General features: G+C 37.6%; 1 protein-coding gene across 2 annotated transcripts; it reads left to right on the forward strand.

Annotated features, from left to right (window-relative positions):
• Positions 1 to 4540: 4540 nt before the first annotated feature.
• LOC131065545 (glycosyltransferase BC10) lies at positions 4541 to 74666 on the forward strand. Of its 2 annotated transcripts, XM_058000079.2 has the most exons (12): positions 4541 to 4954; positions 5171 to 5299; positions 9470 to 9586; positions 9845 to 9945; positions 22177 to 22248; positions 22442 to 22523; positions 22624 to 22704; positions 65271 to 65309; positions 66605 to 66670; positions 67139 to 67282; positions 73810 to 73938; positions 74104 to 74666. In XM_058000079.2, the coding sequence occupies exons 2-12, from the start codon at positions 5180 to 5182 to the stop codon at positions 74119 to 74121; spliced, it is 969 nt and encodes a 322-aa protein (XP_057856062.1). In that variant the 5' UTR covers positions 4541 to 4954; positions 5171 to 5179; the 3' UTR covers positions 74122 to 74666. The 2 variants fall into 2 exon arrangements, with proteins under 2 accessions (XP_057856062.1, XP_057856061.1); XM_058000078.2 differs by having other exon boundaries at positions 4542 to 5299.
• The last annotated feature ends 69513 nt before the right edge of the window (positions 74667 to 144179 follow it).

Consider the following 144179-nt stretch of genomic DNA (forward strand, 5'->3'; position numbering starts at 1 on the left):
GATAATTTGAGCCCTATCTCCATAGGTGTAGATGCAAGTTTACAATCTTGCATTCAAAACTTATCTAGTAGGCTCTTGGCATACTTTGACTGAGAAATGAATATGTGGCTATCAGTCTGCCAAACCTCTTCATTGAGACAATAATGGAGAAGTCCCAAATCTGTCATATCAAAATGCTGACACAAATTTTGTTTGACCTGCATGATCAGATGTGGTGCATTGCCAATAATGATGAGATCATCAACATAGACTACTAGAAATAGAATATCATCACTAGTATGTTTGACATACAAATTGGGATCTGAAGGACTCCTCTGAAAGCCTTGATCAATCAAGTACTTATCAATTTTGACGTACCATGCACGAGGAGCCTATTTGAGGCCACAGAGTGCTTTGAGTAGTATACATACCTGGTGTTCCTTACTGACAACCTTGAAACCTGGAGGCTGTGTCATGTAGACTTCTTCTTGCAAATCACCATTGAGAAAGGCACTCTTGACGTCCATTTGATGGACTTTCCATCCAAATTGAGCTGAGAGAGCGAGGACAAGCCTAATGGTACTCATCTTGGCTGTGGGAGCAAATGTCTCTTCATAGTCTTTCTTCAATTCTGTTTTATCTTGTTCATCCACAACACCATAGGTTCTCACTTAGGTGTTGCCATTTGAATCCATAATTCAAATAAGTGGTATCAGAGCAAGTTCACTCCTGTATGTCATATCACACGCGATCAACATATCAAAGATTGGGGTTGGAAACAAGGAATCCTTTAGACTACCTTCCTGTGAGACGCACATGATCGCAAATGGCTAAGTTGCAAACCGATGAAGACATTAAAGCATTGGTTGCAGATGCATTAACAAAACAACGAGAAGAAATGATGGAGCAGTTCAAGCAGATGCTGGAAAGTCATGGGTCACTTGCAAACCCACCATTCACAGGGTATACACCATTCAAGGTGCAAGTGAATTTCGATATACCTACCTTTCAAGGAATGATTGATGTAGATGTCGTTGATGACTGGGTTTCAAAACTTGAAAGATATTTCTCTTTCAACCAGTTCTCAAATGAAGAGAAAATAACTTTTGCTCTTCTCAAAGCTGAAAATCATGTGAAAGATTCTTGGGAAGTGAAGTTAGCAACCAAGGTAGCAGAAATAGGCACTACGTTCATCTTTGATCAAAAACCCACATGGGGAGAATTCATGGAGCACATAAAGGAAGAATATTTTCCTATAGATACATATGAACAAAAATATATGTAGTGGCAATTGCTTCGACAAAAAAAAGACCAAAATTTTCAAGAATATACTAATCTGTTCCATGCTTTAACAACAAAACTTGGCATCAAAGATTGTGAGAAGCACCAAGTTTTAAAATATCATAGTGGACTCCATAGGTATATTCAAACCGAAATGGAATTCCTGAACATAGAGAGTTTACCTAGTGCATATAAGTTTGCTACAAAAATTGAGGAGAAATTCAAACAGAAAGGAAGGAGGGATAACTTCGCAAATAATAGATGGAAGAGCTCCGAGGAATCTCCTCCCAATTCACCAACGAAAAAGGCATGGGGTATGAAGAAGATACAAGAGAACAATATGTGGTGTGAATTCCATAAGAGTCCCTCTCACAACACAAAAGATTGCAGAACCATAAAAAGTTTAATGATGGAGACACATGAGGACAACGAAGAACCTCAGGTGGTAGAATCTTGTCCAAAAGAAAGTCATGAACACGTCATTGAGGCTGATCCATACGCAATGGTAGCTACTACAAAGATATTGCCCCGAGAGGATGAGGAGAGATTGTTTCACTCGCAAATGTGGGTCGGAGGAGAAGCCCTACACTTTATTGTTGATAATGAAAGTTAAAAGAACCTAATATCACCAGAGACCGTGAAAAGATTGAATCTGAAAACAACAACACATCCGCAACCCTATTCTATGGGATGGGTAAGTCAAGGGAGAGATATCCAAGTGCACCAACAATGTCACATTTCCTACTCTATAAAGCCTTTCAAAGATGAAGTAATATGTGATGTGGCTCCTTTAGATGTTTGTGATGTTTTGTTGGGACAACCATATATGTACCAACGCCATGGTGTCTATGAATCCAGACCTCACAATGTGACAATCAGATTAGGTGAGCAAAAATACCGAATATCAGAGGTAAGCCCTGCATACACTACCTCTTTGATTAGTGCTACGCAAGGTAGAAGGTTGGTTGTCAAAATAGGAACATTCATATTATTAATGATTCATTATGAAGAAGAAAGGAAGTCTGTGTATAATTCCAATGACATCACAAACACCACAACACAACAAAAAAGTTCAATGGACCAAATTTTGATAAAATATGATAATCTGTTTGAGCTGCCAACTAGGGTACCTACACACTGCCAAGTAAAACACACTATTGGTTTGATACTAGGAACTCCATTGCCTAATGAACCAGTCTATCGTAGATCAATATTAGGAAATGATGAAACTAAGAGGCAAATACAAGATTTGATTGAGAAAGGACATATTCATCCAAGTGCATCACCCTGTGGCAGTCCCATGGTTCTGGCAAAGAAAAATGATGAAATCTTGGATAATACCAATAAGAAATATAAGGAGAGACATGATGAGTATCACACTCCTCATAATTTTCAAGTCGGGGACAAGGTGTGGTTGCATATTCAGAAGGAACTCTTGAAGCCATATTTTCCTCCACTATTAGATGTTGCAGAAACAATTTCCACTACAGAATTGAATCCAGGTGCAACTTCTCCATTCCAATGTGATCAGATTGTGGACACCATGGTGAAAACACTCAAACAACAACAAATTTATCTATACAAAGTGGTTCGAGCACAACATATCACTCAACAAGGAAAGTGGGTTACCAAGGAGCAACTTCAGCTCCGTTTCCCTCATTTCATTCAGAGTATTGATGCAATGGAGCCCATTTCTCTTCAAGGGGGGAGTAATGATCAGAATAAAATTTGAAATATTATTATATATTTTCTTAGTTTTTCTATATGTTAGTAAATGACATTTTTGAAGGCCTTCAGGGCATTTTTAGCCCTTGCAAGCTGACATGCCAAAGGCATGTTCTTTCAAAATCTTGTCTACAACTCTTGGAGACCTTTCTAATGAGTTAAACGGCTTGTAATTTTGAGTCCCGTGCAGAAAGTTATGCCCAGTTAAAGTTAGGACAAATTTTATATAGTTTTTTGAAAAATTACATAGTTTTAGATTTTATTATGTAATAAACAAATGTGACCGTTGGACTTCGATTCTCAAGGGGTCTTTGTGACCCTTGGAATCTCATGAACTTCTATATGTTGGATTTTCGAATGGAATATATTACTTTTTGGCTTTCTTCAATTATGTATTATCTTGTTCATCCACAACACCGCAGGTTCTCACTTAGGTGTTGTCATTCGAATCCATAATTCGGATCACACCCCCTCTATCTCTCCCAAGTTATAGCTCTCAATCTCTCCCTCCCTCCCTATCACTCTCTCTTATATCTCTCTCTATTTCTCCTCTCCCCTCTATCTATTTATTTCCCTCCCTCTCCTCCCCTCTCCATATATATATATATCCATCTCCTTCTCTTTCTCTCTCATCATATCTCTATCTCATTCATATACATACACACTCCTTGTTTCTTCTTCCTCGTCTCTATCTTATTTCTATCTCTCTATCTTCCCCCCTCCCTCTATAACTTCCTATTAATTTTCTTTGTCACCTTCCCTCTCTTTCACTCTTTCCCCCTCTATCTATATTTCCCTATCTCTCCTCCCCCCTCTCTATCGATATCTCATTATGTCTACCTCTCTCTCTTATTCACTTTATCTCTCTTGCTCTATATTTCCATCTTTCTAATTCTCTCTCTATCTCCAACTCCCTCCTCTTTCTATCTCTTTCTATCCATACCTCTCTACATCTATCTTATTATCTCCCTCTATCTCTATCCCCAAACCTCTCCATCTCTCTCTCTCCGACTCTCTTTCTCTCCATCTGTCCCTCTTCATCTCTTTCTATCTCCATCTCGTTATCTCTCTCTACCAATTAATCTCATGCACAACTAAAAAATGCATGTAAAAAATGACCAGATTTTTTCCCATTGACCTTCAACACCTCCTTAGTATAACCATTGCACACGAGATGTGATTGCTAGCTAATATCATTTTTTTAAATTTAGAATTCTTGCATTTTTTAAATTTTATATATTTTTTAATTAAATAATAATAAAAGATGCATAATTGAAATTGGCTAACCATAGAAAACTGCATTTTGAAAATATTTCCTTAAAATTCCCCAAATCAAATAAAAAAGTGTTGAGAAATATTTCGAACTCATCCCATACCCTCCAAACATCCTGTGTACTCTCCACAGTATACAATTTAATGTTAGCCAAAAAGTCAATTAACAAAAAAATGCAATTTGATATATGAGCCAAAACTTGAGGAGCGAGTTCAAATCCCAAGGTATCTGACACATAAACATCTGGCGTACAATGGGGAATTTAAAAAGAAAAAAAGCGAAAAGAAATCGAAACTCTCGTTGGACTCAGAGAGAAGACGAAACAAGGTCAATGCACAACGGAGCGCAATTTTCGTCGAAACTTATTTCCGTTACAGTGCAGCTCACGCCAAATGAGGGTCCCAGACTCCCATGGATTCTAACTGCGGAATCTTCCAAATGACAGTGGATTATCTCTTTCAAAATTTGTCTACAGACACTGTCTAACGGTAATTGTTGTGACAGTTCAAGTTTGCCTAATTGAATACAATTAAAAAAAATTCAATCACATGGCAAAGAGTGGCCAATGATTTGCAGCCAGCAGCACTGGAGTACACAACATCCCACCAACCTTCACCTTGCCAACGTCCCTGCCATTTGACCCGACATGACCCACTTTCCAGAATAAAACGTACACTGCCATATGACCATCTGCTGGTAAACGTGAAGCCGAAGACTTTTCTTTCTTCTGAACAATTTAGCAGCTCCGTCTCTGTCTTTTGATGGAGAGGGCGTAAAATTTTATTTTCCCGCACAATGAAGAAGAAGATTCACTATCATCATCAGAAACAGAAATCTTGTTGTAATTGCAAATGGAGGCAGGTCGTATTAGGGTTAATGGGTGCAATAACAGCAGGGCTGATTATGTTACAGGTGCTTTACATGCCGCAAAGTCTGAAGAATCACTACTTCAATTTCGCTGCCGCCTCACCCAAAATTGCATTTCTCTTCATTGCAAGGAATCGCCTTTCCCTTGACTTTGTCTGGCAGAGATTTTTCCAGGTAATTATTGAAAACAAAAATTCAAAATTTGAATTAGGGTTTCACTGTGTATTTTCGTTTCTCGTTTTAGAAGACACGAAGTTGTTGTGTTAGTAGCTGTCGGGATGAGCAATTTATAGGCAATTGAAATATTATTACAACAGATGAAATTTGTTTTAAGTTTGACCAAATTGTTCCGTAGAATGTATCCGAGAGGAGCGTATTTATTTACGTCTTTAGAAAATTGTTTGTATGGAAATTCTATTTCAAAATAAGTTAACCAAATTTGATTTGTTTATCCGGATCTAACATCTAGTAGGTCTGGTGTGTAAGATTATAACTGCAAAATAAAGGAGAGGCACTATAGTTGACCCTGGCAGTCATAGAGGAGAGCCACTGATAGTTGAGAACCAGTTTCAATAGCTATCGTGGTACTTGGCAATTAAGGAACACTTTATTGTTAAAACAAATATTAAAAGATATTTGAAGGGACTATCGGAACAGTCTTTGACCAGAAAGTAGCCATTCCACCAAATCATTTCAAAACTTAGCTAATCATTATAAAACCGTTAACTTATGACTGAGTTTATTTTTCGTATTTAAAACTTATTCCTATAATTGTCTAAAAGGCGGATCCGTTGAATTTCAATGGCTGAAATTAAATTTTTAGCTTTGAGTAACATTACGAACTTCTCCGAATAGGGTGCCCAACTACTTTGTCGTCTGCCATATATATAGTTTTCCCTCGCATTATAATGTGATCTCTAATTTAAAATAAGTGTAGTCAGTCCAGTCAGTCAATTAAGCGTAGAATAGTTGGTAGGTTTTAAAAAATAAGGAATACATGCTCTATAGTCTACTACTATCAGAGGTTAAAAGGCTTTTGATTTGTCATTAGCACCTGAGTATCAGCGAATCAATAATTTTATGTAGGTTTTTATAAAAAAACTTGCGGTAATTTTTCTTTTGTTTTTGTTATTTTTTTAGTTGGCAAATCTAGATTCTGACTCGTTATTGCTCAAGTTTATGTGTAGATGTACATAACACAATCATTATTTTGGACGGTTGAAAAGAATTTCTGCTTCATCCTTTACTTCTTCGTTTAAACATAGAAGAATTGATGAATGTTTTCCTTGAAAATTGATTTTGAAGGCAAAATATAGGGTTAACTCATAGTTTCCTGGAGATGTGTGGATACAAGTACCTCTATAAGGAGGGGGCATTATTAAAATTAGGATACGTTGAGTAAACGAATAAAGTTATGGTTATTAACTTACATTATATACCAATGTAGTCACCAAACAAATGCAGGTATGAGGACCAGGGACGCGCTCTTTGTTTGTATATTAGAGTTTCTTGGTACCTATAGTCAATTACTTTTAATAATAGTAAATTTTGATCAATTTAACATGTTTGCACACACAAGCACATCTTAAAAAAATTACAAGCACTTCTTCTTAAAAAAATTACAAGCACATCTTAAAAAAATTACATGAATAGTTTTTGTCTGGAATTTGGTGATTAGCAAGTTCAAATTTTGAAAACTTGAAAAATTGCCAAAAGTAATGGAAAGATATCCTTTTGTCAGATGATAATGTTAAAAAGGGACTACTCTCAACCTGTGCTTGGAAAGAACTTACAAATTCCTTACTTTATTAGAGGTCGATTCATCAAGTTTAGGTTTCTTTTTGGCTTAAGGATCCGATGTTTGCAGACACAGGAATTAGATTTCTGATCTAATGTTTTCAAATTGCACACTTCAAGTTCCAGGTAAGAAATCAAAACTGTCCTTTTGGGAATTTCCATCACCATTTAGCTAAGTTACCAGTTCAGGTTCGGATTCAAGTACGAATTCGCGGATTTGGCAATTTTTTTTTTCTTGGGTACGGGTTCATCCGTACACACACACACATGTGTGTGTGTGTGTGTGTATGTATGTTCAACCATCAAAATTATAAAATATAATTATATAATTTATAAACTATCACTACCATTATTGATTATTACAACAATACAATCCATACAAAAATGAAATATACAATGTGACTGCTGCAATGATATATTACAGCAGTTATAAACATATCAGATATTACAGAGAATAATATAATACAACATCATTCAACCACGAAAAAAGGATCCTAAGTTAGAGCACGACAGAGATGAATATGAATAGCATTAGGACAGAAGGATGAACAGAATAAGGACATAAATAAAAGCAGATCTGCAGTAGTCTAGAACAGCTTGGTGCGATAGAACAAGAGAATGTATGAGCAGCCTTATGTAGAGGATAAGAACATAATTCAGAGCAGACCGGTGAAGCATATTGGAAAGGATCAGAGAGACATGGGTTTACATGTTAAAAAAATATTAAAAAAAGTATGTTTTTATTGGTTTTTGTGTTTTTATGACCCGTGGGCCCCGTTTTTGGGTACCCACGGGCCTGGGTTCTCCTGGGTCCGCCCGGGTTTTCCCTGGGTTCCACCCGGGTCCTGCCCAGGTGGATCGGTTCTCTGATGGGTTCTCTATGGGTCCTGCCAAGCCTGCCATCCACCTGGGCAGGACCCGGGGGGAACCCAGGGAGGACCAGGACCGGGCGAGAACTAGGACCCGGACCCAGTTTAAAATGCCAAGAACCGGTATCTTAGCCATTTAGAAACAAGGATCTAAAAGTGCAAACTTTAAAACAGTAAAATGGAATACTCAGAATGAAGGAAATGGTCACTTTCAGTTCTATTTTGGAATTATTTATAGTAAACATTTATCAATTTGGTTATTTTTATAAAAAAATTGACTATTTGAAAATGAAGAATGCCATGATATATATACACACACATGGTCACACTTTGTTATGATTTGGATTCTAGATATAAGAAAGTCACAGTAGCAGCGACAACAGCTACAGTAACAATTAGTTTTGAACCATCTTACAAGGGATGATTCCAATGCAACAAAATATGATGCAACATTACATTGAGCATGAAGAAGACAATAGATTTTATTTTGTGAAGGTAAGCTGAGCTTTTGTACAAAACACACAAACTCTAACAGAATTTAGGATTATTACCAAATTCAAGAAACTGAGAATTCAATATTGAAAAAATTTGACAGCAATTTCAAGATTTGTAAAAAAAAGCGTTCCTTTAATTTTTCCATATTTCTTCTACAATTATTACTCCAATAATATCACTATTTCTGGGATAAAATACTTTGCTTTGCAAATAGCCAGTTTCAATTTTAGCACAATCATTGGTTTATAGATTCTAACCACCAAATCTATTGTACTGTGGTTGGCTTGCTCTGACCGTTTGTGCAAATTACTCAAAATGTAATATAATGTATCTGTGAGACTGAGGACTATTCAAGCAGGCTCTGGTGTTCTTCAGAAGCTTCACTTTGTACATATATTGAAATTTTAGAAAAGTTATTCTGGATAAAAAGCTTAATAATATGTGTTGTTAATTGTCTTCAAATTTTTAATTGTCATTGTAATTGGTGTTATTGAAAAAAACATATTTTAAACAAAGACACTGAGATGTTAAAACTTTGCAAGCCAACAAATCTAGCTGAGCAAGCGAACACAAGAGTTAATATCAACTTGCAACTTGCAAAGAAAGAAAGCATTAGACCTTAAGGTATGTCCTATGTACCATAATCAAATTTGAGAAGAGCAAATTAGACACGTATCATACAGAAAAAAGAGATTGTATTTATTTTCATTTTCTTTTGAATTGATTCTAGTTATTTCTTTTCAGTGTTTGAATTTTGATATTTACTTTTTTATGAAGACTGTACTTTTCTTTTTTCTCAGGTGTTAAATTTTTCCTAACCATGATTGTTGATTAGAGATTTGTCTGTTGGATATATTATGTAGGAAGCAACATTGAACTGCAAAGAATTTTGAGTTTTTGTCTCAAGCCTAGAAGAGGTTGATCTTTATTGTCTTGCTAGTTTTGGGAGTCAGTACCAAGTCCTGCGGCAGTGATCAGCATATAATGTTTCTTTATAGATGATAGTTTATAATTCTTGAACTCATTTTGCCATGTGCAATAAATTATAATACCCTCCATTTAATTTTAAAAAATAGACAGTATCTTCTCCTAAAGTACAGAAGACACTCATTTTAATTGTATTTGAAGTACCGTCTTTGAAGCCAACTGCATTTTCTGAGTAGCATTCCTGTGCCTTGTACAGGGAGCTGAGGAATCCAAGTTCTCAATTTATATTCATTCAAGACCAGGATTTGTGTTCAGTAAAGGAACAACAAGGTGTAAATACTTTTATGGGCGGCAGCTGAGTGACAGTATACAGGTTTGTTCTTATGCCATTGACACTATGCAGAATATGCCCCTTTAAAGGAAATTAAATATTTTTTTCTGGTTTTGAGCTGATCTATCTATTCTTCAGCCTTAAGCAACCTCAAAGATCTGTGTATTTGTCTAATATGTTTCCTTTATCTATATAAATTTTCTTGTCAGTGTATCCAAGTTAGTTTTCTATAATAGAATAGTTTAGACTCTGTTTGGATTGAAAATCTGCAATTTATTAAAAAATAGCTCTTTTGTCCAGGTAGATTGGGGAGAAGCAAGCATGATTGAGGCAGAGCGCATTTTACTTAGGAAAGCCCTTCAGGATCCACTTAATCAGCGGTTCGTTTTTGTCTCAGATAGGTAGGTGATTGTGTTTGTTTCCAACCTTTTAGTGAGAAATTGCTAGTGCAATGGGTCTGATACTAAGCAGGATGGCAATGTGTGTGATGATAGCAATGACAACAGTTCAAAATTTAGTTTATGCCAAGAAAAGTTCTCTTTATTGATTATTTACAGGTAAAAGGCTGTTGAAGTCTGTTTTTCTATGCACTCAGTTTGGGAAATGTATATAGCCAATTTGTTCCCTTATATAAACTCTAGGGGAATGTTGGCATAAGAATCAACATGACTTTAGAAGATGTGTTTAATTATAGATATGGTATTTCATTTCGTCTTTTCTGTCTCCTCCTACTTCTTTATCATGCATCTCCTCATTAACTATTATTTTTTTTTGTACCCATCTATCCAAGAAAAATTGTTTCAGTTTGCCCAATGAAGAAATGCCATTCTTCAATGGCACATACCAACATTTAGGTTCACCTACTAAGTATATAGAAATATCTAATTCCCATATTTCATGTAGCTCTTTTATATTTCTTCCATCATTCTAATGCATGTCCATTTCCATCAAAATTAAGAATCCCCATTGAAACTAGGGTTTCTAAATTTTTACCACATACCCAAATTTGATTGCATATTTTCATAATTATTTTGGCCTTAAAAATATAAATACAATTAATAGACCCTTGATAAATTTTAGTGAATTTTCCATAAATGTAAAAATATCAGAAAATATCCTTGATTTGTGACCTAGAAAGCAAATTTATGAAAAATCATAAAATTGCAAAACTTAATATTGATGATCCAAACTTGATTTTTGGATTGTAAATGATCCTTCAATGTCTGTAAAAAAATTGTAGAAAATTACACAATTGTTTGAAAGATAAAGGCAAATATTCAAAAAAAAGGGTCTTTGCCCAAATCATAGTTCTAATACCACTTGATAAGATCCATACTTATAATAATAGCAATAAGATAATATAGAAGATAGATCTCACATGAGATGTTTGTGGGCCAAAATGCCCTAATATTCGATATATTAAAAAATAAAAATAGAATAAATCCTTGAGATTGGGCATGTCTCCATACTATATCTTCAAGAGATCCCAAATGCAATATCGTACTCAACACATAATCTTACAATGATATTCACCTCCTATACATATACCTTCCTAATAACATAATGGAGGGGTACCATAGTCCCAATCAAAGTTCAAAAACTTGGGCTCATTACGGACTCGGCAAACCAAAAATTTGGACTCGGACTCGGACTCGTGAAAGATTCGCGAAAGACTCGGCAAAAAAAAAAACCCGTAGTTTTACAAAAAAACATAAAGAAATTAATGCATTTAGAGAACATAGGAGCCATAATTGAAACATTACACATGTCATATGATCTACAAATGCGCAATATTTGAAATTTGAAATAGTAAATCTAAATACCCAGATTTCTTCAATGCTAATTATGTTGTTATATGGAGCCTAATCAGACTCGGAGGTTAAATTTTCACTACTTCCATCAGCGCAACTTCCCCCTATATTTTTTGACAGAGGTTTGGGGGCAGCGCCCCTTGCAAAAAAAAAAAAAAAAGCTCACTTTTAAAGCTTGCATGAGGTTTTTCTGGGTTGCACGAGTCCATTTGAAAGACTCGCAAGTCCGTGCAAAAGACTCGCGCGAGTCTTTCAGATGGACTCGCTAGGACTCGCCTCGCGAGTCCGTGGTGAGACCACGAGTTTTAAAACTATGGTCCTGTTGATGTGTATTTTGTACACGACCAAACACAGAATAAAATACCCAAAGGTACCTTATCCTCTCTTGAGTAAAGCTCCCGAATGCTGAAGATATCGCAGAAGGATCAATCAGAGAAGCTTCAAGGTTCTTGTATGTAGGTTCTCTACTTGTGGATAAGCTCTTTGTGGTATGATGTGATTTTGTTGGAATCACAAGGGGACTTACACTTGATGACTTGAACGTCTAATTTGCTGGAATCACAAGTCCTATTCACTAACTGGAAGACAAACAAATGGCAAAAGATGCAGGGTTCAGGAAGTCTACTCTACTATCTAGGATGCGAGAAGATGGATGAATGACTAGGTGGAGTCCTACTGGGTTGGGTCTCACCATCAGGTTGAACAATTCAACACCAACTCAGTGCGATCTTCTAAGGGATTCTTCCAATACGTTCAAATCTTACACCATCTGACAATGATCACCATTCAAGATAATGCATGAGCAATAGACGTGTTATGACTTCAGATTAAGCTCATTTTATGCCAGTTGACCACGCAGGGTGCACTTACCATCAGTAAGAGGCTAGTGGTATGGACTAGACAGATTCCACGCAGGTGCATTCAACAATTTTCTTCACTCAATCTAATCATCTATCATAAAAAATGAAGATTCAACAAGAGACCATGCACATTGCAAAGAAACAACATATTCCACCATATCTTCAATGAAAAGAAGTCTTTACAATTAAGGCAACAATGTCTTGCCTTCTCTTCTTAATCTACTCTAATTGCTATTCTACTATTCTGGCCTCTATTACTAACTATTAACTATTAGCTATTATTGACTAACTATTAGCTTTTACAAATGAAGAGCCAGGGCTTATATAGCGCCCTCAATACAATTCAATGGCTCAGATCAATTTGAGATCAATGGCCGATATTTTATAATGAAAACCCTAATTAGGGTTAGTTACAACAAACTTAATTCTGACCAATGAAATAATTGCATTATTTGGACACGTCTTCTATGGAATATTCGACCAATGGATAGTTGGGGTAGTGTTGACGTGTATTTTGTACACTATCAAACACAGAATAAAATACCCAAGGGTACCTTATCCTCTCTTGAATAAAGCCTCTGATTGCTGAAGATATCGCGAAAAAGGATCAATCAAGATGACTCCAAGGTTCTTCGTTGTAGGATCTCTACGTGTGGATAAGCTCTCTGTGGTATGATGTGATTTGCTGGAATCACAAGGAGACTTACATTTGATGATTGAACGTCTGATTTGCTTTGAATATTGCTGGAACACAGGCTCTTACTAGCTTAGATTTGAAAAAAGAAGGAAAAAGACGAGGGCGAGGAGAGGATCTAATCCTAATACTAAGGAATGTAGGAGCAATGATTGATCTTTGGTGAAATTCTAACTAAGTCTTGTTTTGACATCCCAGGACCATCTCCACAAGGTTAGTGCGATCTTCGAAGGAAAGCTTTATGATGTTCAAATCATCACTGCAGGCATAGACACCATCAAGTTGATGCATATCAATGAAGAAGCGACAAGTTGAAGTTGAGCTTAGGCTGAACGATTCCAGTTGACTACGCAAGGCAAGTCTGCAATCAACAAACTGCTAGTAGTATGGATATACGAATTTCACCATCAATCAAGCACATTTTTTCCACTTATCTAATAACATGAAATCAAATATGAGAAGTATAAAGACCATGCAAATTGTCGAATCGACCCATAAATTTCACCATTTCTTCAATGAAGTTACAAGTCTTTTACAACAACATCTTGGCAACAATCTTTGCCTTCTCTCTCTACTCTACTCTAATTGCTATTCTAATCACCTTCTAACTACTCTCTATCTGTCTTCTAACTGCTTCCAACTATATTCTAATTGCCTTTACAAATGAAATGCCAGGGCTTATATAGTGCCCTCAATACAATTCGATGGCTTAGATCGATTTGAGATCAATGGCCAAGATTTTACAATGAAAACCCTAATTGGGGTTTGTTACAACCATTACATAACATTTAATGCTTGACCAATGATAAAATTGTATTGCTTGGGCACATGTCCTCTCTGGAAAATTCCACCAATGAATAGCTGGGGTAGGTACATCGAAGTATGTGTCACCTTCCATGAATTATGTACATTGAATTTGGACGTGCTGAGGTGGACCACACTGACTGGAGAAGTGATGACTAGGATGCCACCTCGTTTGACACTTGTAACTTGGTAGATATTCAACTTGATGTTGTTGAGAAGCTAGCTTTAATTAATTCATCTGGAACTATCTGCTTCTTCAACAAACCCTTTGCTCTGACTTCTTGTGTCTTTGATTTGCAGGATGATGATGTACCTCGCCTTGGAATGCTGGATTGGAAGAGGTCGCCCTTGATGATGTTAGTCCAAAGAAGGCCGTCCTTGCTGATGCTAGACTGGATGAGGTCGCCCTTGTCCTTGCTTGATCGTCCCGGAGGAGACTGTCCTTGATCTGGCTTGATTTTCCTTGATGAGATCTCCATTTGATGCCTACACAACATTTCACAATTAATAATATATCTTGAAGTGTAGAAAGGAAGAATCAAGATTCTAATTTAGGAAACTTCATGATAAATCTTGAGTTATCATTTCCTAATTTAGGATTTTCAAAGGCAAAATTTAAATCTTCAAAAATGGTGCCAAGGTGATTACGCCATACCTCCACTTGGGAATTAATTCTAAAAAATGATGCAAAAATAGGAGAATTCGCTAGGCAAAATGTAGATCAAGACTCCCTTTAGCAAAATGCGCTTCCTTTAGTCTTCACAAGCATCAACTCCACCACCTTTAGTCTCCATATCTCGCACTTGAAAGGATGATTGAATGATTTGGATAATGAAAAAACACACCCCAAATATATAGAGCGCTCACCATTTTATTTCCCATAGGCCGACTTGACAAAATAAGCCAAAAAATAAAATATAAAAAATACTAAGAAGAAGGCCGACTTGATAAATAAAGACAAAATAATGCCTTGTGCACTCAACTTTTAATTTTTTATTTCACAAAAATTAATTTTAAATGCCTTTATAATAGAAATTCGATTTTTTGAGGCCCAAAATTAATTTATTAAATGCCAATTTAATTAATTTTTTCAAATATTTCGAAGTTGATGATTTTGGCATTTCATGTGATTTGGAGGATATTAACGCCCAAGTAGAAAATAGTGAATGCCAATAACTTCTCTCTGGTCCCTTGGAGAGGGACAGGAGCGCCTTTTCACTTTTGTCCTCAATCCTTCATTTTTTAATTGCCAATTCACGTTGTGGGGCTAGCAATGATCCCTTTCGTCCCTTCAGTGCATGTTCAACTCGTTTTTTTTTGCAAGGCAAAATTGATGTTCTAGAGATTTTCGCCCTAGTCCTTCAGTGAGGGACAAGAGCACTTTTTGCATTTTAGCCTAGGATTGTCGATTCTTGGAGGCAATTCCTTGTTCACCATTTTTTAAAGGACATTTCTCATCTTGCATCACCTTGTCTTGGCGCGGCCTTGGAGGGAAATTATTGTTTTTATGAAAATCGCCTTGGTCCTCCAGTGAAGGACAAGAGCGCCTTTTAGTCCATTGCACAAACTCTTGATCACATCAACTTCCAATTACCCTCAAGGCATAGAACATCATTCCCCACTCCTGCTTGAGTCTTGGAATCAAAAAATAGCACTTCAAAATGTTAGGCAAATAGGCATATTTGGAGATTTCGCCCTGGTCCCTTGGAGAGGGACAGGAGCGCTTTAGCCAATTGTCATCGAAATTTGTGGTCCTTGCAACTCCATTCCACCTCGAGGCATTTTAAACACCATTGCAAATATGTACCTTGGCCTGGATTCATCCCAATTTGGAGAGGAAGGCTAGCTAATGTGTTTTTCGCCTTGGTCCCTTGGAGAGGGACAGGAGCGATTTTGCAATTTTAATCTTACCTATGCTTTGCTCGCCTTCGAAATTATCTTCTATGGATCAATCACGCCCTCTTTCATTTATTTCAAACACGAAACTTGCCCTGCCTTTGCAAGAAATTTGCCTTGTTAGAAAATCGCTCTCGTCCCTTGGAGAGGGACAGGAGCGCCTATTGCAACTTGGGTTGATTTCCTCCTTTGCGAATTGCTCAAGTTATATTCAACGGGCAAAACATGCTTCCCCTGACCTCTTCAAATCGTAAAATCACTTTAACCCTGCGAAAATGAAGCAATTTTGAAATTCAAGCTCCGGTCCTTCAGTGAGGGATAGGAGCGAATTTTGCCCTCTAGGCCAAATCTTTTCACTTTTCATCTCAAAATTCCTTTGCTAGGGAAGATATCATCCTGTTACAAGCCATGAACAAGAGTTCAAGTCCGAGAAAGGTCTAAAAATGTGTATATAAAGAAAATCGCTCTGGTCCCTTGGTGAGGGACAGGAGCGCTTTTACCTTTCTAGACAAAAACTCCATCATTTCATTGTCTTTGATCAAGTCTGGATGCTATATCATGCTCATTTTGTCCTTCACCATGCCTTTGATGTTTCAATTTGACCAAACAAGGCCAGGAATGGCTCAAATAAGCCCTTTCGCCCTGGCCCCTTGGTGAGGGACAGGAGCGATTTGCCTTGGACCCCTGGAGAGGGACAGGAGCGCTTTTCGCTTTGGACCCTCAGTGAAGGACAATTTTTATGGAATATAACATTTAAGTATAAGTGACATTTCCTTCTATGTTTCTTCTTTCTTATACTTTAAGTTATATTCCACATATACTTTCAGGATGTTTGAGAGTGGTTTCAGACCTCTAGGAGTTATATTGCAAAATCTAGTTTTTTGAGGTTTTTCAGTTTCCAGACTTAGTCAAATTTCAGGATCAGGACTTTCAGACTTAGCCAAATTTCAGGATCAGGACTTCACTCAAGCCGAACTTGCTATCCTATTGATCTCCCTGACAGCACTCAAAATGCAAAGGTCAACTGACAAAACCCTAAAAGACCAAAAAAACAAACCCTAAAAAGCAAAAAAGCAAGGGTCCCCATTTGCAATGGGGCGATGTGTGAAAACGTCACAACAGGTAGGTACATTGAAGTTAGTGCCATCTTTGATGAGTCAGGTACATTGAATCTGGACATGCTGAAGTGGACCAACCCGACTGGAGGAGTGATGATTGGGATGCCACCTTGTCTTTCCTTCAAATGTTGGATTGGAAGAGGTCGTCCTTGATGAGGCTGGGCTAGAGAAGGTCGTCCTTGTTGATGTTGGGCTGGAGAAGGTCGTCCTTGTTGATGCTGGGCTGGAGAAGGTCGTCCTTGTCCTGGCCTGGTCTTCTTTCATCTGCCAAAACAAACCAAAAGATGATTAAGGACACATGATAAATTCATTTCAACATAGCATTTTCAACTTAAATCATCAACAAAAAGATATTAAAATGAAGTTAGTTCAAGACTCTTTCCAGGGACGGGCCCTATAAGAATTTCGCCCTGGACCCTCTGGAAGGGTCAGGAGCGAATTTTGCATTCCTGGCTCATTTAGACCTCCTTTCAACGTTACCTCACAATTAGCTCCTCACCTGGCCCCAACAAGGTGAAAAATAGCAGTTTCAAAGGATTTCGCCCTGGACCCTTTGGAAGGGTCAGGAGCGATTTTCTTGATTAGGCCTCAATTACCCCATTTTTTCACTCCAAAATCCTCCGGAAGGTGAGCATATGCTTGTTTTAGTCCAACAAAGTCTAGGGATCCATCCTTTTAGCTTCTCACATGGGCAAATTAGGTGATAATGAGAATTTCGCTCTGGACCCTTTGGAAGGGTCAGGAGCGAAATTCCTTCTTTAGGCTTTATTTTACACTTCCTGTACTTCAACTCATCTTGCAAGGCTTAAACAACCTCTCTCTAGTCTTTTCATGCCTTAGGAATCAAAATCTTGTCTTGACACAAAGAGGAAATAGTGACTTTGATGAATTTCACTCTGGACCCTTTGGAAGGGTCAGGAGCGAAATTCACTTTTTGCTTGCCTATTCACACTAAGTTTCACTTTCTTCACTTCACTTCATCTGGAATGCCCCATATTGAACCCACTTCTCAACTTGGCAACATTGGTTCGATCTTCACAAGGCCCAACAAGGAGAATTCGCCCAAGAAACTAGCCAGGGACAAGACCTATCCAGAATTTCACTCTAGACCCTTTGGAAGGGTCAGGAGCGAAATTCCAATTTTAGCTCAAAATTTGCATCTTTGGTGGATAAGCATCTTTCCAAGGCATTCCAAATAGCTTCTCTCACCCTAGTCTAGGCCTAGCTTTACTTAAATTTTGGAGGAAAAGGTGACTTTAGGGTTTTTCGCCCTGGACCCTTTGGAAGGGTCAAGAGCGATTTTCTTTGCTTGGGCTTACTCCTCCATCATTTTATCTTGAATCCACCACTCAAGGCTAGGAAATAGTCCTCATCTTTCACCCAATCCAAGTTTGATTTGTTTTTGCAAGGCAAAATAGGGGATTTTAGGATTTTCGCTCTGGACCCTTTGGAAGGGTCAGGAGCGAAAATCTTCCTCTGACCTAGAATCATCACTTTTGGAACGCAACATCAACTCAAAGGTGGTCTCAAGGGCAATTTCTACCTTGGTCTAGTCTTGTCTTAGCATAAACTTGAAAGGAATACATAGGTTTTAGGATTTTCGCTCTGGACCCTTTGGAAGGGTCAGGAGCGAAAATCAGGTTTTAGGGCAATTTTCCAATCCTTTCATCTTCAAATCACCTCCAAGGCATAGAACATCCTGCCTCACTCCTCTCCAAGTCATGAAAACCAAAATCTTGTCTTAAATTGCAAGGAAAAAAGGAGAATTTAGAAATTTCGCTCTAGACCCTTTGGAAGGGTCAGGAGCGAAATTTTCATTAGGCTTCAAAACTTTCCTTCTTAGCAACCAAAATCTACTCTAAGGCAAACCAAATGCCTTCTCACACCCTTGTCTAAGTTTAGTTTTGTCCAAAATTTGGAAGAAAAGATGACTTTGAGGATTTTCGCTCTGGACCCTTTGGAAGGGTCAGGAGTGAAAATCTCTTCTAGGCTCAATTCCTTCATCTTTCATGATTTCTTGCAACTTCAAGTCACTCCTAGGGACAATTCCTTCTTGATTTTAGCTTATCCCACACTTGACTTAGCAAAACTTTTATAGTAAAAAGAGGTTTTGAGAAAATTCGCTCTGGACCCTTTGGAAGGGTCAGGAGCGAAATTCTCATTCTTGACCAAAAATCATCATTTTTTCGACTTGAAACTTCTTTGCAAGGTAGGATTTCATCTTTCATTGCCCTAGAAACAAGGTTTCATGTCCAAGAAAGGTCAAAAAGTAGGTTTATAAGGAATTTCGCTCTGGACCCTTTGGAAGGGTCAGGAGCGAAATTTCCTTTCCTGGCTAGAATCCTTCATTTTCATAACTTCCAAACATTCTCAAAGGCTAAATCATGCTCATTCTTCTTCTCACCATGTCTTGGTCATCAAGATTTGGCTAAACAAGGAAAGAAATGCCTCTTAGAGAGATTTTCGCTCTGGACCCTTTGGAAGGGTTAGGAGCGAAAATCTTGACTTGGGCTAGATTCTTCATTTCTCCCTTTCAAAACGACCTCAAGAGGCAAAGACAAGTTATTTCTCTTCCATCCATGTCATAACAAATCAAAACTTGATCTTCTTCATTGCAAAAATAAGAGCTTTTAGGAATTTCGCTCTGGACCCTTTGGAATGGTCAGGAGCGAAATTTCCCTTTTGGTCCAAAATCCTTCATTTCTCAACGCTTTCAAACACTTCAAAGGCAACAAGAATGTCCATCCTTCCTTCCAAGATACCCTGCAAATCAAAAATTAGTCAAACTTAGGAGGAAATGAGCTTTAAGAAGATTTTCGCTCTGGACCCTTTGGAAGGGTCAGGAGCGAAAATCTCATTCTAGGCTAGATTACTCACTTTTCAAACTTCAAACCACTTCAAGAAGCAAACTTAGATCATTTTCCACCCGAGGAAGAAGGTTTCAAGGTCAAACAAGGTAGCAAATGAAGTTTATGATGAATTTCGCTCTGGACCCTTTGGAAGGGTCAGGAGCGAAATTCTCCTTTAGGCCAAAATCTTGTTTTTCAAAATCAATCAAACTCCCTCTCAAGGCAAAAACATACCCATTCATCTCCCATCAAGCCAACGCCTAGCCAAAATAAGGAGGAAAACAAGAGTTATAAAGATATTCGCTCTGGACCCTTTGGAAGGGTCAGGAGCGAAATTCCTAATCTTGGCCAAGATCTTGACTTCATTTTCACATTTCTTCATTCAAAAAAGCGTTTTTTCCTTCATTCAAGCCTGGGAATGCGTTAGTTCTAGGTTTTGGTCAAAGTAGAATGTCCTATGGAGAATTTCGCTCTGGGCCCTTTGGAAGGGTCAGGAGCGAAATTTGACATTTTGAACTCTCCGTTAGGATCATTTTATGGAATATAACATTCAAGTATTTGAGAGTGGTTTCAGACCTCCAGGAGTTATATTGCAAAATCTAGTTTTTGGAGGATTCTTCAATTTTCCAGACTTAGTCAAATTTCAGGATCAAACATTCCAGACTTAGCCAAATTTCAGGATCAGGACATTCCAGACTTAGCCAAATTTCAGGGCATTTGAAGATCAGGATAACATTTCAGACTTCATCACTAACCAACTCGACCTAGCTCGGACCTTCAAGAATGATACCCACTCACAAAGCAAGACACAATTAGCAATGAGAGCAAAACCAGGCCCTAAGGAAGACTCCCAAAGAAACCCTAATTCTGGGGCCCTGTGGACTTACCATGGCTCAAGCAAAGCCTGTAATCCAACGATCCCCTCGACAACACCCATCCTGCAAAGGCTAACAGACAAAACCCTAAAAGACCTAGAAAACAAACCCTAGAAAGCAAAAAGAAGGGGTCCCCATTTGCCATGGGGCGATGTGTGAATACGTCACAACAGGTCCCAATGAATGCCTATTTATTACCTAATATAATTAGTTATACAAGTTGTCAACATGACCCAATATAACTAACTAAAGGGATGTGTGCAACAAGTTTGCATCTCCATCCATCTAAATACATTATAATATCACATCCTTAAGTGCATGACACATTATTGTGCTTATACATTTGTTTCATGTGTTACATTAGTATGTTTTAGCTTCTATTCTAATTTGCTCTTATAGCTGGTTGTGAGTACCTGTTCTTACTTTCATTTTCTTAGCTTCAACAAGGATAACAAAACAATTTTGCAAAGAATTCTTTGATTGTGAACATAACTGTCTAATTCAAATCCTGAATTGACACTAACTATGAAAGTCTCTGAGCCCGAACAAGTTTGTAAAATTTAGGGGACAACTTGGTGTAATTGATAGGATGACCATTAAGGGAGAGGGTATTAAAGTATCATTAGTTATTCTTTAATGGTCATTATTGTAATGTTAGTTAGTTTAGTTACTTTCTATTCCTATCTTTCGCTCATGATTGTCTCGTTTAGAAACGTTGTCTTGTAATTCCTTTATATGGAGTCTTTTGTCTCTATTGTTAATCAAGCAATTACCATTTCAGTTCTGTAAATGTTATTCAATTTTCAATTCAAGATGCAAGTTATATTCAAGGTTATCTTTTCTTACAAGTATGTGTTATATCTTTAATATAATAAATCTGATTATTGTCTTGTATGTTGTAGATGAAAAGAGCATTTATTGATTTCAATGTCCTTCTCACAAATGCCGATTGATATATATATGTATGCAAGGTGGATCAAGCAATACCTTGACAGGTCATGTCTATTAGACATGACCGATCAAGATATTACTTGATCGCACCTTTTCATTTATCATTGTATTTGCCAATCGGTATATAAAACTTAACAAATCACCCGATACTAATCGGCATGTATACCATAAGCAAGACAACTGATACTAATCGGTATGTATTTAGTTATAAACTAAACCTGATAACAATCGGTTTTCACATAGTTAATATGTTTAACGGATATTAATCGGTGTGCATACGATTCAATGTAAACCGATACCAATCGGTATTCTGTGCTATGAGATTTACAACCGATAATTATCGGTAGTTAAGCATTGATCGAAATTTGCAAGTAAGGTTGAATATATATAAATCGAAGAATAATCATCAAATGAAGGAACGATAACTTGAAGTCTTTATCATAGTCTATCTATAAGATAGATGATTGAATGAGAGACTTCATTTATCTCTCATTCAGTCAGTTATCTTACCGAGGCTATCATGCATTAACAAGTTCCAATGTAAAAACAGTGCAGTTTATTTTACATAAGAGTAATTTGTTACTGAAAATGCATCCCATGTGCCAAATTCTTTATTATGAAATAGCTTGACTTAATCAATATTTAAAGAAGTGATGAGATTGCATATGATAGTTTCACATTAAAAGATTTACCTTCATAAATTTAAGCCTGGAATAATTTGCTTTTGCTGATATTAGTAATTTCTGATTATTTGTTTTCCCAAATTTGTCGCAGCTGCGTACCACTATACAACTTCAGCTATATATATGACTATATAATGTCTTCCCCAAAAAGTTTTGTTGACAGGTTAGTGGATTGCTTGTGGAGTTGAAATGTCTTGCTACACTATTTTGCAAGCTTTTAAATTTAGTGCTCCCTTGAAGTAATGCCATTTTTTCCTTAACCTTAGCAGTTAGTTGGGAGACAACTTATAATGTTGAAGTGCTCACAGAAGACTAATGAAAATCTATCCATTTTCCTATTATTACATGACATACAGCTTCAGTGACACAAAAGAAGGGCGTTATAATCCCAAAATGTCTGGGGTAATCCCTGTGGAGAAATGGAGAAAAGGTTCTCAGGTAAGATCTTGGGTGTCTCTGACTATCATTTTGGTTGATAATATTTATTATTATGACATGAATTCTTTACACTGAATGGTTAAGTTGATGCATTTTGCAGTGGGCTACTTTAATCAGAAAGCATGCGGAAGTTGTAGCTGCAGACAATGCAGTTTTTCCTGCATTTCAACTGCATTGTAAGGTGACCCAGTTGTTCTATATATAAGAGTCAAATGTAAAACTCTGAAGTTTGAATTCTTTGGTCATGAGTTAGGGCTGGTATTTGAAATAATCTGAATATCCTACGTATTATTTTATATTTATCTTTCTTTGTCTTAGCTTATTACTAAGGTTGTTCCTTTTTATTACTGCCTTCCTGTCCATGCTTCTTTGATAAGCTCAAATATCTGGTAGCAATATCATAAATATTCGTTGGTAGGTTATATTGTCAAATGTCCTATTGCAATCCATTTGGTTCAAGTGCCCAGGCAGACTCTTTCAAATTTTCTATATCCAGTTGTTATCATTTTGCAAGCGTGATGGTTTTTTTTGATCTTCTTACCAACTCACGTCGATGTAAATTACTTTATAAATTCAGGTTACCAAAGGGCTTGGACGAGAACATCCATACAAGAAAAATGTTTATCTTTTTCTTAAAACAATGTGTAAAAAGCTAGACATCAATTTGAACATGATTTAAAAAAAAATGTAGTCAAGGATCGAGTGTCCAGTTAAGGACAATCAATCCTTTTAGCCTAAACACGACGACTCCACAATTGCATTATGAAAGTAGCGATTGAGAACACAGCCTTTATTTATCAAAATTTTATTCAACCTTGCCTTGAAGGCATATACAATCATTCAGTCTTACAAGCACCAATCTTACAATCATGCAGTCCCTCAAGGAGTTACAAACAAATCTCATCTCTCCTCTTAACTAATACATGGGTCTGCAGGCTGTTACATCAGTCAATCAAGGAAACATCTCTGTACCCTTTTCTGCATTCCCTTATCCTTAATTTTGGATCTCTCCTATACTCTACTCTGTATCCTCCTCATATCTTCAGTGCTCAATGAAGGAGGAAAAAATGTCATTACCTCTCTCTACTACACTCCTTAGTAACCCAAAACCTACCTATAGTTGTGTCTATAGGAAAGCAGTCGCTTAATTAGTTAAGTTGTCGAGCAATTAAAAATTGTCATCAATTAAAAATTGTCATCAACTAATAAAGACATGACTGTCATCAAAGAATAACTATGTCGAACAGGAATAGAAAAGGACTAGAGTGGGTGGGAAAAGTAGACACTAGACATAGCTTTCGCCAGCCAATAACAATCATAACAAAAGAAAGAACTGTCTTTTATTTGTGACCTATCCTGTGGGCCGTTCCCTGAATTCATAGGCTAAGGAATATAGCATGAGTTGATGCTTGTTATGACTATGTCAAACGCCTTGATTAAGCTATTTGTCCTCATGTCCAGCTAGGAATAGGAGTCGCCAATAAGACAAAACTGTGCTCTTCATGTGGCCCCACCTTCAATGCCTTCACTTGTAAATGGTAATGAGAATATTCACGGCTTCATGAAACTACTCAATGACAAAGGAGTTTGAAGAAATAGTGACGTCAAAAAGAAATTTGGTGGGTCCTAGCAAAAAGAGGTGGCCAAAATATAGTCATAGGGGTGTTGAACACACTACCCGGAGACTGAAAAGTGGGAGTGAATCAGTCTTAACCATTTTTTTTTGATTAGTTATTAATTCCATATCAAATAAACAACAATATCAGAGAGAACTCAAACACACAACCATAACACCAAATTTACGTGGCAAACCCTAAGATACCGAGTTCTTCTGTTTTAGGCTGGGTCTCTATATGGGTACTATTCGAGTACAGGTACGGATCGGTTTTGGATTGGGTACGGTTGGAGTTCTTCCTGGGCGCCTGGGTTATTTGACAGAGAACCCAGGCACCTTGGAAGAACCCAGGGCTGTACCCAAGCATAGTTTCATAAATTAAAACCTCAATTTCATTCTCACAACGATGTGGCATCAGTTTTTATCAGAATATGCCAGCAAGCAAACAATTAAATATCATTTCAGTTGCATTTGTGAGCTATGCATATGAACATGGGTTTTGTAAACTTTATATCAGCATTACTGAGTTTGATTTCAGTTGATTTACATTATGCATATGTAGCAGCTGTTTGCTTATGTTTTGTGAAATCACTTTCCTTGTGTTTGTAATGATTTGGCATTTTGTCAAATGTTTGAAAAATGAAATTGAACCAGCTTCTGCACTTGACACAGCTATTGGTAGTTTCAATCCAATTGATTGTGGTTCAATGAAATTGAACCAAATGTTGATATTGACCTTGATGCTTCTGAATCTCTGATGAAGAACATGAATATTAAAATCGATTATAATTTGAATTATCATTTTGTAATCATGTTTTGAGAGTTGAGTATTTTCATTTTTCCAAATTCTGAATGAGGTATCAAAATATTCTCTTTTGATATTTATTGATATTTATAGGCAATTATGGATTTATGAGTATCACTCTTCTTATAGTTATACACTGATATAGTTTATATTTTATAATTTCGATGTTTGAACATGTGTGTGTGTATGTATGAGCATATTCGTACCTGTACCCGCACCCAAGGATTTTTTTTGCCATACTTGCGAATTCGTACCCGTATATGTATCCGTACATGTACCCGAATTGGTAACTTAGGGTAAACCCCATAGGAGAAAAACCACGGTGAGAAGAGCTGCTTGGAGCTACTGTCCAAATCAAACCTCACAAGAGATAACAAGATTGCAATAGGTTTCTATGGGATGAGCCCATAAGGAAGTATACACTCCCTAAAGCTTTATGGCTACGCGAAAGGGAGCTCATTGCTCTCTGAATTTTACAATAGTTTACAAATGTAATTGTTGATGAGTGTTTTGTGGCACTCTTAAACATAGAATAAAATACTGAGTATTCTATCCTCACTTGAATAAGGAAACCTCAAATGCTAAACAATGTGATCAATGAAGGTAACCCCAAGGTTCCTATTGTCAAGTCTTGACATTAAAATGGATAGACTTGGTGAAATAACATGATTTGCTGTTCTCACAAAGGGACTTACACTATATACTTCTACAAAGCAGCTGGAACTTTGAACATCGATATATAGATTTTGGTGATGGTTTCTTCCTAAACTAACTTAAACTTCTACCACACAAAGATCAAAAGGATCAGGGTTAGGGAATCTAATCTAAGACCTATGAACAATGATGATAATGGATAGTGCTTTAGATGGACAAACTTGTTATGGAAATACTTTCTACTTAACCAAAGATAGCTCACAACACCATAGAAAGAGTGCAATCTTCTAAGGATGGTGAAAGATTTTCATATTGTAAACTTCCATTCAAATACGTTGGCAAAATCCAAATAAACATCCAAAATCAAACTATTGCCAAAATGAGTTTCAAACTAATGATACACTGCAATTTGCAATCAACAAACTACAAATGGTATGAACCAAGGAATTGATCAAATAACTTCACATTTCTCCATTAAAATCATTGAACTTTAATTATAACTTGAGAAGTAGAAACCATGCAACATGTTAAAATGTCATACAAAGATCCACCATATCTTCAATGGCAATTATGTATTGATTTCGACATAGTCTTGGCAACAATTTCTAATCTCCTGTTACTACTACTACTACTACTGCCGCTATTTTATTTCTAACCCTTTACAAATGAAAAGGCCAAGGGCCTAGTTTGATTCCAAATCAGTGGCCAAGATAATTCAATAAAACCCTAAATGGAGTTGGTTAAAACTACCACCTCATACATTTAATATCAACCAATGAGAAAATGAGTTGCAATATTTCATTTAATGTCTTGGTACAAGTCCATCTCTTCCTCTTTGGATGAGTCAGGTTCGATGAATTTGGACATGTTGATCCTTAACTTGTCATTGTTGGAGATGAGTAGGAGCCACCTTAGCTTGTGCACGTATTGCGAACCCTCTTTTCTCAACTCCTGACTTGTGTCCTTCAACATGTTCATCTCGTTATTCATTTCGGATTCCCATCTTTGCACTTGGTATCCTTCTTCATTCTACATAGGATGAGTTTCTAACTTTGATTAACTCTTCAGAAACTTCAAAATGCTTTCTTTATCTTATCTTTGGCATGTTCATTTCTTGCATTTAACATCCTTCTTCATGACAATCCTTGACCTTGACTTCACTCTTGTACTTGCATCCTTCGTGCTATGACGTCCATCTTTGTCACCTTGAATATCTTGACCTTGCTTTCCCTTGTTGTTGAGTCCTCCTCCATTGTTAGTTTCCTTGCAATCATGCCTGAAAATAAAGAAAATTCCTTGGATCATGAATATGAATGAAACTCTATGTTAATTCCAAAATACTTAAATGAAATACAAGAAAATTGTAATAAGAAAATGAAAGTTCAAATCTTGCATTACCATTTTATCTCGAAGAATCTAAATTTTTTCTGACAATCTTTCTTCAAGTGAAAGTTGTGAAACGAATAGCAAACATCAGTAATTCGCAAAAATTCTTTCATAAGATGCTTCGTAACTCCTTCCAATAATTTGGAAATGACCCTTTTAACTTGGAAAATTGTGGAAATGATGTTTCAATTCTGAAAATGCTCAATTTGGTGGAGAAAATCGCTCAGGTCAGCATGTAAATCGTTGGTTTTCCTTCAAGGAATCGCCTCCCTTTTACCTTTGACTTGTTTCTTGGACAAAATTCACCTTCTCACTCCACACTTGGCTTTAAATCTGATTTCTTACACAAATTCACCTTCGTCTGCTACTGAATTCACTGACTTCTAGATCTGATATTTATTCCTATTCACTGATCTCTGCTCTTAATTAGGCTTGTTCTGCTCTTATTTCGTTGACCTTTCTGCTGGAATTCGCCCCTTCTTTGATATGGAATTCGCTCCTTGCTCTGCCTGAAATTGATTTGAATTAATGTATAAATGATTCCTCCAATCTTGCATAAGTAGGCGGTCAAATGTAATTACATCTCTTGCTGAGGTCGGCCAGGTTTGAAAGGGATTTTATTGTGTTTTTTAATATTGCATCTTTTCCCACCTTCATTCCAAGTTGGCCTCCTCCTTTCATGTTTGCACTCATTTTGCTCTACACGTTTTGGAGGGATTTTATGTTTTTCAATACAAGTCGGCCCTTCTTGATTTCACCTTTTGCATTTGCATGGGTATATATACAAGTTTGAGTGCTCATACTTCTAAGCAATTTTCTCATTGATCATGCATTAAATTCAAGCGATTTTCTGCTCTAGATCTGATTTTCTTGGCAGGACTAGGAGGTCCTCTTGCATTGTTGGGCAGGATTTAGGCCTGTGCATGCAATATTGAGTGGAATTTTGACCTATGCATGCAATTTGTGGCAGAAATTTGAGGTGGTCTTGCATTTTTTCCAAGGGGGAATTGCATGGTGTCTTGCAATGTGGGGTGGAAATCCTAGGGTGTGCAACATTTTCAAGCGGAATTTCAAGCTTGTTCAACAATTCAAACAAAATTTGCATCATGGTCAGCATCTGGAATTGCGAGGAAATCTTACAATTCAAAGAGTAATTTCACTTAGGTTTTACATTTTCGAACGAAGTTGTAAAGTAGCTTTACAATTTCAGGCATAGTTGTATGTGATACTTGCAATTGGTAATCTTACATTTTAATTAAAGCTTCACCTTTTACATGCAATTTTGCAAAATGTATCTTATTAATTTTGGAATTTATTGCAAATTTAAACTACTTCTTTCTTCATTACAGACTGCTTTGACACTGTTGTTCTTTCATAATTAAACTTCAAACTTTGCATTGCCACTTTTCCAAATCAAAAATTTCATAATTCTCACCCTTGGAGTTCACTTCTACACAAGATTTGTTTTCACAATTTCAACCTCAAAACCCCTTCAGAACTTAATGCAAATAACCCCTCTCATAAGGCCAGAGAGTAAAATTATCACCATGCTAAGCAAAACTAAGCGAAACACTAAGCTATCAAGCAAAAGGAGGGGTACCCATTTGCAATGAGGCGTGTGTGTTTATAACACAACAGTAATGACATTTGTCAACAACAAACTATGCTGATTGAGGCATTGAAGTGCACATGCATCTCTTATATCCACACTCTATTTTAATTGATTTGATTTGCCTTTTATATCCTCTGAAAGTCTTCAAAACATCACTTAGGTCGGCTACAAGGTGGCGTGTGAAGGAAATGTGTAACACCATGTTATTCAGCCCTAAAGCTCATATCTCAAACAGAATTGGTCACAGCGGTTCATGCAGAAGGGTTAACTTGTCCCAAAACAATCTTAGATGGTCGGCATACATTACTCCTCTTGGTGCATGGTCCAAGCATCTGGTGCAAACCCTTCTAGCATATCAAGTCAACCCTTTAAGCACTTAACATATTAACTAACTTATCTGACTGATATTTGTACCAGAGAGACACAATTGTTAACATGCATATTAACTAACTTATCTGACTGATATTTGTACCAGAGAGACACAATTGTTAACATGCAGATCATGATATGAATGTCATAGGATTTGCTAATCATCTCTATACTCTCCTATAATGATTTCAAGTCATTTCACACTGGCACAAACATCAAAGTACTTGTATAGGTGAAGAACAGAGCATAGAAGTTCGCTGTATCATCTCAACACCTTGGAAACCAAACTTGCAATACACTAAAGTTTCTGAAACTTGAATAAATTATTGCTTACACCTTAGTTAACATGTCCTCAAAGCCGCTTGTTCAAATCTGCCAGTATAATGACTTGCGGAGCATTCCAATATGCCTTGTGAAGCATTTTTCTCTGTCTTAGCACTATCTGGTACACAGTTATCCATAACTCTTTCTGCGGAGGGAGTTGCTACCTGAAACTTTAGATATAACAAGTTTCCAGCTTAACCAACTTAACTTCTGCAAGATAATATCGTGTGGTGCAGAGGAGTGCAGACCAAAATAGCATGTCTCTGCCTTGGAAATGTATTGTTACTGCCATAGCCAACTTCTTTTGATATCCCACTGTATGCAGTACACAAGATCCTTGTCTTCACTATCACTTCACTGTTGAATAGCATCTCTCATCATCACCACATATTTTGCATCAATGACAATCTACAGCATGTGTTGACATAAATAATTGAAGTTAAGCTTGCATAAATTTCCAGTTGACCACACAAGGCACACTTACCAACGACAAGAGGCTAGTGGTATGGATTAAGGATTCCACACAAATATACTCAACAAATCCTCCACTCAATCTAACAAACATAAAAGCAAATTCTAATCTAAAATTCTAATCTAACTTGAGGAATTGAGAACCTTGAATGCAAAACAACACTTGAAAGACAAAATCACCATCAAGTCGAACAATGATTTATATTCAAATAGCTGCAGCATATACCCACAATTCTACAAAAACTCTCTCTTACAAATGAGAGACAATGAGGTATATATAGAGTTTCATACAAAATGGATGGCCAAGATTAAAACTAAATCAAGGGCCAAGATCATGCCAACAAAACCCTAGAGTTGCCCTAATTAGGGTTTACATAAAAAATGGAGCCACCAACATATGGCCCAATAGAAAGATACCTAGTCATCAAATAGGGAATCTTCTAAAAGATTCCTCCCTGCATCTCTCTCTCTCCTAGCATATTTCAAGAATCTAGCCAATACAAAATCTAACTCCTCCATGGAAATGCTGGGTAAGGTATCCTGCTATAAATCAATCATGTCCAATGCATCCGAGCAAGCATCCAAAGTGTTCTCCCAATCTGGCATGAGCTTCTGCGAACTGTGAACATGAATCAACAAAGAGACCAAATCATCTATCCGACTCTTCTTCAAAGAGTCCAACTGACAAAAATACATAAGTTTCATCTTGTCTCTTAATTCGGCTAAGTGTAAACCACTAGCATTACTGACATCAACCCCCAATAACTCCTCTATTGAGGTAAGGATCCTCAACTGAATATCATGAATTGATCCTTCCATCTCTGTACAACTCAGCTGAGCGTTATCATAAGCTGATTTCTTCATGGCTAATGAACAATACCAGCCATGAAATCATATCTATCTCCATTGTGCACAATATTCTCTCTGATCAATGTGGACTTGGGAATCTTCTTCAAAGCTTTGAGGCGTGGAATTCACCACGGTCTTGCACACATCCATCTTCTTCTTGTATTGGTCTTCATATTCATCCTTGGTTATATCCTTCATGTTTGCTCCCCGTGGAATTCCAAACACCTTAGCAATCGCATCCTCAGTAAGGTAGGCAATGACAACACCCTTAGGAGTCTTGATCATTCAGGGGCGAGGATCATAACATCGTGCACGCTCCAAGATAAACTCACTGCACTATATGGACTGCAGAAATCCAAGGGCTTGATAAATGCCACTCTTCATAATGTTCACATAGGTTGGGGAAGGAATCTGGCTTCCAATTCCAAACATACGCTGTCACATCTGGTTCATGTTCAAGAAATGCATGTCCATGTTTGTAATCTCCTTCCATTTGGATGACATCTTGGACAGAATCCAGTCTCAAGTATCTTCTGTTGTTCTCTCCTTTCCTTGAGTCCAGTCTTCGACATCATACCTATACAAGGCTTGAAGTTAGAACTTAGGAAAATAAAAATATTCTTTGCACAATTCCTAACTTCTTAATGATTTAGGCTAATTAAGATATGGAAATCAGGAAAATAATCCACACTCTAGATGGATTTCAACAATTAAATACGAAATGTGATAGAGTTAGGGTATGAAACCCTCATGAAATTCATTAAAATCAACACCTTATACTTAGAAATTTTGTTCAAATTAGAGTGCAAAGGAGTATACCGGATCAACAATGACTAAGGAAAGGTGTGAAAGGTTGTGTTTTCACACAAAACTAAGTTTGAGGACACCTTTTGAAGTCAACAATGGCTGCCAACGAATCTGAAGACAACCTACAACTATACAAATTAATCTCTCAAAACATGTTGCAATCACCCAAATATGCACAATTTTGATGAAAATCAATCTTGATGACGAAAGCAATCAAATTCGGGAATGGTTGGTAAAAGTTTAATTTTCTGAGGACAAGCAGCCAATAATGAAGTTGCAGACCTGTGACAATCCCTGAATGGTCTGAGAGTTGACTGAAAATGATCCCAAAATGCCCCCAAATGCAAATCGCCTAAGTTGGAGTTGGCTGGGTGATGAAAATCTAAGTCTGAAAATGGATGAAAAGCCAACAATGGAGGTCACACAAACTGTAACAATGGTGTTAAAACTCAGGTCTGAAGTAATCACAGCAAGTAGGGATAATGGCGGGCACCAAACATGAAGGGAATCCACTCAACAATGGCACAAAAACACTTGCAAAACAAAATCATATTTCTCCAACTATGGCGCCACCTCATATAAATCTGAAAATGTCTTCAATCATGCACTTCAATCTTCCAATTCAAATCTGATAACAGCAAGTTAAAATGGCGACATCAAGGAAAAATCGCTGAAGTTAGAGGTGGAAACCTCAAACACCAAAATCGCCCTTTAGCAAAAATCGCCAACTTCACCCAAAATGGCGCTACCTCCAAAAATCGTGGCACTATGGTATCAATGGCAGCCACCAAACATGTCGCTAAGCTGGAAAAATGGAGAAGAATGGCAATGAGGACAGTGTTGGTGGTAATATTGTACATGGAAATAAAACTAGTTAATTAAGTTGTAATTGTGTTGGTTAGTTGGCAACTGAGGGGTGGCAGTTGCGGCACGACGGTTGGCACTCGCACCCCCTTGGTATCTTTATATACTTCCGGATGTAACTTGTGAGGGAAGACAATTATGAATGGAATAACATCTGATATATTGCATCTGATATCTATGGCATTATTATTCGGCATTACGTGTTTTATCTATGTGCTTTAAGTTATTCACCCGAGAGGGCAAACTTTTGGTGCCGTTGCCTAGATGTACTCGGGAACGGAAGACGCGGATGGCGCACGGATGCGATGGGCCTACTCGTCGGTGAGATGAACCCAGAGGCCGACGACGCGCACACGGAACAATCGGCGAAGGGGAAATTGAACCCTGTAAAAATCCCTACACAATGTTGAGATAAATTGTGGCCAAAAGGAAAAAAAAAAGTAAAAAAAATTGTGTACATGGCGTGTGCTTGCTATGTACGGAAGTGATTTATGCCCAATATACTAAATAAAGACAAAAATAAAAAGATACGAAGTGACGAATGGGAAGTGGCACAAAGAGCATTGAATCTCAGACAGCAAATAGAACGAAGGCGTAGGCTAAGGCAACTTGCCGAGGGACGACCGACTGAGGGGTTGCTCGAAGGGAACCCAGGAGGTGTCATAGAGGTTGCGGAGGCAGAGATAGATGGAGAGAAGTACACTCTTTACACTGTCATAGGGTTGCCGGAAGGGAACCTAGGAGTCATGGAGGGTACCGAAGGCGAACTCTACAGTTCGCCTGAATACCACCACCGTAGGGTAAGAAGTTGCGAAGAGTTGGTGGAACAAACAAGGCGAAATCTAAACTTGATTGACGCTACCAGAGACCTACTAAAGAATTTGTCCATTTCGGAGGACAACTAGAGGGAGAGGACCGAAGGTGACGGTACGACCGACGGTGCCGAGGGAGCACAAGGGTACTGTACGAGAGGCAATTTGTTTGGTTCGGGGTCAACAACCTTCTTTGGAGGACCCATGAGTGGAGGGTCAAGTGCAGGAGGCGGAGACGGACGATCACCAGTTACAAGCACACAAGGCACCAGAGGAGCGAGACCCAGTGGTGGGATGGCAAGTAAGCAGCAGCTACCAAAGTTTAACGGCAACGAGAAGGAAGATCCCGTCCGCCATTGTCGAACGTGCGAAACCATATGGTCAGCAAACGGTGTTACCGATCAAGATGAATGGGTAACACAATTCCAGCAACCTTGAGGGGAGTGGCCATAGACTGGTACTCAGATATGGATAAGGCCAAAGTCGGCACATGGCCTGACCTGAAGAAGGAGTTTGGGATAGAGTTCCGCCTCCTGAGAGATGACAACGAAATAGTCACCGAGATCTATGGAACGAAGCAGAACAAGAACGAGACTGTCCGAGCCTATAGTCGGCGGCTGAAGGAACTATTGGGAAAAATGGAGAGTCAACCAGCAAATGGGTTGAAAAAGTGATGGTTCGTGGAGGGACTAAAGCATTCCCTCTGAAAGAAGATGAAAATCGTTCCACCTACATCGTACGAAGACGCATACAATAGAGCGATGGATCTCGAGAGCGAGACCAAGACATCGAAGAAAAAGAAGGAGGATAGCTCGTCCGAGGAGGATGACTCGTCACAGGAAAGCAGCAGCGACAGCGAGGCTGGCAAACGGGTGCAAGCGCTCCAAAAAGACATGGAGCGAATGAGGAGGGAATTCAAAACAATGAAAAGCACCGGTCGGACCGAAGGGGACATATGGTTCACTAAGTGCAAAGAGGAGGGGCACACAAAGGGTACTTGCCCGAAGAAGGCATTCTGCGAGATTTGCCAAGTAATGGGACACTCCACCAAGGAGTGCCCATACAACATGAAAACCCGGAATACGCAAATGAACCAGGTACTGTTCACAGAGCAGGCGACAACGTTCGCACCAGCGGGTATGGGCCAACAAGCGAACAATGGTACGCTTTGAGGAACTCGGAGTATGTCTCGGCTGGACGTGAGGTTGCCTTGGTGGATGCACAGAGGGCTCGAGAGGAGCTGACCACCAGGTTGGAGGCAGTACTAGCGTGAGATGTAGCTCAGCGTACCCAGGAGTTGGATGCCGAGAGGGCAGCGCAGATGACTATCGAGGACAAATTGGCTAGGGAGACAGTAGCATTTGAGTAGCAGTTGGTGGAGGCTGAGACTGAAATGCGTGTTTTGCAGACAAGTTTGGTTTAGACACAGGAGGACTGTGATGTCGAAGGAAGCAATAATGGTGAAATCCGCACTTGAGCATCGGATGGTAGCAGAAAAGGGTTTTTAAGTGAGGACGCAGCAGGTGTATAAGTTCCGGGCTCGACTGGCGTCAGCAGTTCTGTTTAATGTCATCTCTATTTTGTATTAAGTCGTCCGGAGACGACTTCTTTTCTTTTGGGGGGGATGATGTTGGCAGTAATATTGTACACGAAAATAAAACTAGTTAATTCAGTTGTAATTGTGTTGGTTAGTTGGCAACCGAGGGGTGGCAGTTGCGGCGCGACGGTTGGCGCTCGCACCCCCTCGGTATCTTTATATACTTCCAGATGTAACTTGTGAGGGAAGACAATTATGAATGGAATAACATCTGATATATTGCATCTGATATCTATGGCATTATTATTCGGCATTACGTGTTTTATCTGTGTGCTTTAAGTTATTCACCCGAGAGGGCAAACAGACAGTCTTCAATCAACCGCTTCAGTTGGACATTCTACCAAAAATCGCCAAAATGGAGAGGAAATCGCCCTTACATGGATACACTTGGCAAAGTTAGTAATAAAATAATGCTGGGGTATCTCCTTTTGAACTTGCTTTCACCATCAACTTTCACCACACAAGCAATGTGGGATAAAAAAACTTGTTCTTATACTTGCCTGGCAAAAAACCGATTTGCTTCTAGAAGGTTGAAAACATTAAATGCTTATTGCAAATCATTAATTGTTTTTCTTTTATAATAAATAATTGTTGCTTTTCATAAAAAAACAATTAAAAAGAGGCTCATTTATTAAAATATCCCAATTTAAATCCAAAAATGGCCAACTGGGAAAATTGATCTAAGTAAGGATTAAAAATCCTAACAAAAATCACTTGAAATCATCAAAATATTCCCATAGGGGAAAATCGACCCTAGTCTGGATGAATATCCGGACTCAAAAACATCAAAATCTCTCTTAGTGGAAAATCGCCTTGAGTCAGGAATGAGTATTCGCACAAAAATCCTCAAAATCTTGTCACAACAGTCTTGGTGGAAAATCGACCCAGGTGTGGAATTATCATAATCGTCATCCGCAATCCCATCCATACTCCCGGTGGAAAAACAAGAGTAGTCAGGATAAAATCCCAACACTTAGCCAAAATTCAATGCATCCAGGGGAAAATCGACCCTAGTATGGATTCACAGTGGTAGAAAAATGAGGCAAGTCTGGATTTCAAGGGAAATCCATGTCCAGTTTGGATTTTGAGTGGGGAAAATCATGGGTAGTCAGGAATATGAGGGGAAAAGAACCTCTAGTGTGGAATTTTGACCTTTTAACCCTTAGAATATGGATTTTCATCTGGAAAATGATGATTTTTCCACTCAAAATCATTAGGAAACCTCAAAACTCAATAAAACTCATCTGGACTTAGGCAAATTTGCCAAAATTATGAGCGAAAAGTAAGGAAACCTATTGGGATAAAGTGCAAAATCAACTTGAATAACGTCCTAGGAGTGAGAAAACAACTCCAAAAGGTCTTGAAACACTTTAGCACTTTAAAATTACCGACGTGGACATTTAAAAACACGTTAACGCTCAAAGGGTCTACTCTTAGACAAAATTTGGATCATTTAAAATCTCAACTTTATGTGCTTGATCCTATAACTTCAAAAACCCTAAAATGACAATAGGCATGATCAAAACTCCGAGACTTGGGCGTAGGAAACATAAAATTACCCACTAAGCTGCCAAAACCCTAACCTAACCAACATGAGAAGGAAAGAGGGGGTCCCCGTTAGCAATGGGGTTATGTGTGAAAAGGTCGCAACAGGTAGGCTCTTTTATTTGCCACTAGCTATCCATGGAAGAATCATCTAAGTATTAGATAACAAAAACTCTCAGCCTTCACTACGTTTGAAATCTTTGGTATGTGTAATTATTGCTTACAAACTTGTGAATGTTTTCTTTGCATTTGGTGGGTGTTGACAATAAAATATAAGTTTGAGGTTTGTATTATTTATGTCAAAAAAAGTAACCCTAAGGTGATGCAATAAGAATGAAACTAGAAGAGAGTGGTAGATAAGAAAGTAACTCTAGGGTGATGCAATAAGAAGGAAATTAAATAGTGTGGTAAATAACATATGCATAACATAAATAAAACAAATTTGTTCATCCATAGGCACCTTATAATCAATTTGCTCATAGATTCATATCATATATTTTTTAGACAATGTACATTCTGTGTTGAAAGCATAGATATAAACATCACATATATTTGGATAGTATTTATCTTATTTCTCATCCTCTCTTCTCTTCTTGTCTATCTCCTTTTCGTGATAAGTTTAGGTACTAATATATCCTTCTATTAGTGTAGGGACATGTCCTTCTATACATCCTTGTGCCTTGAGCCTTGTGATGATTACTTGTCCTGTTTTCGGTTCCTAATTTGCCAAAAGTGGTAATTGTGGGATGGAAAAACCCCAAATGTTCAATAGCTAGTCCTTCATATCTTGTTCCATCCTTGTAGCACTTTTGGATATGAGTACAATTGGAGCTTATTTGATTTTATTTACATGATAAAGCAGGAGTTGACACAAAAGTGCCTCGATGACCTCATTTTTGTGCAATGCAATCTATGCTTTCACTTAAAAAAGGTGGAGGGTCCAATAGTCATGAGGCAATTTACTTGGATGGCATTGATGCATATAATGACTAGATTGCTTAGGATGAGGGTCCCATGTTTATAGAAGACAAGATTGCTGATTTTGAGAGGCAAGTAAAGGAGGGTGCAACAAAAGGAGGATAGTGTTGCATTGGATGACATAATGGTTGATGATAATGTTGAATTTGAGGAGTAATTACGCTCTAGTAATTAAGCCCATTTTGGAAGCAGCTGCCCTTAATCTATTGCGATTTCTTTCAGCTATTATCCCCTTTCTTTGTTATTTGAATCTTTTTCTTGTCTTTACTGCAATAGCCATTTGAATCATAGCAGTGGTCAAGTTGGAATATGATTAAACAACACAACTAAATCTAACCTGCTGTCAAATATGGTCTCCTAAAGTGTTGCAGTTGGCTTAAGATTGCCAAAGCTCTTCTTCAAACATAAATTGAGTGACCTCCTTATATTTTGTTCTAAACCAACAGCAAATAGCAAAGGGAGGGTTTTAATCTAGGATTAATTTTGAAGAGTGGACATTATAATCCTACTACTCATAGGCAATTGTGACTTCATCCACGAACTAGAACGTGGTGCCAGTCCAAAGAGAGTAAGATTTTTTTACTTTTATTCTCTATCTATCTCTTAATTAATCCAAATTGGTTTTGCATTTGTTGGTGGATTTTGAAATGGGCCCATTACCAAAAGGCTAAATTGATTTCCTTAGGCGGACAAACTTAATCCGTTGACTATGAAACCTGCTGAACTCCATTTAGGGGAGATCTTCAAAAAACTGGAGTTCCATATAATGGACAAATGTTTTCAGCGAGATTTCTCTCTTGAAGGTCAAGTAACATTCCGTGAGGTTAAATTTAGATCAGAATTCTAGTTTTGATTTTGCTACTTCAATGCCTTCTACTTCTTTCTTTTCAAGATAATTAGTTTGCTCGTTATGGTGTGTATATTCATAAGCTATTTTTTGGTTTTAAATTTGGTAAATTTTCTACGAGGGATACATTGAGGTTTGTTGGAATGCATTAAATGGTATAGATATTGTTGTTTAACCCAATTTAAATGCTCAACTAATTGGATGTTGATTTTTATCCCATTTCAAACGCCTTGTGAGTTGCATGTTATTCCTTACCCAATTTCAAAGCAGATTTCAACCTGGAGTCACATGCTATAAGACTCGATACTTTTACTAGTTGAGCTCACCTCATTTGACTATAGACATAAGTCCACCACCAAAAGACCAAACTGGGGATTTCAGCAGAATGCCAAATATTATTTATCATAGTCATACTGTAATGTCCCCTTCTCAGCAATGAGAAGTTCAGTTGGCCACTAGCCTATTTCGGAGACCCGTAGGCTAACTAGAAGCAAAAATTAGGGTTTCCAACTTTTGTGGATGTTTGTGGGAGCTGTTTGATGATTGGCTAATTGGAATTTTACAATTCAGATTGTGGATTCCTTCTGGGTTTTTTGAGAGCTTCACAGGGTGTGACATGCATTCAGTTCAGAGAAGTTTTCCGAACTTACTATTTTTAGTAAGTTGGGTGGTAGCCGTTAGAATTTCTGGGTTTTTTTGGGTTTTCAGAGTTCGGGTTCAAAGAGCAATCTTTTTGGAGATGTTTTTAGGACTTACTATTTTTAGTAAGTACTATATTTGACAGTGCTATTTTTAGCAGTTTAGTTCAATGCTTCAACACAGTTTAGTTTTGATGATTTCCAGTACTTCAGTCCCTGGCTCAATTTGGCAATAATCGGTTGTTGAGAAGAAGTTATTTTTAATATATTGATACTTTAGGCATGAGAATTTAATATTTGATTATTTTATAGATGGACGACTTAGGCAGGGAGAAAATATTATTTTATCCTAAGTCTCAATTTTTTCCCCAAGTCAGGTGGCGCCAAGAATTAGTATTATTCATTCTTTATAAGTTTGTTATTTTATAACCTTGTGACAATTAAAAAAGTATGCCTAGGAGACATGAAGTGGGATGCCAAGTCTAGAAGGGGGCATTAAATGAAATGAAATGAAGATTAATGGAGCTTGGGCACCATTTGAGTTTCAATTTGAGCTTCCAAAATCTATAAATATGAGTGTCGGGACTCTCATTTTCATCTTTTGAACATATCATAACGAAATGCTGCCAAAATGCTAAGTGAAGCTTCGGGGAACGCTTACCTCCTAGCCATAGTTCGATTTCTTGCTTGCAATACAACAACTAGTCGAGCAAGAGACTGCTCTTCATCCAGAGGAATGGAATGAAGATGATGTTGCAGATTTATGTATTAGCTTTTCAGGTGTGTTGGAGTGTTTTTTGAGTGTCTAGGTTGCTATTCGTATGGTGTGTTGTAGAAGGTTATTCATCATTAGTCTCTGTGAGTTCTGGGTATTTTCTCTAACTCATTGTAGACCCTAGGCGATATTTCTTTCCAAGTTGTAGAGCTTAATTCGGTCATCTGGATTTTATAATGCAAAATTGTCCCTATGCTTGGCCATACCATTCTAAGTCTGCCTCGGGTTGCGTGCAGGTTTGTTTAGGAGTTTTTGGGTGGTTTTGGTAGTCCTAGTCTAGTCGCCTTCCCTTTGGCATTGTTAGTTTCTGTTCTTGGGTCATTCCAAGCTGTTTCAGAGAAGTTGTGAGCATTTCTGTGGGGTTTGTTGTGGCTGTTTGGGTGTGTGTTATTTTGCTGTAACTTATATTTCAGAATTAGAGTCTGGAGTTTTGGAGTTATCTTGAGTGTGTTTGTGAGTTTGCAGAGTCTGGTGAGCATAAAAGTTCTTATCAGCAGTGGATAGTATTATTCCTACTCTAAATTCATATTCTTCATTGTAAAGCTGGTAGTAGTACTAACAACTCTTTTTGGACTGTGCAACAAGGCCCACTGAACAAGTGGAAGAGGCTGGCTTGTAGCCTATATCTTAGTTTGTATTACTATCCTCCCGCTGCATAAGCGGTAGAGTTGATTGTTTATTTCATTTCCAGTCCTCCTGTTGCATAAGCGGTTGAGTGATTGTTTGCTTCAGTTTCTTGGTTGTTCTTGGCTGGTTTATTGCCAAGTTTTTATCTGCATTTCTATCACCCGCTGGATAAGCGGAAGGGGCTGGCTTGCCTCCCAAGCATTGTAATATTTCCAGTTGTTCGAAGCTAATTATCCCCTCAACATCATATGCTCTCACCTTCCCATATTGGGCTCTTGGTGACCAGAAAGTGGAAGGGTTACAATTTCAGTATTATTGTGTTTCTATTTCTAATCCTTAATGGGTTCTTGTTGTGTTGTAACTGGAAATTAATTGAAAAAAATTGTGGGGACATTACACATACGCAGCCATGGACTTAGTACAACGTATTGACACCAAGATTGGCTTGAATGGAATTCATAATAATTCTCTTAGAGGTTGCCAAGATTCTCGTTTATGTTGTTCCCAAGTTTTGCCTTTGATCTGATAGCATGAGACCCAATTGTGTGGGGTAAAATCTCTTTCTGAGTAAACATTGATGAGATTGTTGGCTGTTTACCATTCTTAGGAGTCGGGTGATTCCTCCTGCATTTAGTTATAGTACTCAAGTCACTTTAATCACTTGTAGACATATGGGTGTCCCATGTTACAATAAATCTGTCTTCGATATTCTCTTCCTATCCAAAAAGAGTATCATTTAGTAACTTCAACAATCTCTTCCTGTTTTTGTTCTAGTTCGTGGATGAAGTCACAATTGCCTATGAGTAGAAGGATAATAATGTCACCTCTTCAAAATTAATCCTAGATTAAAAACCCTCCCTTTTCTATTTGCTGTTGGTTTAGAATAAAATATAAGTAAGGAGGTCACTCAATTTATTTTTGAAGAAGAGCTTTGGCAATCTTAAGCCAACTGCAACACTTTAGGAGACCATATTTGACAACAGGTTAGATTTAGTTGTGTTGTTTAATCATATTCCAACTTGACCACTGCTATGATTCAAATAGCTATTGCAGTAAAGACAAGACAAATATTCAAATTAGAAAGAAAGGGGATAACAGCTGAAAGAAATCGCAATAGATTAAGGGCAGCTGCTTCCAAAGTGGACTTAACTAATATTATAAAATGAAAACTATAATTAATATTATAATATTCTTATTTTATTCATTGAATGGAACCTTTTCTCTAGATGTAATTGTTATCACAAAAGCTTGCACCCTTGCTGAGCTATCAACTCAACAACCTTGTGAAACATTGAAACAACCCTGAAGTGTGAGACCTTGCGCAAGGGGGTTGAATCTCCGGAGAAGGCCATCTTCCTCCTCACTCCAGGTGCAGGTGCTGAACCAACTCAACACTTCAAAACTTACTCCTAAGCCTATCCTTACAATTTGCAGAGGTAAAAGGAAGAGAGAATTGCTTGAAATAAAAAGACGTGATGCACCAAGAAGAGATTGTTCCTCTTCCCCACCCGAAATGGCACAAGGAAACAACTGAAAAGCCCAAGAGATGCACAAACTTCAATTGCATGAGTGACTCAAACGCATGTGGAGGTTAGAATTTTCTAAGTGTCAAGAGGGGAGAAGGATTCCCACAAAGTCACACTCAGAAAACAAGTTAACACAACATACATGTGAAAGGAAACCACAACATACACTTATAATGGAGGTAAGAACACATACACATCCTACATAAGCTGAAGGGAGGCAAGAATAGAGATCTTCAATTAATCATAAGGCCAAAGGCTAATCTTACAATTGCAGAAATGCAAAAGATTACAAGTCTCTAAGAGAAGAGAAGAGCATAAGAAAGCTCAAGGCAGCAGGGAGAGAACCCTTTACAATGAGGCTTAACAATCTTTATATGGAAAAAATGGTTACAAGGGTGATCATGACCTCTACATGTCAATCTGGAGGTGCAGGGAAGTGCATGCACTTGACTTGTACATTCAAGCAACCTAGCCATACCCACAAAGGGCAATCCTGAGAAGGTAGATTGACTAACCTTCCAAAGTCAGGCATGACATAAGTCACCAAGCATGGCCCCGTACCTCCCTTAATGGAAATCTTGCCAAAAACATTAAATGCACCCCTGTGGCTCCACAAAAAAGTGCATAAGTCACCAAAACTGTCGGAGCATTTAAAGCCTTGGGTGTTGATCACGCCATCCGGAAGTGTTGCAAGCCAGAAGCAGGTTTGGAAGACTTCGGAGACCTGGGTCACCATAGTTGGGGAACTTTGGGGACTTGGGTCACCGTAGTTGGGGAACTTCGGGGACCTGGGTCACCGTAGTTGAAGAACGAGGAACTTGGGAACCTGGGGGTTCCGGAGTTCCGGGGTTGAAGAACGAGGAACTTGGGAACCTGGGAGTTTCGGGGTTGAAGGACAAGGAACTTGGGAGCCTGGGGGTTCCGGAGTTGAAGAACAAGGAACTTGAAGGTTCCAGAGTTCCGGCGTTGAAGAACAAGGAACTTGGGAACCTGGGGTTTCTGGAGTTACGAGGTTCAAGGACAAGGAATGTGGGAACTTGGGGGTTCCGGAGTTCCAAGGTTGAAGGACAAGGAACTTGGGAACCTGGGGGTTCCGGGGTTGAATAACAAGGAACTTGGGAACCTGGGGGTTCCGGAGTTCCGGGGGAGAAGGAGAGGCAACAAAGGGAAGGAAGTTCGGAGCCTCGGGGTTCCGGAGTTGCAAAGGAGGAGAATAGAAGAAAAGCTAAGGGAAGGAAGGGAACTTCAGAACCTTGGAGTTCCGTAGTTCCGGAGCAGGAAAGAAAGCGGCTAAGGCAAAGAAACTCGGAACCTCGGGGTTCCAGAGTTCCGGAGAAGAGAAAGAGAGGGCCAAGGAACTTCTGACAAGGCAACACTTCAAACCATGATTTCACTGCTTTTATCCTTGATCAACTGGGGCATCGCTGGTCCATGGAATATATCTCTGATCGATTGTCATTGATGGACCAAGGGTGTCATAAAAATGACAACATTTTTGGCGATTTCTACAGGATGCTTGCCTGCTAATCGTGAAGTCCATAAGCCTTAAGCATCCATTGGGTACTGAGTTATTGGAAGACCCAAACATGTGTGTGCAATCACTTGGAGGAAAACTGAAAACTAGAGCATACACCCTCTTAAGGAGAATGTGGCATGTGCATAAGCACTTATTAAAGCAAAATAACCTCTAGTCTAATATTTACATAGTCATCTACACCCTCTTTAGAAGCAAGGCTTGAGATGAATCCCATTCATTGAGATTGGAAGAAATTTGCCTTCAAGCTTGGAGAGATGAAAGGCATTGGCCTCCTTGCAACTAGTGATGACATATGGACCACTCTTGATAGCATGAAATTTGGAGTGTCGCCCAGCTTTGGCTTTGTCTGCATCCCACTTGAGAACTAGATCTCCCTCTTTGAAGACCCTATTAGTAGCCTTTTTGTCAAAAACCTTCTTAACTTGCTCTTGATGAGTCTTAAGTGTATGCATTAGCCTGGCTTCTAGCCTCCTCCAACTCCATCAGCTCAGCTAGTCTTACTGTCATGGCATCATTCTCTGTTAATTCCAGTTGATGTGCTAGTTCAAGAGAGGGTAACTCTAGGGAAGTTGGGAGTCTTGCTTCCTTCCCATATACTAGCATGAAAGGGGAGTTACAAATTGCCCTCTTGGGTGTGATCCTGTCAGCCCATAAGGCTGTCTTCAACTTAATATGCCATGCCCTCTGATTGTCTTCGATTGTCCTTTTAACTATCCTGATGAGGTTCTTGTTGGAAGATTCAGCTAAGCCGTTACCTTGGGGGTAATAGTTGGATGATGTCTTCAAGTATACACCATGCTTAATTGCCCAAGAACTGATTTGGGTTCCAACAAATGCCTTGGCATTGTTTGATATGATGGTGGAGGGGACACCGAATCTTGTCACAATTCCCTCAAGGAATTCTAACACCGAGGCCTTAGTGGCATCCCTCAATGCGGCTGCCTTCGTCCACCTAGTGAAGTAATCTTTTGCGACCAAGATCCACTTATGGCCAGCACTAGAAGGTGGGTTTATCATGCCAATGAAGTCTAAACCCCATTGGGCGAACAATTGATCTGCTTGGATGGGATGAAGAGGTAGGGCAGCTAGTCTTTGCTTCCCAGAGAAGAGAGCACATTTTTTGCAATTCCTCACCCATCTATGTGAGTCACTGAATAAGGATGGCTAGTAATAACCAGCCCTCATTATTTTGATGGTCGTAGTCTTTGCAGAGAAGTGGCCCCCTGAAGAGCCATCATGGAATTCCTCTAATAGTCTGCCAACTTGGTTTTGCTCGATACATCTTAGTCAGACTCCATTAGAGTCTTTTCGAAAAAGAGTGCCATTCACTAAGACATAGGGAATGTATTGCAACCTGAAATGCCTTCTTTTGGTCTTGTCCAGACCTTGGGGGTATCTACCTTCCATTAAGAAGGTGGTCATGTCACTTATCCAACTGAATTGAGTGTTGTTGCCAGTTGGTTGATCCTCTTGTAACACAAGGGCGACCTCTGAAGTAGTCTCAGAAGATGAGACAAGCTATTCACAGAGGCCCCTGCCTCTTACAAGCTTGGTGATCTTGATGTTGATGTCATACTCCATGACCTTGGTTATCCATCCAACCCTCTTCTCACTAATGTCCTTGTTTAGAAGGAAATCTTTGACACTTGCATGCGGAACTAAGAGCTGGATCCTATTGTTGGACAACATGTGTCTAAACTTTTTTAATGCCCTTACAACAGTGAGGACCTGCTTCTCTACATGGCTATATTTAAGGTCATAGTCCTTTAATCCCTCACTAAAGAAAGCAATAGGTTGCTCCAAATTGTCATTGTTCAACTGTGTTAGGACAACTGAGATATTGGATTCTCCTCCGAAGGTATAGAGGATAAAATCCCTTTCATAATTAGGATTGACAAGGGTAGGGGCTTGGGCAATTGCTTGTTTGATCTCTTCGAAGCCGGCCCTTCCCTCCTTGGTCCAACTGAAAGCTAAGTTTTTCTTCAACATAGAAGTGAGGGGTTTTACCATGGTGGCAAGGTTGGGAATGAACCTCCTCACAAAGTTGATCCTACCAAGGAGACTTTGCAGTCCTTTCTTGTGACTAGGGAGTGGAAGAGAAAGAATAACCTCCACTCGCTCTGGATCCATGGTCAAACCCTCCTTGGATATGATGTGTCCTAGCAATCTTCCTTGATCAGTAGCAAATAGCACTTGCTAGGGTTCAAAGACACAACATACTCCCTGCATTTCATGAACACCTGCTCAAGATGACCAAGATGGTCAGCTGCATGCTTCGAATAAACAGTTATGTCATCAAGGTATATAAGCACAAACTTTGCTAATACACCCTTGAAAGCCATGTCCATCGCTCTTTGGAATGTGGCACCTGCATTTGTTAGCCCAAAGGGCATTTTACAATAAGCATAGGTACCCCACTTAGTAGTAAACGCAGTCTTGTATTGGTCTGATTCTTGGACCAAGATTTGATTGTAGCTTGAATGCCCATCCAAGAATGAAAATCTTTCTGAGCCACTGACCTTTTGGAGAATCTGCTCCATAGAGGGAAGGGGATAGTGATCTTTAAGGGAGGCTCTATTGAGATCCCTAAAGTCTGCACATAGTCTGATCTCCCCATTCTTCTTCCTTACAGGGACAAGGTTGGCCGCCCAGGAGGAGTGCTTGATAGGGAAGATGATATTGGCTTCTATGAGATTGGTCAACTCCTTCCTCATTAGTGTTTCAATTTTGGGATTTATTGGCCTTTGCTTTTGCCTAACTAGCTTTGCATCCGGGTTTAGCTCTATGATATGCTGGGCTAAGCTAGGATCAAAACCCTTCAAGTCTTCATAGGTCCAAGCAACTATGTCATCATACTCTTGGTAGAACTTGACAAAGGCTTCCTGCTCGGTTGAGGAATACACCTTGCCCAAGTTCAAGGACCTACCCTCAGCAACAACAACTGGCTTGTAATCACCCCTCTTTGCAGACAGGTTCATCTTCTTCTTCGACTGATCTTCTAAGTTGAAAATGCCTTCCAAGGTAACTAGACCTTTAGGCAACTTGTTGGAGTTGAGCTGCACGATTTGATCTCCATATTGGTCTTGCAACCTAGACTGATTTTTGGCAGAAAACTCTACTTCATTTTGCAAGAAATTGATGATCTGCTAATTGCTTTCGAACACTTGCCAATTCACTTGATTGTCTGGGACAACAGGCCTCACAACAAGCCTGATGTGTTGCTCCTTGTCACTTGCAACATGCGTTGGTATGTCGAACTGAGCACCAACTGCTGCGAGCCTATCAACATGCTTGTTCCAACCCCTAGGAATGCTTTGGATATTGAAGGCCTCAAATCCTTCAATCAAATCCCAAACCCTGTGTTTGTATGATTTGAGTAGGTTGTTCTTTGCTACACTTTGGGCTTGGATGTGTTTGACAACCAACTATCTCCAAATACTTGCAGAGATCTGATCATTCTGCTTTGCGCAAGTTGGAGACCTTGGATCAAGGCTTCATACTCAGCGACATTTTTAGTGCAACCGAATTGAAGCCTAAAAGAGAAGAAATATTTCTCCTGCTCAGGAGAAACAAGCATCACCCTGACACCTGCACCATTCTTGTTTCTTGAACCATCAAAAAACATGTTCCATAACCCCTTTGAGTCTCCTTGTGTCTTGATGAGGTTAGGAATAGGAGTATCCTCGTCATGGATACAATAGGTGCCAAGCTCGGTTTCTTCAGTCTTAGCTAATGGATCAATCTGAAAAGCATTGGCCCATTTGTCCAGCAAGCAATCAGGAACCTCTTGCAAAAGAGTGGCAGGCTCACGGATAGTGCACTCCTCCCCCTCTTCATGCAAAGTGCAATTCATGTTTATAGGGCTGGGGGTGTAGGGCTCAATGTGGTTATGGGCAATGGGCTCTGCCCTTATGGAGACCTTGGTACCATACCTTGTTCGAAATAGCATATGGGACCAGTCAGAAGACAGGTACCCACCTATCTTGGCTGTAAAGTCTCTAGACAGGTAGATGGCAAAGAAGGCAGGAAGGTCTATGATTGATATGTCTTGCAAGATAGTGCAACTAGGGCATGCATGCAAGGTTAACTTCAAATTTTTTACCACCCCTACTGTCTTAATAGAAGTGCCATCTAACTGGACCACCCCTTTGGTCACAGGTTCGTATTCTATTGCAAGAGGATCAGCTACCTTCTTAGGCATGACTGAGCTACTAGCTCCTAAATCTGTCATATAGTTGTGAACCAAGTTATCGACTATGATCAAGGAGAGATAGATGGGGGAGGCTTGCTGATCTTGCTTGAATCTTCCTCCTCTTTGGGTTGCACCAAACTTGTGGAGACTGCCCTTTCTTTGACTGCTGCCTCATCACCTGACTGATTGACATCCTTCAGTGCCTCCTTAAGCAAATCCCTTTCAGATGGGATTGAAAGGGCCTCCCACATAGTGATGTTGAGGTTGGCCTTTTTCATCTGATCAACTATGTTGAAAGGAACACCAGCTGACTTTAGAGGCCCCTTTGAGGCTACAAGGTTTGCCTTTTCCCTTTGGACGACTTGGGCCTCCTCCTGCCTCTTGCTCCCTTGCACGTTACTTTGGCTTGTATCATGGACGACTATATTGGGCGTTGGAGCTTGGGCTGATGTTGAAGGTGAGGCAGTCTCTTTGACCTTGTATATTGCAGTATGGAATCACCATTTGTTTGGTTCAAACCACAGAACTCTGCCTCTTGCCAATTGACAAAGGTAGAATCCCCCTATAAGTGAGCCTGAATGCCAACAATGGGCTGATTTGGGTCATATTGGTGGCCAGAAGTGGTTGGCTCATCCTGCACCACTAAGGTCTGGACAAACCCTCCATTTTGGCATACACCTTGGTTGTGTGGCTGATTACATGGTTGACACCAATCTTGCTCTTGGGCGAGGTTATTTTGCATTGGAACTATCGCCTTTGAGCTGCTTGTGGTTGTGGGGTTCACACTATTCAACGACCTGACATTGCTCCATTGGTTTTGCCCTTGGAAGGCTGCCCTATTTTGCCGATAATTCTGACCTTGTGTTTGGTAAGGTCTACTATACTGAGTTTGTTGCCTTTTTAGTGTTACCAACTCATTTCCAAAACTTTGTAATAGAGCCTTGACCTCATGGAGCTCATTAGAGGACGTAGATGGTGTGGATGGTTGACTTGCAAGTGCCATGGGAATAGGAGCCAAGGTTGGTTGTTGAGTAGGAGCTTTTGGGAAGAGAGGCATTGGAGGCCTTGGAGCTATCTTCCTAGCCTGAATCAAACAATTTTTTGCTCTTATAGCTATGTCGTACACACCCGGTAGAGAGGCTCCACCCATGATTGGATCATGACAGCTATATCGCTGTTGAGAGCTCTAAGATGATACAAGAAGGCATGATTTGGGTATGGCTTCACTAGAGCAGAAATTCTATTCCATGTCTTATGGAACCTGAAATTGAAATCTCCCATGAACTCGTGGGGTGCCCTCTTGATTGTAGTCAACTGCTCCACAAGTGATAGGTGATCAGTCTTGTCTTCGAAATGGTTGCACAACCTCTCCCCCAATTCATCCCAATTGTGAATGGAGCTAGACGACAACCCTCTATACCATTGCAAAGCTTTGCCTTTCAAAGATGTGGCTACGAGTCTAACAACAACATCATCCCGAGTGACATTATGGATGAAGCAGATGTTTGCAATGTCTTGAATGTGCTCAATGGGTGTAGTAGCTGTTTCACCAGCGAAGTATGGTATACTCTTCAATGCAGCCATTAGTATGTCATTCCATTGAGTCAAAACAAGGGGACTCCCCCCATTGAAGGTAACAAAGACTTGATTTCTTGCCATGTGAAACAATGGTCTGTTGATATGGGTGATGGGAGCCCTTGACAACGATGGCCTTGCAAATGGAGGAGTAGAGTGAGACTTGGGAGATGGAGTGTCTACAACCTCGACACCCCTGACTGGTGATAATGAAGATTTGCCTCTCCTCCTTCTAGAGCCTGTAGATGGAAGCTCTATGAATTGAAAATTGCCTCTAGAAGACGCCCTTGTGTGAATTCTAGGCATGAAATCCGCAACCGACCTCAGAAGTTCGGAGGTCTGGAGTTGCGGAGTATGCTCACTGCGGCACCTCGGGAGCTCAGACGTCCTGCGTTTGGGAGTTCGGGAGTTTGGAACTTGGGGGTTCCGGGTTTCCGGACCTAAGCACCTTGGAACCTGGGGCTTCCGAGGTTTCGGGGTAAGATGGCCTCATTGACCTTGGAACTTGGGAGTTCCGGGGTTCCAGAGTGAGGAATAATCGCGTGCAATAGACTAAGAATTAGCACTAAATCCTTAGCATATGAATTGAATGAAGTCCCATCAGGTGTGCTAAAAACTGTTATCACAAAAGCTTGCACCCTTGCTGAGCTATCAACTCAACAACCTTGTGAAACATTGAAACAACCCCGAAGTGTGGGACCTTGCGCAAGGGGGTTGAATCTCCGGAGAAGGCTGACTTCCTCCTCACTCCAGGTGCAGGTGTTGAACCAACTCAACACTTCAAAACTTACTCCTAAGCCTATCCTGACAATTTGCAGAGGTAAAAGGAAGAGAGAATTGCTTGAAATAAAAAGAGGTGATTCACCAAGAAGAGATTGTTCCTCTTCCCCACCCGAAATGGCACAAGGAAACAACTGAAAAGCCCAAGAGATGCACAAATTTCAATTGCATGAGTGACCCAAATGCATGTGGAGGTTAGAATTTTCTAAGTGTCAAGAGGGGAGAAGGACTCCCACAAAGTCACATTCAGAAAACAAGTTAACACAACATACATGTGAAAGGAAACCACAACATACACTTATAATGGAGGTAAGAACACATACACATCCTACATAAGTTGAAGGGAGGCAAGAACAGAGATTTTCAATTAATCACAAGGCCAAAGGCCAATCTTACAGTTGCAGAAATGCAAAAGATTACAAGTCTCTAAGAGAAGAGAAGAGCATAAGAAAGCTCAAGGTAGCAGGGAGATAACCCTTTACAATGAGGCTTAACAACCTTTATATGGAAAAAATGGTTACAAGGGTGATCATGACCCCTGCATGTCAGTCTGGAGGTGCAGGGAAATGCATGAGCTTGACTTGTACATGCAAGCAACCTAGCCATACCCATAAAGGGCAATCTTGAGAAGGTGGATTGACTAACCTTCCAAAGTCAGGCATGACATAAGTCACCAAGCATGGCCCCGTACCTCCCTTGATGGAAATCTTGCCAAAAACATTAAATGCACCCCTGTGGCTCCACAAAAAAGTGCATCATTAGTCACCAAAACTATCGGAGCATTTAAAGCCTTGGGTGTCGATGACGCCATCCGGAAGTGTTGTAAGCCAGAAGCAGGTTTGGAAGACTTTGGAGACCTGGGTCACCGTAGTTGAAGAACAAGGAACTTGGGAACCTAGGGGTTCTGGAGTTCTAGGGTTGAAGAACGAGGAACTCGGGAACTTGGGGGTTCCGGAGTTCCGGGGTTGAAGAACAAGGAACTTGGGAACCTCGGGGTTCTGGAGTTCCGCGGTTGAAGAACAAGGAATTTGGGAACCTGGGGGTTCCGGAGTTCCGGGGTTGAAGGACAAGGAACTTGGGAACCTGGGGGTTCCGGAGTTTCGGGGTTGAAGGACAAGAAACTGGGGAACCTGGGGGTTCCCGAGTTTCGGGGTCGAAGGACAAGGAATTGGGGAACTTGAGGGTTTAGGAATTCCGGGGTTGAAGGATAAGGAACTTGGGAACCTGGGGGTTCGGGAGTTCCGGGGTTGAAGGACAAGGAATTTGGGAACCTGGGGGTTCTGGAGTTCCGGGGTTGAAGGACAAGTAACTTGGGAACCTGGGGGTTTTGGAGTTTCGGGGTTGAAGAACAAGGAACTTGGGAACCTGGGGGTTCTGGAGTTCCGGGGGAGAAGGAGAGGCAGCAAAGGGAAGGAAGTTCGGAACCTCAGGGTTTCGGAGTTCCGGAGGAGGAGAACTGAAGAAAAGCTAAGGGAAGGAAGGGAACTTCGGAACCTTGGAGTTCCGTAGTTCCGGAGCAAGAAAGAAAGCAGCTAAGGCAAAGAAACTCGGAACCTCGGGGTTCCGGAGAAGAGAAAGAGAGGGCCAAGGAACTTCTGACAATGCAACACTTGAAACCATGATTTCATTGCTTTTATCCTTGATCAACTGGGGAATCGCTGGTCCATGGAACATATCTCTGATCGATTGTCATTGATGGACCAAGGGTGTCATAAAAATGACAACAGTAACATCATCCCACTAAGCTTATACATCAGATGGAAATTAGTTTATGTGATTATAATAAGACCATTCTCCTACCACCTATCTATGAAAGGAATCTATTGCAGAGTGAAATTCATTTGGTCATATCTCTATTTAAGGGTAGCCACTGTTGTCGGGAATAATCATTATGTTATGTTGTCGTCGGTAATTGTCGGTTATGACAGTCAGTTAGTCTTCCCGAAGGGCAGTTGGACGCGACGGTTGGTCGCACCCTTTCGGGTATTATATATTGCATACCTTCCCTTCGTAGTGGCATCATCATAGTCGTATATGGGTGTGATTTTATAAGCACTTGATGTACATGGACTGTTGAATTAATATAGAGATTGGTTCTTAAATATATCGTCAATATGTTCTGTGCATTTACTTTCTGCATTTAAACGTTTACCCGTATGTGGCAAACATCTGGTGCCGTTGCGTAGACATACTCGGGAAAGGAAGGAGCGGATGGCGGATGAATACGATGGGCCTACCCGTTGGTGAGATTAACCCAGAGGTCGACGACGCACAAATGGAGCTCTACGACGAAGAAGACACTGCAACGAGGGAATTCTCAATTCTGCTTCACGTGGCCATCGAGACCTATGTCCGAAGAGAAGCCACAGAGGCTGAAGTCCCAACAAGTGCCGTGTAGACCGCACTGGAAGTTAGCCCCGCAGTGAATCGGTTGATGAACCACCTCCCTCGATTGCTTGCACAGGCATCACTGGCACAACGAACCTGCCTGGAGGAGATTGCTCGTGAGGAGCGTCGCCAACAGGTCCTTCGACAGTACAAAGAAAACAATTCTCGTTGGGAAGCATAGCGTGATGGCAAGAGGCGAAGGGGAAATTGAACCTTGAACCTCCGGGAGGAATAAAGCAATACTATAATAATCCCGGCACAATGTTGACATAAATTGTGGCCGAAAGGGAAAGTAAAAAAAGTTTTTTGTTTTGTGTATATGGTGTGTGCTTGCGATGTACGGAAGTGATTTATGCCCAATATACTAAATAAGGACAAAAATAAAAAGATACTAAGTGACGAATGGGAAGTGGCACAAAGAGCGTTGAATCTCAGACAACAGATAGAACGAAGGCGTAGGCTAAGGTAGCTTGCTGAGGGATGACCGGTCGAGGGGTTGCTCGAAGGGAACCTAGGAGGTGTCACAGAGGTTGCGAGGGCAGAGATAGACGAAGAGAATTACACTCTCTACACTGTCGTAGGGTTGCCCGAAGGGAACCTAGAAGGAGTCATGGAGGGTGCCGAAGGAGAACTCTACAGTTTGCCAGAATACCACCATAGGGTAAGAAGTCGTGAAGAGTTGGTGGAACAAACAAGGCGAAGTCTAAACCTGATCGATGCTACCAGAGACCTAATAAAGAACTTGTCCATTTCGGAGGACAACCAGAGGGAGACAACCAACCGGAGGGAGACGACCAAAGGTGACGGTACGGTCAAAGGTGCCGGTGGAGCACAAGGGTACCGTACGAAAGGCAATTTGTTCGGTTCGGGGTCAGCAACCTTCTTCGGAGGACCAACGAGTGGAGGGTCAGGTGCAGGAGGTGGAGGTGGAGGATAACCAGGTACAAGCACACAAGGCACCAGAGGAGCGAGAACCAGCGGTGGGATGGCAAGTAAGCAGAAGCTGCCCAAGTTCAACGGCGACGGGAAGGAAGATCCTGTCCGCCATTGCCGCACTTGCGAAACCATATGGTCAGCGAACGGTGTTATCGACCAAGACGAATGGGTAAACAATTTCCAGCAACCTTAAGGGGAATGACCATCGATTGGTACTCCGATATGGATAAGGCCAAAGTCGGCTTATGGCCCAACCTGAAGAAGGAGTTCGAGATAGAGTTCTGTCTCCTGAGAGACAACAATGAAATAGTAGCCGAAATCTATGGCACAAAGCAGAACAAGAACCAGATTGTCCGAGCCTATAGTCGGTGGCTCAAGGAACTGTTGGGGAAAATGGAGAGTCAACTAGCAAATGGGTTGAAAAAGAGATGATTCGTGGAGGGATTGAAACACTCCATCCGGAAGAAGATGAAAATTGTTCCACCAACCTCTTACGAAGATGCATATAATAGAGCGATGGATCTCGAGAGTAAGACAAAGACATCCAAGAAGAAAAAGAAGAAGGATAGCTTGTCCGAGGATGATGACTCTTCCGAGGGACCGAGGGAAGCAGTAGCGATGGCGAGTCCGACAGAAAGGTGCAAGGCTTGTAGAAGGACATGCTGAGGATGATGAAAGAGTTGAAGGTTATGAAGGGAGGTTCGAGCAAGATCGACGAAGGGGAGCTTTGGTGCATGGAATGTAAGACGGACGGCCACACGAAAGGCTCCTGCCCAAAGAAGGCCTATTGTGATGTATGCCAGTTGATGGGGCATCCTACCAGGGAATGCCCCTACAACATGAAAACATGAAACCAACAAGTATTGCTTATGTAGGAACAACCAACTACATCGGGCGGTACCGACAACTCCCAGACGAACAACAATGCAACATCGGGAGGCTACTGAGATAACCGGTGGGGAGGATGAAACAACAATAACAACAATAACAATACAAGGAGCCGAATCCAATACGACTCCAAAGGTCGATCGATGATACAATGCAGAGCGTGTAGCTAGTGGGGGCACTTCGCCCGAGACTACTCGAAGGGAGAGGCCACACAATATTTGTGCAAATGGTGTGGATCGTGAGACCACGAAGACGACACCTGCCCGAAGTCCGGTGTCAACTTGCTCAATATTGAGGAAATCAAAGAAGAGGAAGTGTTGGCTGTAACCCGCGCCCAAGCCAGACAAGCAACGTGCCCAGACCCGGAGACGGAGAAGCGAAGGGTACGGGAAGCACGGGAAGAAATTGAGAAAGAGATATGAGAGAGGGCGAAGGCGAAGGGTATGATGGGTACTTCCAGCCGATCGGAGGCGGAGGAGGCTATACTAAATCAAATTTTAAAACTGGAGGTGCCTGTGAAGGTACACGATCTCCTCCAGACGATGCCTCAATTACGAACGACATTGTTGAATAATCTCTCCCAACCACGCACCAATACCAACCACTGCACAGATGTCCCTGGGGGGTCTGCAATAGATCCCAGGTTGCTGGCAGTTAACACTGGAAGGAACCTGACCATTGTGGAGATGGGTATCCTTGGCACCATTCTAACTGATACCATCGTTGATGGTGGCGCGGGAGTGAATGTTCTTCCAGAAGAAACTTGGCGGAAGCTGGGGAAGCCGATGCTGTGGCCATCTACATTCAATTTGCTGGGAGCAGATCAACATGGAATCAAACCCATCGGGACACTGATGGGCCAACAAGTTACCATTGGGACACAACTCTTCATACTGGACTTCGTGGTAATCCCACTAAAGAAAAAAGGGTATGATGCGATCTTAGGGAGAGGGTGGCTTGTGGCAGCCAAGGCCACCCACAACTGGAAGAAGAACAGTCTGACTATGGAGAATGGAGGAAGGAAGTTTATCATAGACCTTGGGACGCAGTTGGTTAGTGAGGAATTGGCATCATCTTTGGAATCGGAGGGTGAAGGAGAAGGCGACCTGAGGGACGAAGGACGGGGCTGCATGGAGCCCAACAACAAAAGGATTCTTAAAGTAGGAGAGTGCTCCGAGGATGAGACGGGGTCATTGAACGGGCTCTTCCACTAGTAGATGGAGGATTACAAAATGTTCCAGATCTACATGCTCGAAGTAGAGGAACCAGAGCAAGTAACAGAGGAGGTGTACCTGCCGGAATACAAAGAATCATAGTTTAAAAACTCGCCATGGACTTGTCACGGACTCATGAGTCCGTGGGAGCCACAAGTCGACTCGCCAAGGACTCGCGAGGCGAGTTCATTTGAAAGACTCGTGAGTCTTTTGCACGGACTCGCGAGTCTTTTAGATGGACTCGCGCGACCCAGAAAAACCATTAGGCAAGCTTTAAAAATGAGTTTTTTTTTGTGTTTTTTGCTTTCATTTGGTGTAACCCCCCCCCTTTTTGACTTTTTTGGGGGTTAAGGGGTAACCCTAATTGGACATGGGCCAATAGAAAAATAATACCCGACGCCTTTATAAAATAATAAAAGTATTTTTGCGATGCCCCTTGACCCCAACTTGGGGGTGTTGCCCCCAAACCCCCGTCAAAAAATATAGGGGGAAACTGTGCTGATGGAAGTAGGGAAAATTTAACCTCCGAGTCTGATTAGGCTCCATATAACAACACAATTAGCATTGAAGAAGTATTGGTATTATAAATTTTAGAGTTGAAAGTTTGAAACTATGAGTATGAATGATGAAATTTCAAATATTGCGCATTTGTTGATCATATGACATGTGTAATGTTTCAATTATGGCTCTTATGTTCTCTAAATGCATTAATTTCTTTATGTTTTTTTGTAAAACTATGGTTTTTTTTTTGCCGAGTCCTTGCCGAGTCTTTTGCGAGTCTTTCACGAGTCCGAGTCCGAGTCCAAATTTTTGGTTTGCTGAGTCCGTGGCGAGTCTGAGTTTTTGAACTTTGCAGAGAATATTGGAAGGGAGATGCCCGTGTGAGTGACACCACCGCACACTAGTTCCCGAAGGAAGAACCCATCAAGTATCAAGAGGTAAAATTGAAGGAGACAAACCTCGGTGACGTAGATAATCCCAAGATCATTCATGTCGGCAACGATTGGAACCCTGTGTGGAAGGTCGCAACCTTCAAAATCTTTATTCTTCTTCTTCTTCTTATGTATGGGAAGGAGACTGTGGTCCCTGTAGAATTTATGGTTCCAGGTCTTCGGATGGCCATTGAAAATAGACTTGCCATCAATGGGTCCAAATTGAAACCCTACCACGAGAAGCACGCAAGGGATCCGAGAGGCCAGAAGGACACTCGAGAGTTCGGAGGGGGGCCTGAGAGGATGGAAGGGGACTCGAGAGGCCGGGCAGGTGACTCCAGAGGCACGAGACCAAAGCGGGAGACTCTCGGGTGAGGCAAACCGAGAAGAATGAAGGGTGATCCCAGAGGCACGGGACCCGAGCCGAAGACTCTCTGACAATTAGATTAGGAAATTAAAAAAAAAAGAAAAAATAAAATTGGTGGCCACGGTGGAACCACCGTGTGGTGGAACTAGGCCACCGCTGGTGCGGTCGTTGTCCACCGCGGATAGGCCTCGACAAATCTATTATACTAGCCGTCGAGATAGAAAATAGAAGTGCCCACGCCCCAGCCAAAGACACAATCGTGAGGGAAAAAGAAATTGCAGCAGAAGGGAGTAAAGGAAACCCAATGCCATAGGGAAGAAGAAGATTTTGCCATAGGAAAAGCACCAAAGAGAGATACGAAGTTGCTGAAGGATAGTAATTAACAAAGGAGCAAATAAAAATGCCAGTCGAAGGGGGTCTTGGGAGCCAAAGGGGTATATTACCGAAGGGTGTTGGATAGAGGCGGACTCCACAGAAAGATTTCGATTGCCATCGGTTGAAAGATGTCATATGTAATTCGAAGGGAAACAATTCAGTGCCGAAGGAAGAAATCGCGAATTGAACCTACCCACAGGGAGGTAATAAAATATTTTTTTGAAAGTGGTGGTGGAACCACCGTCACCGGCCTCTGAGGGCGGAACTCGGCGGGTTTTCATCCACCGTACAGCCACTACCGTACACCCCGTACGACCAGACAACATCCACCATACGACCTTCCTAGCCATCGTACGGGAGACCAATCACCATACGACACCAAGCCTTCGGGTGACCCCAGTCGCCGTACGACTCAGCCACCGTACGGGTTCACTCCACCATACGACAAACCACTCCACTGTACGACAGATAACCTCTGTACGGGCTCAGGACATTACAGACTGTAGGCTTGAAGGAGCATGGCGACGGCGACGACGGTTTAAAAAAGGGTGAAAGGAAAAATATTACGGCACGACAGGGATAAACGGTGGTGATGGCACCTGAAAAGAAAAATGCGCCGACATTCAAACAAGCATGCATTTAATTTATAAAAAACAAAACCAAAAAAAAAAACGATGACCAGATTGAAAAATCATTTGATAGAGTTTGGAGCCAGGACACTGAAAAAATTAGAGTGGAGAAGAAGGTTTTTGGCATCTTATAATGTCACAAAAATGATGTGCGCCATGGACTTCCGTGTGGTTCTGAAGGTTGTAAATTGGTGTTGGCGGCGGGGGCGCTGCCCCTCGACCCCCAGTTTATTGTTGAGTTACAATACACTTTTGAGTTGGGCGAAGGGCATTAGAGAAGTCACGGTAAGTATTGGGGTTGTTCTGTACTGTAAGAAAGAAGCCTGCAGCTAAGCATTGGCGGGGAAGCCATAAGCCGTAGAGGGAGACGGATTTGGAGGTTGCGAACAAACAGAGTTTGAGGGAAGGCATTGCAAGAACGCGAAGTTGTACGGCACCAGGGAGTTATTCAATTCAGTTATCAGCCTTTGGGGAGTGTGATAGACGATTTGAGGCGTCTCCTAGCCTTTGTGCCAGAAGGTTGTGGCCACTTCCAGGCATGAATGGTACGCTTTGAGGAACTCGGAGTATGTCTCAGTTGGACGTGAGGTTGCCTTGGTGGATGCACAGAGGGCTCGGGAGGAGCTGACCACCAGGTTGGAGGCAGTAGTAGCATGAGACTTAGATCAGTGTACCCAGGAGTTGGATGCCGAGAGGGCAGCGCGGGTGGCTATCGAGGACAAATTGGCTAGGGAGACAGTATCATTTGAGTAGCAATTGGTGGAGGCTGAGACTGAAAAGTGTGTTTTGCAAACAAGTTCGGTTTAGGCACAGGAGGACTGTGATGTCAAGGAAAAAAAAAGAACTCCTTGCAGAGGCAATTATGGTGAAATCCGCACTTGAGCATTAGATGGTAGTAGAAAAGGGTTTTCAGGCGAGGACACAGCAGGTGTACGATCTGCATGCACGACTGACACCAACATCATCATCAACCCTACCACTTGCTGCTTCAGGGACGCCTCCTCAACCCCCTTCTTCTTCTATACCTTCCCTTCGTAGTGGCATCATCATAGTTGTATCTGGGTGTGATGTTATAAGCACTTGATGTACATGGACTGTTGAATTAATACAGAGACTGGTTCTTAAATATATCCTCATTATGTTCTGTGCATTTACTTTATGCATTTAAACGTTTACCCGTATGTGGCAAACAGCCACTACCATCATAGTGCAGAGCTATAATGCTTCTATGTTTTACATTTTGGATACGTGGAAAGGAAGGTAAGCATTGGCAGAAAGCATCATATTGGTTCTTGCACAAAAGAGTCAACTGATAGCTGATTTGAAATTCACCTACAGGGCTGTTTGGGCTAAAAAAAATCAAATGGCAGAAATATTTTATAATATGATCACAATCAACCAGTGTCACAAGGCCGAAATGACATGCATAGAGACATTGCAATATCCCTAAATAGAGATAATTGAAAACCAACAATATCTCCGAAAATATGTAATAGAAGATTCTGAAATTTTATTTGCAAATACTGTTGCTGGTCCTGGTTTGGATTCAGATTCTGGTTTGAGATTTGGGTTCACAAATTCGCTCAAATATTTTTTGGGGTGGGTTTGGGTTTGCTTTGGGTTCGTCTGTACAAAAACATATAAAATTAAAAAAAAAAAAATATATACATATATGCAGCAGCAAATAAATTCATCATACACCACTGTCAAGTGTCAACTATGCTAATAGACTAATAGTAAAGTAACATAGCAAAATACACCACCACATATATTAATGTTTTAGTCCAAATGGCAAATAACATAGCAAAATGCCAAAATACACCACCATATCAATGTTTCAGTTAAAAAATAATAATTTTAATTTTTAACATTAACAATCAGCCAAATTCGGTCTGGGTTCTGCCGCTAAATTTAAAATTCACTGCAAATTCCCCAAAATTCTCCCCAGGTCCTTCTCAGCGAACCCACGGGGAAAATTCGGGACCTTGGAAGAATTTGAAGTGAATTTGTAAAGGACTAGAATTTCTGCAGAACCAAACCAGGACCCTGAGAAATTTTGGAAGAATCTGGTAACTTAGAGTTAGGTTTTTGCTGATGTTAGCCTCAAAGATGCTCAGGAACATGAAGGAATATTGCTGTTGGTTGTCCAAATCTGATTCTGATTCCTCTGAATCACTCCTCCAAAATGGTCTCCAAAAACTGATAAGAATAGTGAGCTCTAAAATTGATGTGCTAGGGCATCACAGACCAAAGCCCTTGTACTGAAACACACCCTACTTCTAGGGCGAGCCTGTATGTCTCTCCAAAACTAGGGTTATTCAAGGGTTTTAAGCCTCAAGCTAAGAAATTGCAGCAGTAATACTTAAAAGTATCATCACATAATGAGCTTCAAGAGAACCTTAATCTGTCATATAACGTCTCCCAAAAGAAAGATCTAATCTCAGCCATAGATTCAATACAAGTCCAATCCAATGCTCCAAATAAAACCCTAAAAAATGAGCCAATAGGCTCCTTATTTTCTAACGTCCTTTTGGCCCTCTTTTGCGCATGTTTAATAAAAATCACTTAAAGTACATGCAAGGGGTAAACAATAAGTCTTTAGGTTAAGAGTCACCTATGTTGCATAAAAAGACGTGCCCACAACTTAAAATCATTTATTACATAAAAAGGCGTGCCCACAACTTAAGAACAGACAACAAACCAAAGATTCCAACACTTACTCAATGATGCTCTAAGTCCTCTTCCTCTTGGGTAGTGTAAGGAAAGGACAGTCAATGCATAGTTAAGCCTCGTGACTTTTGTTGGGGACATTATAGACAACAAGAGATATTGGGGACTCTAGGATATTTGGTACAACAAAGGCACAATTTCATCTTGTTCCTACTGCTGAATTTGAACAGTAGCATAATTCTTTCATAGGCAGCCATCAACTTATCATGCTTGTGCTAATTCCATGGATATACCAATGCTGAGAGGAGATAGTTATGCTCCTGAAATTTTGTGTATATTGCGAGCCATGAGGACTTTTCTATCCTTCTGGAACATGGTCAGACCTCAGAGCTGTGTGTATGACAAGCAATTAGATGAAGGTAATCCAAGAGAGTGCTTCTTCAAAGGTACTTTCAAGGGAAGACCTCATTGGGATGTTTTCACAAATTAGAGATTGAAGAATATTGAAAGAAATGACACATGCTCGGAAACATTCATCTTCCCCATAGCCACATAGGTACTAAGCAACTTATTAGTGAGTGGGCATCAATTGCGAAAGTTACACTTATATTCTTCGGAAGAGGATACATGGGTATAGTTACAATGAATTTTCATCTCATGATTGGGAAAATAGAGTATACAGTAATTGATTCCTTGGAGTGGCAAAACGTACTTGCTTCTCTCCAAGATGGTGGGGCATCTGCAATCATTTTGGCTAAGACAATACAAACAACTCAAGGGTATTTTGAGGTGTAGCAGAACAAGGTTTGGGTGGTATTGTACTGCATGCAAATGGCACAACCTTATTATGGCATTGAGGGACTATCTTGACAGATAGGTTGAAGCAAGCATAGTAAAAACTCTTCAAGGACATCTTTGTAGCACGAAGTTGGGCATCACTGAGAGGGTTGGAGAATCATCACCTATTACAGAGTTTCCAATTCCTAATTATATCAGGGTGATGCAATAGAAGCTAACTACATCACAAGGAGGATTGAGAATTGGGAATTATCACCAAGTTTGACTTCAGAACTTGGCAACTCTAGGAGTATCCTAGTTTGTGATGGCTTGAGGACAAGCAATCTTGGGAAGGGTAGGTTGTAATTTCCCCCCTTTAAAATTAATCCTAGATTAAAACTCACCAAATCAATTTGGCAATTCCAATTTATTCGAAGATTAAATATTCAAAAATATTTGAAAATAAATAGGGCAAAAATGCAAGGTGAAACCAGTGATTTGAAATCGTAGAAAAGACAAAGTAGAAATAGGTGCAAGTATGGAAAGAATCACCGGAATATTCTAAATGACCAGGTCTCTTTTGAATGATACTAACTTGATTAATCTACTGCTCCCTTTTCTATTTGTTGTTTTGGTTTATGATAAAATATTAACTAAGGAGGTCACTTACTATATGTTTGAAGAAGAGCTTTGGCAATCTTAAGACGACCTTAACAGTTTTGGAGATCATTTCTAACAGCAGGTCAGATTGGTTGGGTTGTTTAATCTTGTTCCAAGTTGACTGCTGCTGTAATTCAAATAGCTATTGCAATATAAACAACTGAAAGATTCAAATAAAAATGAAAGGGGATCGTAGCTGAAAGAAATTGCAATAGATTAAAGGCAACCACATCCAAAAGGGGGTTAATTAATATTATAAGATGAAAACTATGACTAAATTTTATAATGGTATGCAATATCGAGGGGCATGTGAAGAGGCCAAACATGGGGAAGGAGCATTATTGAGAATTCATATTTTTATCTAACCATTTCTCCTTGTGGAGCATGGAACTATGGTTCAACTAACCTGAGGACAAAACCCCTCTAGGTCTAGAATTGGTGGACAAAAACCCACAATTACCAAGGGTGATTTCAAATGCAGATCACCTTTGTTCAAATAATAAATTTGATAATCTCAGTTTGAATTAAAGTATCCTAACAACTCATTGCAGGTTGTAACAATCATCAGGCAAATTTTTAGCCAGTAAAAGGTGCTTCATTGAGAAATAAATCACTGTTTTATTGGGACTGATTATTAATTGTGAGAAAGGGTTATTTTGGTCAATTCTGTGCCATAATCTAAGCTACATATACATGTACATGTACATATGCATATATATACACATACACACATATGTACATACACATGCATGCACACACACAGACACAGACATACATAAAAACATATATATATATATGTGTGTGTGTGTGTGTGTGTACATACACATGCATGCACACACACACACAGAGACATACATAACATATATATATATATATATTAATTATAATTGTGTGCTAGGGTATGATATATTAAAAAACTTTAAGAGGGCTATTATAGAGATCCCAACCATCTCTAGGATGTATATTGGGAAGAGAAAATTATAAATTGTTGTAACTTCCATGGAATTCAAATTCTTGTTGATGATTGATCATCTTGAGATTTGTATCATATACTTGGCTATTGAATTCACATGGTGATGTGATATTGTACTCTGTTTTTATATAAATCTAGTAGAAAACACTTCCTAAATGTTCTATAGATTCATTTTATATGTTTTGTTGTTATATTTTGATTGAATATTTTTTAAAGGAATTTAAGTATTTTTTAATTTGTTGAGTTGCTTAGTTTGAAGCAAAACTAGGTCTACTAAGTTGCAATTTTTTTAGCTTTGTCTAAATGTATTCTATCCACGTTCACAATAGCACATTTTGTAGGTTAGGTCCAAGATACTAATAACTGGCCCCTAAAGATTAAGAATATTATTACCTAAATCCTCCTAGCATGCATCTTGAATATTGATATGATCTAGGGAGCAACTTGGGTCATACAAGTGCTGGTTTTGGACAAAAAAACTTATACTGGCTGAAATTATAACATGATATTATTGTATATTTTAGGTCATGCACAGCCCATGCCATTGTAAAGAACTAGTTGAAAGGCTTGTACAAGTCTCTATCAATTCTTGAAAACCCTAGCAGCATGTTTTTATGCTTTCCATATCATGTCTACTTATGACCAAGGATAGTCATGATTGTATGTATGCTATGGTTCATGGGTTCTTGAAGATGACAATTTTGTGCCCTGCAAAAAAGGGATCTTTCTAGAATAGATTGCCAAGCTCTTATTCAAAAACATGTGGGTCCATTTTGGCCTATTGCAAACCATTGTGTCAAAAAGGGACAACAAGGTCCTCAGCAGTTTTTGGTCTACATTGCTGTCCAAGACAAACATGACTCACAAAGTACACACCATTCCATTTGCAAATAGATGGATAGACAGAGGTCAGAAATGACATGATTCTGCACATTCTCAAGATGTACCTCTAGCATCTTTGCATATGAGATTAGACCTCACCCTTTGTCCAACACAACTAAAATTGAGCTTTTCATAGCTCCATAGGATAACTCATTTCAGGGTTTACTTTATATAGCAACCATTAACAATCATTGATGTAGCACCATTTCATGTTGGAAGAGACATCAGAAAAGGAAATGGATAAGGCAACCAAATTTGTTGATCAGATCAGACACATCTAGTAGCTAGTCCACAATATTTTGCAACGTCACAATCAACATTGTGATCCACATCAATCTGAAGTGGGAGACAGAGTTTGTTTGTATCTTTAAAAGAAAGGCTCAAAGGTTTGAATAAGGAACTCGCACCTTTGTAATATGGTCCATACACCATTATTAAGCTGTTTCTAATGCATTTGAGGACAACTTGCCATGCTACCTGAGGTTGCATTCAACATTTAATTTAAATTTATTAGTGTCAAGTACAAGCAACTTCACAGTTGAATCCAGAAACCACATCTGTCCAATACTCTGGATTTTATTTGTGACCCATATCAAATTGAAGTGGGAGACATTTTTTGTGTGCATCTTTAAAAGGAAGGCTCAAAGTTCCAAATAAGAAACTCATTCCTTTGTAGTATGTTCTATACACCATTATTATGCTGTTTTTAATGCGTTTGAGCACAACTTGCCATGCTACCTCAGGTGGCATCCAACATTTATTTCACCTATATTTTCCACTGCCCTTGGATACATTAGATTTTGAGAAGTTGCAAAACAAATAATTGAACCCTAATGCTGCCACTTGAGTGCCTTCTAATCAAATAATTGCTATAATGATCAAAGATATGAAGAAATAGTAGATTCCACTCTATTGGGTGGTGAAGGCAAGCGAATTCTGCATCAAGAGAAGTAGTTCACTTAGAAACCAAATTCAGAATAAGTTCTCTCAATTGGTGCAGAAACTTAGAGCAGTGGGACCAATTGCTTCTAAAGGAGTGACAACAGATCCAGAGAACAAAATATTTCAAATCTGCCCCTTGAATGACCTGAGTTGCTGCTAGATCATACTAAGAACTTAAGAAGATATTTCAAATAATAAAACTGAAAACAAGAGGAGAAGAAATCATAGTTCAATACTTGACAGTGACATAAGGATATAATTTTTAATGCAAATTATGCTACATATAAATATTGTCTTTATCTGATCAACTGCAATATTATATATAAATAATATCTTTTTGAGTCCATGTTATTGGGAACTACCCTGGAGGCCACGATATCTGTACTAGTATGTTTCCAGTGCTAGGATTGGTTGTGGTGCCTCTTGGGTTCTTTTGTTTTCTGGGGTAACCAATTACCATAATAATAACAGAATAAACAACAATGTTGTTTTGGCTATGATATTCATAATAAAGTTATAAACATTATGGACAAAGATAACAAATAAGGAAAAAAACACAGTAGAAAACACAACTTACTAAACTGCTGCTAGTTCTAACTTCTAACTACATCTTGTTCTAAGAATGTAATGAACCAATTGTTGGTGTGGATACTCTTGATGAAGACCAAATGATGTTTTGTTATTTTAATTACAAGTTTGACCATTGAGTATTAACATATTTTGAATAGATAATATAAACCTATGTGATATATCATTTGTGATGACTCATATTTTGATTTATCAATTATCAGTACTGTTTTGTTTATTTTATGCATATTACAAGATAATGAAGCAGTGAGAAAATAAAGAAAGAATACCAGCTAGTTGAAATATTTTTGAAATTCACATTTCAAATGTATAATAATGCTTTTGTGTAATGTTTAATGCAGAGGAAACCACTTCCAGAATTCTGGAGACAGGAGGCAGTTGTAAGCAAGCTGATTTCTATTTCTTTCAATTTTCACAAATTATATATTTTATAAAATTTGCTATTTTGAATGGTTTATTCAGAACATTGAAAAATTGGTGTTGTATCATCAATTCTTTATGTTCATGATAAAGGTTTTGCTGCAAGTCAAGCAAGCCAGATCATTGTTTTACATCGTTTTGTGAGAATGCATATCTTTAGAGTAAGTGGTATGTCAACCTCTTTAGGTAGAAAGAAGGAAAGCAAAACTATTATATCAATTTCCATAAATGACTAAACTTTGTCAATGGAATGTTAATGTAGAAATTACAATAACTAATCATGGTAAAAGGAACTCTAAAACCCTAACAGGAGTGGATTAACTTGAAAAGGTTAGCCTTTTGTAAGTAGAAATACTGTCAAATAATACAAATAACCATGTGAAATAAAGACCCTAGCCAAATGAACTGAAAATGAATCAAAGAGAAGGGGCCAATGAAACCAGTTCTGGAACTAGCAACACCTCCTTTGTGGGCCATTTTTTATTTGTTCTCAAATTTCATCCTCCATGGTCATGAGTTTACTTTGGATGCCTTCTTTGGAGCAGTGGTTTTTTATTAATTGTTTGTTTTGATGATCCATTGTGTCTCTACAGAGTTGGGCCTTTCAAACATCCTTCCAAACAATGTGATCTTTTTGTAACTATTACAATCATTATTTGATTATCTGTACTTGTTGCAATGTAAGATAATTCTTAATTAATAAGGCTACTGCTTAAAAGTGCTTCTGTTAGTAACTGTGTAGTGTTTCTAAAAATCTCAATACAGTTACTTCAAGAAGCACTTTTAAGGTAACTTCCAGAAGCAATTTTAAGCGCTATTTTAGACTGTTAGTAGATTCAATATTGTTCTTGATTCTGCTTCTTTTTAGAGAAAATGCATGTTGGAGAGTTGCAGGTTCAAATATGATAGTAATAATTACACAATGACATCCAGATACACTTATTTTTACTGTGTAAATCTAAAATATTTAATAGCACTTTTTTCTTTCTAATTGGTGTTAATGTTCAGTGATATTGTGTCTTATCGCAATTTCCTATAATCCCCATATGGTAGTTTTTTCTGTTGGTTATAGCATTTTGTGTTAGTAGGCTTAGTTTTTGTCAACATATTTTTCTATAAATCTCAATACATTTTTAGAGATACCTTCATTTTATTGAAGATTTGTGTGATTTTTTAATTATTTCTTACAAAGGAGTTACCCATTAAGTATCTGCCTGACAAATCTTGCGGTTCTTTTCATTTTATTGACTGGCAGGTTGCAGATACCTCAAAAATTCACAATTGTATACCAGATGAACATTATGTGCAAACCTTACTAGCAGTAAGCATGTTTTCCCTCTCATAGTCATTCTTTTTGTAGTTAACTTGTTAACAACCAAAATTTGTGATGTGTTTAAATTTAAACAATAAGTGAGTCATATTGTTATCTATTGCTTGCAAAATTATAAACTACTAACCAGCGATAATGACATATTCAGACATGCTAGTTTGTTAACTGTTAAAGAGCAAATGAATGTAATGTATATCAGTAATACTTTGTTTTTCCCTTTGCTCCTAGTTGCTATGAACAAATTAATGCATTGTTAAAAGTACAACCAACCACTTTGCTGTTTAGAGCACCTACTGTCAAAATGGCTGCAACTGAAGATGATCTTTTGGCTAGGAGCTCAAATATTTATCAAGACAAAGAAATAGATGTTGGAGCTTATGTATTCACCTCGTTACCCAAGATTTTGTTATATTCAGAATTATCAGTAACATTTGACTTATTCTGTTTGAACCTAATCAGATGAAAGGGCTTGAAGGAGAAATTAACCGCCGTACAGTAACATACACACTCTGGAAGGCTGGGAAGGCACGCGAAAGGCAAGGTTGGCATCCAATGACATTCAAATATGCAGATGCTACTGCCAATCTTACAAGCGATATAAAGGTACAAATCAAAATTGTTAACCTCTCCCTTCTGTGTGCTTTATGAGTATGCTTTTTTGGTTCTCTAAGTAAATTATTTGGCATTTTGTTGATTACATGTGTTGTGGTACACTTTGTTTGGCTTATAGATATGATGCTTTGGCATTTGATATGGCAATGCAAGATTAAAGACACTTGTTTGTTTCCTTGAAACATTTTGAATTTCTCCCCCCTAAACAACTGCATATAATTTGTCTTTTCAAACAAGTGCCTCATACCAAACACTTGCAAGTGTGTAACCGCAGGTTTCCTTCAAGTCCACACCTTATATGGTGTCTTGTTTTTCAGTGCAGAAGTAGGAGACCTATTCTTTGAGAGGAAGCTGGGTGAGCAGAAACAAATTCCTACACCAATCTAAGCAGGGCAAATATTTTGAAGGGCCAAATGATTGTTGTATCAAAAGCCAAATAGATGGTTGCCCATAAGAATGTTTTTTGTTTTTTTGTTTTATTGTGTGTTACATTTTACACTCTCAGCTGATCATTCTTGGTCAACACTATATATTACAACCACTCAAAGAGGTCTCGTTGTACAATAATGCAAACTTCACTGGACTGCATGCTTTCAACTAGCTAATTGTTGTTTTCTGCCAACCACTATTCTATTTTTCTATTAAGCTGCCAATTTCCAGCCATCATACAAATATCATGTTGCTTTTGTGTCGCATGCTCATTTGAGCCCTTGACTATACAGAGAGCTTTGTTGTATGAGCATTATAGTCTGTCATATGGTTCCTTTGCTGTCATGCCCCTGCTGAGAAGGATGCCTTTCAACAGATTGCAGCTTGCAAATAAATAGAAAAAACCCTAGGCGATGAAATAAAAAATGATAATGTCTCTATTCTAGGGGCCGACCTAGATGATAGGAATTTAATTAGGAGCGATTACACAAGGAAGGCTGACCTACATTAAGCTTAATATAAAATCAAAGAGGGCCAACTTGTTAATATGCCTAACTTATTATTAAACTGCTGGCCGATTCAGAAAGAACAAAATTAGATTAATATTTGAGCCGACCCATATGCATAAACAACCAAGTCAGAGACATATAAATGGTTAATTGCCCTAGGGAAGAAAGGTAAAAACAGAAAAGGCAGGTCTAATAAGGCAGCGGTTTGTAGTAAAAGAAGTAATTGTGTTTAAGCAATGATTACCTTGAGGAGACACATTGTTTGGTAAAAAGGTAAGGGATATGCCTATTCATCTTCCTTGAAAGATATTTAAGAATAAGATTCATTTGGAGGAAAACCATGTGACAGCAGAGATAGAATAAAATATCTGAGGCACTAAAAGCAGATTTAGGAGCAGACCTAAATCAGAAAGAGAATCAATGATCAGGTGAATTAATCTGAGAAAGACAGATCTGATATAAGTAAGTCAGTTTCAGGCATACAGCCATTATGCATTGTATAAGTGTTTGGGTGTGATGCATAATGCATGGACGATGATCTTACTGACTTGCTATTTTGTCAGCTGTAGTTGGCATAAAATGCCTATTGTTATGTTTGATAACATTTGTTATCTGCCAATTTATTAATTGTTCGTATTAAGTGGGTTGTCACTCTCGGGTAGTTTAATATGTCGGTTGACGGTTGTGTTCCTCTTGACAACCGTCGAGTCCTTTAAATATGTCGTGTACCGCCAAGGAAGGTAGTATGGAATAGTTGGGTCAATTGTAATCCTTGGCCGGCCATCATTGGTCTTCTCCTCTGCAATAATTTCATGCACGAATAAAGATATATTTTACTGCTGTGTTCGGTATGCGTTGTCATGTATATTATTCTTTCCTGTATTTGATTTATCAGATATAGCAGTAAACATCATCCATGTAGAAATGGATGTAATAAACCTATTATTGTTAATATACCTATATATGTGCATAGTTAATTATGATTAAATTCCTTTAAAGCTTCAGCCAATATGCCATTCCATTATGGAGGCTAGATTGTGCATATGAGGAAGGCAAGTAACTAGGAAGCCATTTTGGTAGAAACACCCCAAGTGGGGCTGGAAGGCCGAATGATGGATGGCCGAATGATGGATGCCATTCCATGCTTCTGGGTTGGATGGGACGGCTTGAGGTTCCTTGTATGATCTCCCAAGTGGTGCTCCATAATGATGATGGGTTGTTGGGAAAAGCCTTTAGGGAATCCCACATGTAAACTATGTAATTTACAATAATGTTTAAGATAATGTCCCTAACCCTAGCAGGAATGATCGATTTTATATCTAACATGATTGAGGGGTCTCAATTGGGACCTAATTGGTAAATGATACCTCTATTTCATTCCTTACTTGGGATTGTGATTTTAGGGCAAAAACTAGGGCATCAGAAAAAGGGACATTACATTTGCTCTGCCAAACATTACATATCTGTACAACCAGTTTGATAATTCCATTGCCAAACATCTTGAGCCTACTTCTTCACTATTGAACACCTTTATTGAGAAGTACATGTTTGAGTGCAATAATTTCTCGACTAATGATGTATGAGCATTTGGGGTTTGAGCAATCAACATCACCAAAAACATTTTCTGTTCAATTTTAGTTTGTTTGTGCTAACCTTGGGTTCCTTGGTGTGGAAGTAATTTTTGAAATTCAAACTTTTCAAATTCAAAATCGTTTTCCTCTTATTTTGGGCATCCAACTTGACGAGGACATTGGAGATTCTTGATGACACTAGTTTGAAGGCTGATGACATGTTTATGACATGCCTTCATGAGGGAGGTCACTTATGACAGTTTTTATCATGTGTAAGAGCATCTATGATGCATGGGGAGTTACTTGTCGAAGAATGCATCTTTCACTACTCCAAGTCCACCTTGGAATTTGAGAGCTTGATTTTAATGAATGCATTTTTTTTGTATGGTGGTACATGTTGAAGAGAATGCCCCATCATTTCTCATTTCCAATTGATCTATGTCTATACATATTAGGTTTGTACTTGTGTTTTCCCTGGTTCTGTCTATTCATATTGTGTGTTTTCCCTTCTTGAGTATGGCTTTAGTTCCTATTCTGTTCTTCCCTTTTACTCATCAGTGTTTCAGACCTCTCCATCTTTTCATGCCTTCCATCCCTGCTCTTGTCCCATTGCTGTATTTGTCAGACCTTTGGACTTGCCCTTATTGGCATGCTTGTTGCCTGATGCCCTGACTTATAGTTTGAGTCTTGTGTTATGGCTGACACTCGATCTCTAATATTTATGCATGCGTTTCTGTTCCCCTCCTAACTTCCTAGCATGTGTTGTATTGTTTTTACTTCTAGTAGTATATTTTTGGTGCCATAAACATGTGTTGTTTTGTTTCTACTTCTCGTAGTATATTTTTGGTGCCATAACCTTCAATGTGGAATTTCTTGCGAATGATCACTGTTTGAATTTGAAATTGTGGGTGTGCTTGGTGGCTGACTTGTTTTGTTTATGAAGGATATAAAAGAGTGAATGTTTTCCATTTGTGAGCATCATCTATACTTGATTAAATTCATTTTTTAATCCATTTTGAGCACTTGTATTCGAGCATGGGAATTCTAGGACAAAAATCCTAGTGGTTTTAGAGTGCAATCTCATACAGAGTTTGTATTTGAACTTCATTGGCTGTGGACTCCAGCTGCATTGTATCGATTTAATTTGTCATTGCTGTTCATATGAATTGTTGTTGTAGTTACTGATATTGTAGAGCCATTTGAATGAAATATAGTTGTTATAATAAGAAAGAGATTGGGTTTCTCACATGTTTTAGTATTCAGTCTAATAAGAAGATCAGGACTAATGTTTGTCATTTTCTGTTTGAAATGTAATGTTATTGCTGATTCATAAACATGTAATTTTAATCTGACATGTCTAAGATCTGATTGAATACTAGGGGCCAATAGTGTTCTTATTCAAATAATAAGTGTTTGTGATTTACATTATTGTTTTGGCTAGGGAAATTATACCCCAACTTACTATTTTTGGCCAGTTGGGAGATACTTTTGACGATGACTTTACTCCTTGATTTGGGTGTCATACTTGGAGGATTATGATAGCAGGAGTTACATATTGACCAAGATTGGACCCTCCCTTTGTTGAGACATGGACCAGCTAGGACTCGAACCTAGGACCTTCCATACGCTGCTGGAGTGCTCTACCATTGAGCTACTGGCCCCTCTTGGACCAGTCCATCGTCGGTCCGGGTGTGGCTTATTTCCAACACCAACACCCCACCTTAAGCCACACCTCTCGTGTGCTTGGGGCTCCTAGCCTGGACCTGGCTCTGATACCATGTTGAGACATGGACCAGCTAGGACTCGAATCTAGGACCTTCCATATGCTGCTGGAGTGCTCTACCACTGAGCTACTGGCCCCTCTTGGACCAGTCCATCGTCGGTCCGGGTGTGGCTTATTTCCAACACCAACACCCTTGATTTCAACACCACACTTGGAGGGAAAGGCATAGAAACATGAATTTAGATTGAAGAAGGTTAGGCTCCATAGCACCGCTTTGCAAGTTGAAAACTGGTGGTAAAGACCTTCATGTTTTGCAGGTTTCAGGGAGTAAAGAGTTAGCCTTCAATTGTTTGATGTTCATTGTTATGTTTTGTAGGTGTTGATAGGGTTGTAGTTCTTGTAAGTTGAAAAGTATGATTTTGGTAGGGGAAACTTTGCCTAAATTTTGCCAAATTTTTGTAATCAGTTTCAAAATATTTGATCAGTAAAATCAACTGTATTTTTGTTCCCAACTTATTATGTTTCATTGAAATCCTATATGTTTTTCCTCAAATGAATCAGATTTGGAACTTAATTATTGTCCATTCTATATTATGTTGAATTTGCCTCAAGTCTAGGATTCATTTGGTGGAGCTGCAAGGAGAAGGTTGCCTTTTGTTTGGTTGCCTATCCTTGACTGCATCAAATGGTGTCAAAGCAGATTCAGTCCTTGTGGTAGGGTGTGTATGTGATTCTCTTGTCCAAATTCCTAGGGTGGAGTTTTTGGTTGTGCGTGTAGAGGTTTGTTTGTTTAATGCCTCCTAGAATGCAAGTTGGAGTGGCTGCTTTGGCAATAGGAATGGAAGAACTTTTTTCAAGATCTTCAAGTTTGAATCATTGCCATTGAGACATACTATTGAAGAGAACCTAACTGTGAAGAAGACAATGAAGTGGAAGAGGAAGAGAAAGAACAAATGAATGCCCCCAAACAAGGTGAAGATATTGCCAGAATCAGAGGGGGACAAAGCTTGATGTTCTTAATATTCTGGAACCTTGAATCCAAAAGAGATGATCGATTGGATCAGTTAATTTGAAGAGTATTTTGATTATGATGATTTCCGCGATCCTCAAAGGGTAAGTATGGCACTGACCAAGTTAAAAAGGCATGCTGCCCTTTGGTGAAGGGAAGTGCAGCATGAAAGAGTTAGAAGTGGTCATTGAAACCCATCATTGTGGGACAACAAAAAGATATACAGAGGAAGATATTTAATATGTGAGGGAAAATAATTAATGCTCCATTAACAATCATTAATAAATGTCTTGATAGGTTTTAATTATAAGATGTGCTGTTACTTTTCACTGGCTGATCTAACCAATGCTACCAATATGATGGATCACAATGTGTTTTGAAAAATTGATCCCACTCTGGAATTTTTCCGGAAATTTTTCCATTGCAGAAGGTTGAAGTTTATAATCTTCAAAGTCATTACATTGGCACCTGAAAAAGAAAATTTTAACAATGAACCAAAGAAACGGCCCATAGTCTAAGGTGTTATCTTTTCTTGCTCTTATTGGGAGAGATCTTCCTTGTATTCCTGTTGTTCAGTTGTAATTATGTTGCCCTTCTTGAGAAAAATCTGAGAATATACTTATCAGTATAAAGTTCAAAAAAACAGAATTCAAAATCCCTCGTCTTTGCATGTGTAGCCAGCAAACATCTATGATAGCATATGGCTCCCTCGTTATTGAAAGCAGATATGGATGAGGCCTTCCAATGAAACTCCATGGATTGGTTGCCAAAAGCCTAAATTATTTCTCCATGCTAGTATTTGGTTTATGCACAATGGAGTTTAATCAACTATCTAAAGTTAGTATTTGGTCTAGAACTTTACATGTTTGAATGTTGCATCTGCCTAGAAATTGAGAGCCTAGAATAAAAGAGTTATTGTGGTATCTGCCCTCGAGGAATGTTCAGAGCCTCACTGCCTGAATTAATCAATTGATATGAAGGTTGATAGAGAGTCATCATATTCTAAATAAAAGTTGCAGATATTCTGCTGTTTTTAAAAATGTATCTGGGGCAACTGATAGTTTATTGGTGATATGGGTGAGTTGTTTCATGTATTACAGCTTTGTACAGGTATCGAGATAATTTTTGCTAAAAATATCCAATTGCTTGTTTTAATTTTCTTATCTTTAACTATTATATTTCTTGGGTTGTGGTTAGGGGAGGGGCATAAATTATGGGGGTGGCATTATTTCTCTTGAAAAATAGAAGTTTAATATCAGAAGTTATTTGATGTGCAGGGCATTGATCATATATATTATGAGACAGAATATCGAACAGAATGGTGCAGCACCAATGAGAAATTTTGTCCATGCTTTCTATTTGCAAGGAAGTTTTCACGAGGTGCTGCATTTCACCTTTTAAACCAGGTGATCATTGATTTCAATATCAGATTCTTTTTTTATCCCATGTTGAGAATGTGTGCTGGCAGACTGATGGAAAGTAGTATTATTTTTTATTTGTTTGAATGCACCATTAGGGGATTGTTTCTGTCCACAAGTTTTTAATCATGTTTATTATGGAATGCTTTCTAGACATTGCTTGTTGTTTAGAAAGAACAAGATGTATGCGAGCAAGGAGGCCATATGTTTGGGATAACTACAAAGGTTGGAAGATCATTGGACAATCCCTTGAAGGATTGATCCTTCATATCATATAGATATAGTGCAAGAAGAATGAACAACGAGGAATTATAGAGAGCGACATATTATTCAGGGCCCAGGCCAAGGCCATCTTTAGAAAATTGGCCTGATATGGTATTCAGCCAGTGATTTTTCAACACCGGTTGAAAAGCTTAAGCAAATATTTGTGAAGATGCTAACATGGTAATGACAACGAAAGGCAAAAGGAGGAGCAAATAAGGTGTCATAAGTCTCACACATAATGGAGGGAATACTGATGCCCCCACAACCCCCGTGCAGGCCATTTTTCAGCACCTTTAAAGTAAAATGATAAATGTGTGTACAGATAACTGTTTATTCCAATCTTACAGAATTTTTTAATAATTTTGTACTTTATTTTCATTATTAATTGGTTTGCCCGGAATTTTTTTAAGTGCATATATACCCAATTGATACACGATTATTATTGCCTCAAAGAGCTTTTTTCTGCTGATATGCGGGACTTTTGGAGTTGTTTGCTTTCTTTACCTTTAAACCAGCAGTCACTTCTAGACAAAGAATGTGCAGAATGAGATTTTAGGTCTATAATATGTAGAAATATTATCTATGATGCACAGTAGCAAAACATAATTTTGAGTATCTTATAAATATAACTCTTCTAATCTTTTTTACCAATTACACAGTCCTTGATTTTGTTTAAAGAACACAAGCATCCTAAATTTCTTGCTTTTAGACATCATGGCAGAAACAAAACAAATTATGGTTGTGTTGTAGTCTCTGTTGGTGCTATCAACAATAGATATGGTACAGAATGATACATATTATTCTGCAGGAATCACGCTAGCAATTGCCGCTTGGTGTGCAATGGGTATGCTGGAGATATGTGGAAGGTCAAGTAGAAAAAAAATGGATCTATTTTTGGCATGCATTTGTGCAGTACATGAGGTGAATAGGTTGGCCATTTAACTAATGATGTTGTTTGTACAATAAAGGTCTCAATGGAGAAATCATAGCTTCAAATCAACTAAAACTGAAGTAAAACCTTTGAATCACGAAGATAATTAGGCTCCATTACCAATATGCTCCTATTATGTTTGAAATAGGGATAGAGGGAAAGAGAGAGGGATAGAAAGAAGGATAAATAGAGGTGGCAAGAGAAAGAGAGAGATAGAGTAGGGTAAGGAGATAGAGTTAGAGAGAGAGAGAGAGAGAGAGAGAGAGAGAGAGAGAGAGAGAGAGAATGGGGAAAGAAGATAGGGCGAAATAGAGAGGTGGGATATAGAGGGAGAGATAAGAGGAGAGAGAGAAGGGGGGGAGGGGGAGAGATAGGGAGAGGGGGGACAAAGGGAGAGAGTTAGGTAGAGAGTGAGAGATAATTGTGTATAGAGAGGGAGGGAGAGATAGGTAGAAAGGAGAGATAAATATAACTTGAGAGAGGGAGAGAGGTGGAAATGAGACAATAAGAGGGGCAGATGGAGAGATAAAGATAAAGATATAGGTATAGAAGGATATATAGAGAAATGAGGTGATAGAGAAGTAATATATATATATATATATATATATATATATATATATATATATATATGGAGGGAGGAATAGTGTGTTCATGCGTGAGTGAGTGAGAGAGATAGAGAGATAGAGAAACAAGGAGAGAGTGTGTGTAGTGAGAGGGCCATGGAGATAGAGATATGGTTAACATTAGATTTGACTCTCTATCTCTACATTATTTATAAATTTAATTGTTAACTAAAAGAAATATTATTTCTAAAATTATAAAATAATTAATAACATAATAAAAATCTTGTAAAAGCACTTAAGAGCATAAATATTTAATATGATTAAAATGATAAAATATTAAAAGTAGATTTTAGAAGTATTGTATAATTTAAGATAAAAAGTTCAAAATATAATTATTGTACAATAATTCAAATTTTATTAGGACAAAAATAATTTTAAATTGAAAAAACTATTAATAGTTTATATTTTTTATTTTAATTTCACAAAATAGACATAAATAATTAAAATAATGGTAAATTTAAATCTAAATTCAAACTATACTAGAATTAAAGATGTGAAGTCAAAATATATAATACTGAAATGTTAATAAAAATAACAATTTAAAATGAATGGTTAATGATGTATGGAGTCGTGCGGGCGGGAGTCGCAGAGGGCTGAGCTAGGGCACTGATGCCCTAGCTTCTGATCGAGCGTGCATGCAGGGTGTCAGGGTGCGCAGTGGAGGTCTGTGCAGATTGGGCAGTAGCCGAGGGAGCAGGGGAGTCGTACAGATGGTTGCGGGAGGGTGCAGGCTGCGCGACTTGGAAGTTTTTTCAAGTAGGTTGAGGGTTTCCAGTGGGGCTGGGGGCCTCGGTTGGATCTCCATCCCGGTGGTGCTTGGAAGGGGTGGAGTTTTGGGTGCAGTTCAGTCTAGCGGGCCCCTTTGGGGTGTGGGTTCCTTTCTTCTTGAGATCTAATGTCGAGTATTGGTGGTGAGGCCTCGAAGGTACCGCTCACCATGGATTTTTCATGCTGTGGTGGGCTCAAAATCCCCATCCCATAGCACGAAGACTTTTAACAATAACCTTTTCTCCTCAGATTCGAGGTCTAGTAGTGCTGGTAGCTCTCGCATTTTGAAGGTTAATGGTTGCTTGGAGAGATGCAGTGAGAGGCCGAAGCTGGTTATTCCTCTAGAGATGATAGCTGAAGACGTTGAGTACTTTTCAAAACATTCGCTATATTGCAAGTTTTTGGGAATGAGGGTTTCCTTGCAGTTTTTGGAAAATTGGGCGCAGAGGACTTGGGCTTCGGAAGGGGAAATGGAGATTATGCTGCTGGCAAACAACTACTTTATGGTTACCTTCAACTGCATGGAGGATCGCAATAGGGTTTTTGAAGGAGGCCCGTATTTTTACAACCAGGTGGGGTTGTTCATCAAACATTGGCATGCGGGGTTTAACCCTTCGGAGGAGCTCCCGAATAGGGTTCTAGTATGGGTTTGTTTACCACGCTTTCCAGTGGAATGTTGCCGGGATGATGTGCTCCAGATGCTTGCTGCTCTGCTTGGGAAGCCAGTGGGATCTTCAACACAAGCCTTGGGGAGAAAGGTAATGACCTTTGCGCATATCTGTGTTGAAATTGATCTTAGTAAACCTAATCCAGATGTTATAGATATGTGTGCGGGTTCTTATTCATGGGTTCAATAGTTAGATTATGAGACTTTACCATTTTGGATTCGTTTGTGTCATGAGTATGGGCATTTACAGCGCAAGTGTCCTAGATATAAACCGATGGAGCGCCAACCTCAGAGGCCGGCCCACAACCTAGATGGGGCTGATAAAGGAAAAGCAGCTATGACGGTCGAGGGTGCGGGTGGTGATGGTTTTGTCTCAGTTAAGACAAAGAACAGGAATCAAGGACAAAAGAGGCCCCTATAGGAGAGACAAGAGGAGGATACCTTTAACAGATTCGAGGCCTTTGATGACCTTAGCCAACAAGAGGTGAACCCAGGGTTTACCCCTTTGGACCAAGGAGTTTCGGGGGGGCTCCAGAAAGAGTGATTGAGGACCTGTCCTAGGCTCTGCAAGTGGTTGGAAGCTAGCATATGGAGATGGATCAGCCAGTAGGGGTCCAGTTGGGACTCGCTTTTGGTTTGGAGGTGAATTTGGTTGGGGGGGAGGGCTCTTCGATAGCTTTGAAATTGGATCCGGCTAGGGGTAAAAGTAAGAAGCCCTCTGCTCACCTGGGTCTGCATCAGAAAGATATTAAGAAAAGTGCTTTGGAGGAGATCTCAAAGGTCGGCAAAAAGAAGGATTTGGAGAAGATCAAATTGATGGAAGAGAATTTGGTTGAGTTGGGGTCAGTAAAGACTCTGGATTCTCACTTTTCCAATCCTCCAAAATGATTGTGCTTTCATGGAATGTGAGGGGCTTGAACAGTGGCCCTAGACAAAAAGCTGTTCGGGATTTTATTAGGAATCATTCACCTGATGTCCTATTCTTGCAAGAAACTAAACTCTCGGTAGAGAGTATGATGGGTCTGGTGCCGAAGCTATGGGGACGAGGCAAGTGTCAGTGTATTGGGGCAACGGGTTCCTCTGGTGGGGTGGCTTGTCTTTGGAACTCTTTAAGGTTTCGCTCTGTCTAGTGGGTTGCCTCTAGATCTTCGTTATCTGGGATTGTCTCAAGTCTTGAGACTGGAGAATTCATCTTGTTTTCTAACATCTATGCCCCTACTGATCTTCAAGGTAAGTAGAACTTATGGTCTCATATTTCTTGTATGCGAAGGCTGGTCCCTTTTCATCCTTGGATTATGGCGGAAGATTTCAATGCCATCCTGGAGTTGAGCGAGAAGAAGAAAAAGTTATGCGTTTGGAACCTTCTTCTATCGTTTTTCAGGATAGTATATCTTCGTTGCATCTTGTTGACATGAAGCCTGGTAATGGTTTGTTCACTTGGAACAATAGGAGGGTGGGGGAGTATTGGATTGTGGAGAGGTTGGACTGTTTTCTAGTTTCTAGTTTTTGGATTGGTGGGGGGTGGGGGGTGCGGGGTGGACAACAAGTTCTAAGATTCTTGAATGGAGAGGGTCAGACCACTAGCCCATCAAGCTGGTTTCCTCCTTGGCTCGGGTCGCTCGCTCTCCTTCATTCAAATTCCAACTTATGTGTCTTCGGGATTCTGCTTTGCAGGCTCTTGTAGCGGAGTGGTGGAGGAAAGGGAGGCCGGCCTTTGGCACTGCTATGTCCACTTTTGCCAAGTAGCTGCAATTTGTTAAGTTTCAGCTTAAACAGTGGAACCGTCAGGGTTTCGGGAACATTTTCCAGGCTAAGAAAGCTGCTCAAATTGTGTTGAATGGCATCACTAGTGAAATTAGAGAGCATGGTTTGTCTGAGGCCTTGCTCAGGGAGGAAGACAGGGTTGTCAAGGTGGTAGAGGAGTGGGAGCTTAGGGAAGAAATATATTCGATACAGAGAGCTCGTATTGATTGGCTTTAGGCGGGGGATAAGAACACTGCTTTCTTCAACTCAGTGAAAGCAAGAAGACATGGAAATTCCATCCCTGTTCTGGTTAATGATAGAGGTGAACAGTGTTTTTCCTTGCAGGAGATCTCTAGGGAGTCATTACAGTATTTCCGGTCCCTCTTCAATGAAGACTCTCAAGGGGAATCGGTGGAGGAGAATCAGGTTCTTGCTTGCATTCCTTCTCTTGTCACCAGGGAGATGAATGAGCAGCTTCTGGGTCCTATTTTGCTGGAAGAACTTGAGAGGATTGTTTTTCACATGAGGAAAGGAAAAGCCCTTGGACCGGATGGGTTCCCGGTTGAATTCTTTCAAGAGTTCTGGGATATCATCAAACTGGACTTACTGGAAGTAGTCCAGGAGTCTCAGAAGAATACGCAGATGCTTCGGGCTTTGAATGCGACCTTCATTGCTCTAATCCCCAAGTGTGATGGGGCCGACAAGTTAGGCCAGTTCTGCCCTATCTCTCTCTGCAATGTGATTTATAAGATCGTCTCCAAGCTGATAGCGGATAGGTTGAAGAAGTGTTTGGGGGATGTTATTTTTGAGGAGCAGAGCGGGTTTGTGGAAGGACGCCAAATTTCGGATGGTGTGGTCATTGCTACGGAGACCATTCATTCTATGGCAACCTCCAAGGAAAAAGATATGTTTATCAAGTTGGATATGGCTAAGGCTTACGATAGAGTTCAATGGTCCTTCCTCCAGAAGATCCTCAAGGCTTTTGGCTTTGTTGATGAATGGATCCAATGGGTTATGAGTTGTGTTACGTCTACTTCCTTCTCTGTGCTAATTAATGGAGATCATACTGAGCTGTTTGGTGCTTCTAGGGGTCTACGCCACAGGGACCCCCTCTCCCCTTATTTATTTATTCTTCTGGCTGAGGGTTTGGGGAGGCTGATCAAGTATAATGTGGGTTTGGGTATTATTCAGGGCTGGAGTTGGGGTAATGATTTGCAGCCGCAGTCTCATTTGCAGTTTGTTGATGGCATGACCCTTATGGGACTTGCTCGGATTAGAGAAGCTACTAATCTGCGTAAGGTCTTAGATGTTTATCTTGTGGCTTCAGGCCAGCTGATCAATGAGGATAAATCTTCTATCCTCTTTTTCAACACTCCTAGAACTATTCAAAGGAGGATTGCTCTTATCTTAAGATTCCAAGTTGGCTCTCTGCCCTTGACCTATTTGGGTATCCCTATTTTTCTTGGGAACCCTCCTAGGGAGTCATGGCAAGGTATCTTGGATAAATTTCGCATGAAGGTTACACACTAGACTCACAGGTGGTTATCCTTTGCTGGGAGGGTTCAACTGATTCAATCGATGGTTCAGGCTCTTTCGATTTATCGCTGTATGCTTTAGGTGGCTCCTAAGTGGTTTGGACTCCGTGGCCAGGCAATTCTTATGGGCAGGCAATCTGTCCTCTTCCAAATGGAGTCTTGTCAATTGGGACTTGGTGTGTAGCCCAAAGCAGTCCGGGGTGCTTGGCTTAAGGCAGTCTATTTTATTTGGGGAAGCTCTGGCAGCTAAACTATATTGGAGGTGGTGTGTTGAGCAGGATCGAGGATGGGCTAGGATTTTGGCCATCAAATATATGCAAAGGATCCCGATGGAGGAAATCCCTAGATATTCGCTTGAGGGAAAAGGTTCAACGATCTGGGATACTCTCAAGAGGGGGGCTTCTCTCATTAAGGCAGGTCTCTTTTGGATTTGCAGGAGGGGGGAAGAGGTCCTTTTCTGGAATGATTCTTGGGATGGATACCGTCCCATCCTTGACCAGTTTCCTAACCTTGGGAATCTGTGCCAGAGGTTTTTGGAGTCAGGGTGGTCAAGGGTGAGTGACTTCAAGGTTGTTTATAAGTGCGGACGACTGGATTTGGAGCGGTGGAAGGCTCCTAATGAGTGGTCGGTTGCTGGGATGGAGGAAGAGTGTGTAGAGTTACATGGCATTCTGGCGAGTAGACACTGTAGTTCCCTCAATGGTAGGGATGGACTTGCTTGGTATCCAAATCTTAAGGGCGTCTTTACTGTGGCTAGTGGTTACCGGGAACTGTTGAACCAAAGACTGGAGGGAAGAGAGGTGCACTAGTGGAAACAAGTGTGGAATAATTTTTCTTGGCCGAAGTGTAACTGCTTTGCTTGGACTTTGGCTTTGAATAGATGCTTAACGTGGGACAACATCCGCAAGCGGGGATTCTTGGGGCCTTCTATTTGTGTTTTGTGTGGTAATGGGGAAGAAGATTCCTCACACCTGTTCTTCAGATGTCCCTTGTCTATGCTTGTTTGGCACTATTGGTGGGGGGTGTGGAAGCACCCTTGTGTTCATGCAGATTCTCTGGTGGAATTCTGGAGTAGCTTAAGCATACCTCCTATATTGTCCTCCTTCCTCGAGACTGTCTGGTATATTGGGCCCAATTTCATTCTGTGGTAGATCTGGTTTGAGAGGAACATGAGGATCTTTCGTGAGGTTAGATTGGTTGTTCAACAAGTGTAGAATAGAATCATTGTTATGATCCGGGAGACGATGGAAGCTAAATGTGAGGTGAACTTTCCTCTGGGTAGAGAAGAGGCAGAGACTTTGAGTAGGTTGGGTTTGCAGGAGTTGTCTCCTGCCCCCGCTTGTGTCAGAAGAGGTAGACGTGCTATGAAGAAGGTTCAAAGGGTGGGAAGGTGGTTACCTGCTCAGGATGAGTTTATCAAGATTAACACTGATGGCTCCTCTAGGGGTAACCCAGGCCCTGCTGGAGTTGGTGGGGTTGGTAGGAATAGTTTGGGGGAGGTGGTTTTCCTCTTTTCGGTGCATAAAGGATGGCAGTCTAATAATTTTATGGAGGGATTGGTGATTCTCTATGCCCAAGAGCGTTCTTGGGAGTTGGGTCGAAGGAAGGTTATTTGCGAATCGGATTCACAAATTGTTGTTAACTTGTTGACTGAGTAGAAAGTGTGTGAGATTTAGTGGCGGTTGGCAGGGATTGTTCAACAGATTCTTCAAATTAGTTCTTTAATGGAGCAGGTGTCTTTCATCCACATTCCTCGTGAATGAAATAGAGCAGCTGATTGCCTGGCTAAGTGGGCCTCGGACATGGTAGTGATTGGAAAGTTGAAGGTTGGGAGCATCTCTCCTTGGATTATTGTTAAGACTTGCAAAAGATTTTTGTTGAGGACATGGATAGACACGAAGCTGGTTGATCTGGGGCTGGTTTTGTGGTTCTTTTTGCCTCGGGGCTCTGGTTCTCTTTGGAATTTTTGTGTCTGATTTTCAATAAAGTTTTTACCCCTTTATTCCAAAAATAACAATTTAAAATAAATAAAATTAATAATAAATAGCAATAACTTAAACTTATTAATTTAATAGATAATTAAATAGAATAGTATTTTATTTTAATTTATTAGAATTGAAATACAAAAGAAATATGCATGAAAAATATAATTAAGACTAAAGAAATTTAATAATATAATAATATTTGAAAATAAATTTAAAAATTTATAATATGTTAAATTTAAATATTGTATATAATAATAAATATATATAGTCGAAATAGTAAATTTAGATCAAAATTTTATTCATTTAATATTTTACACAGATTTTTAAATAATTTAAATAATAGTCATAAATATGATCTATATATTATTATTTAAAAAATAAAAAAAATTATAAATTCAACATTAATTATACTAATCTTTAAATTAAGAATAGATTTGAGAATCAGGTAGCACTTCCAACAATGTGATAAAATAAATAAAATTTATCAAGTAAAAGACTTGAGGAAATTTTTTATTTGATCTGGGTCACATTCTCCCTTCACTTAATATAAAAAATCTTGGAGTAGGTAAAGGATAAAATCTCCCATGAGGAAACTAAAAGCATAAATTTTGATACCATCACATTGAAATAGAAAGAAAGAATTTAGCTTACAAATTCTATGGAGAGAACCAAATAAGATCCTCATAGGTATTGGAATCCTTGTCTCATCTCATCAGCAGAACGGGTGGACAATATTAGTCCAATCGTCTTGCATCGATATATTGATGTGTCAGTCATGGATGATCTTTGACAGGTCATCTATTTCAGATAATGAAATGCCTTCGGCGTAACAAGGAAAATAGGAAAAAATCTTAAATCTTTTAGAATTGTATGTTGCATGTAGTAATAAAAACTATGTATTTAATATCCGATAATAAGACACAGGATCAGTTTTGGAAACCTCATTTGGCCTCATTGTAAAGTTTAATGGGGATGAAGCTTCTTTTGTTAATCTGGGTAGCCTAGTTGTGATGGAATGATAGAAAGTGGCAATTGCCTGAGTTCTGGATTGCCTCTTCCATAGAATTAGGATATCCTTCAATAATTTGGCCAAAGTCCCATCAAGCAGGGAATGTGAAAGTGGCAGCCTGTGGTGGTGGTCCAAGGTTGACCTCACAACCCACAATTCACACTTGCAGCTGAATGGGTGCAGCTATTGCTGCCAGTAAATGTACAGCCAGACCCAAAACTACACACAATTCTGAGCTTTGACCACCATTGGTAGTTTCTGCAAAAGCATCCAACAACTGACCATTTCCTTTCTAATTGTTGTAGGTGATGATATTGTTGCTGCAAATGCAACAAACATACATGAGATGCTTCTGCAGTGGGTCCAAGTAAAAACTAACACTTTATGGGTGGCTCTCTAATGGTTGCAAGTAAAAATACATCAAGAAGCCTTCCCACAAATACACAAACTTTTAATCAAGTAACAATTCCTTCGCTAAGACCATCCAGTTCATAAAGTCTAATGATTTCCACTTAACATAGGATGCTAAAGCACACAAAGCTCTTGGCTTTGTTCATTCACAAAATGACTCAGTTGGCAAACTTGGAGAAAATGATATTTTTATTATAATACGAGAAACACAAGATAATATACATAAAACCTTTCTTGTTACAGTAGTACAAATAAGAAAATGACTTACATTGTTTTGGGCTATGTCAATCCTCGTTGCTTGGGCTCTTTGCTTGGGCTCCTTGCTTGAGCTCCTCTTGTCATGGTTCTGTAGCTCCCGTTTTGTTGTCCTATCATGTAGGGTTCAAACAAACCTTCTTTGGCTTCACTCTTGGTGTATGCCACAAAGATCTTTCTTGTCCTTGTCCAAAAGCAGGCTAATTTTACAAGGTCAAAGTGCAATTGAGGCTGTTGCTAATGTGCTTCTTTGGCCTTTCTCTTTCTCATGTATATTTTTTTCTCTTCTACATTCATGTTGCCCTCTCTTTTCCTATGTGACCTTCCCTTTTTTCTTCTGATTACCCACCTTTTCTTGCCTGATTTAGCATCACCCCCTTCACTTCCTCCAGGTGCAATAAGCTGTATATGCATAGGACTTGAGATTTTAATCTTTTCCACCTAACACGTGGGGCATTTAGGTGCCATGGGAAAAGGGTCAAAGATCTCTTTCCCAAGTAGCTGCTAAATCTACATGCTAGCCAAGACCCAACAAAATGGGAATCAAAACTTGCAACAAAATGTAAAACAAGAAGTATGTTGTGGTCATGGCTTAGGTCAAAAGTTAGGTGACACCCCTCTCATCAAACCTCCTAGTTAACAATATTGACAAGCTCCTGATGCACATTAGAAGTTGTGTTGCTACAAGTTGAACACCATCTGATTAACCTTAGTTGGGTTCAATCATGTAGCTTCCTCTACAAGGACATCTTCCGCTTAACAAGATATTCTCTATATGTGTTACCTTCGGTTTGCTAAATCACCGTGGAATCCAATATGGATTCAATCTCCTCTTGTTTCTTTTCTGGTAGTTGTTCTTTGGTCGTGTTCTTCCTTCCTCGTTTCATAGTGGTGTCTGCTTTGTAATATGGATACATATTTCGAATATTGAAGATTGGAGGGATGTCTAGATTTTGTTGTCGAATTCCCTAAGCTCCTACTAATGGCTTTAGTTTACCCTCTATTCATGAATGCTATGTGGAATTGAATTTTAAATTTGTATTTAATTTATTCCAGTTAGAACTCAAAAAGTGTTCTACAAACTTGTTAGTTTCTACTCATATGCATTTGGTGAAAACTTCTTCACAATCTCGCAATGTCATAAGTTTGAGCCTTTTGTAGGTCTTGTTTAGGAATCTTTATTTCTAGAGATGCATAGGTACCACGTCCCTAACTTCAAAATTCTTTTCTTTCCCCCTAAAATACACCTATTTCTTGCAATATAGATTGCATCATTCTAGCTTCTCTTTCAGTAGATTATGCAAATCTTGCATATACCCAACAAGTTATTTGCCTATAGCAATTTTGACATGATCTTTTACATCAGCAAGTTCTCTTAATCATGAAACATCTCTTGGGCTATACTTCTACATGATTTGGAACATGATTATACCTAAACTTTTAATCACAAAATTATTATAGGAAAATATACTTGTGGCATCATCAAATCTTCTTCCATTGTTTTGGTTTCTCACCAACCAAACACCTTAACAAATCCCTAAGCTCCTATTAACTCTGGTTTGCCCATTCATTTGTGGATGATGTGCAATTGAATTTTAAATAAAATCCAATTTATTCCAACGAGTCCTCTTTAAGTGTTCTATAGACCTTGTGTCATGCTCTAAAACTATACTTTTGGATAAACCATATAGCCTAAATATCTTTATAAAGAACAAATTTGTGATTTGTGTGGCACCATGTTTCTTACTACTAATGAAATATGCCATTTTTGAGAATCTTTCAACAACACATTGAATCATCACCTTTTTTACATTGTCAATAACCCAAGCATGAAGTCCATGCTATTGTTAATGGTCACCCCATGGTTTCTTAGGCATTAGTAATAGTTGACGCAATCGAATTCTTTGACCCCTTCATTTGGCATATTGACAAACTACATCCTTGAGCATATTTTCTGACTTCACTCCCCATCGTTTTTGCTAGTAATATCTTATTGAGACATCTTATCCACTCCAAAATGTTCAACCACACTAAGATGTGTTTTTCCTTAATAAGTTGCTCCCTAATGATCCTTGTGGTATGCAATGCATTTGTCCTTTGTGTTTGAATATCAATCCATTCTACATAAACTAATCAATCCATAACATCTTATCTATGACAATGGGCTCAACACATGATATCTATGCTGACCGTAAAATCAAGATCTTACCAAACAACTTGAACCCTCATTTTGGTCAATAGCACTACTCTTTGGCTTAAAACACACGCTAACTTGTTTGAACTCCCACTTCTATGCTTGAGGACAAAAGTTTAACCTTGTAGGAACTCCATCCATTTTATATGTTGTTGAATCAATTTGCCTAGGTTCTTAAAAATTGGCAAAGCATGATGATCCATGTAGAGTATGAAATCTGTAGGAAGCAATTAATGTTGTTTCTTCAATGCTCATAAAATAGGATAAATATCTTGATGATAGTTGGAAATACTACTTAGCATCATTAAGCTTCTTATTAAAATAAGATATAACAAAACAAGAATGGAGGGCTTTTTAATCTAATAATTCCATTACAGAAGCACATAAATTTTCTCATTTGGCAATGTAGAGAAGACTTTAAAAAATGAATGTTTTGCAATGAAATGCTTTCATAATAGCCGAGATTTTATTCTCTACTACTACAACCTTTTAGGATCGTCCAACCAAAATTACCACTTTATTTATTTAGAGGGAAATGATAAGATAAAATATACTCCATAATGGGCTACAACTTAACAAAAATATTTCATACATTTTAAGACTGACTGCAAAATTTTAGCCTCTTTTGAACACCCACTCAAAAGACTACAAATGATTCTATGCTAATTTTTAATTTCAAGATCCTAGTTTTTCTTTGTTTTAATATTTGTAGCTTCTTGCTACCACTTGAGCATTAAAAATAATTCCAAAAGTGACCTCCATGAGACCTGGCCCTGTGTGTTCTTGCTTTTCTAAGAATTCAAACAAGCACGTCAACAAAATCTTGGTTGAAAGTCATAAAAACTTAATGAAAAGTTATGGCAAGCTTGTTCATGGTTGAATTGATGACAAAATATATCCCAAAGAAGAGGGAAAAGGTAGTCTTGATCATCAATAATAAAACTAGGTGTATCCTTGATTTCTTCAATATGAGATTATCTATTGGAATAAAGAACAAAGGCATTGAGTGTTAATGCTTTGTTGTAGGGCTTCAAAGAACCAAACTACTGCATATTAGTGACTATAAAAAAGATTGAATATTTGATTCCTTGGTTTTTAGTTGGTTGTTGTTGTGATTTACTCGCATTTGGGAGATTGTCCAGTGTATGCTTTGAATTGTACTTTTTGATGTAAAGGATTTCTAGTCCCTCCAAAACTATTTTATCTTAATGAGAAAGAAAGATTGATTATTGAGACAATCATAATATAGATTTAGATTATAGTTACGAGACTCAGATTCGCCTGAGACTGGACATGCATGTTTTGGGCTTAGACTTCGTGAAAAAAATTGGCAAAAACTCAACAAAGTGAAAAGCCCAAGAAATTCAAAGATTTTTAAGGATTTAAAACTTGGACTAATTGTGTGGTAACACTAGGCATCATTCACTCTTATCACTGAGTAGAGTCTGTTTAGAACCTCTTGATTTACCTTGAAAATATGGTGGTGTTAGAATGTTGGATTGAGGAAATAAGCAGTTGCATGTAGGGGCTTGTGAAGCTAGAGGTGCCATTGCCTATCATTGATCTCCTAAATGTGATACTTACCCTCATCTATTGCATAGATGGATCTAATTGCCTCCTTGGCCCTATCGATGCCCTCATATATGTAGCCCATTGTAGGGTTCTCCCCATCAACAACTCATAGAACTACCAAAGGCTCAGTGAATTGTTGTGATTATTGTGAAAAATTAACCTAACATAAGTGTGAAAAAAAAAGCAAATAAAAGAAAAATATGAATACAAATTAAAACATAATGTAGAATTAGATTTCCATTTACTTTTACAATCTTCATAGTAGGTACCCAAATGCCTAGTTCAATAATAAATGCAATTTGCCACATCAATCCTTGTAGAGGTCGTAATATAGGACGAGGAAGTCCAGTCCTCACTATCTAACATATGCCTCAAAGCTCTCTTTGACGAAATTAAGGATTGTAATGTGATGAAATTTGTAGCAATTTTGGTTATGCTAGGATGAACCAACTCCTTTTGTCCTGTGTATTGCCTTATTAGGCCGAGGACCCATGTATGATTGTATACAAATTTATAAATATTTTTGGTAGAATCAATACATGTTTTGATCCATAGAAGCTTGCCAAAATGCTTCAATATGATGTCAAGACAATGGGCAACACATGGAGTCCAAAATAATGTTAGATGTCTCTCCATCAATAGTCTACTTGCATCAAGATAATTTGTTGCATTATCCATCACCACTTGCACCACATTCTCCTTGCCTACTTCAACTAGGACTTTTTCTAAAGCCTCACAAAGGTATGTGGCATTTTTTGCATGTCTTGAAGCATCAATTGATTTGATGAACATAGTGCCACTTGAAAAAGAAACAAAATAAATGATTTAATAAAGAATAAATAAAAAATATTCATCATTAAAACAATGCATTAGGGGAAGTACAATCACCTGAGAAAGAAACAAGAAAATTCAACAATTTCTGCTATCGATCCAACCATCGATCGTAATGGTGCAACTCTTCTTCCTTTATATCAATAGTTGCTCCTCTATTGTGGCTTTTACATCAACCACCTTTTATGTCAAAATTGGGTTCTTAAAGTCATCTTTACTAGGGCTTTGAATTCCACCCCACAAATAGTAATGGCATCAACCATATTTTGTCAAAATGAGACCTAACACGTCACAAATAAATAAAATAAAATAAGTATTGTAAAATGGAGAGTTTAAATTTGAATTCAACATACTTTTAAATATTAAAATTCAAGAGACAAAGAATCAAGCTATAAGTTTTAGAACAATCAAACAAAAAATAATTACGTGGTTGCACGAGATGGAATGGTGCAATAGTACCAAAAGTCTCCAATTGTACGTCTAGTTGTGTCATTCATGTTCTTGTTCAACTCACGCTCTGAAGCGATAGTTGAGAATCTGTAGTGCATGACAAAAAAAATGAATCCATTCTAGATTTATGAATTCTAAGCCCAAGACTACCATTGGCACTAGCTCTAGCACCAACACCAACACCAACACCAACACCAACAATGCCATCAACATTAGCACTAGCACCAGGACGAAATGGAGGCATGGAAGAAGACTCTCTACTACCACCAATGCATGCCAACTCCTTCTTTTTCCTCTTTTTCATTTCTTTTTGCATCTTAGATTTTTCTAATTGCACTCACAACTCACAAAGAACCTCAAGAGATGCATGTGGACATGACACATCATCATGGGCGGGTATGTGTCCAAGATGGTATTTCAATCTATTAATGTTGTCTCCACAATAAATTGTTTGCAATAAGATTGTTTCACTTGCCCTTTGTTTTCTCGGGAAAAGTTCAACATGTTTCTAGCATGGTTCCTTTTAATTGGGGTTTTAGACATTGAGAAAAAGATGATTTGAAAAGCTCAAGGTTGTTGCAATAACATATAAATGCAAAAAAATTAGCATTTGTGAATTGTGATTTTAATTTTTTAACTAATACAAAAAATGTATGGTTTTAAAAAAAAATCCAAACACATCTAGGATTCTTTCTTTGATCTAGTAAATAAAATAGAAAAATAAATGAAATGTAAAGAAAAATGTAATTTTTGGTTAAAAGATACAAAAAAAAAAAACCCAAAAATTCAAGCTTAAAACTCTGCTAGTCATAGGTAGACACTTCTTGATGAACCAAACGTATCTATGAAGTTGCCCAAATGTGATTCAACAATAGATTTTTGCTCTACCTCTTTGTTGGTTACCCTACAATGCACTCTAACTTTTGCTCACAACTCATTTTTCTCCTTCTATTTTGCCAACAAAACAAAATGACAACTCTTTTAGTGTAGAGGAGCAAACATAAGTGAAAAAAAAAAAATGAAACCTTTAATTTTTATGTTTTTGATTAAGTGAAAACAGGTTTTGAAGGGGCCCCGAAACCCTTTACATCAGATTAAAAGAAAGATAAAGCTTTGAAATCCCGGCTAGATAGAACAATTGAAAACAAAGACAGGGACTGCCCCAAAAGACAACAGGGCCAGTAAAACTAGCCCAAACAACCAACTACAAAGGCCCTCATTTGGCCTTGTGGGAATGAAGAGTCATATCAAAAGAGGGCTTGGATGTCTTTGAATGCTTTCCCTTAATAGTAATCCAACCATCTTCAACTTTAGCTGCCGCAATAGACCAATCCGAAGGGCCCAACAACGATCTTTTCGGAGTGGAAAAAAGGGTGCCAGAAGAGGGAGCAACAACCATCGCGGGCACAGAGTCACAACTAGCAGAAGTTGTGCCAACACCCTGTGAAGTAGTCGGCAAGGTAAGAGGTACCACCGTCACGGACACAGGATTGCCACTAACAGGAGGGACAAAAGTTTCAACGCACAAAGAAACCGACGGGGTAAGAGGCAACAATCTGTTTTCAGTAGAGGGGACAACAACATTCGGTATCACAACAACATGAATCATAGAAGCATCCTTAGTGGCAACCAAAGAATCTTTCATTGTCACTAAAGAGTCCGATCCAGCCAAAGTAGAAACCCCAACATCAATAGGAGATTTCCTAACCCTATAATGCTGGTGAGAGGCCCTTGACCACCAAGAAGTCGAAGAATTTTTTTTCTCAATCCCACAATTCCTTGCCGCATGACCAGTTTTGAAACATCTACGACACTGAAAAGGAATACCCTCATAATCCAAGGTCTGAACCCAACTGCCAAAAGAGGAGTTAATACCATTTTTTGCTAGCAGACCCTTAGAAACATCTAGCTCAACCAGAATGCGAGCAAACGTAGTATGATAAAGCCCATAGGATTCATTATCCACCATAGTGAAGCTCCCGATAGCATCACCAATATCCTCAAAGAGAGAATCAACCAACAAGTGTAGAGGAAGGTAAGGAAGCCTATCCCAAATCGGAATTTTGTTGAATGCCTTTGAAAGGGGTTAAACCTTTATTTTTTATGTTTTTATGCACTTTTTTGTTTTGAACGCATGAGACAGTCTTTCCATTGAGACTCTCCCAAACTTGGTCAGTCCGACAATTCCCTAAACTCTACGAGTCTAACAAAAACTTGGTTGAGCCCGAGTCCGAGGCCGAGGTTGGGAGACATGCCAGACATGACTCACCTTGCTACTTGTCAAGTCTTGGTGAGTTCTAACAATTCTCGTTTCTCTGATTTGAACACATGAGCTAAAAAGATTCAGTTACACAATAGTTGAGATTCAATTAATAAATTATCGTAAGACATGATGATGGACCAAAGACACACATAATCAAATCCACATTTGGAAATTTTTAGGCCAATGACTAATTTAAAACACTGTTAAAAATGATTATATTTCAAAAAAATCTAATATTTTGGCATTTTGGTTTATTTTGGGATGGTAAAGTTCAAGGCTCAAACACAACGCACTTATGATTATTCTTTGGAGCTACCACTTTGGTGATTTTTGAAAATCACTTAAATTAAGGAGCATTTAGTTTTGAGTTAGAAATTGTGAATTAAAGGTATTACCTTGGTATATAGATAATTATTTTTTGTGATTCAAATAAAAAAATGGATTTTGTGAAAAAATACTTTTAGTTTTGAAAAATAAATCTCATATTCTAGAGACAATAATTTTCAATAATTAAAAAATAAATGTACATATGATTGTAGGATTAAATTGAAATTATATATTTACCGTAGTTTATAAAAGTACATTTTAGTGGATCATCAAATGTATGGGACAATTAAATTCATGAGTAGATGATTCTAAAAAATTCTAATACAAACAAGATTAACTAAAATCTAAAAGCCACCTAAATTCAACACAAAAGTTTTATGGATCAAATGTTTTTAGGGCAACAATATTGCAACGACCTCCATGAAAACATTTATCTTGACATTGGTTATTTTCCTTTTCTTTTTTCTTATCAAGTTATTTTTTTTTAGATTTGTCAAATTATTTTTAATATTCAAAGTACATCAATGATGCTTTCACTCACTCTTTTAGGTAACACATTACTAAAAACACTCCAATATTCAAAGTTACAATATAGATGTGTGAAGGAGATCATCAACCACAAAGTGACAAAAATCATGAAGCCAAAAAGGCTCAACATTCTACACTCCAACTATATATGAAATTTAGAACAACATTATATATAAAATAGGTGTGTAACATAGCAACATCATTACACAATAATATATTAGCATCTATAAGCGTCATTACTTAGAAAATATCAGATAAGAAAATACAATGTAGATGTCTATGGTCATGCGATTTAATAATAGGAAAAAAGGAAGAAAGGAAGATAACTTATAGCATAAATTCAGTTCTAAAAGTTTCAAAACATGTATGGAATTTATTAAAAAAATCTTTTCAATTGTTCAATTGTGAATTTGACATCCCATAGGTGAATAAAATTGTGAAAGCATGATCATTAGAAAAAACACTCTTTCGACTTATTCACGCATTCATGAAATTGGTTCACCACATAGGAAGGACAAGACAATTAAGCAATTAAACAACCCAAATCATCCTTATTTCATAGTTTTATGGATAAATGCTATGATCAATTCTAGAGAGGGCAATATTAGGAAGGTGGCCACAAATTTAGACAATGTTCACTATTTTTTTAATGCCCCTTCACCTTGCTTGCACTAAAAATCACAATAGATGCCTTCATGGCTCTTGACTCCTTCACTTGTCTACAATCTCTTCTCAAACTTATCAATATGTCCATTGAATCTTTGGGTATAACTATTAGTTTTTAATTTTTTAAAGATGGTGAGACATTGGACATACATTGATCTCTCACGTCCTTGGTTCTTTAGGTTACAAAAACTTATCACTAGGTGTCCAAAGCATTAAAAAAGACACCTTTCTTTATAGCTCCTGATGCAAAACTATTTTAGTTTTGGTGTAATACAAGAAATTAGGGCCTAAATTTGATTGTTGACCTTGTCTATAAAGCAATTTTTTTCATTGTGATCGTCCATTTCAAGTTGCTTTTCAAATACTGAAGTGTATTTTTATTTTATTTTTCAAAAATGACATATATGTATGAATAATCTTATGATTTTTTTTAATATTATTCACAATATTCCCTTTCATGTCATATGTTTTTTAAAAAAAGTTCCCCCACATTTTATGACAAAAATGACCATATACAACAATACAACCATTAACCACCAAATTTAAGTTTTGCATGCAATCCTCCACAAGTGTGAGCAACATGCCTTTATACAAATATATAGTCATTTTTTAAAATTTAACAATTTACAAAATTTTGTGTCATGTTTCTCATAACTTGTAGTTTTACTAAATAGTTGTCAATCTTACATTAAATTACATTTAATTTATATATAAAACATGTATTTAAACATATATAAAAAAATTATTCTAATTGATAATTGTTGTTAAATTATGTTAATGCATTAGGATATATGCAAATTGTGGGCACCATGAAGGACATCCTTGAAGAAAATGATCACTCAAAAATTGCTTGATGAGAACATGTGATTTTTTAAGGGTTGCACCTAGTGGATCACAATGAGGTTATCTACCATGATTTGTTATCATATGGATCCTCAATGTGGAATGGATGACAAAAATACCACTTATTCAACAATTTTCCCTTTAGGAGATTTATATATAGTAGACTTGATTTGCCCTTGGAGAACTGTTGGAATCGATGAACCCCTTCATATAGGGACTTACAATTTTCAAGGATAATACTATTATTTGTTGATCTTAATTGGCTACATGCAAATTTTTTGGATACCATACAAACTTGTGGTTCTTAATCTATTATGCAATATCTTATAAGTCACCAAAACAATAGAATCCCATATTTTTAATCTTACAAAAATCATCTATGACATCTACTACAATGACTAATTCAAAGTTCAAATGTACTTGTTATCAAGTAATTAGTTGCTTTCACCACTTGTAGGTCTAGAGTAAGTTTTATTTTGAGCATACATCAAATCTAGGTATTTTTTATCATAATCTAATATCCAAGTGTTAATGTAGCTTCTCTTCTAAGTTAGTTTCCTAGTATAGAAGATATAAGGAGGAGGTGTTGGCATTCACACTGATGTAGTTTAGTATCACTTTTGAAGATTGGTACTTTACAAACAATAAACATTATAAACATTTCTAATATGGATTAATAATATGTGAATAGGTAGCATAGTACATAGTACTAAGGTTGCTTATATTTCTTATAGTCTATATCTCCTCTCATGTATTATAAATAAAATTAGAATACTCCATATTCTACCTCATCTAGTAGTCTTCTAGTTTAGTACTCTCAAATATTCACCTCACCTAGTTAGATGCAATCTCTTAGTTTGAGACATCTTTTAGAATGGTTGAGTCAACTCAACACCTTTGTCATGATTAAGTGATAATTATGGGGGTGTTTTTATACAAAATTTTGATGTCAAATTAGTATAGGGCAAACTCATAATAATGGTTCCCATTTTTTTGCCACTTTTGACATTAAGATGAACATTTTTAAAATAATCTTCAACTTCCGACAACTATAACTTTTAAACTATTAAGAATTTGAAGATGATGTAAATGAGTGATTTGTAGCATTTTGTCTGTAGATTATATATATATATTTTTAATTTTTTTAAATTTTTTTTCGATCTCCTTCGAAAAGTAGTTTTTACAGCAAACTACATTTTTTAAGAGTGATGTGCCTCTTGAAACGCATAATTTTTTTCTATAAATGATAAAAACTCAATTCTTTCAAATTTTGGTTTGTAACATCAATATCCAAGGCTTGCAATTGGTTTGGTAGTGATATGTTCAATATCTTTCATTTTATTAAGTTTTGAAGTTCGACTAATTATATTTTAGACATAGGTGTACATTTGAACACATAACTTGTTATGTATATATCGAAATTCATTTTTTTTTGTTAGAAAGAAGACATCAATATCTAGGGCATAGATATTTTTCAGATTTTTTTTGAATTAGTTTACTATTTTTCCCAATGCGTTGAACATAGAAATTCATGTTCGGTGAAAAACCTATGTTTGGTAAAATTAAAAAAACGAGTTCATAATAAAATTAATATGTAATAAAATTATAGTCATTGGAAAGCTTGATTCGAGGACTATCATACTACATTTTGGGTTGTCAAGATCCTTCCATTTGAGCCTTCAACTAGAGGTTTGAAGGTCTGTCATAACCCTCTTTTTGGACCTTGATATGACTTGCTATTACTACTACTACTACTACTACTACTAATACTACTACTACTACTATAATATTAATTTTATGAGTAATGTTAGAAAGAAAAGATAAATTGAAATGAGGATGAAGTTTTTAAATAAAAAGGAATTTAAGTGGTGATGCACACATGAGGTCATAATTTATTTGAAAATTGTTTATTTTCTCAATATCCTAATTGAACACATGGTGTAGGAGAAATAAGAAGATTCTAGAAAAGAAATTTTAAATTTTAAATATTAAGGAATAAATATTATATTTAGCAAATATATGACATGGGAGTTACAAAATTATTCTATGACAAGAATAATTCTATTCATGACATTTTTATGACAAAGGAGTTACAAAATGCATTTTGATAAAATGGAGGAGAATTCAAATTCAAATTTTGAATGCATAGTCAAATGTAACCCCCACTATGACAACAATCATTTTGGCATGAAATTAATTTAGAAATTGTTTATTTTATCAATATGCTATTTAGCACACGTTGTAGGAGGAAATGAGAAGGTTCTAGAAGAGAGTTTCAAATTCAATTTTTGCATGTAACCCCCACTATGACAATTAATCATTTTGCATGAAATTATTTTGGGAAAATAATATGGAAATCAATTAATTTATTTTGTAGTGGGAAAATGACTCTCTTTTCTATTTAATGAATTCTAGATTTTCAAAAGGGGTAGTTCATTGTTTTTGAAAAAGGAGTTCATTGTTTCGATAGAAAGGTAGTTCTTGAATTCTGGCGAATCATGCTCGTTGTAGAAGGATTTTGGTAGACATATAGTATTGTAGGAGATAGGTTTTTTTTTTTTAGGGGATTTGGAGGAGATCTATACCAGATTTGGAGGAGAAGGATAAAAGAAAGAATAGCAACAAAGAGTTGATTCAACAACAACAAAATTACTCTTCTAGCAGATCTAGGTTCCTCCTCTCTTATCACATGATTTCCTTTCAAAAATAGGGCGGGGATTCATATTTGTATGTGTATTTCTTTTGATATTTTATTTAAATCTGAAAAAAGGTCGGATTAACAAGTGGAAATCACATTTTTTTTTCAAATAAATCTCTTCTTGTAGTTTCCAAATATTTGATAGATTAAAGCAATATGCATGTATTAAAATTATATTTTACAAAGAAACCTCCTCTTGTAGTTTTCAGATTTTTGATAGATTAAATCAATATGCATGTATGAAATAAAAGTAAGTTAGTAGGTTTATTTTCAAAATAATACAATGAGAATATTATTTAACCAATCCTCTTCATATTTCAAAAATTATATTAATAAAATGAAACATATATTAAGATAAAATAAATAATGTGAACAAATATTTCTTTTGTCAAAGTAATTTAAAAATCATAATAGGAAAACAAAAAAACAAAATGTATTTATCTCTGTGTGCATTTATCTCTGTGTATATTTACCTTTGTGTATATATGTACATATATATGAAATATCCAAAGTTTATCAGGTGGTTAATTAAATTTTTTATCAAGTGGTTAATTAACCTACAGATCTACTACAAACCATATTTTCCATTGATCTCTACCCTACCATTGCCTAGTGACCCAACAAGAAATCTCATCTGAAATTGTGGGGCTGCACAAAAGACTACTTAAATTTATACCAGAAGGTATTTGGCCAATATTGAACGTTGTCCCCAAGCAATGGATGTGTTCCAGTCCTATTATTATTTTTAACCCAATACTGTTGAGCAGCCATAGGTACCTGAGCTATTAGTGAGAATAGAGAACATGCCAGCCTTGCTTTAAACAAATAATATTTCATTAATATTCCTTAGAGCCTCCTGATCAACGTGAAGTTCCTTAGTGTATTTTATTTTATTTTATTTTCCAAATTTGTTGCCTTCACATGATGTTATTACTTTTATTTTGCATCTCCTTCTGTATCTGTGACCGCAAAATCTTTTATTTGGCTGTGACTGCAAAATCTTTTATTTGGCATCTCCCTCTATCCGTGATTGCAAAATGTACAATAGATTAATTAATTGCTAAATGCAGTTATCTTTTATCTTAAGAATCCTTTATATATATATATATATATATATATATATATATATATATATATATATATATATATATATTAAAGTGTATCTTTTGGCCATTTAGTTAGGAAAAAGGATTTATGCTATTTTATAAGGTAAATATTCAATAATAATAGAATTATTTCTATGTTAAATTTGTAATTTTGGTTTCACAAAACAGAATATAAATATAATTTATATTATTTTATAAAACGATTGGTGAATGATAATAGAGTTTTAAAAAAATGTGATTTGGCTTCACAAAATTGGAAATGGGATTATTTTTTTTTCCTATAAAATAGTTAATAGGTTATGATAGAATCATTTCTATTTTTCAATTGATTTTGTTATGGAAATCTTCTTGGTTTATTCATTATACCATAAGAGTTAAAGGATTATATATATATTAAAAAAAAAGTGGTGTTTTATGAAGTGGATTCGTATTAACCTGTTATCCTTCTAAATTTTATTAAACATAACAAAATTGAATACCAATAACTTATTAGCCTAATATTTAAATTTACTTGTTCTAAAATTAATTTATATTTAAGTTCACCCAATATTGAAATTTGTTTGTTGAAATCAATTTTAACATTGGGTAATTTTTTTTAAAGAAATATATATATATATAACTTGGGGGATTATAAATGTTTTTTTTTTCTTAATAGTTGAAACTTATATTATTAGATTGCATTTATTAATTAAATGGGGTTTTGCTTTAAAATGTTTTCCTTAGTGGATAAGAAAATTGATTATTAATTATATTAAGTGGTAATTAATCTTTTAAGAGAAGTTTAATGAACCTAACTCATGCAAAAGGGTCACCTATTAGGGTTCTATTGATGAGAATTTAAGTTGCAAATTTTGACCTTCCCTTCATGATGGAAAAGGAAACCCCTTTGGGGTTTTGAAGGGATAAATATTGTGTAAGGCAAAGAGTCAATTAACATATTTGGCATTTCATTAGATAATCAAACATTAAGAAACCTACTATCTAAAATTAATCTTTCTTAGGATGTAGATATAACAATTAAATCTTCTTATTAAATAGATAAGTTTGTCTTAGGAAAACGAAAGATAGGAAAAAGAACCTCCATTTTCAATTAATTATCTTGATAGTGGAATTGGTGCATCTTTTCTATATAATGTATGCAAAGCTTTCAAAAAGGGAGTTCATATAGATTGGGGATGAAAAGAAATTTTCTAGAGTTCTTATTCTTGTTGGTAGAAGTAGAATTTGGTAGTCACTTGTATAGTAGGTTTCTTTTAAGTTTGGTTGAAGAATTTTTCATGAAGTTACAAGGAAGGATCTAAGAAGGATAGGTGGAAGATTGGAGAGGATTCAACATCAAGCTTCGACAATCCAAATTCTCCTCTTGCACTCTCTCATTTACATGTGTAAAATTTATATTTTTAATATATAGATTTTATCTCTCTGGAATCTTCATTTATATAAAAATTGCTCATCTTAATTGTTTAGAAAGATTAATTAAAAAAAATCTATTTTCATTAAAAATAAATAAAAATTAAAAAATAATACATTGATAAAAGTTCTTTTCAAAAAAATGCATATGAAGATTTCTTTTTATATATTTAATCCGTTTTAGAGAAAAAGAAAGAAAAATCAGATCTTTGCTTTTGCTTTCTTGAATTTTAAAATCTAGAAAAAGGATTGTAATTTTTTTTTTATTTTCCATTTTAAATTATCTCTCTTGAATAAACTTATCTTTCTGTGAATATATGTTGATCATCTATGTGTAAATCTTTTTTTTTTTTTTTGTGAGCATATGATCACCTGTGTATATAGATCTTAATTTACTCTTTTTGTGAGCGTAAAGCATAAAATTGTTCCTCTATGTAAACATCTGTGAATATAATCTTTCATTCCCTGTAAATAAATTTTACTCTCTCTTTGAATTAATTTAATTTTTTTTTTTTCTGTGAACATATACTTGATCATCTATTCAAGAAAACTTTTATCTCCTTGGGAACATGTGTTTTTCTTTCTCCCTAAATAATATCACTTCTCTGAGAATATAAATTAATTTACTTGTTTTTCTGTGAACATATACTTGATCATCTATTCAATAATTTTTTTATCTCCTTGGGAACATGTGTTTTTCTTTCTCCTTGAATAATATCACTTCTCTGAGAATATGAATTAATTTAATTGTTTTTTTGTGAACATATACTTGATTATTTATTCAATTTTTTTTTTATCTCCCTGCGAATATGCGTTTTTTTTTCTCCGTGAATAATATCACTTCTCTGAGAATATAAGTTAATTTAATTGTTTTTCTGTGAACATATACTTGATCATCTATTCAATAAATTTTTTATCTCCTTGGGAACATGTGTGAATATGAATTAATTTAATTGTTTTTTTGTGAACATATACTTGATCATCTATTCAAGAAAAATTTATCACTTCTCTAAAAAATAAAATAAAAATTATTACCCATCCTAGAATGCGTCAAAGATAAATTTTATTTTATTTTTTAATTTTTCTTCCACTTATTGTTCTCTGTGAATTAATTATATCTTTCAGTGAATACATTATTTAATACCTAATTCTATCTTTGTTTATTTTTATTTTTATAAACTCATATCAAATCAATATATATACATAAATACATTAAAAAATAATAATATAAACACTTATATATAAACTTTTTAAGAATTAATGTCAATTAAGTTTCGTGCGTGTAAAGTTATTATGGCATCACAACCATATTATATCAATTGGTATAACTGATGTTATTTTTACAATTTTGTTTTTAATTTAGTTATTAATAAATTATTAATATAATTGATATATTATATATAGTTGACTATAATAAGTTTAGGTTATAAAATAATATTGGTATATATGTTATCTTAAAATCGGTACTAATTGATTATAAATAACATCTTGTTAATATTAAATGGATTTGCATTGATTCGAGTTTAGTGAATTAAATTACAATTTATTAATTGTTTAATGAATTAATTTTAATTTATTAGAATTAATTTTTATATAGTTTGTTTACATCGTTAAATTTTTGAATACAATTAGGATTTAAAATTAAAATTTATTTTTGTATATATACTAAGTGGTTTATTTAGTTAAAATTTATTCATTAGAATTTGGTAATTAAAATTTATTTATGTCAATAGAATTAATTTATAGTTGAAATTTAATTTATAACCTACTCTTATAAGAAGGGATTTATTCTTTAGTGTATATTAAAGTTTGTTTATTAAAGAAAAAAAATTAAGAGGTGATTAATCCTACAGGGAAAATGATATTTCATCAATGATACACTTATTCTATACTATTGGTTCTTTTTCTTCAAGTGTTTCTATTTAGTCTCAAATAGTACCTAGTAGTAAGTAGATTTTCCCAAGACATTTAATACATTTCAAATATCTAAGTTATTTGTTTATTTATTTATGTATTTTATTTTATTTTATTTTTGGACTTCAAACTACCTTTTTGTATATTACAAAATAGTGCAAGTATTAAAGGTCAAAAGAATTTACCTACCAAGTAAATGAGTTTAGACTCATGGTTACCCCTTTTATGTATTTCAAGCAAAATGAATTAATGTTTAGTCAAAAAATCTCCTCAATTCAAAAAGTTGAACATACCTTTACGTGAGTTAGTTTTCAAGATACAAAGTATACAAGGCTATTGAGCGTAGACAAGCTTTAGAAGCACTCATGACTAGTAAAATGAAATAATCACATTTATATTGCAAAGCAATGAATTTATTAACATTTAAACTTAGACGAGAATTTCATAGTTAAATCTTCATACAAACTCATTGGTATAATCTATTTGGAAAAACACTTGTATTAATTAATATGTAAAGAAACCATAGTTTTTAGCAAATGAAAATGGAACCAAAATTGCTATTGTTTTGCAAGATATTACTAAAATAGACCTTATTATAGTTTCTTTTTCATGGTGGTATTAGTATATTACTTTAGGAGCTTTACTTATATTGGTTAATTAGCAAGTAATTCGACTCTCTTCTAATCTTAAGTTCAAACTTTGGTAATTAAAAGTAATGTGGTTATTTGAAGCTTATTATTAAATAATTTTTTCCCTTCAACAATTAAATGTTAATTTCTTTTCCAAAGTCTTGTTATTTAATCATTTAACTTCTTTCAAGCAATCTAGTACCTCCAAGGTATTAGGATTTATGCTTAAAGTGTAATGTACATTTTTATAAGCTATCTTCTATAAGTATCATAGTTTTCAAACGAATAGTACTTTCATGCATTTAGTTCAAGTTTTAGAATTTTAATTATTATCATAGTTTTCTTTCAAGAAAATACTATTCCAAAGTAGATGATTTGATTGTGTTACTTTCAATCACGCAAAAATTTATATCTTAGTTTAAATTTCAAGCAATAATTCCTTGTATATTATAGTTTCTTTTTCATGGTTGTATTCGTATATTACTTTACTTAAGATTCATAAATTCAAAGTTAAAATTTCTAGTTAGGCAACTAAACAAGAGGAGTTGAAACCAAAAAACCTTAGCAGCATTCGGTATCTATGGTGCCTTTGGGTCATGCTTATGGGTAATGCCGTCGTGTTGAACTACTGCACTTAACGCCTAATAAAGCTACAACAACGACTTCTGTGGCATCGTCCCTCTAAATCGTCAACAAGAAGTAAGGGTCATTTGGAAGTTAAATCCAAGGGATGGGTAATCCCCCTTTGATCGATAATCTAAAAAGATAAAATCTAAAATGAATTATCCGCTTAGTTAAACCTGAGAAAACCCCATTAGGGTTTGGTTGTGTGTTATGATTTTGGAAATTTATTTTATCTTGGTGATTTCAATGATTGATAATGGATTAAGGGTGACGTATTTAATATAAAATAGGACTTAGTTATCTTAGGCCACAAGCAGAAGGCCACCTTGAGCCTTTTTGCTATAGAGCTACCATCGTGGGTAGCAACTGCAGAGAAACTGTTTGGGACATTGACCCTAGAAAGGGTTGCGTACCCACCAAAACAGTTTACATTAAACCATATATTAGAAAAAATAACTACATACTTTACGCTTTGATCCCGTGCCGAAATGGGTATGTAGGTAGTCTAGGGACGAAGTTGTCCCTAGTACTCAGGTGTTCGGGGATGAGGTCTAGGATTTGGTAAAGTAGATGGATTGCAAAGTCTCCTAATTGAAAGATAAGGGAAATTAAGGAAAAAGTAATTCAACGTATACTCGGAAGGAATCCCGTATGGATTTGCTTGACTTCCTGAGGCTTTAGGCCAAATTCTGAGGCAGAATTCAAGCTTGCATTATGTTTTTTTTATTTGCTCCTAAGGATGGCGACCTTGGTGCACTCCTATTAGAGGAGTGTAGTTCTTAGTGAGTGACTCAGGACCCGGACGGTCCCGATGAGTCTAAGTCTCTGGCCAGAGCACCTCATATCCCAAGTTGGATAGATGCCTACCCCGTTTGGGTAGATGCCTATCCCGTATTGGATAGATGAAACCTCCTATCTCATATGGACAAATGCCTAACCCGTATGGTTAGATGCTCATCTCGGATGGATGAATTCCTAATCCAATTGGATAGATGCCCAGAGTATGCGATTGAATCAAACACAAATGACTAAATAAGTAAATAAAATAAAAAATAGTAAAAAATTCTTGGGTTATGTAGAGTGGGTTATTACAACGCCAAAAATTTGCAAAAAAATGTAGAAAGTTTCAAAGAAGTGTAAAAAAAGGGGTTCGACCGAAGTGGGGTTCGAGTGAACTCCTCCTTTTTAGGGGGGTTCGAATGAAGGGGGGTTCGAGAATCGACATAAATAAGCGTTAAAGGCGGTTCACTCGAAAGAGGGGGTTCAAGCGAAGTGGGGGGTTCACTTGAACCCCAAAGGGTAGTTCGTTCAAACACCCCCACTTCGCTCGAACCCCCTCCGATTTTTTTTCCTACCATTGCATTTTTCCTTCGTGGGTGAAAGTGGGAACCATTATTGTGAACTCACCCTATAATGTTGTTGGATTAAAGATGTTAAGAAGTTGAACCATTGTTTAAGTTTTTTTAGTTGTTGATGAAGATAACATATATACTTTTGATTAAGGGTGAAACCAAAATTTGAAAGGATCTGGAGCGTTGTACATAGAAGGGCTTATGGTACTCAATGATTGGAAATAACACAATTACAGGGAGGCTATAAGGATCAAACTACAACACAAGGGGATTAAGGAACACCAAACCTTGAACTAGCAAATCTCACACCCTTGACCTTGGTGTAGGACTAAGATACATGTTTTAAAAGACCTTTCTTTCTTTCTTCTTTAGACAATAGTCAAAGAAGTCTTGAATTATCCAAATTATTAGATTGAGGAGAGGGGAATTTCTCTCTGAAGCCTCAGCTAGGGACAACATAGAAGAGGAGTGCTTGGTCAAGGAAGTTGACTATTGAAAATAAGTACTATTTTTTTGAAAATTTGGATGCCACTATTTTTATGAAAATAGTTGATAAGATTTTAGTCATAATTTATCCACTCATTTTAGGTGAAGACAATTTCTACATTTAGGAGATGATTTTTTTGTATTTCAACAACCATTTATAGGAGGCCGATCTATTGATTTCAAATGTCTATATATAACATTTATCACCTTCAATTTCTCAATTTAAATTTGCATGAAGGGTATATAAATTAGTTTCATTTCAAGTATTTTTAGGTAGTTGTAAACTCTATTAAAATGACCCATCTTGATTATATATATAAGGGAAAAACCATAATAGTTTAATTTTGAAAGGAAAATTTAGTTTGTAATATGTGACTCAAGGAAGTCAATTTAGTAGAATTTATGAAAATTATATTTCAACATGTTAATTTAAGAGTATCCCATGTTCTACACACAATTTTATAATAGTGGTTTGAAAGTAAGATTTATTGGCACAATAGTTTATCATTATAGGTGAGATTCACACTAAACAAGTTTAGTTCTAAATGACCTTCACTCGAGTTCAAGATCATGACACTTTGAGAAAAAATCTTAGTTTTGTTTGGGTCACTATAATGGCAACAAACAATAGTACCATGCTAGTTACACATTTTAAAGGTGATAATTTTGATTTTTTGGAGATATCAATTGGAATTAATATCAACATGAAAAGGAGTAGTAGCAAGTGGTAATCTTGAACCTTAAGATTGGAATACATTGATGCAAAAGATAAGTCAAAGATAAAAGAAGTATGGACATAGTAGCAAGTGGGTATGTTTAAACTCAAGATTAGAATGCATTGAGACAAGAGATAAGTTTGAGATGAAAGAAGAGAAGAAACAAACATTTTTCTATATTTAGAATGATATAGATCCACGCATTATCTAATAAGTTCATATCATGGTACATATCAAGTAAGGGTTGCAAAACTTTAAACATGAAAAATGAATTTTGACAATTTAAGAATGAAAAGTTTAATCTAGCTAAATTTGTACCCTCTTTCTATGATTTAAGAGAAAATTTTGTATTTAATGGTCATAACTTCTTACTTATTAAGAAACTATTTAACTTCTTATAGTTGGAGAGATCGATAAAAGTATAATCACATGATAGAATTTTCTTCTCTAAATTTAATACATATACATATATATATATTTAAGTATTCCTATGTATTTTGTCTCACTAGTTTTGATTCTCAAACATGCCTAACACATATTCCATTAAGAGATTTATTAAGCTTGTTGTTATGGTCAAATTATGGACAACAATTTGATCAAAAATTACAACATGACCATTACTCCTTCAACCTTGAAAATGAAATGTGATATTAAAATTTTATAATAGTTTACTTAATCCCAAGGCCTAGATAGATTGATTGTTGGCATGGAGAAATAGTTTGACTACAATGAGATTGATGTTGTTGATAAGGTTTCATTTTTTAAATTGAATCATTTTGGTATTGTAAAGATACTAATTCAAATGAAATGTGACTTAGAACCCTATTGAACCTAGAACCAACTTGTCTTAACACTAAAATATGCCTTTTTAATATGTCACGTGATAGACAAGGACTAAACATTCAATGTATTAGATTGCATCATGGGAAAAATTTGTTTTGTTAGAGTTGGTATAGAATGCTCTAATACCATTCACTTACCTAAGATCACTTGCAAAAAAAGATAACCTTCCACAAGAGAGTATGCATGAAATGAGCTTGCTTAATATTAAGATTCATGAGATAGTCATTTGATCTATGATACAAAGTGTACAATGGCCTTGCTTATAAAGGAAAGGAAAAATATATGATTAGACAAGATGATGAAATGTGTCCTAATCCTATAACATAATATAACTAACTCAAACAAATATTAAATGGCCTAGGATACAAGAATATCTCATTGAAAACCAACACTTCTAGAATGATTCCTAGGACCTAAGTTAACATGTGAATAAGACCTACTAGTAAACTAGTTAGGTGGCCTTATTCATACCAACATCCCCCCTTAAGTGCAATTTATTGAGGAACAAATCAATGCAAATTATACAAAGACGATGAATGATGGGTATCGACTACAAAGCTATTTTGGATACAAATTGACATAAAGAAGCATGGTGATATCTTTGAAATTTTCTCATATGTCACCTTGTCCATGAAAAATGATGATGCCACAATCAAATCAAGTAAATGCCCAATCAAAGAACAATGTATGTATGTATGTACTCTCTCCTTGTTTCTCCATGCCTATGTATGTATGCATATACATATGTACACATACACGTATATGTATGCATACATGCATACATACATACATACATACATACATACATACATATATATATATATATATACATATACATATACATACATATATATACATACATGTATATACATACATGTATATATACATACATGTATATATATATATATACATGTATGTATATATACATGTATGTATATACATGTATGTATATATATGTATGTATATGTATATGTATATATATGTATATATATGTATATATACATGTATGTATGTATATACATACATACATACATACATATACATATACACACAAACATATATATATGTGTGTGTGTGTGTGTGTGTGTGTGTGTGTGTGTGTGTGTGTGTGTGTGTGTGTGAATACATATACATATACATATACATATACATATACATACACACACACACACACACACACACACACACACACACACACACACACACACACACACACACTTGTTTAACCATCATTTGTTTAAACTATGAGTGCAAACACCTAGACTATGGCACTAGGTTCCTTAGTCCTCCAATTTATTGCCAGATTTTGTCTCATTGGTCTTGTCTTTGTCTACACTATGCTTCAATATCCTCAGTCTGAACCTGAAACTTGTTTTTGAGCTTGGATTTATACAAAAAGAGAAAAATGGTTGGAATGTATAGAGTCTTTTCTTAGTCAAACCTTGGGTTGGACTTAACCCTACAACAATGGTGATTAGGAAAGAAATAGAATTTTGAAATGAAATGCTTGAATGGAAATGCTTAATTGAAATTATTATACCTTTAATTGATGGTCCAATTCTCTTAGGATAAATCCTCAATGTGTTGATGCAATAACATAATAAATTATCATAAATTCCATCGTGAAAACATAATTGTAGATGCCTTGTTGTAGCTTTCTACTTTTTGTATTCAGATATGCTCTTGAATTGGAATGATAACTCTTGAAATGAAACTTGTAGACGATAATGATATGATGAAATGAATTTGGAAGCAATGTCTTATATAAGGTTCTCAAGGTAAATTTAATTTTTGGCTGAATTAAAATAATCATTTCACATCAAGGATAGATCTAGAAATGCCAAGGGAGTCATATTATCTAGCGAAAATTTCAGCCAAAAGTGTCAAACATCGGGGTACCCTAGTGTCCTGGCATGATAGGCTAGTATTTTAAGGCTCATAAGATAATAGGGCCCTAATACTATATCTATAATTTACATGAAAAATAAAAATATTAAAGTGGGGGAATAGGTGCATTGAACTTTAAAATGAGATATGACCCATATATGATTAAAAGGAAATAGGATAAAGGGTACACTTTAAAATAAGGGCCCAAATATAAATGTGTCGAAGCTTTAAAGTAAAATAAGTCCCATATTCTTGAATTGAGGATTAATTTAAGGAAAGAATAGGTCCCAATATACTTAGAGGAATGAGAAAATTAAAGTAAGTGCTAGGAGAGTGTGAAATTGGACTCATAATCAAAGGAGTACAATTTATGGCATTAGATTTAGCCCCCACTTTAGCGAGATCATGAACCTACACTCATACGATAAAGTAGAAATGAAAAGAAAGTGCATCCAAGAGCAAGAAAAGATAGGGATAGGATGAAACTAAATTTGAGGGATGATCAAGCCCCCAAACATAGGATCCTACCAGTCCATGCAAATAACCTTCATAAAGAAACTAACTTTAGTACTAAAACAAAAGGTTCCAAGTCAACTAGTTGAAGAGACCTTGATCTCAAAATGTCTCAACAACTAATATCATTCTTGGTATGTTATTACAAGAGAATAAGTGAACTTATAAAAAAAACATTGATGTACACACACTGAGAATAGATATGACTTCTAAGTCTAGTAAGGAGTTGCTTACTATGAGACATATGAGAAGAGAGCTATAAATAGACATGACTTCTTGGTCTAGTAAGGAGCTGCTTACTATGAGTCATTTAGGCACAAATATAGATTACAAAGTAAAACCTTGGTTTGCTAGATAATGTAAAAACTTGATTACAAAATGGGTGTTGCAATGTGCACACACATGGATTAGCAAAAAAAATCCCTCTATTTGCAAGGAAATATGAAAAGTCAACTACAAAATGGGTTTTGAACAACACCAAGCACAAACAATAAGGAGGCCACATATATGCCTCCCCCTTAAGATGTCAGCATAGCTATGTGTTGATATCATAAGGTAGAAAGAGAATGACACTAAGGACACACACCTTCACCACTAAGGAGATATTATTTAAGCACCAATACATATGCATTTTAAGCTAGGAAGAAAGATCATTGTACATGATTCAAATTTATATGAGCAAGGAAGAGATAGTTGTAAACGAGATATCTTGGAACAAGTATAAAGGGATCCTTTTCAAAGATACATGACTGTGAAATTGGGAAGAAGAGATCTTTATTGAAAGATATCTACCTCTAAGAGGAGATCGTTAAATAAGATGACATCTTTGACTACAAGGGAAATGTGATCAAGGATGCAAATTCTCTATTGCTAGGAAAGATATTCTTGATGAAGGATTGCACACTTTCTATCACCAAGGAAAGATAATTCAAAAAAGAGGAGGTTGGAAACCTAAATCTTTTTTCGAAAAGTGTGATATATATTTCTCAGGACCCTAAATAATTTGTTGAATATATCCTAAACCATGTTCATTGTATCCATGTTTAGAAAGGATTTTGAAACCAACCCTATAATGATTTTCCAAATTAAGTGTATGTGTTTTAGTGTATGTTGAAATGTCAAGAAGAGAGGTTGCCTCTTAGTTTAAATTAGATTTAATTCTAAAGAGCCCCAATCAATAGCATGACATGTGTTAGAAGTGGTTGGAATGGACTTAGGAAAAGATTGAACAAATGACACACTAGGCTTTGTTGAGGCTTGTGTCTTAAATTTATGGACTTTATATTCTCTACAAAAGGAGGGTGTAAAGTCTAAAGATCCCCAATTATCCTCTATGAGTAGCTCTTCAGGTGGAGGAGTATCTTTACTATGAGATGGTGCATTTTTTTGTATTGGACAAAGAATTGAATAAATTGAAGGAGATTGAGATTTAGTTTCCATGTGCAAACAAATCTGAAATTTCTTATCACCCTCCAAGGTATATATCATGTTGTTCAAGATGAATTCAAGATTGTGATGAAGAGTTGAAGAAAATTCTTGCATAGAATGAATCCAAAATCTTCCTATAAGAAGGCTATATGTGAGAGTATCAAGCATGACATGGATAGGCATGGGTAGTAGCACATGACCTACAATAATAGGCAATATAATTTTACCTAATGATTTCTTACCAACATTATCAAAGCCACACATATCAAGAGAGTTAGGTTTAATAAGAGAAGTATCCACATTGATTTTACATAAGTAAATGCTATGTACACATTAATACTTGATCTAGTATCCACTAAAGTTTATCTTATATTGTTATGATTAATAAGGACAATAATCATAAAAAGATCATATTGGTTTTGAACTTCCAAAGAAGATAACTCATCTTGGAAAAATACAATATCAACATTTTTTTTATTCATACAATTAAGAACAATCGCTACATCATTTGTTCTAGTAGAAGGCGAGACAACTACCTTCTATAAAGGATTCTTGAAGCATCCCATGATATGCAGATAGAGTTTGAATCAAATCCCAAAGGGAGATATTAGTTTGGGTAACACAAAGTTGTTCTATAATTTCATACTCCTTATGAACATGTTGTGAAAGACAAGGGGTGGAGGAAGAAAAGGTTGAGAAGTGGGAAGAACATTGGAATCTTCCTTGTTGTTTGGAGTGTTATTTGTGTTAGACAGTTCAAATAACCAGAAGATAACTGAGAGGGGGGGGGGGTAATCAGTTATCTTAGATTACAAGAACCATTATCAATTTAAACTTTAATACTAGAACCCAAAACAGTAATACCCAAATAGAAGTTAATTCAATTAAGCATAAACAATAATCACAAAATAAAATTCATCAACACAACACCAAGATTTGTACGTGGAAAACCCGATAAAGGAAAAAACCATGGTGGGAAGCCTACCCACAATCAGATAATACTTCTGTAGTATGTGAATTACAATGAAGGGGCCTGCACTTATAGGAAGACCAACAACCTAGAACGCACTGCTCATCACAAAAGGAGCCTCACTGACTACATATAAATCCAGACTACAATCCAGAGAAGTGTTGAACTGCAAAAGATAGCATCTCGTATGCCTGAGTACAGGTTCGGTTAAGCTCAATACCGGAGGACTAAATCCTCTTACATAAACCCAATTTGATCTCCAATGATCAACCAAATCCTCTGCCTAAATGATATTACATTCTTCACACATTACATTCCTTGACCATGACCTCTTACATATAACCATGATAATCTACAATGAGATCTTCTATCTATTTATACAAAACCCTAGACCATAAACAATCAGGTCGACCACCAGATAATAAACTGATTACATAATACAAACCATGTCGGCCTTAGACCAAACAAATAATATCAACACATAAGACATCTTAGAAATACATCCATAGGTCCTATCCACATGTTACATTAAAGCCGGTCCATAACCTAGATGAACCTAGACCAAGTATAGGTCCATACGCTACAACAATGATCTCCAATCGACAATTCTCAAACATGATCACCAATAGCATCCTAAAACTCCACCAGAAGATGCACCAACACCACTTATACAATTCATCAAATATCTTTATCAAAACCTCTGCCGGTGAAACCCTCATTGGAACTAGAAACCAATCTTCTAAGCAAGCAGGATAACATCTGATCTCCAGACCAAAAACCAACTGACCAAATATGAGTATAAGTAAGTTAATTCCATCATCAGACTATACCGGAGCCTACCAGATCATGCCAAATCCAAGTTAATCAGAAATCACTCAACCTACCAGGACTAGAAGAGTGCCAGTACTGCATCCGAACAACTATTGTTGGCATCAATGACAAAACATCAATGCAACACATAATCAATTCCACCAAATGGCCAACAATCTCCCCCTTTGGCATTGATGACAACACTAGATGTGAAAAACATTTAAGTACCAAGAAATGGCAAACAAGTCTCCCCCAATGTAAGACAACCAACAATATCCCATAGATAGCTCTGAATATCTTTTCCTTTTTCACAAAAATATCACTCCCCCTTTCTTTTTTTTTTTCACTTTCTTTTTCACATCAATATCACTCCCCCTTTGACATCAATGCTAGAAATTTGACAGAAATATCAAAACAAAAACATAAGCCTGTGAATCACAAAGCTGACTACTCCCCCTGAGCAGTAGCATCCCACATCAATGCCGAAATGAATAATATCTCTGATAATGCATGCCAAACTGATGCCAAACCACATCAATGAAGTCTCTACCGGAGGGGTAGAAACTCCCAATCTGTCTCTCAGGTACTCAAATGATTCCTTGGATAAAGGCTTAGTGAAAATATCTGCAATATGCTCTTTAGTGTTCACATAAAATAGTCTAACATCATTTGCTTCCACCTTCTCCTTCAAAAAGTTATACTTGATAGATGTGTGCTTTGTTTTAGAATGAAATACCAAATTCTTTGATATATCAATATCAGTGCAAAGTTATCATAGTGAATAACTACCGGTGCATCACAATCCATCTTTATATCCTTCAACATTCGCTTCATCCATAAAACGTGTGTACAATTAGTAGCAACAACAACATACTTAGCTTCAACATTAGATAAAGAAGTACATGACTGTTTCTTGCTAATCCATGAAACCAACTTCTTTCCAAGAAAGAAAGCTCCACCAGAAGTACTTTTTTGGTCATCAACATCTCCATCCCAATCAACATCTGTATATGCACATAAAGTAAAGTTACCATCCTTAGGGTACCACAAGCCATAATCTAATGTACCTTGCAAGTATCTTAAAATCATTTTCACCGCCATTTGATGATTTTCTCTAGGATCACTCTAAAATCTTGAAACAATACAACAACATTCATAATGTCAAGCCTAGTTTGAGTCAAATAAAGAAGACCTCTAATTATAGATTTGTATCTTGTAGGATTTACTAGTGCAAAAACATCTTTTCTTGTCAATTTCTCACTTGTAACCATAGGGGTACTTACCGGTTTAGAGTCTCCCATACCAAATTTCCTCAATAATTCCTTAACATATTTAGTTTGATAGATAAAAATACCTTTTTCAGTTTGAGTAATCTGCAAACCTAAGAAAAATTTCATCTCACCAATCATAGACATCTTAAATTCTTTCTCCACATTCTTAGAAAATTCTATGCATAACTTATCTTCACCTCCAAAAATAATGTCATCAACAAATACTTCAACAATCAGTATATCATCATCAGTGATTTTATAATATAAATTACTGTTAGCACTACCTTTAGTAAAACCAATCTTCAAAAGATATTTATCCAACCTTGCATACCAAGCTCTAGGTGCTTGTTTCAATCCATATAAAGATTTCCTTAACCTGCAAACTATATTTGTATCATCTAATAGTGAAAAACCATCAGGTTGCTCAATATAAACTTCCTCATCAAGATACCCATTCAAGAATGCACATTTAACATCCATTTGATAAACCTTGTAGTTTTTATAAGCAACATAGGCAAGAAATAATCTTACAGCTTCAATCCTAGCTACAGGTGCAAAAGTGATGGGGAGGTTACTCAAAGAGAGCTTACACCTTGTTTAAGGGCAATCAGATGTTGTCCTAGTGGGCTTAATTCTTTCTTCATAATGTCTTCAAAACAATTTGGACACCTAAGCTCCCTAGGAGTGCTCCCAATCCAGATGTGCTCCTTGATTTCTCAAGCATGGTTGAGATTCACCAGGGTAAATCCAATCTTCTACTCTAAAACTCATCACAAGTGCTTGCAGGGGTTGTAGCAGGTGTTTTTGATGTTTTCCTAAGTCGATCAATTGGTTTTGAGTGAGGGTTTCATTCTTTTCCCCATCGCTCCTTCCCTTTCCTACTTTCTAGGCCTAGTCGCCCTAGAGCCCCAATTAGCCCTACCAAACCGGTTTTTGTGAATTTTCTCCCAACTTCTCCAAAGACTCACAAAAAATATTTGCTGATCAGGATACCCTTTTGGAAGTACTTTCCAACTTCTAAATTTAGGAAACTTAGTCTGACCGTACAGGTACGGAACCCGAGAAATGCTTTTTTTAGGTGGTTTTGGGCTTGTTTTGGTCTTTTTCCAAGGGTTAGGTGTCTTCCTTGATTTTCCACACCTCCAAATTCACACATATGTTCTTCCATATATCACTTGTTCATCCTAAGTGATTGGACAAGTTCATACAATTCCAAATCATATGAGGATTACTTTTCTTTTCATCATTGAGTTTCTCACTGAAGAAGGCAACCGACCTATTGTCTTGACTCAAAACTACTCCAATTGCTATGTTGCTTGCATCACATTCAATTGTGAAAAGTTTGTCAAATCTTGGTAGGATAAGTACCGATTGAGTAGACACCTTTGTCTTCAATAGTTCAAAACCTATTTGTGCTTTCTTTTTCCATACAAACTTGGTTCTTACACCTCCCTTGATTGTCTCAAGCATGGGTGCACATATTTCACTGAACCCTCTGATGAACTTTCTATAAAACTGAGCCAAGCCATAGAAACTTCTCACTTCACTTGCTGTCCTAGGTGTAGGCCAACTTATTATGGCTTCCACCTTAGATGCATCCATCTTCAAATCACCTCTTGAGACTGCAAACCCAAGATACACCAATTCTTGTTTCATAAACTCACATTTCTCCAAATTGATGGTTAGTTGTTCATCACATAGTTTACTCAAGATAATTTCTATATACTTAAGATGCTCATCTTTAAACTTGCTAAAAATTAATATGTCATCTAAGTAAACAACAATAAATTTACCAATGTAGTCCTTGAGTACCTCATTCATGAGCCTCATGAATGTGCTAGGGGCATTTGTGAGTCCAAATGGCATAACAAGCCATTCATAGAGTCCCTTTGTAGTCTTGAAGACCGTCTTCCATTAATCACCCTCCTTTATTTTGATTTGGTGGTAACCACTCTTAAGGTCTATCTTCATGAAGTATTCAACACCTCCCAAACAATCCATCAAGTCTTCAATTCTTGGGATGGGAAATCTATATCTGATAGTAATCCGGTTTATAGCTCTAGAGTTAGTGAAAAGTCTTCAAGTACCTCCTTTTTTTGGAGCCAAAATAGTGGGTACTACACATGGGCTGATGCTCTTCCTAATTAGACCATTATCTAGGAGTTCTTGCATTTGCTTGGCTATCTCCTTGTTTTGATCCGGTGTCATTTTATAAGTTGCCTTATTGGGCAAAAAAGCTCCGGGTATAAAGTCTAATTGATGACTTATGGCATGTTGAGGAGGCAATGTAGTTGGTGTTCCATCACTAATGATGTCCTCAAAATAATCTAGAACATGTTGCACTTATTTAGGAATTCTCACCTTCTTCTCCTTGCTATCCTCTTTTGGCTTCACAACAATGGCAAATCCCACTCCTTCTCCTTCCTTGAGTGTGCTAATGAACTCTTTGTCACTAACTAGAAGCACATTAGTACCTTTGGATCTACCCTCTACTTGGTCTCCTAAGGACATGATTTTGTAGGTGGTTCCATCCTTTTGGAAGGTATAAGCATTCTTCTCTCCATGATGTATTGCCTTTTTGTCAAACTACCATGGCCTACCTAGGAGTAGGTGGCAAGCATCCATGGGTAAGATATCACATAGAAGTTTGTCTTTGTAACCTCCAATGGTGAACTCAACCCAACTTTGTTCATTTACAAGAACATGCTGCCCCTTATTGATCCATGTAACTCTAAAGGGATCACTATGTGGGATTCTTGGCAAATTAAGCTTACTCATTGCTTCCTCTGACACTATGTTGTTTGTGGATCTTGAATCCACTACCACTCTACATACCTTTCCCATGATCTTACATTTTATTCTAAACAAGGATCTCCATTGGGTAGGTTCCTCCTTAAATGGTTCTTTAATCAAGACTCTCCTTATCATGAGGTTCTCTCCAACCTTTGAATCCAAGCTTACTTCTGATGCTTTCATGTTTGCTGCATCCTCTTGAGCATAATTTACTCTCCTCTCACCTCCTTGGGGTGAAGAATACTTCTAAGGGAACCTATAGGCCGGGTGTCCAAGTTGATGGCAGTTGTAGCACTTCATGGTGGCAAAATAGGACCCTCTTCCTGATCCACTAGATCTTCCTCTACTAGAGTTGCTAGATCCCCTTCCTCTATAGCCGCTCTTACTATTGGAATCCCCACTTTTCTCAATCAAATTGGATTCCCCTTGGGATCTTTGGTCTATGCTTCTTCCACCAAAACTACCTCTTTGACCGCTGCCATCTCTTCCCCTACCTCTGCCTCTGTTACTTTGTTCTTGTTTCTTGTTTCTCTTTTCCTCCACTCTTAGTGCCAGCTGACAACACTTGTGCATGGTGTTGGGGCACAACAAGCTTAATTCCTCTTGAATATTCCATCTCAAGCCATTCAAGTATCTGGCTACCTTGATGTTCTCATCCTCTACTACCTTGGATCTCAGACACAACTTCTAAAATTCCTCAGTATAGCTACTCACATCCAAGTCTCTTTGTCTCAAATTTTGTCTCCTCTTGTGCAACTGGATCTCATAATATTCAGGGATGTATGCCTCTTTCACCTTGGCTAAGATGCCCTTCCAAGTAGCTACGGGGTTCTTGCCCTCTTTTTGCCTCTCTTCTTGTATAAATTTCCACCAAGTCAATGCTGCCCCTCTCAATCTATACTTGGCCACCTTCACTTTTTGTGCCTCACTGATTCCATCACATTCAAAGTGACTCCAATCCCTCTATCCATTCCAAGACTACCTCTGGTTCCATTTTTCCACAAAAAAGTGGCACTCCTTCTAGGGATTTCCCTCCTAAGGCTTTAATTGCTTTAAGGAAAGGTTCTTTAGGTATAATAGGGTCTGGTTTAGGAGTCCTATCCTCTTCTACCACTTCTTTTCCCTTCCCTTCATTGACTGTAATTGTCACTTTCTCAATTTTGTCTTCAACTACATCTAGTTTTCTCTCCAGTTGTAATAATCTTTCTCTGAGGAGCCTATTTTCTTCTTCTTGGTCTTCTACCTTCTTTGCGAGCTCTACATTGGTCACCATCCTTAAACTATTCTCTCCTACTGATTCAGTGTCTGTCATATGGTGGCTTCTTCCCAAATCTTGGTTGCTCTGATACCACTATGATGGGGAGGTTACTCAAAGAGAGATTAAACCTTATTTAAGGGAAGTCAGATGTTGTCCTAGTGGGCTTCATGCTTAGTTCACATTGTCTTCAAAACAATTTGGATACCTAAGCTCCCTAGGAGTGCTCCCAATCTAGATGTGCTCCTTGATTGCTCAAGCATGGTTGAGATTCACCAAGGTAAATCGAACCTTCTACTCTAAAACTCCTCACAAGTTCTTGTAGGGGTTTTAGTAGGTGTTTGTGATGTTTTCCTAAGTCAATCAATTGGTTTTGAGTGAGGGTTTCATTCTTTTCCCCATCGCTCCTTCCTTTTCCTACTTTCTAGGCATAGTATCCCTAGAGCCCCAGTTAGCCCTACCAAATTGGTTTTTGTGAATTTTCTCCCAACTTCTCCAAAGACTCGCACAAAATATTTTCTAATCAGGATACCCTTTTGGAAGTACTTTCCAAATTTTGAATTCAGGAAACTCAGTCTGATCGTACAGGTACGCAACTCGAGAAATGCTTGTTTTAGGTGGTTTTGGGCTTGCTTTGGTCTTTTTCCAAGGGTTAGGTGTCTTCCTTGTTTTTCCACACCTCCAAATTCCAACATATGTTCTGCCACACATCACTTGTTCATCCTAAACACTCTGTAACTCCAACCCTGCTCTTTCCTGCAAACACTTGCATAATCTCATTCATTTCCTAACCGGGCTATGATTGAGCTCGCCTAGGAAATGATGCTCATTGGCCTTTCAATGACCTCCAAAGGAAAATAAAAGTTATATACACTATACAAAGGTTCCATGGCTCGAGTCTCAAGGGTTATTGGGAAGAACTCAAAGGACTTCAAGCTGGAACCATGTCTGGGCCTCTCAAACCCTTACTTAGGCCGAGAGCTTACAAAATGAGAAACTCAATTCAAAACTGCAAATAAACTAATCAAATTGCTTCCTGAGCACTACAAGAACATGAACAAATCAATAAGAAAGGTACAATAGTTCAATCAATCCATTAAGTATGAATTGCTGCTCTAATTCTTGACAAAATGCAATGTAAAACTTCAAAATTGGTCTCAAAATGCATTCCAATCTAATCCAAGCATTGAACAATATCATTACATTTATTCTCAAAGCTTTTATATTCCATTTTTGTCCTAACTAACTCTCCATCGGTTCCCTAACCAACCCTTTGCACAAAAATGCAAAAAGTTGTCAAGCAACTTTGACAACTTTTGCCAAAAAGTGCATTTTTGCCTTTCATGCTTGATTCTCTCATCCAAACCATCTAATATGACTAAAAACCATTACATTGACATGTTCCAATTCCAAACAAATCTATTCAAGGCATTTTTCATCAAAATGCAAGATTTTGCCATTTTAGGCTTAGAAGGGCTTACAAGCCAAAATTGAGAAAATGCATTGTCCTAAGGACATTCAACCTACCAAAGCACTAAAAAAACATATTAATACCTAAGAGAAGACTCTTATTCACCACTCCAAACCAAACTATGAACAAACACACCAAAATGTTCATCCACTAGCAGAGTCTTTTGCTGGTTCATCATCTGAATCAGTAATTCCTTTCTCATCCACTATGTAGCATGATTTGTCTCTATTTTTCTTGTATTTATACTTGTTCTGATATCCAGGGTTGGGCTTAAATGATCTTCTAACTCTTTCTTCAAATCTTGAATTCCTTTCAGGACATCTAGATGCAAAATGACCAATCTTATTACATGCAGAACATTTAAAAGGTGCTTTTACTTCATACTTACTTCCTATCGGTCCTTTAGGTACTCTTCTAGCAAATAGTGCTTCAATTTGCTCAAACTCACCATCTTCTCTCTTCATATCTTCCAACTCCTTTGCATATAAAGCTTTCCAATCTTGCTTACCGATTGTAGATGTAGATGCATGAAAAGAAGGTTCAGTCTTCCCAGCTCCAAAAGGTCCAAAATCCTCAAGCTCAAAAGCAGTTAGTGTTCCAACCAAAATATTTTGGCTAAAAGATGTATTAGCCATCATTCTCAACTCATTAATAGTAGTAGCCTTCATTTTGTTAGCTAGTGGTAGGGCTCTCAGGAATTTAGAAACAATTTCATCTTCGCTCAGAGTTCCACCACAACATTGAATTCCCATAACAATCTCATTTATCCTTTCCATAAATGTAGTAATCCTTTCATCTTCTTGCATCTTCAGGTTTTCATATCTCACCCGGTAACCATCAAGTTTAGCAATCTTCACTGTGGGGTCACTTTCATCAAGAGTCTCCAACTTATCGCATATAACCTTTCCAGATGATTTGTTGGTTAATCCCATTATTTGTTGATCAAAAAGTGCACACAAGAGGGCTTCTCTTTCTCTAGAATCATTCTCAAGCTACTTGTCTAGATTTGCTAGAGGAGGATTGCTAGATCCCAACTTATAGGGTGTGACACCATTCTGTGTGATCTCCTAAATCTCCTTGCCAAGACATATCAGATGAGTTTCCATCTGAATCTTCCATACTGTGTAATTTGTTCCATCAAGCCTCGGAATATCCCTTCAAAAGATAGGTCCAGAAGAACTGGATGAACTTGAACTTTTAGTCGCCATAGGATCTTCCTCAAGCGTTTAAGCTTTCTGCAGAGAGGACCAAAGCTCTGATACCAATTGTTAGACAGTTCAAATAACTAGAAGACAACCGAGAGGGGGGGGGGGTGCCACGGTGGGAAGGCTACCCACAGTCAGATAATACTTCTCCAGTAAGTATGTGAATTACAATGAAGGGGCCTTCACTTGCAGGAAGGCCAACAACCTAGAGCGCACTTCTCATCACAAAAGGAGCTTCACTGAATACATATAAATCCAGACTAAAATCCAAAGAAGTGTTGAACTGCAAAAGATAGCATCTCCTATGCCAGAGTACAGTTTCGGTTAAGCTCAATACTGGAGGACTAAATCCTCTTACATAAATTGAATTCGATCTCCAATGATCAACCAACTCCTCTACCTGAATGATATTACATTATTCTCACATTACATTCCTTGACCATGACCTCTTACATATAACCATGATGATCTGCAATGAGATCTTAGATCTATTTATACAAAACCCTAGCCCATAAACAATCAGGTCGACCACCAGATAATAAACCGCTTACATAATTACAAACCATGTCGGCCTTAGACCAAACAAATAATATCAACACATAAGTCATCCCATAAATACATCCATAGGTCCTATCCACACGTTACATTAAAGCCGGTCCATAACCTAGATCAACCTAGACCAAGTATAGGTCCATATGCTACAACAATGATCTCCAATCGCCAATTCTCGAACATGATCACCAACAACATCTTGAAACTCCACCAAAAGCTGCACCAACAACACTTATACAATTCATCAAAGATATTTATCAAAAGCTCTGTCGGTGAATGCTGGCATTATGTGAACCGGTACGAGGACATGATGACATTGTATGTTGTCATTGATGTCAATATGCTAAAGAAGAGAGAACTGGTACGTTACCAAGAACTGGTATATGTGAGAATTGGTATATGTGCCAAAGTGAAGTGGTGTGGTTGTTCAAGGTGAACCGGCATGTGGTTATGGGAACTGGTACATGGAAGCTTTGTATGACTACCGGTTGGTAGTCTCAACTTCAGGGTTTCTCGTTGAAGTACTTCAAGCCTGTGTGACTCAATCGGTGACTTTGTGTGATGAGTTAGCATTGTAACGAAGAACAAATTGTGTTGCCATGTCAGCCTTGTGCACGTGAAGGATCTTGCATGAAGGAGATTGTTCCTATCTACCTCGAGAATGTGCAAAGTCTGTAAATGGTGATAACGCGTGATGGGTTATTAGCCACCATGAAATCGGTGGAAAATAAACGATGAAGAACATCTCGAGATTGGTTCAAGACTGTTGCATTTAATGCAATGTGATCAATAGTCAGGATTGAATCGTTTGAATTGCTTAACCTAACAGGTTTAGGGTTTAGGGTTTATGCTACCGACCTATCTGTTTCCTATAAGGTCGATGCTATGTTTCTTTTTGAGGTTGTTGGCAAAAGTTGTGTGTGAGTATCCAAGTGAAGAGATACGTGATTCTTGCCAAACTAGAAGAGAGAAGTGATTCCTGTAGAGTGTAAGTGTAGAAGGTGAAGAGGAGCTAAAGCGGATCTGCATTGGCATTGAGTGTTGTTACCAGATCATTGTAATACCTGTTGATCTCTAACCACTTCAACAATTGGGAAATCCCTTAACAGGGTAGCTTTAACCGCTTACTATAAATCCTTTAACAGGGTGACTCAAAACCATTGAGTTCTTGAAATCCTCTAACAAGGTAACCTTTAATAGGGTTTAACCCTTAACCGGGTATTCTAGCCATCCCTTAACCAAGTGATCCCTAACAGGATCGGTTCCTAACAAAACCTATTGTATCAGTCTTTAACCAGACAAGGCTCCTAATAGAGTGGACTTCTAAAGAGTTCAAAAATAGCTTGTGGGTATTCATCTCCATCGTAGTTTTTCCTAGTTGGGTTTCCACATGAAAAATCTATGTGTCATGTGTGGTGTTATTCATGTGATGGTTTGAGTGATCTATGTCTGAAGGTAAAACATGTTGATCTAGCTGTTAATATATCTTTGATGATAGATTACTTGTTCATGCACTAGGGTGAAATGGAATGAAGTATTAGATTGTCTAAAAATATAAGTGTCAACTGGTTTATGCTTGTCTCAGTTATTTTGGGTTTTGCTGATTGAACTCTGTTTAAGACTGGTGTTACTGTTTGTCTGCCAAAGCACAGAGTCTATTGACAAACTGGTTTAGGATTGTGTTTTTGTCTGTACTGATTCACCCCCCCCCTCTCAGTACTGGTTTGGTACTATCCGTTCATCATTCAGTTATCAGTGAAACCCTCGCCGAAACTAGAAACCAATGTTTTAAGAAAGCAGGATAGCATCCGATCTCCAAACCAAAAACCAATTGACCAAATATGAGTATAAGTAAGCTAAATCCATCATCAGACTATACTGGAGCCTACCGGATCATGCCAGATACAAGTTAATTAGAAATCACTCAACCTACCAGTACTAGAAGGGTGCCGGTAATGCATCCAAATAGCTAGTGTTGGCATCAATGACAAAACATCAATGCAACACATAATCAATTCCACCAAATGGCCAGTAATTTGTATGAGCTACTACATGATAATCGGGTTGATGATTTACCCTACCTTCAAGAACAATCAGTTGTTTGTTTTGATTTTGAGGGACATTTTGACGAATGTGGACAAATTTTTTAGGATTCACATAACCAGAAATATAATGGAATTAACTTGATTAGGTTCATCTTTATGACAGGGCATCAAAAAAAGTGTTAATGATATCATCCTCTTTCTCCAAGAAATCCTCACAAGTAGGACAAACTTTGGGAGAGGGATTACCAATATCCATCAATGCTTCATCTCTAGGAGAGATAGCATGTATGGAAGGTAAAGTGACAATAAGGAAGGTGTTAATGATATCATCCTCTTCCACTAAAAGATCCTCATGGGGGAAGTACATTTTAGGAGAAGGTTCGACATCATTCCTCAAGGTCTCATCCCTAAGGGGGAGATGTTTGGAAGAAGGGTTGATAATATCTTCTTGTACCAAAATGTCCTCATGGGTGGGACCATTTTGGGAGAGGGTAAATCATAGCTATGGATGAAAGGAACAGCTAAGTTATCATCATATGTATAAAAGTGAACATCATGAACATCTTGGATAAAACTTGAAATTGATCTAGTAAAAGATGATAACAATTCCATGCACTATGATTAAAAAATATAGTCATATTCCATATTAATCAATAATGATGTAAGATCAAAGAAATGTTAAACAAATTTATGTAATGAAATTTTTGATGCAAAAATTAAATTTGAAATCTACTAATCCGAAGTTATGCAAATATAAGAAGCATTGGGTTCACTAAAATGCAATGTTGTGGAAATGGGGTTCAATAGTCTAATCCTGCAACCTAGGAATCAAACCCAATCCAACAAATTACATTGGAGAATAACTAATAGGACCAAATACAAACCCTTTTTGAGAGTTGGGCACAATGACTTGGTTTCTCTCATTTTTATTTGAATTGATTTGATAAGTTGGGAGTAAAAACTAGGCTAAATGGTGCAAAATTGACAATAAACAACATAAATAGATAAATGTAGATCGAGAAATTTGGTGAGATGTATAGAATTAGAAAGGGGATGTAGAGAAGAACCAATTCTTGAATTCTAAGATGAAACTGACTAGATACTGTAGCTAGGTGTCGTATTCTAGATGGGTGTCTAGGTGCATAATAGGTATCCAATTGAAATCAGGAACTCCCAAGCTGTCCATTACTCAAATTATAAGTTCAAACACCTAGAATATGGTGCTAGGAACCATAGTCCTCTTGTATACTAAATGTTGTCTCGCTAGTTCTATCTCTGTCTGTAATGTGCACTTGTATCCTTAGTCTAAACCTAAAATTGAATTTTGAGCCTTGATTTGCACAAAAAGAAAGAAAAATGGAGTTGGGATATATAGGGGCTCACCTAATTCAAACCTCAAGTTGGACTCAACCCTACAAAAATGGTGATTAGGATAAAAATAAAACTATAAAATAAAATCAATGAATGTTCAATTGATAATACAATAATCTTAGGATAAGTCCTCCATCTGTTGATTCCATAACATAATAAATCATTATAAAGTCCATGAAAATGTAATCAAAGATGCCTTTCTATAGCTTGATGCTCCTTGTACTTAGATCTAATCTTGAATTAGAATGATATATTTTGAAATGAATCGGGGAGTGATGTCTTATATAGGGTTCTCAAGGTAAGTTCACATTTTGGCTACCTTAAAATAATCATTTTTTTTCATATTGAGGATAGATCTTGAAATACCAAGGCCATCATATTATCCTCCCAAATTTTAAGGGTCAGGAGATAATAGGGCTTTAATACTAGACTTGTAAAATTATATGAAAAATGACAATATTTAAGTTGGAGAAAAGGTGCATTGAACTTTAAAGTGAGATAGGACCCATGTAAGCTTAAAATGAAATAGGATAAAGGGCACACTTTAAAATAAGGGCCTAAGTATAAATATGTTGAAGCTTTAAAGTAAAATAGGAACCATATTCTTGAATTGAGGATTAAATCAAGGTAAGAATAGGTCCCAATATACTTAGAGGAATGGGAAAATTAGAATGAGTGCTAGGAGAGAGTGAAGTTAGGTGCATAATTAAAAGAGTATAATTTATGACACTACATGTGGAAAAAATTTATGATCTTGGAGGTCCAAAAAGGAAAATCTAATTTCATTTGGCAAAAAAATTATTTTGCAACAAAATTTGGCAAAAATATTTGTACAAATACAAAGTATGTGGAACCAACTTTTTGTTGAAATCTTGTTTGCAAAATTTTGATACCCTAATGGAAAGTTGTGCTTGAGAGAAGAAAGACCCAATTTGGGCTCTATAGGAGTAAAAGAGCTAGCCCCTTGGAATTTGTGAGTGGTCATTGATGTGACCTAGTTTCCTAGATGTAGAAAAAAAAGGTCATTTCTAGAGGCGATTGACACCCCCTTGTAGGAAATAGAACCAAGTATTCTCCCAAAAAATTGTTGAGGAATCATCGACTTTGGTTGGTAAAATAATCTTTTTCAACTTCAAATTAAAATTTGAAATTTTAAGATGTGTGACCTATGCCTCATGACATGTGTTCGAACAGAACCATACCAATCTACAAACTTGATGCCAACAAAGGAATATTTCCTAAAAGATGTTGATCATATACTTAGAATATTCTCTGTGACCTATTATTGACATTTGCAAGTTGTCGATTCTATACAATACACACAATATCGATGGTCGTACAATTGTAGAGCTTAGGGTGAAAGTATCTAATTTTGATGATTTGATATTTTATCCTAAGGTTTTGGGCCTTTTGGACACACTGGTAGGGTTTGTTTTGGCCCAAAGTGCTCCAAAAAATTTAGCCACCTCCTTAACCTGGTAAACACTTCCCAATTTCAAACCCTTGTAGATTTTCCTCATAAGTCCAATTTGAATGAAGAAAAAGAAAAAACCAACTTTTTTTAATTCCAAAGTGCTCCAAAAAATTTATCCACCTCCTTAACCTGGTAAACACTTCCCAATTTCAAACCCTTGTAGATTTGTCCTCATAAGTACAATTTGAATGAAGAAAAAGAAAAAAACAACTTTTTTTAATTCCTTTAACTCAATGGTGAGCTCACAGTTGCTCCAATAGGCTCTAAAATGAACCTCCAATAGAAAACCACAAAGAGGAAACATTGAGTTTGGTATTATGATATTCTAGGTCATCATATGATGCAAGAGAAGAGAATACTCAACTTTACTAGATTCAACAAGATCTTTCATTTGGAAATAGCTCTACCCTCAAATCTAAGAAGGGATTTTCAAGGCTAGAGATTTGATACCATATTAGAGTTGGTATAGAATTCTCTAATACCATTCAGTTACCCCATGTGTGCTTGCAAAAACAAAGATAACCTTCCACAAGAGAGTATGCAATAAATGTGCTTTTTTGATATTAGATCTACTGGATGATCTTTTGATCTATGATACAAAGTGTACAATGTCTTTTCTTATGAAAACAAGGTGAAAGATAAGATTATGACATGTGTCTTAATCCTATAACATGGGGCAACTAAATCAAGCAAATACTAAACAATCTAGGGCACACAAGGTAAATAAGATAAGATCTCATTGACAACTAATACTTCTAGAAAGATTCCTAGGAACAAGTTAACTTTACATGTGAATAGTTAAGGAACACAAAGGTTCACTGAGAGGAGGGGGGGGGTGAATAAGCGAATCTTTAAATTATTTTAATCCAAGTATGTAGATACTAAAGATGAAAATCAAATAAGAGCACACACACAAATTAAATCACAAGACACAAGATTTACGAGGAAAACCCAATGTGGGAAAAACCTCGGTGAGAATAGCTGCTCGAGTCTACTGCTCCAATCCAGCCTCACAATAAAATCACTGATTATAATATGTTTAGGGAACTAACACAAGGAGCACCAACCCCTAATTTTGAGAACCTAATCAAGGAGCACCTACCCCTACTCTGAGCACCCACTCAGAGATTTACAATGAATAAATATGCAATATCAATTTAGCACCTTGTTACAAATAATTTTGTTTTCACTCAACTTGTTCTCTACACTTGTGATTGATTTGACTCTTCTTTGCTCTCAATCTCTGTTGTCATTCCCGACTCTCTACTATTCCCTTCTATTCTCTTCTCTATCTTTCCCTCTTCTAGCTTTTAGGTGCCTCTTATTTTCTCTTGTAGCTTCTAATTATTCTGCATGCAATCTATTCTGCAATGTTATACCTGCACTAGTGTCATGTTATATGCACTTGCGAAAATTGCTTCTTTGTGAAATTCTTTTTCTACTCTATTTTCTATTTTTTAGACCTACTTTCTTTCTCACACCTTTACTAATTCATAATATTTCTTCTTTGTCAATTTCATAACCAAAACATTTTTCCCTCCAAAAGTGAAATTCAAAAACCGATAGTTCTAGCAGATAAAAATCTTATCTCCTCATTTTCGATTTTCAGCCGTCCACATTAAATGGTTCTTTCATTCTTTTTTATCCAATCTCTGCAATCTAATTTGATTTTGCATATTGATCGAATCTAATTCTCTGTCCATACTTGTTAGCATTAAATGCGTCTCTTCATCTTCCAATAATTCTCTGTGTTGCTATTTTTAGTAATCTGTCTACCTGTTAGATTTGATATCCATCCAAATGATATTCTTGAGCCGCACACCTGTCAGCATTCATCAACCTCCTGTTCTGATTGGATCGACAATTGCCTTGTTTGAATGCACAATCTATGTAGTTATCGACTTCTTCACGTTAACATTTGTTAATGACTATCTGGAAGCCACGTGTCTTCATATTCATCAACCAAATCACTTAGTCAAACTTGGTAAACTACCATATAGACCCCTGTGTCTAATGGGTTGCCAGCATGGCATCAAAACATTCGTCCGTAACATCTAGTCAACCTCCATCAACAATTTGCGTGGACACTTCATCTATCGGGCTGCATAGAACTCTGCAATGCAACTAACATGAGTGTTGACAACCCTCCTCATGAGCCCTAGGAGGAACACATGCTCCTCCACGCTGGTGAGACAACTCATCCACTCAAGGCTCATTGAGCCTGAGTGCACCACCTTGCGGAGTGCTGAGCTCCTGCCATGTCATTTTCCACACATGCTGCTCCACGCTGGCATGACATCTCATCCACTCGGGGCTCATTGAGCCAGACTGCACCACCTTGCTAAGTGCCAAGCACTTGATATATTATTTGCCACATCAGCTACTTGGGACTGCTCGAGACTCGACCAACCGCAGAAGACTTCCTTGTTGAGTGCCGAGGATCTGCCATGTCATCACCACATCACTCACTCGACACCGCTCGAGGCTTAGCCAATCGTAGAAGACTTTTCTATTGAGTGTCGAGTATCCACCTTGTCATCACTACATTAGCCTCTCAGGACCGCTCGGGGCTCGAACAACTATTGGAGACTTTTCTACCGAGTTTCGAGTGAAGTAGAGGGCCCCCACACACACCACATGGTCATTTTCTATCTCGATCAAAGTGAGGTCAGCTGGTGCAGGAGCACCTAGTTTCATTTCATCATAGGTTTGATAGCAAGTTTGATTTTTATTAGTCTTGAGTTGGAAAGTTTGTCTAAGATGTTTTTGAGTTGTTCTAGGTTGTTTGGATGAGTTTTGAACTCATTGTGTGGTCTTGGTTTCCTATTTTCATCTTTTTGCTCAAAGTTGCCAGTTTGGAGTTGCCTGGCAAAATGATGGAAAAGTGAGTTTTCAATCTATTTTTGTTTTGAAAGTTTTTAGACATGCTTTGTGCTTGGTTTTTAGGTGTGAGTAGTGTTCTTAGGTGATTGGTAGTCTTTGAGATCAACCTTGCATCATCTAGGCACTAAAAGTTGTCATTTTAGACATGAAAATGTCAAATTTGAGTGCTCTTGGACATGTACCTGTCCATATAGGAGGATAACTGACTTGGAGAGGTATTTATTCTCTTGTTTGAACCATTGTAAGGGTTTGATCATTCAGAGATATCAAGCATTTTGAAAGTTTGCACTAATTTTACCTTGTTTTTCTCTATGTTTTGACTCCATGTGAGCAGCAGTCCGTACACCTGCTGTATGTGGCCATACTATTTTTTCATTTCCATGTTCTCTTATGCTTCCTAAAGCTTTTCCCTTTGGTGGCATCAAATTTCATTAAGTTTTACGTTTTGTGCAAAATTATTTGGTTTTGACAGTTTCATTGCCTTGTCTAGGAAATTGGCAAGGATGCTTGACCAACTTGGCTTCTTGAAGCCCTAAATGTTCATGGCTTCCCAAGAACCAGTTGGTCAACTTGTAAGATATGTATATACATGTTTTTATTTCCAAAATGCAGGTGCAAGAAGTTTTGTGGCCATGGAGCCCTAGGCAAGTGTGCCATTTGGCTAGGGTCTTTGAAGAAGTTTGATGCTTTGCTCTTCTATAGAAAATGCATACATCAGATAGATAGACCTATTTTGATGTTTAAGGTTTTATGTAAAGGAAAAGAGGCTTTCTAAGCCATGATAAGGATGATTGAATTTTCAGTTTGTGAAAATGGTGTAAAAAAAATAGTGAGTCATTGTTTTGATGTTGGATTCCATACATTTGCTTACTCTCCACCATATAATGGAGTTTGTAAAGCCTTGTACCTCCTTCTATTTGCTTGCAAACAAGAACAATGAGTGGTCTTTGACCTTGTCCTTGGGTTTTGAGATTTCCAAGATCAATTAATGATCCTTGAGGCAAAGTTGTAACGCCCAGCTGGCTGTCAGAGTCAATTAGGACTGATTTTTGCATTTTTGTTGAAGTTGTTTTTGTAATCTTCCTCTTCCAAGTAGCATGTATGAAGGATAACAAACATAAAAAGATAGAGAATTGATAGAGAGCACAAATCAGACCTTTGAAAAAGAGTTTTGATAGTGGAAAGTGCAAGTCTAAAGTGGAAAAATAGTGAAAGAGGCAAAGTGTAGTGATGACAAGTTTTGATAGTGAATGTTTCATTGTTTTGTAATTGCCTAATGCCTTTTTGTGTAGGGCTAATGTGGTTCTCTTTTGTCACTAATGCTAGACATGTTCACATGTTTTAGAATGTAATTGGTTCTCATGCAAATGATGTGTTTGTAGAAAGAAAGAATGGAAAAGTTGTCAATGTTGCACACTCCCTATGAGCATCTTTTGTAAAATCTTGTTCTCTAACTTTTGAAGGTGTAAAACTGCTTTATTTTGGCTTAAATGGTATGTGGCATGGTAGAACCAAGTTTGTATGGTTCACATTGAAGGTCCCTAACTTGTAAGTCAATTTTTGCCATCAAAACCCTTGCAAACCCTTCCTTTTGCACCCATTTTTGGGACAGTCATGGAGGAGGCCTAATGGACCCTAAGACTTAGAAAATCCTCAAGATCTTCCAAAAGGGTATCCGCATATATGGTTCTTTTTGTTTGGAAGTCCATCGTTGGAGCAGGGTGAGCACAAAACCCCAAAAAGAGGGCTAATTCCTTGTAGGCTGTTTTAGGCATAAAATTTGGGTTTTTGTCAAATTGTGTACATAAAGGAAGGTTGTAAAGCATAAAACCTATCAAATCCAATTGAAACAAGTTGAACTTGCATGCATTTAACATATTTGGTGAGATAGACTCCATAACTTAGTTTGTAGCACTTGTGAAGGGTTACTATACTCCAAAACGTAGAAGACCAAAGACACCCATGGGGGTAAAACTTGACACCAACTTGTAATTCAACAAATGGAGACCTCATGCAATCAGAGAATAGATTAGGGATAGAGGGAATGAATTCCAATTGAGAGAGTAAGGTGCTAGATTACCAAGCCAAAAACTATGGAGTTGAAGCTCTTGAGCAACCAAGAAGTGTTTGACTTAGGGAGGTGGAACAAGGAGAGTTGCTAGGTTGCCTTTGAGCTTTTTGCACTTTGATTTTGGTGACTACACCTTGAAACTAGCAAAGGACCTATCACTTAGTAAACATACAAGCCTATTGGGAAACCCCTTTCCCAGCCTCCCTATCTTAGTGGTATTAGAGCATAGCTACACTTGGGAAGAAGTAGCAATTTGGAAACCATGGTGACAAATACAGAGGTAGCAAAGAAAATGGAAGACCAGGAAGAAGAAAATAGGTTACTCAGAGTGAAGCTAGACCTCCTAGAGCAGAAATTGGGAGAAGTAGAAGTGAAGGCAGATGAAGCCAGCAATAAGATAGAAGGAACAAAAGACAGGGGTAAGCTATTAGCTATAGAGGATAAAATCCCTCTACCAGACCCTGTAATAGAGAATGAACCCTTTTTGAAAGCCTTGAAGGCTATGAGTGGGAGAACACTAGGAGTCCCACTATTGAGTGGTAAAATGGACCCATAAGTGGTCATGGAGTGGATTGAGGGTATTGAGAACCATTTTGAATGTGATGGTGTGACAGAGGCCCAGAAAGTGAAGGTGGCTAAGTCCAGGTTGAGAGGAGTTGCCTTAACATGGTGGAAGTTCATTCAGGATGAACGTGAGAAAGAGGGCAAAAAGCCCATAGCAACTTGGAAGGATTAGATAGACTTACATTCTTGAGGACTATGAAATACAACTTTATAAGAATAGGCAAAACCTTAGGCAAAAGGAGTTAGATGTTAGTAGCTACACCGAGGAGTTTCAGAAGCTATTCCTTAGGTCAAAGATCCAAGATGATGAAAATGTCAAGGTTGCTAGGTATCTCAATGGCTTGAGATGGAACATTCAGGAAGAGTTAAGTTTGTTTTGTGCTAAAATAGTCTAGAAGTGCTATCAACTTGCACTCAAGGTAAAGGAAAGGAGTAGGAAGAAGTAAGAGCAGCATAACAGAGATAGAGGAAGAGGCAGAGATGGTCGAGGCCATAGAGGCAGTTTTGGGGGAAGACACATAGATCAAAGGTCCTAGGGAGAATCTAAGCTTATAGAGCAAAGTGGGGATTCTCAGAGAAAGCCCAACTATAGGGGTAGGGGATCAAGAAACCCAGGAAGGGGTAGATCTAGTGGACCAGGTAGAGGGTCTTACTTCTCCATTATGAAATGCTATAACTATCAGAAATTGGGTCATCCTGCTTATAGGTGTCCAGAAAAGCCTAGTTCTTCCCATGGAGGTGAAAAGAGAGTGAACTATGTTCAGGAGGAAGGAAGTAGTACAAGAACTCTAGCAATGCACCTAGCACCCGAAGATGGTGAGAGTCTAATGATGAGGAGAGTATTGATGCAAGAACCTAACAAGTGTGAAGTGTCTTAGAGAAAAGCATTGTTCAGGATCAAGTGCAAAATCTTGGGCAAGGTATGTAAGGTGTTTATAGATTCAGGTTCCACAGATAACATTATCTTAGAGGAGGCAGTTAGCAAATTGAACCTACCTAGAATGAGGTACATTGAACCCTACAAGGTAACTTGGTTAAATAAGGGGCAACATGTCCTAGTTAATGAACAAGCATGGATAGACTTCAACATAGGTGAATACAAGGATAGGATACTATGTGACATCCTTCCTATGGATGCTTGCCATCTACTATTGGGTAGACCTTGGCAATTTGACAGAAGGGCACACCATGATGGTGAAAAAAACACATATTCCTTTCAAAAGAATGGCATTGTCTACAAAATATAGTCCCTTAGTGAAGAGACAAAGAACAAGAAACCACAGGCACCTAAAGTGTTATTAGTCAATAAAAAAGAGTTCATCCAAACCATGAAAGAGGGAGATGGGATTGGTTATGCACTTGTAGTGAAACCTAAGGAGGAGAAGAAAGAAAAAAAAGTTGAGATCCCACAAGAAGTGCATCAAATTCTTGATAACTTTAAGGACATCATCAGTGATGGACAACCAGCAACATTACCTCCTCCTAGAGCCATTAGTCATCAAATTGACTTTATACTAGGAGCTTCTTTGCCAAACAAAGAAGCTTATAAGATGACTTCTGAATAGAACAAAGAGGTAGCTAGGCAGATTCAAGAGTTGTTGGATCAAGGATTAATAAGAAAGAGTATAAGTCCTTGTGCTGTACCCACTGTGTTAGCACCTAAGAAAGGGGGCACATGGAGACTATGCATAGACTCCAGAGCCATCAACAAAATCACAATAAGGTATAGAGTCCCTATTCCCAGGATAAAATATTTGATGGATTGTTTAGGGGGTGCAAGGTATTTCACAAAAATAGACTTAAATAGTGGTTACCATCAGATAAGAATAAAAGAGGGTGATGAGTGGAAAACTGCTTTCAAAACAAATGAGGGTCTTTATGAATGGTTGGTTATGCCTTTTGGACTCTCTAATGCTCCCAATACCTTTATGAGGCTAATGAATGAAGTATTGTAGGATTTTCTTAGTAAGTTTGTGGTAGTCTACTTAGATGATATTCTCATTTTTAGTAAGACTAAAGAGGAGCATTTGAAACACTTAGCCATTGTTTTGCAAAGATTATCTGATGAGTAGTTAACCATAAATCTTCAGAAATGTGATTTGATGTAGCAAGAGCTAGTCTATCTTGGTTTTGTTGTGTCCAGTGGAGATCTTAAGATGGATCAATCTAAAGTTTCATCCATAATAAGTTGGCCAACCCCACAATCAGCCAGTGAAGTTAGGAGTTTTTTATGGTCTAGTGCAATTTTACAGAAAGTTTATCAGAGGGTTCAGTGAGATTTGTGCACCCATGTTAGATACAATAAAGGGTGGTCATAAGGTTAAGCTTCAATGGACAGAAGCAGCCAATAAGGGGTTTGAGTTACTCAAAACTAGAGTTGCTACATAGCCAGTGTTAATCCTTCCTAATTTTGATAAGCTCTTTACTATAGAATGTGATGCCAGTCATCTTGTAGTAGGTGCAGTCTTGAGTCAGGATAATAAACCAGTTGCTTTCTTTAGTGAGAAATTGAATGATGCAAATAAAAAGTACTCATCCTATGATTTAGAGTTATATGCATTGGTGCAGGCACTCAGGAAGTGGAGGCATTACTTGCTTCCTAAAGAGTTTGTTGTGTATACAGACAACTAGGTAGTGCATTTTTTGAATTTTTAGGATAAACTCAACCATAGGCATGTGAAATGGGTAGAATACCTACAAGCATATACTTTTACTATTAAGCACAAGAAAGGCCAATGTAACAAGGTAGTTGATGCTTTAAGTAGGAGATTGTTGACTATTCAGGAGATTCAAGTTAAGAGTATTGGTATTGATTGCTTTCAAGATTTGTATCCTAATGATGGTGATTTTGTTGCTGCTTATAAAGTTTGTCATGCTTTTGAGAATCATTTCCATAGTGAGTATGCTAACTATACATTGTAGAATGGTTTGTTATTCAAGGGAGGATAGCTGTGTGTTCCCAAAGGTTCCATGAGAGAAAACCTTATCCAAGAGAAACACAATGGGTGTTTGAGTGGCCATTTTGGTCTCAATAAGACCTTAGAGTTGGTTCAATGCTTCTATTACTGGCCTAAGATGCAGCGAGATGTCAGAAGGTATGTTGAGTAGTGTATGATATGTCAGAAGGCCAAAGGTAATAGCACTAATGCTGGTTTATATCAGCCACTTCCCATTCCTTCTAGGCCATGGGAGTGCATCATCATGGATTTTGTTGTCGGTTTACCAAAGATAAAAGCAGGGTATGACAATATTTTTGTGGTTGTTGACAGGTTTAACAAAATGGCTCACTTTATACCTTGCAAAACTACTAATGATGCTAGTCATATTGCTTTCCTTTTCTTTAAAGAAGTTGTCAGGATACATGGTTTGCCATCTAGCATTGTGTTAGATAGAGATGTTAAGTTTTCGGGTCATTTTTGGAAGACTTTGTGGAAGAAATTGGGTACTAACTTGTCTTTTGGCTTAGCTTATCATCCACAGATAGATGGCCAAATAGAAGCGGTGAATAGAACATTGGGTAGTCTACTCAGATGTCTCACCAAGGAGTATGGACAAAGTTGGGATCAGCTCATTCCATAGGTAGAATTTGCCTATAATGATAGTGTAAACAGATCCACTGGTAAGAGTCCATTTCAAATTGTTTATGGTATGCATCCAAAAGGTGTTTTTGAGTTACATGATGTGACTAACTTGCAACATGTTAGTGGGACAACAAAGGATATGGTACAGTCTCTGAAAGAGATCCATGAACAAGTTAAGCAGTCTTTGCAGGACACCACAACAAGAGTTAAGGCAAGGGTGGATGCTTCAAAGAGGGATGTCCAATTCACAGTTGGAGATTTTGTGATGGTGCATCTCAACAAGTCTAGATTGCAAAAGGGAGTTACTACCAAGTTACAAATGAGAAGAATAGGGCCTTGCAGGATTTTGGCTAAGTATGACCCTAATGCTTATAAGATTGATTTACCTGCTGATGTTTCCTTGTCTCCTATCTTTAATGTTGTATATTTGGTACCTTTCAAGGGGCAGCCTCCATAAGAGACTCAGAGAGCTTCAGACATTTCACATTCCCTTTCTGATCTATCTCTCCCCTCTTCTTCTTCTCCCATTCCTGAACAGGTACTTGATTCCAGAATCATCAAGAAGACTAGACAACATGACTACTTTGAACATTTGATCAAGTGGAAAGATCAACCAGCCTCTGAAGCCACTTGGATACCTGAAAGCGACTTCCACAAGGCTAGTATTCCTCTCTGTTTTCTACCCAAAGGAGTCACATGACTTCTTTGTCACCAGGGGAGTATGGTGCAGGAGCACCTAGTTTCATTTCATCACAAGTTTGATAGCAAGTTCGATTTTTATTAGCCTTGAGTTGTTCTAGGTTGTTTGGATGAGTTTTGAACTCATTGTGTGGTCTTGGTTTCCTGTTTTCATCTTTTTGCTCAAAGTTGCCAGTTTGGAGTTGCTTGGCAAAATGATGGAAAAAGTGAGTTTTCAATGTGTTTTTGTTTTGAAAGTTTTTATACATGCTTTGTGCTTGGTTTTTAGGTGTGAGTAGTGTTATTAGGTGATTGGTAGTCTTTGAGATCAACCTTGCATCATCTAGGTACTAAAAGTTGTCATTTTAGACATGAAAATGTCAAATTTGAGTGCTCTTGGACATGTACCTCGCTGTACAGGAGGATAACTGACTTGGAGAGGTATTTATTCTCCTATTTGAACCATTGTAAGGGTTGATCATTGGGAGATATCAAGCATTTTGAAAGTTTGCACTAATTTTACCTTGTTTTTCTCTATGTTTTGACTCCATGTGAGCAGCAGTCCGTACACCTGCTGTACGTGGCTGTACTATTTTTGCATTTCCATGTTCTCTTATGCTTCCTAAAGCTTTTCCCTTTTGTGGCATCAAATTTCATCAAGTTTTGAGTTTTCTGCAAAATTATTTGGTTTTGACAGTTTCACTGCCTTGTCTAGGAAATTGACAAGGATGCTTGACCAACTTGGCTTCTTGAAGCCCTAAATGTTCATGGCTTCCTAAGAACCAGTTGGTCAACTTGTAAGATATGTATATACATGTTTTTATTTCCAAAATGCAGGTGCAAGAAGTTTTGTGGCCATGGAGCCCTAGGCAAGTGTGCCATTTGGCTAGGGTCTTTGAAGAAGTTTGATGCTTTGCTCTTCTATAGAAAATGCATACATTAGATAGATAGACCTATTTTGATGTTTATGGTTGTATGTAAAGGCAAAGAGTCTTTCTAAGCCATGATAAGGATGATTGCATTTTTAGTTTGTGAAAATTGTGTAAAAAAACAATGAGTCACTGTTTTGATGTTGGATTCCATACATTTGCTTACTCTCCACCATATATTGGAGTTTGTAAAGCCTTGTACCTCCTTCTATTTGCTTGCAAAAAAGATCAAGGAGTGGTCTTTGACCTTGTCCTTGGGTTTTGAGATTGCCAAGATCAATTAATGATCCTTGAGGCAAAGTTGTAACGCCCAGCTGGCTGTCACAGTCAATTATGACTGATTTTTGCATTTTTGTTGAAGTTGTTTATGTAATATTCCTCTTCCAAGTAGCAGGTATGAAGGATAAAAAACATACAAAGATAGAGCATTGATAAAAATCACAAATCAGACCTTTGAAAAAGAGTTTTGATAGTGGAAAGTGCAAGTCTAAAGTGGAAAAATAGTGAAAGAGGCAAAGTGCAGTGATGACAAGTTTTGATAGTGAATGTTTCATTGTTTTGTAATTGCCTAATGCCTTTTTTTGTAGGGATAATGTGGTTCTCTTTTGTCAGTAATGCTAGACATTTTCACATGTTTTAGAATGTAATTGGTTCTCATGCAAATGATGTGTTTGTAGAAAGCAAGAATGGAAAAGTTGTCAATGTTGCACACACCCTATGAGCATCTTTTGTAAAATCTTGTTCTCTAACCTTTGAAGGTTTAAAATTGCTTTATTTTGGCTTAAATGGTATGTGGCATGGTAGAACCAAGTTTGTATGGTTCACATTGAAGGTCCCTAACTTGTAAGTCAATTTTTGCCATCAAAACCCTTGCAAACCCTTCCTTTTGCACCCATTTTTGGGATAGTCATGGAGGAGACCTAATGGACCCTAAGACTTAGAAAATACTCAAGATATTCCAAAAGGGTATCCGCATATATGGTTCTTTTTGTTTGGAAGTCCATCGTTGGAGCAGGGTGAGCACAAAACCCCAAAAAGAGGGCTAATTCCTTGTAGGCCGTTTTAGGCCTAAAATTTGGGTTTTTGTCAAATCGTGTATACAAAGGAAGGTTGTAAAGCATAAAACCTATCAAATCTAGTTGAAACAAGTTGAACTTGCATGCATTTAACATATTTGGTGAGATATATTCCATAACTCAGTTTGTAGCACTTGCGAAGGGTTACTATACTCCAAAATGTAGAAGACCAAAGACACCCATGGGGGTAAAACTTGACACCAACTTGTAATTCAACAAAAGGAGACCTTGTGTAGTCAGAGAATAGATCAGGGATAGAGGGAATGAATTCCGATTGAGAGAGTAAGGTGCTAGATTACCAAGCCAAAAACTATGGAGTTGAAGCCCTTGAGCAACCAAGAAGTGTTTGACTTAGGGAGGTGGAACAAGGAAAGTTGCTAGGTTGCCTTTGAGATTTTTGCACTCTGATTTTGGTGACTACACCTTGAAACTAGCAAAGGACCTATCACTTAGTAAACATACAAGCCTATTGGGAAACCCCTTGCCTAGCCTCCCTATCATCAGCCTTCTAAATCAATTGTTGTTGTTGCACTGTGGCCTCTCCCTTTCTAGCACAAAATATCCTCATGAAAGAATGTTGACCATTGGATTTGATTGCGATGAATATGATATTTCATGCCACATTGATAACACATGCAACATAAACAACATGAGTGAGATGAGACTAACACAACATGAGTGATAACACAATGTGTAATAAAAATCAATTGCACCAAAATGTGACTAACATGACATGTTAGTCAACCTCTACCCATACTTTCTCTAATTCAGATTAGCTCACCCAATGCATTCACCACACTATGACCTATGTCATCCTTGTCCAATTGTGCATCCTTATTACACACCACAATCTTTCCTTCTATCTGTAACTGTGTGCGACTAACACGATGTGCTGTATATTTCTGTAACTGCACTTGCTCTCTGTGTTTCTCTATGTGGCACATATCATCTCTACATCTTTGTCCTCTGAATGTTGACATCAATGACAATCTAATGCCAAAAATCTCCCCCTTTGGCATTGATGTCAACCATGCTAATCTTCTCCCCCTTTGACAACAATGGCAAAGGACCTGATGGACAACACACTCAGTCATTTTCTTCTCCCCCTTTGAGAAACAAAAAGATTGATATTCTACTAGAAATATGTAGTCTCCCCTTGTGACCATCTTTGCGTGCATAAATTTGGACTACCTGTACTGACTCAAAGCTAGATGAACCATTATTACAATATAAAAATCAGTGCCAATATTGCTTATAAAAAGTACAAATATCCCCCCGAGTTCAAGCATGTGGGTTCAAGGACTTAAAATGTGAATCTTGTAGCTCACCTTTAACCATAAAAATCATTGACTTCTTAGTTTCTGCATGAAGGAGGAACAACCCCCAATTTCAACCCGAGATAATCTTATGTATCCTTGGGTGTAGGCTTAGTAAAAATGTCTACCACCTTTTCACCTATGGTCATATACTCCATCTTGACCTCCTTATTAGCCACCTTCTCTCTCAAAAAATGATATTTGATTGCTATGTGTTTTGTCCTTGAGTGCATGACTGCATTATTTGATATGTTAATTACACTTGAGTTGTCACACATGATGGAGATGGGGTCTGAAAACTCTATCTAGATATCCTTAAGTGTTTGCTTCATCCACAACATGTGAGAAAATGTGGCAACTTCTATGTATTCAACTTCAGTAGTTGACAAGGAGATTGACTCTTGCTGCTTACTATGCCATGAGACCAATTTGTCACCTAAGAAAAAAGCTCCTCCACTTTTACTCTTTCTATCATCTATGCTCCCTGCCCAATCAACATCAGTCTAAGCATGTAGAGTGAAATCACCTTTCTTTGGATACCATAAACCATACTCCAATGTTCCCTATAGTTATTTAAATATCCTCCTTAATCCATTTACATGTGTCTTCTTAGGAGATTCTTGATACCTTGCTACCATGCACATTGCTTGCACTATATCAGGTCTTGAGGCAATTAAGTACAACAAGCTACCAATCATGGATCTATACAGGGTTTGATCTACATTAGGTGACTCATCATCCTTACTTAATTTTCATCATGTCACCATGGGGTACTAACTGGTTTCCTATGCTCCATTCGAAACTTCTTCAACATTTCTCTAGAATACTTGGTTTGAAGTGACTACATCATCCTTACCCTTTATAGAGATTTGTGGTGTATTTTGAGATGACTGACTATGATGGGGCTTTGAAGTTTGTCCCCTCCTATGGTGGTTTGGAGGATGATGTCCCACAAAACACTGTCTAATAGAATGAGCCTAAGGGGCCCTTTGACCTTGCTGCTCCTGATGGCCTGACTTGAGGGGTGCAAATTGTGCTCTAGATGATCCTGCAAGCTGAGACTGAGTTCCCCATGCTCCTAAATTTGGTGGAGGTGCATTCACAATTTGTACCCTTACCTAACCTCCATGACCTCTAGCTAGATTCTCATCAATAATTATCGCCTTCTTTGTGAAAACCTCCAATGTCTTGGGATCAAAGACCCAAACACCACTACTAGTGTAGGAATTAAGGCCCTAAATAATGTGTTGTACTAACATACACTCTTCATAAAAAATGCTAGCATACTACTTTAGCTTGAAGACTCAATGATCATATTGGTCTACAATCATAGTCATCATAGCCATCTTATGGAGCTCATAGAACTCATTGACATGCCTTTACTGGTAATGGTTTGAAAGGAAACGTGCTCAAAATATCTCTAAGGAGATCTCCCATGAAACAAAATCAATGTCTAAATGGATCTTTTTCTCCTCCATATTCCATCGTATTGATGCAAAATCCCTAAGATGCATAGTGACACAACAAGGCCAGGTATTATTGCTATATGCATGCATAAAAAAACACTGATCAAGATCTATCAACCAAGTCTCTACCTGTACAACAACAGTAGAGTCCTCAAAGTTAGGTGGGGGAGATCTAAGAAGATCCCTCATGTGACTTACAAGGATACTGCCCCACTTTACCTTTGTGCTCTCTCTCCTAAGAACAACCCTAGAAAGGCTAGGGCCACATGAATTCTCTCTCATGCTATTATGATGGATGAGAATCCTTCTGCTAAGGTACCTCCTATTGAGGTCCCAAATGTGCTATGATCTCCTAAAGTGAAGAAATTGAGGACCCCTAATTCCACCATCTAACCACCTTGAATCTATACATGCCACTCGACTTGATGGCCAACATGATCCTCCTCCATATGAGCAACCTTATGCTCCTCTTGATGATCCTGTTGATGAGGATTCAATCAAGTACCCATACAATTACATATCCCTCATCATCAATTATGACCACTACTCTTGTGAGTCATCCTTCAAAACCACAAGACATACATCAACACAAACATAGTCATATCTATAAGCCATGCTAAGGCAATGAGAACACAATGACAAGCATCAATGAGAACAATGCAACAAACATATGCCACTCACACCAAACATAATGAGCACATATACACCAACATTTTGAGTGTTTGAGCATAGCTCCAATACCTGATGTAATGCGTTACCAAGGAAGTCTAGAGGAATGAGTATAAAGCACATGAAAAGACATGGAAATATTTTATTTTAAAGATTAGGTGAGAAAATACATGTGAACTAGGCTCACACCTCAAGATAGGTTAACTAAGAATCATCAACTACACAATGTGGGAGACCCAACATGCAGCTCTAACAAGCTCCTCTAAGGGTTCCCTAACATTGTTACCTTCATAACACATCTAAGAAAGTTCATAACTTCATAGCCAACAAAGAGTTAACTCAATTATTCTTCTATTGATTATATTGCTTGATTAGGTTCATTTCAAAGGACCAAATGAAGTGTTCCTATGATAAAATCATAATTAAGAATGAAAGAGAAAGCATACATACTCATGAGTGGTGGTTGATTCCAACACCGGTCCACTAACATCTACTATACTCATATCATAATGTGTTCATTACATCATTCTTCATCATAGTTACATAATATACAATTCTCTATACTTACATTACTTGAATAAAAAATACAAATACTTTACAACATCATAATTTAGAATCAAGACACACAAATCCTTTGTTCCATGAAGAAAGTTATTTGAGGAGAGAATGAGAAAAACACACTATGTCTAAAGAATGAGCTCAATTCCAAATTATATGCTCATTTTATGAGAGGGGTATAAAATCAAATTTAAAATAAAAATAAAACTCAAAAACCACTAATTCCCTTCAAAGCCCTAAAATATAAACTCACTCAATAACATTATTTTAAATGCAGATATGCCATATTGCTCATTATGATATTATATGATAACTATAATGCTAAATATTACTAGTATGAATTTCTAAGAGACAATGTCACACTAATGGAAACTAATGCACATACAATCTTTACTGGCTTCACACATTATGTAGTAGGGTAATATGTCATTACCTCAATTGTATCTCAAAGGTGTATTCACATAATTTAGGGAATGAATCATCCTAATTAGGAATGATGGCTTAGGCTAGGAAACATGTTTGGCCTTGTACAATCTCTTGTAACCCTCGTTGGGGAATGTAGGCATGCTCAGACCCATGAAGCCAAGTGGAGTTGATCCCCAATACCAGCATCAACCAAAAAATACAAATACTTGTACATACATATACATACAATATAATATAATTGAAACATCATTAATCATTCCCCAATCGGGGTTACACAGTAAGCATGGTCAGTAGCATCATATCTCATCAAAACATTACATCATCAAAGTATCTTCAAGTAATCACATAACATTGATATAACTAGAAGATCCTCATATAATAATCTAGATTGCGTTATTCAACAGAATGTCACACCATTGAAGAGTCATCATGCACATATGATCATCACAAAAACTACGAGTATAACCTACTATCCACATCAATAGTGATATCATCATATGTACAAATGAATATAAAATTCATTGAATGCACCACATGGATGCTAATACAAATAAACAATGTATGCACATTCAACAGATAACACATATATAGAGTCTAGATTAGATCGAAATAATTAAATGAAAAAATGCAAATACAAGAGGAATTAAATCCTTCACTCCTAAGACTAGGCTTACTCTTGAAATCTTACAGAAAGATAAGGGTACAACTCTCTCAATCACATAAAATCCTCCAATGAAGTTGAAGAATCATCATTCGAATCCAATTGGACCCTTACTTTCTCTATGTCTCGATCCCCGAAGGTTAGTCTCTAATGCTATGGGACGTGCATGAGATTGAAATAAATCTACCTATCCTTGAATTGTAAAGCACCCCAATTAAGAACATGTGTCACATCAAGGATATAAAATGATCTACTCTATGGGAATCAATGTACTTTTGCTGATCTTGATTTGTTGTAAAATTCTCTTTGTTATGAACTATCTACTGCTTGATATCCCGAAGCATCTTTGGACCCAAAAGAAATCGATCCTCTAAATGATCCTAACTCAATAGAAAATGACATGGAAAACCATATAAAGCTTGAAAAGGTGGCATTCCAGTAAAACTATGGTACCCATTATTATAGACAAACTGAACTAGGTACAAATAGTCCTCCCAAAAGATGAACTCTCTCCATCTAATCATCGGTCTCAAGATGATATGCAAAGCTAAAAATAAGATGGGAACAAAATGCATAGTGTAGAGATGTCTATGTTAATCTTAGAGGATCCAGTTAATATTGAGAAGGGGGGGGGTGTGAATCAGTATTAATAATAATTTAAAATCTGAAACTTAGAGTCATAAAACTTTCACCAAATCAAATATAGATCAACACTAGAGTCATTTACTAGTACCGATATCTATTGATAAACATTTACTAAACTGATATATCAATGTTGCACATTAATTGTTCATTAACCATGCATAAACTAAAAGTAAAGCAAACCATCACATGAAAAACATTCACCATATGAGCACCATGATTTTCACATGGAAACCCAAATAGAGAAAAACCACAGTGGGAATTGGTACCCACAAATATTTTGCACTCTTTTGGAATGCCCCCTGTTAGGACCCAAGCCTGGTTAGAAGCTTACAATAATGCCCTGTTAGGAGCAGAACCTGTAAGGAGTCACCCGATTAAGGGATTTACCTCAGCCCTGTTAGGAGCTTTGATATGTTAGGATCAACCTCGCAAGAGGATTTAAAACTCAGATATTGAGTCACACTGTTAAGGGATTTTATAATGTGAGGCATGTTAGGACCTTCCCGGTTAAGGGATTTTAGTTGTTGTAATTGTTAGAGAACAACAATGAATGATCTATTTATAGCACTCAACTACTTGCTTGATCATATCCAATTAAGTTCAAAGTCTGCATCACTCTGGCATATCCTCTCATACACCCTAGTTTGGCTTCACACACTTCTCAAAATCAACAACACCTCAAAACATCAACCTTACCGACATAAATAACCTTTACAACTAGGTCGGTATCAAAATCCTAAGACTTACTACATAGATCATCACAAATATTTACACCTCATTATAGATCATCATATGGATCATTACAATCAATTACAAATCAATATCAACCATTGAATGATCATAAATCATCACAACAAGTCGATCTAGTACAAAGTCAAACCCTTAGCTCATTCCGCTAAGCAATTAGCACATTCCCAAGAAATGTGCTCTCCAAACGTGCCAAAACATCTTTCAAACACATCACGTGGTTTGTGCCACATTATCATAAACATGTGGACTTGATGTAGATCATTGCCAAACCAAAAATCATTACCGATCAAGAGAATTCTTTACCAGTCCTTAAAACCTTCATAAACCCTAGGAAAACTTCATCAGAAATTCAAAACATGCCTTCCAGTAACCATCATAGGATGCGGTTTTGGTTACATACTCAAATCCATCATAAAAGCTTATGTTTCAAACCATAAGTCACCAAACATCGCCAATCACCCGATTCCATCAAAACTTATCTACTTTATCGGTTAAGGTCCTAATTCCCAGTCTTGCCGGTAAATCCTATCAAACTGTCAAACTCTAACTCCGATAGACCAAATCACTTAGCCAACAAGTCAATCAGCGAAAACCATTTGTAAACATCATCAAACATCAGTTGACCCTGGTTGCCATCAATGACAACACAAATAACTGATCATGTCATCTTTCCTCTACCAGTACAGTCATCCATCATCATCTCATCTTCATCAGTTATGCTAGACATGCCAACAATCTCCCCCTTTGGCATTCATGGCAACAATAAACATCAACATACTTAACTCATACTATTCCGCTCTGTTCTAGACCTTCTTTGCAACTCTTCTCTTCTCTGTTGCACCTCATATGTCGGTTACACTTTATCTTCAATTTACACATCTTCTTCTCCTGATCATATGTCTTCTCTTATGACTAATCATATTTCTTCTCCCCCTTTGACAAAATTGCCAAAGGTGCATAAGCATCACAGATCATCAAATCTGCTGCTGATGTCTTCAACATGTCTGCAAACTCATCTAAGATGCTCCTCCTGTGGAGTAGCCTAAATCTCATCAATCCAAAGTGAAAAATTGTCATGAAGTCCACTGGATTGATGCATCCTACATTCTAGTTCTTTTTGAGTAAAGGGTCTGACCTCTAATTTACCTCAAAGATACTCAAAGGTTGTCTTCGACAATGGTTTTGTGAAAATGTCTACTAGTTGCTCTTTGTTTGTCACATACTCCATTCTGACTTGTTTTTCCTGTACTCTTTCCCTTAGAAAATGA

The sequence above is a fragment of the Cryptomeria japonica genome, chromosome 4 (genome assembly GCF_030272615.1).
Source record: "Cryptomeria japonica chromosome 4, Sugi_1.0, whole genome shotgun sequence".
Taxonomy (NCBI): domain Eukaryota; kingdom Viridiplantae; phylum Streptophyta; class Pinopsida; order Cupressales; family Cupressaceae; genus Cryptomeria; species Cryptomeria japonica.

Coding starts and splice junctions, on each gene's coding strand:
- LOC131065545 (XM_058000078.2), top strand. CDS start 5,054: ATGAAGAAGAAGATTCACTATCATCATCAGAAACAGAAATCTTGTTGT. Junction 9,946..22,176: donor TTCGTTTTTGTCTCAGATAG/GTAGGTGATTGT, acceptor AATTTGTCGCAG/CTGCGTACCACTATACAACT. Junction 67,283..73,809: donor ATCTTACAAGCGATATAAAG/GTACAAATCAAA, acceptor TTTGATGTGCAG/GGCATTGATCATATATATTA.